The 106,717-nt window shown below is 39.5% G+C and overlaps 7 protein-coding genes across 8 annotated transcripts; 4 read left to right on the forward strand and 3 right to left on the reverse strand.

The window, feature by feature from the left end:
- Window positions 1-4,439: 4,439 nt before the first annotated feature.
- On the reverse strand, window positions 4,440-33,797 carry LOC135475615 (Y+L amino acid transporter 2-like; the record flags this gene model as incomplete). The annotated part of the gene is made up of 10 exons (XM_064755544.1): window positions 4,440-5,015; window positions 6,423-6,600; window positions 9,860-10,009; window positions 10,821-10,917; window positions 11,272-11,375; window positions 13,704-13,827; window positions 14,694-14,738; window positions 23,052-23,151; window positions 28,794-28,919; window positions 33,179-33,797. Coding segments are annotated over 10 exons (1,605 nt in total), but the record flags the coding sequence as incomplete, so codon positions are not given.
- A 7,086-nt stretch (window positions 33,798-40,883) lies between these two features.
- On the forward strand, window positions 40,884-49,657 carry LOC135475325 (uncharacterized). Of its 2 annotated transcripts, XM_064755175.1 has the most exons (5): window positions 40,884-41,064; window positions 44,082-44,293; window positions 44,794-44,969; window positions 46,165-46,300; window positions 48,801-49,657. In XM_064755175.1, the coding sequence occupies exons 2-5, from the start codon at window positions 44,175-44,177 to the stop codon at window positions 49,081-49,083; spliced, it is 714 nt and encodes a 237-aa protein (XP_064611245.1). In that variant the 5' UTR covers window positions 40,884-41,064; window positions 44,082-44,174; the 3' UTR covers window positions 49,084-49,657. The 2 variants fall into 2 exon arrangements, with proteins under 2 accessions (XP_064611245.1, XP_064611244.1); XM_064755174.1 differs by lacking the exon at window positions 40,884-41,064 and having other exon boundaries at window positions 43,946-44,293.
- Window positions 49,658-57,091: 7,434 nt separating this feature from the next.
- Window positions 57,092-63,686, forward strand: LOC135475616 (uncharacterized). Its single transcript, XM_064755545.1, has 5 exons — window positions 57,092-57,219; window positions 58,903-59,078; window positions 61,257-61,392; window positions 61,970-62,165; window positions 63,285-63,686. The coding sequence occupies exons 1-5, from the start codon at window positions 57,092-57,094 to the stop codon at window positions 63,684-63,686; spliced, it is 1,038 nt and encodes a 345-aa protein (XP_064611615.1).
- A 7,518-nt stretch (window positions 63,687-71,204) lies between these two features.
- Window positions 71,205-75,664, reverse strand: LOC135475567 (uncharacterized). Its single transcript, XM_064755491.1, has 5 exons — window positions 75,577-75,664; window positions 75,267-75,408; window positions 74,217-74,365; window positions 73,859-74,006; window positions 71,205-73,534 (listed from the first exon to the last, which is right to left on the reverse strand). Exons 1-5 carry the CDS (start codon window positions 75,626-75,628, stop codon window positions 73,396-73,398), a joined length of 630 nt encoding a protein of 209 aa, XP_064611561.1. The 5' UTR covers window positions 75,629-75,664; the 3' UTR covers window positions 71,205-73,395.
- Window positions 75,665-77,272: 1,608 nt separating this feature from the next.
- LOC135475934 (uncharacterized) lies at window positions 77,273-83,786 on the forward strand. The gene is made up of 5 exons (XM_064755899.1): window positions 77,273-77,347; window positions 78,486-78,618; window positions 81,370-81,518; window positions 82,510-82,645; window positions 82,955-83,786. Exons 1-5 carry the CDS (start codon window positions 77,296-77,298, stop codon window positions 83,091-83,093), a joined length of 609 nt encoding a protein of 202 aa, XP_064611969.1. The 5' UTR covers window positions 77,273-77,295; the 3' UTR covers window positions 83,094-83,786.
- A 3,666-nt stretch (window positions 83,787-87,452) lies between these two features.
- Window positions 87,453-90,328, reverse strand: LOC135475359 (toll-like receptor 4). The gene has a single exon (XM_064755219.1). The coding sequence runs from the start codon at window positions 90,222-90,224 to the stop codon at window positions 87,501-87,503; it is 2,724 nt and encodes a 907-aa protein (XP_064611289.1). The 5' UTR covers window positions 90,225-90,328; the 3' UTR covers window positions 87,453-87,500.
- Window positions 90,329-98,167: 7,839 nt separating this feature from the next.
- Window positions 98,168-103,292, forward strand: LOC135475886 (uncharacterized). Its single transcript, XM_064755834.1, has 5 exons — window positions 98,168-98,317; window positions 99,690-99,819; window positions 100,857-101,005; window positions 101,466-101,619; window positions 102,150-103,292. The coding sequence occupies exons 1-5, from the start codon at window positions 98,248-98,250 to the stop codon at window positions 102,265-102,267; spliced, it is 621 nt and encodes a 206-aa protein (XP_064611904.1). The 5' UTR covers window positions 98,168-98,247; the 3' UTR covers window positions 102,268-103,292.
- Window positions 103,293-106,717: the final 3,425 nt, after the last annotated feature.

The following is a 106,717-nucleotide window of genomic DNA, read 5'->3' on the forward strand; positions in this document are numbered from 1 at the left end:
CTGCAAAAGAACACAGCCAACATAAAAACATAGAGTATTGTATATCCCTGACTAGATTTCATTTCTAGTAGGCAGCTTAGTCTACACCTATGTCAAATCCCAATTAACCCTCTTGAAAACAAATTAAACGTAAATGCAAATAATTCATATACTGATAACCTTGACAAAACGAGCACGAATGCAAACATCAGAAATTCATACCTGTTCTGTGTTTTCTTGACTTCCAAAACACCACTTTGGATTACGGGGCAACAAGCAAGGTGGTGTGAAAATGCTGGTAGGTATGTGAAAATGCTGGTAGGTGTGTGAAAGTGGTGGTAAGTGTGTGAAAATGCTGGTAAGTGTGTGAAAATGATGGTAGGTGTTTGAAAATGCTGGTAGGTGTGTCAAAATGCTGGTAAGTGTGTGAAAATACTGGTAGATGTGTCAAAATGCAGGTAAGTTGTGTGAAAATGCAGGTAGGTGTGTGAAAATGCTGGTGTGTAAAAATGCTGGTTAGTGTGTGAAAATCCTGGTAAGTGTGTGAAAATGATGGTAGGTGTTTGAAAATGCTGGTAGGTGTATCAAAATGCTGGTAGGTGTGTCAAAATGCTATTTATGCGTTCAAATGCCGCTACATGGAAATGTAGTGTGCTAAAATGCTGTTACAGATGCAAATGCTTCATGATCATGGACATGTAGTTGGTTTGTTGACAAGGCTGCTACATGTCTTGTCATCTTCTTCAACAAAGGTATGCACTTTGATTTACCATAGTGCTAAGTAGATATATAAGAGCACCAACTTACATGCATTTTATACAGTGTAACAAAGAAATACTGTTAACTGTCTTGAGTAGACAACCAAAGTTAAGTAGTTTGGATAACAATGTTAAGTTCTGCAAAATGTAGAGTCTTGGTATGCAGTAAGTTGTATGAAAAAATAGGCAGTAATGAGAAGTTGTACAGATGGTGGAGGCATTGCAAGTTGTAAAGACCGTGAGTAAATGCAAGAAATGAGGAGTTCTAGGAAATGGAAAGAAATGCGAAGTTGTATGGATTGAGCAACAAAAATGAACAGTGGCTTTTTGAAGTTTGTCTGTTTGAGACATTCCCGAACTGCTATCATTTACAAGCACACCATGCGTAGAGGGTTTAAATACATGTACCACTACATCAAATAATAGCACCAAAACCAACAACTTTAGACAAAAAAATCTTCTCCATTAATTTACAAGTACTGAGATTTTCTTTTTCAAAAAATAGCTTTTCACAACAGCACAATGTGATTCTTTACGATAGCACTTCATGGGAACTGGAAAAAAGAAGCACTGTGAAAAGCAATGGGGACTCCACATATGTCCAGCAGTAGGACTTTTGATGCCATTTTATTGACATGAACTATTCCTTTCCCAGCCCATCATCATGATGTCATATCATAAACACAACTACATCACAACAGCAACCGATACCTGCCATCAATTTTTGACTAAACAATGGCTCAAGGTTCTGCTACATAACAAAAGTTTTCAGGCAAAATCTCAATGTTAAAGCCATCACATTTGCAAAGATATGAGCTAGGCATACAGGAGTACAGTGAGTATATTTGTACTTGCATGCTCTTAATGATACAAACCTTGTCGATTATTTACTGCTTGCCTGCATAAGTACTTAAAAACTACAATATTTGGTCAAGTTAGGAAGTATGGTTTTGCATTCAAAAATAAAGTACTTTAATACAATACAAATTTGGGACATAACATGGTGTCATATTTACAAAAATACATACATCAGTTACAGTGTAGAAGCCAAGCACACTGCTATTTCTTCATTAAATCAGACGTGCTGATCATCTCAGCACATGTATTAGCAACCCTCTCAGCACGTTTTTCCTGATCATCTCAGTACACATGTATTTACTGATCATCTCAGTACACATGTATTTACTGATCATCTCAGTACACATGTATTTACTGATCATCTCAGCATGTTTTTCCTGATCATCTCAGTACACATGTATTTACTGATCATCTCAGTACACATGTATTTACTGATCATCTCAGCACATGTATTTACTGATCATCTCAGCACATGTATAACACTGATCATCTCAGCACATGTTTTTCCTGATCATCTCAGTACACATGTATTTACTGACCATCTCAGCACATGTTTTTCCTGATCATCTAAGTACACATGTATTTACTGATCATCTCAGTACACATGTATTTACTGATCATCTCAGTACACATGTATTTACTGACCATCTCAGCACATGTATTTACTGACCATCTCAGTACACATGTATTTACTGACCATCTCAGCACATGTATTTACTGACCATCTCAGCACGTCTTTTTTTTACTGATCATCTCAGCACATGTTTTTCCTGATCATCTCAGTACACATGTATTTACTGACCATCTCAGCACATGTTTTTCCTGACCATCTCAGCACATGTATTTACTGACCATCTCAGCACATGTATTTACTGATCATCTCAGTACACATGTATTTACCGATCATCTCAGTACACGTTTTTACTGATCATCTCAGTACACATGTATTTACCGACCATCTCAGAACATGTATACTGATAATTTCTGCATATGTATTTATTGATGGTCTCAGCACGTTTTTTTCACGGATCATCTCGGTACATGTATTTATGGATCATCTCAGCGCACATATTTACTGCTGGCAATAACCTGCTGGTTTTCCATATGACATTATCCTTTAGTCAGAACAATGGTGTATCAGCAGTCTATGAGCATTATTATTATATTAAAATGAGTACTTTGTGCTCTTTTATGAGTAATATGTACTCTTGTGAGTAATCTGTACTCATCTGTGTAATCCATACTCTTGTGAGTAATATGTACTCATATGTGTAATCCATACTCTTCTGAGTGATACGTACTCATCTGGGTAATCCATACTCTTCTGAGTAATACATACTCATTTGGGTAACCGATACTCATTTGAGTACTCCATATTCACCCGTGACTATTCCATGCTCGTTTGTCAGCCCTGAGATTATTTAAAATATAACTGACTCAAACTGCTGAATAGGACAACTGTCATCGTAGGACAACTGTCATCATAAGCCAACTGTCATCGTATGACAACTGTCATCGTAAGACAACTGTCATCATAAGACAACTGTCATCATAGGACAACTGTCATCATAAGACAACAGTCATCATAGCACAACTGTCATCATAAGACAACTGTCATCATAGGACAACTGTCATCGTAGGACAACTGTCATCATAAGACCACTGTCATCATAGGACAACTGTCATCATAGGACAACTGTCATCATAGGACAACTGTCATCATGGGACAACTGTCATCATGGGACAACTGTCATAAGACAACTGTCATCATAAGACAACTGTCATCATAGGACAACTGTCATCATAAGACAACTGTCATCATAAGACAACTGTCATCATTGGACAACTGTCATCATTGGACAACTGTCATCATTGGACAACTGTCATTGTGGTCCAACATTACTGTTATTGTACATACATGTACATAAATACACACAGTTTTATCTATAAACAAAGACTGGAACTGTCAGCATTAACATGTTAACAATTAGCAGTGATATCTGTTAAAATGATTAAAAAAATAGAACATGAGCATTTATGATGTTGAGCTCTCAAACAGCTCAACAAATACACATCATACCATGCTTACAGAACAGAGTACAGCTGAAGCTGTAAAGCTTGACTCTCTTTAGGCACCATAATGATAATCAGCTCTCAAACAGCCCAACAGCTAAACATGCTTAGAGGACTGAGTACAGCTGTACCTGTAAAGCTTGACTGTCTTTAGGCACTACAATGATGATCAGCTCTCAAACAGCTCAACAGCTGTACATCATACCATGGATACATAACACATCAGACGGTCATGTGGCACTAAAATGATGTTCGATGAGCTCTCAAACAGGTATACATGCACTGGATATACAACACATTAGACTCTCATAAGGCACTATCATGATGTTCAACTCTCACACAACTCTACAGAGTTACACATCATGCCATGGATATATAACACATTTAGACTCTCATAAGGCACTATCGTGATGTTCAACTCTCACACAACTCTACAGAGTTACACACCATGCCATGGATATATAACACATTAGACTCTCATAAGGCACTATCATGATGTTCAACTCTCACACAACTCTACAGAGTTACACATCATGCCATGGACATATAACACATTAGACTCTCATAAGGCACTATCATGATGTTCAACTCTCACACAACTCCACAGAGTTACACATCATGCCATGGATATATAATACATTAGACTCTCATAAGGCACTACCATGATGTTCAACTCTCATAAGGCACTAGAATGATGTTCAACTCTCACACAACTCTACAGAGTTACACACCATGCCATGGATATATAACACATTTAGACTCTCTATAAGGCACTATCATGATGTTCAACTCTCACACAACTCTACAGAGTTACACACCATGCCATGGATATATAACACATTAGACTCTCATAAGGCACTATCATGATGTTCAACTCTCACACAACTCTACAGAGTTACACACCATGCCATGGATATATAACACATTAGATTCTCATAAGGCACTAGAATGATGTTCAACTCTCACACAACTCTACAGAGTTGCACATCATGCCATGGATATATAATACATTAGACGCTCACAAGGCACTAACATGATGTTCAACTCTCACACAACTCTACAGAGTTACAAATCATGCCATAGATATATAACACATTTGACTCTCATAAGGCACTAGCATGATGTTAAACTCTCACACAACTCTACAGAGTTACACATCATGCCATGGATATATAACACATTGGACTCTCATAAGACACTAGCATGATGTTTAACTCTCACACACCTCTACAGAGTTACACATCATGCCATGGACATACAACTCATTAGATTCTCATAAGGCACTTTAATCTTCATGGTCCTCCTGAACGCAGAGCAGAAGACGCTGAGTGGAAACGGTGAATTTACCTGCAAAAAACAAGTTAAACAGTTCTACTCAGATGTACAATCCCTACATGAAGACATCAATACGAAATTAAAAGAAAAGACAACACCAGACCGAATGCTAACTTACATCAATAAAGTATCCCACATGAAGTATAAACCACACCTTTTATTTTTGTTTTTGCGATGACAACTGAGATATCACACTTCAAAGTAAGCAAACTTATATGCCTATGAAGACCATTTACCAAAAGCTTCAATGGCATGGTATCAATTTCCACTAATCAGACATGAGCTATTTACACACATATAACCTGAGAAAACAGCTGTTTCTGCTGATGTCATAGGAACCCTCTTCTACCTTTTAGTATAACAAGTGTGTGAAGGTGAGGTACAAGAAATGTAACATTGTGTTTCATGTTTCTCAGCACAGCTCCATCAGAATACCAGATGGAAAATTCATTTCCAAGTTTATCAGACTGAAAGTTGATTTATAAAATCACCAAGCACATCAGATATCAAGGTATTCAGAGAACGCCAGAAGCTCGTCTGATTAACCAGTTCATAAAACTGCATAATGTTCCATTCACAGGATACATTCAAATACTAATCTCTACACCCGAATAAAGTAGAATGACTGACACTGTCATACACAGGGATTATTGTCTAATTAGACAGTGCTAAGATCTTGCCATTAAATCAACAAGAAAAGGCCAAAATTATTACACTGTCACAACTAAGAATGTTTATCGTATGTGTAAGGATTGCACGGCGGTGAATTTGTATATTATTGAGTTGTAAATCATTGTGGCGGTAAAAGACACTGTTGGAGATCGTGCACAAATTTACCACACAAGTCACTGACAGGCAAATTGCTAACTGAATTTGGCAATCCACGTAGTATGGGTGGTAACTGCAACCCTGTGAATGCTGAGCTATGAGGTAAAAATCTTTCTTGGTATTTGATACGCAAATCACTACCGACAACTGGCCATCTGTGTAATATGGGTGGCCACTGCAAATATGTGATTGCCTCAGTGATTCTCACAGGTCACTGCGGTTGTCATGTCTATACCCTGTCCTCAACCTTTCTGAATATGTAAGAGCATCTTTCACTGCCATTTATACACACTGGTTGGATTGGACAAATTTCACAAAACGTGTAATTTTATCAGTGTACACAGAATAATGCCTTCAGAATAAGCTTGAATAAACACCTTGCAAACATGCGAAAGGTTGAAGAATTACAGTAGTACCTAAAACATCACTGATTCTCCCCAGTCACACAGGCATGAACCTAAAACAGGTTGCAGCACAAGTTTAGACATCGATCATTTCAACAGCCATTACATTAACAGCCACATTATTTAAGTGTAAAAATTAACGATACAAACAATGAAGCCAAAGTAGATAAAATAAGACAGCACTTACATAGAAAATTGCGTATTCCTTGAGGTTTATTCTTCCACATGACACCAAGCACGTAGACGGGGATGCCAGTAAACACCATGATAATCGCAATTAGACATTCCTGAGGGCTTGCAGTGAGAGGCGTGATGATCAGGAAGATGCAAATTACCAGGAAGATGATTGGGAAGATGATATTTACCTGTAATGAGAAACATTAAAACTATGGAGAAATAACCATGTCAAAGGGAAGGTATGGACAAATGATATGCTCAAAGGGTAGTCAAATTTAGGGTAATTACGAAAAAATTAAAAAATAGTGGAGGGGTAGTCATGGGGAAATAACCAGGAGGAAGGGTAGTCATGGAGAAATAACCAGGAGGAGGGGTAGTCATGGGGAAATAACCAGGAGGAGGGGTAGACATGGGGAAATAACCAGGAGGAGGGATAGTCATGGAGAAATAACCAGGATGATGGGTAGTCATGGGGAAATAATCAGGTGGAGGGGTAGTCATGGGGAAATAATCAGGAGGAGGGGTAGTCATGGAGAAATAACCAGGGGGGAGGGGTAGTCATGAGGAAATAAGCAGATGGAGGGGTAGTCATGGGGAAATAACCAGGGGGGAGGGGTAGTCATGGGGAAATAACCAGGAAGAGGGGTAGTCATGGGGAAATAACCAGGTGGAGGGGTAGTCATGGGGAAATAACCAGGTGGACGGGTAGTCATGGGGAAATAACCAGGAGGAGGGGTAGTCATGGAGAAATAATCAGGAGGAGTGGTAATGTTGGGGAAATAACCAAGTGGATGGAAGTTGAGGACTACAGGGCCATTATGCCCAAAGTTATCTCCCTTCACCCAGCAACATACATGTATTTGTTAATCAGGTCAAGTGGGAATACTGCACGATGGCCCAAAAGTTCACATGATCGCCCTAAAACGGAGTGAGGATTGGTCAATGTCAGCATTTGTAGGTCACAAAATAGGTTCACTCATCTGTGCATTCCAAATTATAATATGAGCATAACCAGGGTTCGTACAGGTATTTGAAAATGAAATTCAAGCAGTTTTTTGTCATTTTCAAAGCTAGTTTAAACATACCATGGTGCAAATTATAGATTATATTTTAAGTCTGAATTATAGATGCTTTAATTTGCATGCATGAATATTGAATAGTACGCTTGCTTTTTCAAGAAATATCTGCCCTTCACCTATGTAATGCAACATATTCTTTGACCTGGCCCTGGCTCAGTCAAACAAATGAACGCCATATATCATTATTCAGGGCTTCCACTGGGTCAGTATTTTTACTATTTTTTCCAGCCAGTCACTTAAGCCACTCATCAGACTTTGTAGTAAATACTACTTTTCTTTAGCCACACTTCCTTAGCAGCCTTGACTCTTGTAGGTCTCCTTCTGTAATTCGTTATTATCTGCCATGGTGCAGCTGCTAGAATCAGTTTGGTCTCTTCCAGCTATATCTGGAGTTCATCAAACGTTACATTTAGAACAACTGAGCTCAAAATAATGGACCAGGGCTTGGCAGCATGTTTTTATTTTTGAAAAAAAAAATCAATCCTTTTTTCAACCTATCCGTAGGATCCTAGTAAAATGTAATTTCCTCTATCAGAAAATTTTGTTACGGAATTAATTTGTAAATTCAGTTTATTTAAATGCAACATTATGATCAGTACATAGGAGTAACACAGTCTGACAGGAGAAAAGCAGATGGCGTACACATATATCTAACAGCCTATATTCTGAAACATTTAATTTACTTCGGATCCAAAACAAAATTGTTTATTAAGTGGAAAGTTTAAATTTTTTATGGGAGGTAGCTTCATTTACAGGTATAACTCTACCCTGATTTATTTCCCTTGATAATTTTTTTTTCAATTGGTGATGAAAGGCATCCTCCAAAATGCCATGATTCTCCTTTGTTATTTAACAAAAATCATTTCACGTGTTATTTAATGTAAGTCAACTTGCCGAGATGAGGCCGTTTGAAATGAAAGTAAGTACATTATTTTCATAAGAAAAATTGTAAAAATCTCCTAAACACACCAGAAAACTCTCATGGTAGATTTTGTATAACATTTGTATTTTTTCTTAAGCAAATAAATTTGTCGCCAAAAACATTCGCATTTTTTCAAATTTTATCGCCATTCCAAAAAATTGTTCTCAATTTGCAACAATGGCGAGTGTGAGCGGAAGCCCTGATCATGGGAGAACTATGAGCGAGCTCCCGATATACAGACTAAACGGTGAGCAGACAACATTTAAGTTCATGACAAACTAAGGTTTTCAAGCAGTTTCCAGGGGTATTTGTCTTTTTTAAGGACTTTCAAATACTTGAAAATGAAATTCTATTTTTCAAGCACTTTCAAGGGGTTTCGAGGACTGTGCCACCCTGATAACACAGTACTTTTTGAGGCAATCGGTCATTGTATCAAGCCTTGTATATTACAGCAGGGTGGAAACTGGTGCCAAAATTATAGCAAGGAGACAAGACTAAGAAGAGACTATATCCTGTTTCCTTGAATGTTGCTTACTAAAGATTTCTGTCACTTTGACAGTGATGGTCAGTTATATGGCTGGAAGAGACCAGTGTGTTTGGTGTAGACCACCGACATTTGGTAAGTTACGAACAAACCCTTCCATGCATTTGTGATGCACACATATCCAGACCATATTGCTCAAAGACTTAACAGTTTCTGACGGGGCAATCAGCGATAACAGCATCCTCAATTGACTGTTCTAACCAAGGCAAAACAACAAGTGACAACGACGAATCTGCACATTCTCCATGCCTGAACCCACACCTTGTGCGTCCTTGAGATTGACAGGCATGCACTGAACCCACACCTTGTGTGTCCTTGAGATAGACAGGCAAGCATTGAACCCACACCTTGTGTGTCCTTGAGATTGACAGGCAAGCACTGAACTCACACCTTGTGTGTCCTTGAGATTGACAGGCATGCACTGAACCCACACCTTGTGTGTCCTTGAGATTGACAGGCAAGCATTGAACCCACACCTTGTGCGTCCTTGAGATTGACAGGCAAGCATTGAACCCACACCTTGTGTGTCCTTGAGGTTGACAGGCAAGCATTGAACCCACACCTTGTGTGTCCTTGAGATTGACAGGCAAGCACTGAACCCACACCTTGTGTGTCCTTGAGATTGACAGGCAAGCATTGAACCCACATCTTGTGTGTCCTTGAGATTGACAGGCAGGCCTCTCTAACCACTAGCACACAGCTCAATCCCGAGCAGTGTATATGGCTTACTGTCACAACAGGCGATTTAAATTGCCCGCTGCCCAACCAAACACACCTGCACATCAAAATTTACAAACACACCTGCACATCAAAATTTACTCAGAATTATACGACAGTTTATCAAGACAGGTGTATCCTTTGTTAACATCTCTAAATAATGCCATTAAGATGATTAACATTACCTTTATTGGCCTCTCCATATTTGGTCGGCTGTAGCGTAGATATAGCATACCACAGACAGAGAGCCCAATAAAAGAGGACTCCACAAAACTGGCGTAGGTTATCAGGGCGTAGACATCACTGGAGCACAGCATAACCAAGGACATGATACACTGAAACAGTGGAAAAATATACATGTATATAGCTACCTGTACACTGGAACAGCGGGAATATATGCATGTATATAGCTGTCTGTACACTGGAACAGTGAGAAAACATACGCGTATATAGCTGCCTGTACATTGGAACAGTGGGAAAATATGCTTGTATACAGCTGTCTGTACACTGGAACAGTGGGAAAATATACACGTATACAGCTGCCTGTACACTTGAACAGTGGGAAAATATATGTATACAGCTGCTTGTACACTGAAAAAGTGGGAATATATACACGTATATAGCTGCCTGAACAATGAATCAGTGGGAAAATATATACATATATAGCGGCCTTTACACTGGAACAGTGGGAACATATGCATGTATATAGCTGCTTGTACACTAACAGCGGGAAAATATACATGTATATATGTATATATATATGTATATATATATGTATATATATATATATATACATAAAGCTGTATGTACACTGAAACAGTGGGAAAATATACATGTGGATAGCTACCTGTACAATGGAAATGCAGGGAAATATACATGTACTGTAAATCTTCAACCTCTTCTGCCACTGAAGCACTTTTTTAAGTGAAATTTATGCAATTATTATGAAAATGACACTGGCAATGATTTGTTGGTGTCAATTAAGACACAAGCTTCAGAAAAACTTGGCAAATTATTTCTCAACACCCCATACAAGTAGTTCTGTCACAATGTTTCAGTTGAAAGGCTGGACTGTGTACTGGAACAGTGGGGCAATATACATGTACATACACCTAACAAAATGAACATGTTTTATACTAAACTTACCCCAAACAGAAGAGCAGGCATTGGAGTGAAATACTTCAAATTAATGGTGGCCAAAAAGTCCGGCAAATGACCTGCTCGAGCACCAACAAAGAAGAGTCTGCAAGAAGGAAATAACTGCTACACGTACGTAACACACTAACATTGGTTCTGATACATGCGAAACTGAATCTTAACTGTTAGCACTGAATACATTTCTTCATTTTTCAGCGGTGTTTTTGCAAAGCTGCAGATATATCAGCACTATAGGGAACATCAATGTAAAGTAAATTTTAGAAGTTTATTTCTCAGAAGACCAGGAAGCAATAACAAAGACCCATTCTTCATTTTTCAGCGGTGTTTTTGCAAAGCTGCAGATATATCAGCACTATAGGGAACATCAATGTAAAGTAAATTTTAGACGTTTATTTCTCAGAAGACCAGGAAGCAATAACAAAGACCCACAACCACCAACCTTGCTGAAGTGAAGATAGCACCATTCAGTCCACCGAATGTTGAACACGCCACAAACAATGGCATTATCCATGCCATTACGCCCAGTGTCCTGTTTGCAAATGTCTGTAAGAAACAATAGAACAATTGTAGTGGTACCCTGGTAAAAACTGGAAACCATTTGTAAACAGAAGACTCTGGCATTCAGTATAGGTCTGCCATTGAGTACACTAAATGTAAAGGCCAATTTTATACTGCACGAAATTTCCACGTCCGGCAGCAAATGCTGGACGTGTGTCGCAGCATGCAGTAGAAATTACACGTGCGTGACAATGCAGCAAGCTGCATGGATTTTGTGGTGCGGCTTGCAGAGGAAATTGTCCTTAAGACTATAATGCTCCAAACCACGAGCACACCATTACAATCAAACATATTCTGGGTAGAATCTGTGACTCACTGAAAACTGTCTACCTACACAAGCTTGACACATTCACAGGGACAGTGCAGTAAACACTAAAGCTGCCATGATACTAGCTTCCATGATCAACATCAGCTGTGATTACAGATGAAAGCTCTCCTCTCCCAGACACCACCTTCACAGGCCCTGAGTTCCATGCTCATCCCCTCTCCTAGGACACACTCACCTTCACAGACCCAGAGCCCCATGTTCACCCCCTCTCCTAAGACACACTCATCTTCACAGGCCCAGAGCCCCATGCTCACCCCCTCTCCTAACACACACTCATCACAGGCCCAGAGCCCCATGTTCATTTCCTCTCCCAAGACACTCTCACCTTTACAGGCCCTGAACCCCATGTTCATTTCCTCTCCCAAGACACACTCACCTTTACAGGCCCTGAACCCCATGTTCATTCCTTCTCCAAAACACACTCACCTTCACATGCCCTTCACAGCCCCGGAGACCCACGCTTAACCTCTTTCTTTAGACACACTCGCATGTCACATTTGAGATGGCTACACACCAGCGACAGACTACAGCAGGTGAATCATGATTACACACATGGCCACAGCGTCAAACCCCAGTGGGCAAGTCATGACCACACAAAAAACTTACCACTGCCACAGTGTCAGACTCCAGCAGATGAGTCACAACCACACACAAACCCCCACGGCCACAGCGTCTGAGTCCAGAAGATGAGTCATGATTTCACACCAAACTTATCACGGCCTCAGCATCAAACTCCAACAGGTGAGTCATGATTACACACAGACACCAAATGGCCACAGCACCAGACTCCAGCAGATGAGTCATGATTACACAAAAAACTTACCACTGCCACAGTGTCAGACTCCAGCAGATGAGTCACAACCACACACAAACCACCATGGCCACAGCGCCAGACTCCAGCAGATGAGTCATGATTACACAAAAAACTTACCACTGCCACAGTGTCAGACTCCAGCAGATGAGTCATGTCTACACAAAAAACTTACCACTGCCACAGTGTCAGACTCCAGCAGATGAGTCATGTCTACACAGAAAGTTACCATGGCCACAGCGTCAGACTCCAGCAGATGAGTCATGTCTACACAGAAAGTTACCATGGCCACAGCGTCAGACTCCAGCAGATGAGTCATGTCTACACAGAAAGTTACCACTGCCACAGTGTCAGACTCCAGCAGATGAGTCATGTCTACACAGAAAGTTACCATGGCCACAGCGCCAGACTCCAGCAGATGAGTCATGTCTACACAGAAAGTTACCATGGTCACAGCATCAAGCTCCAGCAGGCGAGTAATGCTGAATGTTAAATGTGATGACAACAGTATTTTGAGTAATTCCAGACAAGTGATGTCTAATAAACTGCAATTAACCTGATGGAATCTTTTTACGTGATTCTGCCATGGTGCTAGGAACAGTTAGAATAAAACCCTGACTGAGGTAAACTAACAGGAGGCCATATTTCATCACATACGTGTGACCATTTGCCAGCTATCCCACTCTCGTCACAGCCACAGCAACAAACTCCAGCAGTTCAGTCATGACTACACACAAACTCGTCACAACCACAGCAACAAACTCCAGCAGTTCAGTCATGACTACACACAAACTCGTCACAACCACAGCAACAAACTCCAGCAGTTCAGTCATGACTACACACAAACTTGTCACAGCCACAGCAACGAACTCCACGAGTTCAGCCATGACTACACACAAACTCGTCACAACCACAGCAACAAACTCCAGCAGTTCAGTCATGACTACACACAAACTCGTCACGTCACAGCAACAAACTCCAGCAGTTCAGTCATGACTACACACAAACTTGTCACAGCCACAGCAACAAACTCCAGCAGTTCAGTCATGACTACACACAAACTCGTCACAACCACAGCAACAAACTCCAGCAGTTCAGTCATGACTACACACAAACTTGTCACAACCACAGCAACAAACTCCAGCAGTTCAGTCATGACTACACACAAACTTACCACAGCCACAGCATCAGATTCTAACAGCTCTGCTGGAGAGAGGACGGAGAAATATGCGACGTTTGCCAGGACATAAATTATCGTCACTAGGGGAATGGAAATCCATATCGCTCGGGGAAGATTTCTAATCAACAAAAAAACAATCATCAGTCAAACAATACACAAGTCCCACTGTTGGATCAGTGTTTTACAGAAAGTCAATATTACAAAAAACACTGAAATGACAATAATCCTAGAAACTCTTGTTTTCCCTATTCCACCCAGCACCTACTCCTAAACTCTTCATTACCCTTATTATCCCTGTTTCACCTAGCAGACATTCATGAACTTTTTATCCTGGTTTACCCAATTTTGAACAGCAGGTACACACAAACTCTTGTTACCCTTGTTCCACCCAGCAGCTACTAACAAACTCTTGTTACCCTTGTCTCCCCTCTTTCCCTGTTACCCTTGTCTTATCTATTCCACCTAGCAGCTAGGCACAAACTCTTGTTTTCCCTGTTTTGCCTAGTAGCTAGACACAAACTTTTGTTACCCTTGTTTTCACTGTTTCTCTTAGCAGCTACTCACAAACTTTTGTTATCCTTGTTTTCCCTATTCCACCCAGCAACTACAGACAAAGTCTTGTTACCCTTGTTTTCCCTGTGCGTCACACTGCATATGAAAACTTACTGTTAACACGGACACAATAAACTTTGTTGAAACATTGTTTCCAAAGATGTTTCAAGTAACAGATTTGCAGGTACCCACCGACTGTTTGTCCTGCATCAATAGACTGTGTGTCAGAGACAAGTGAAAATTAGCACCAAAACTGTGCCTTGGAATGAGTTCAATCAGAAAATGTTTTGGAGAAATTGTGTGCACAGGTAATTAACACAGATGGACAGCTGCAAATCAAAATGATGGGGAAAAAAATGAAATTTGATAATTTCTTTATCAAAAAACAATTCATATCACAAGAATTTATTGACATCGCATTTAATTTCTTACTTGTAAGGATTCTTCAATTCTTCAGTGACAAAATTTAGGTAATTCCTGTAAAAAAAAAAAGCAACATTATAAACATTTTCAGAAGCAAAATAACTTTGGGCAATGCATACAGTAAGACATAGAAAACCAGACTTTGACAAATATATATATATATATATATATATATATACATATATATATATATATATATATATATATATATATATATATATAGATACACATATATACATGCATATTTATCCATAAAGAAACTATACATAATTATATGTCAAGGCTGAGAGCAACAGCAGTGTGACGTATTTCTTGTATCTGTAACTTCCCTTTATTGCACATAAGACATGAAAAAAAGGAGACGAAAAAGCAGACACCTAATGCACAAGCTGGATTCTAACTCTGACATGACTAAATGACGCGAGTAATGCAAGCCTTGTGCAATCTGACTTTCCACTTTCAAAAGCTAGAAGTCAAAAAAAAAGCCATACATAAGAACATTTTACTTAGATGCGCAGAAGGAACTCATGACCATATTATGTACTTGAAATTTTAGCAAAATTCAGCAGTCAAAGAAGTTGTCCAAAGTCAAATCAAAACAGCAAACTGAATACACTGTTACGCAATTATTTTGGGCTAATTACAAAAATGGAGACTTGGTTTATAGTAAAATCTGGTATTAAGTGTTAAAACAGTTTTGAACAACCAGAAGCAGTATACTGAATATATGAACTAAATCTGCTGCTATTCCATTTAGTCTCTTTACAACTGTATTGATTGCTGGGTTTTGTTTAAATCATATATATGTAATATGACTTATTACAATACATATACTGGTATTAGCTACAACACTCTGGAACATCCGGGCCCAGCATCATAAAGTTACATCAGAAACAATCAAACTTGACTCAGTTTCTAATACAGTTCCTGAGAAAATGGAATATAACTGAAAAATTAGTCAAATAAGCTATTTTAAAAGTGGCCACAGAAGAAGCGAGTGAGTGTTTACGGTTTAACATGGCACTTAACCATTTTTCAGTCATATGACGATGAAGGAGTCTTTCAGAGGCCACAAAAGGGTACTATGCACAAAAATTGAAATGAAAATAAACACAATTTCAGGAAAGGGTCTTGGAGAACAGTTCTGTGTACAGTAAGTATGAACTCCATACTATGCAGAACTTAGTTTTGTTATATCAACCCATTTGGAGAAGTTTTCTGACAAAATATATGTTTCTTGGTCACATGACCTATGACACACAGATATTTTTTTAGGAAGCATCAATTTGAATTGTGTACTCTAAAATGACAAATACATTTCATAAGCATGTCTATATTAGATTTGACCAGAGGACAGGTGCAAACCTTTGGCGACTTAATCTTCACAAAAATAATAGGGTTTCAACCCTGAATACAGTTACATGATAGTGTGGTAGCTGGCAAATGGCCTGAACTCCTAATTAAAGCTGTTACAAAACAAAATTTCCAGTGTTCAAGCTGTTACAATAATGTGATAGCTGGTTTCTTCCATTTGGCCTCCATGCACTGCTGTACTGAGATGATCACTTTTGCTGTTGATAAAACATTTTTAAAAATCCCATAACAAGAAAAAAAAAAGGCTACCAATATCAACGCTTCATCGCATCTGCAGTAGATCAATGGTACAATGAAGGACTGCTGGTACCTCACAATCTGAAAAAATGTGGATGCTATGTATTACTTTTGCTACACGCTGAACAGATGGATCTGGTACTGTGGTAATGTATGGGAATGGCACACACTCCACATAAGTGGGTTTCAACATTTATCCATCCATTCATTTTATTTATTTATTTGATTGGTGTTTTACGCCGTACTCAAGAATATTTCACTTATACGACGGCGGCCAGCATTATGGTGGGTGGAAACCGGGCAGAGCCCGGGGGAAACCCACGACCATCTGCAGGTTGCTGGCAGACCTTCCCACTTACGGCCGGAGAGGAAGCCAGCATGAGCTGGACTTGAACTCACAGCGACCGCATTGGTGAGAGGCTCCTGGGTCATTACGCTGCGCTAGTGCGCTAACCGACTGAGCCACAGAGGCCCCTCCCATCCATTCATGTTGGCAAGTAATGTCAATGGCTTCTCAAAATTCCAGGCAATGTATGCATCACACAAGTAACTTTAACAGTGAACAAGCATACAAGTCTCAGACTTGTTCTCTCCCACGCAGATATCGTTACGAAATCTCATTCAACTTGTTCTATCCAATATGGATATTATAATGAAGCCTTGTGTGACCTGTTCTATCCAGTCATAATGAAGCATCATGGGACTTATGCTAACCTATAGGGATATCGTAATGAAGCATCATGGAACTTATGCTAACCTATAGGGATATCGTAATGAAGCATCATGGGACTTATGTTATCCTATATGGATATAGTAATGAAGCATTATGGGACGTTCTACCCGACAAACACATTTTAATGAAGCATCATGGGACCTGCTCTATACCACAGGGGTAATATAATGAAGCATCATGGGGCTTGCTCTATACCACAGGGGTAGTGTAATGAAGCATCATGGGACTTGATCTATACCACAGGGGTAGTGTAATGAAGCATCATGGACTTGATCTATACCACACCAGTAGTGTAATGAAGTATCATGGGACTTGCTCTATACCACAGGAGCAGTGTAATGAAGCATCATGGGACTTCATCTATACCACAGGGGTAATGAAATGAAGCATCATGGGACTTGCTCTATACCACAGGGGTAGTGTAATGAAGCACCATGGGAATTGATCTATACCACAGGGGTAGTGTAATGAAGCACCATGGGATCTGATCTATACCACAGGGGTAGTGAAATGAAGCACCATGGAACCTTCTCTATACCACAGGAGTAGTGTAATGAAGCATCATGGGACTTGCTCTATACCACAAGGGTAGTGTAATGAAGCATCATGGCACTTGCTCTATACCACAGAGGTAGTGTAATGAAGCATCATGGGTTTTGCTCTATACCACAAGGGTAGTGTAATGAAGCATCATGGGGCTTGCTCTATACCACAAGGGTAGTGTAATGAAGCATCATGGGAATTGATCTATACCACAGGGGTAGTGTAATGAAGCATCATCGGACTTGATCTATACCACCAGGGTGGTGTAATGAAGCATCACGGGTGCATCTCGGGGCTTGCTCTATCCCACAGTGACAGAGTACTGAAGCATTATGTGACATTCTATCCAACAAGGACATTTTAATGAAGCATCATGGGACTTGCTCTATACCACAAGGGTAGTGTAATGAAGCATCATGGGGCTTGCTCTATACCACAAGGGTAGTGTAATGAAGCATCATGGGAATTGATCTATACCACAGGGGTAGTGTAATGAAGCATCATGGGACTTGATCTATACCACAGGGATAGTGAAATGAAGCATCATGGGACTTGATCTATACCACAGGGGTAGTGTAATGAAGCATCATGGGACTTCATCTATACCACAAGGGTAGTGTAATGAAGCATCATGGGACTTGCTCTATACCACAGAGGTAGTGTAAAAAAGCATCATGGGACTTGCTCTATACCACAGGGGTAGTGTAATGAAGCATCATGGGACTTGATCTATACCACAGGGGTAGTGTAATGAAGCATCATGGACTTGATCTATACCACACCAGTAGTGTAATGAAGTATCATGGGACTTGCTCTATACCACAGGAGCAGTGTAATGAAGCATCATGGGACTTCATCTATACCACAGGGGTAATGAAATGAAGCATCATGGGACTTGCTCTATACCACAGGGGTAGTGTAATGAAGCACCATGGGAACTGATCTACACCACAGGGGTAGTGTAATGAAGCATCATGGGATCTGATCTATACCACAGGGGTAGTGAAATGAAGCACCATGGAACCTTCTCTATACCACAGGAGTAGTGTAATGAAGCATCATGGCACTTGCTCTATACCACAGAGGTAGTGTAATGAAGCATCATGGGTTTTGCTCTATACCACAGAGGTAGTGTAATGAAGCATCATGGGTTTTGCTCTATACCACAAGGGTAGTGTAATGAAGCATCATGGGGCTTGCTCTATACCACAAGGGTAGTGTAATGAAGCATCATGGGACTTGATCTATACCACAGGGGTAGTGTAATGAAGCATCATCGGACTTGATCTATACCACCAGGGTGGTGTAATGAAGCATCACGGGTGCATCTCGGGGCTTGCTCTATCCCACAGTGACAGAGTACTGAAGCATTATGTGACATTCTATCCAACAAGGACATTTTAATGAAGCATCATGGGACTTGCTCTATACCACAAGGGTAGTGTAATGAAGCATCATGGGGCTTGCTCTATACCACAAGGGTAGTGTAATGAAGCATCATGGGAATTGATCTATACCACAGGGGTAGTGTAATGAAGCATCATGGGACTTGATCTATACCACAGGGATAGTGAAATGAAGCATCATGGGACTTGATCTATACCACAGGGGTAGTGTAATGAAGCATCATGGGACTTCATCTATACCACGAGGGTAGTGTAATGAAGCATCATGGGACTTGCTCTATACCACAGAGGTAGTGTAAAAAAGCATCATGGGACTTGCTCTATACCACAGGGTTAGTGTAATGAAGTATCATGGGACCTGCTCTATACCACCGGGGTGGTGTAATGAAGCATCATGGGTGCATCTCGGGGCTTGCTCTATCCCACAGGGGTAGTGTAATGAAGCATCATGGGACTTGATCTATACCACAGGGGTAGTGTAATGAAGCATCATGGGTGTATCACGGGGCTTGCTCTATCCCACAGTGACAGAGTACTGAAGCATCATGTGACATTATATCCAACAAGGACATTTTAATGAAGCATCATGGGACCTGCTCTATACCACAGGGGTAGTGTAATGAAGCACCATGGGAACTGATCTATACCACAGGGGTAGTGTAATGAAGCACCATGGGATCTGATCTATACCACAGGGGTAGTGAAATGAAGCACCATGGAACCTTCTCTATACCACAGGAGTAGTGTAATGAAGCATCATGGGACTTGCTCTATACCACAAGGGTAGTGTAATGAAGCATCATGGCACTTGCTCTATACCACAGAGGTAGTGTAATGAAGCATCACGGGTTTTGCTCTATACCACAAGGGTAGTGTAATGAAGCATCATGGGGCTTGCTCTATACCACAACGGTAGTGTAATGAAGCATCATGGGACTTGATCTATACCACAGGGGTAGTGTAATGAAGCATCATCGGACTTGATCTATACCACCAGGGTGGTGTAATGAAGCATCACGGGTGCATCTCGGGGCTTGCTCTATCCCACAGTGACAGAGTACTGAAGCATTATGTGACATTCTATCCAACAAGGACATTTTAATGAAGCATCATGGGACTTGCTCTATACCACAAGGGTAGTGTAATGAAGCATCATGGGGCTTGCTCTATACCACAAGGGTAGTGTAATGAAGCATCATGGGAATTGATCTATACCACAGGGGTAGTGTAATGAAGCATCATGGGACTTGATCTATACCACAGGGATAGTGAAATGAAGCATCATGGGACTTGATCTATACCACAGGGGTAGTGTAATGAAGCATCATGGGACTTCATCTATACCACAAGGGTAGTGTAATGAAGCATCATGGGACTTGCTCTATACCACAGAGGTAGTGTAAAAAAGCATCATGGGACTTGCTCTATACCACAGGGTTAGTGTAATGAAGTATCATGGGACCTGCTCTATACCACCGGGGTGGTGTAATGAAGCATCATGGGTGCATCTCGGGGCTTGCTCTATCCCACAGGGGTAGTGTAATGAAGCATCATGGGACTTGATCTATACCACAGGGGTAGTGTAATGAAGCATCATGGGTGTATCACGGGGCTTGCTCTATCCCACAGTGACAGAGTACTGAAGCATCATGTGACATTATATCCAACAAGGACATTTTAATGAAGCATCATGGGACCTGCTCTATACCATAGGGGTAGTGTAATGAAGCATCATGGGACTTGCTCTATACCACAGGGGTAGTGTAATGAAGCATCATAGGACTTGATCTATACCACAGGGGTAGTGTAATGAAGCATCATGAGACTTGCTCTATACCACAGAGGTAGTGCAATGAAGCATCATGGGACTTGCTCTATACCACAAGGGTAGTGTAATGAAGCATCATGGGACTTGCTCTATACCACAGGGGTATTGTAATGAAGCACCATGGGGCTTGCTCTATACCACAGGGTTAGTGTAATGAAGTATCATGGGACCTGCTCTATACCACAGGGGTAGTGTAATAAAGTATCATGGGACGTTCTATCCAACAAGGACATTTTAATAAAGCATCATGGGGCTTGTTCTATCCCACAGGGATGGTGTAATGAAGCCCCATGTGACTTGTTCAGCCGAACAGTCATAATTTTCAAGGCCAAGATGACAAAAAGCTAGTCTAATTTTGCAGAGAGGGCTTAAGTATTAGGGAACTCCAGCCATGCTCCACCAAACAAGTACAGTGTTCAAACACTCACTACCCTCAGGGGAAAATCTGTCATTGTCCTTATTTGAGTACAAGCATCCTTTCATACATCCATCTGTGTTTAGCAACTTTATCTTCACTCTAGTAGAAACAGGTCAATTTGACTGCAGATTTTAACCATGTGTTGACCTACTTAATCAGGGAACCACATGGTTCAGCCAGCATAAGCCCTAAGTGTGAGGTTAAAGTATTGTCAACTAAGTGACAGATTTTCCTCAAAATAAAATCTTGTTGTTTGCACATACAGTAGTACACATACACAGATTTTAACCATGTTTTGACCTACTTAATCAGGGAACCACATGGTTCAGCCAGCATAAGCACTAAGTGGGAGGTTAAAGTAGGTTAAAACACACAGTAGTACACATATACAGTAGTACACATACACAGTAGTACACATATACAGTAGTACACATACACAGTAAAGTGTACATGCATGGACTTTTAAAAACAGGCAGCTGTGTGAAATCGCTAAGTGTATCTATCCACAGCTGTAGCAAATGAATCTATCTTGCTGATGTCCCTTTTTGTACTATCGTTTACCATTAGTTCAGTCAACGACAGGTGTTTATCTCTGTTAGTCAAGGAACCCATGTGACAAATTTAAACAGATTCATTTAGATCTTTAAATGATCTAACAAGATCAACACGGAAGATTTTTTCTTATTTTAAAACCCAAAGCTAGCTGTCGGTTGTATTATGCAGAAATTCCACTTACACATGACGCATGAGAATACCCCAAGATTGTGAGCATCTGGTGGCATCTGACCACACAGCTGGACATTGAAATGTTTTGGAACTGAAGAAATGTACTGTGTGAGTGAGTGAGTGAGTGCTTAGGGTTTAATGTCGTACTTAACAATTTAACAGTCATGTGACAATGAAGAAGTTCTTACAGAGCTTGTAATGTGCCTCCCTGCTGGAGGGATTTCCATCGCTCTTTTATCTAGTTCTGCTACACTAAGAGGACTTACCAAAGGCAAGTAAGCCTCTCCACCCGAACCACTATACTGATACGGGTCAACCAGTCATTGCACTATCCCCTTAATGCTGAACGCCAAGCAAAGAAACTACACCTTCCTATTTAAAGGTTTTAGATGTGACCCCACCCAGGATTGACCCTGGAGCTACCACCCCTGAAGTGACCGCTCTACCAACTGAGCCATTGGGGCTGCTCAAGAAATGTACAGAACAAATGCCATGGTAGGCTGAGAGACAATATAGAGAGTATTCATGTAAGATCACTGAACTGTCACAGAAAATAGGAACTGCTTCGCTGCTTTAATGTTTAGAAAACTGACATATCTGTAGGGTCAGTTGCGTTTCCACAAAAGTGTTCGCATCACTAATATTTTGACTGAAGGACAAATCGGAGTTGTTAGAGGCAACACTCGTGGTTCATATAGCCTGTGGTGTGGACACTGCCAGTTTTAGTGAAAGCGTAATATAAGGACGAAACACTGTGCTGCCCAAGCTCAAGGGAAGACACATGCATTTTTTGAAAATCTGTGACTGGTTAAATATGCTTGTCTCATTTTCATTTTACACAAATGCATCATAGGAAACCTTGTCACAATCAAGGCATGTGTTGGTCTGGCCGTCGTTGCAACTATTTTTCAACGTCAAACTTTACTGTTGATTTCATAACATCTGTGTCCCATATGAGGTCAAGTTATTTCTATGTATGTAACACTGGGCACATTGTGTGCATCTAACATCTCTTCTTAAATGTCACCCCTGCATAGTAGGCCTACTTAGTACAGACAAGGTAAAAATGTGAAAGTCTTATTCACAGTTCAGCAGAACTCACCATCCTGCGTAAGAAAAAAGACCTGAATAAAAGGCTAAGGCAAACTTCCCTGGCTCCCGAGTAGATTCTTCAAACGGCTGCTGGAAACTTTCCGTGGAGCCTGAAACAGAAAAGACAGTTTGCATGAACTGAATGACAAGCTGATTCTAGAATGGTGCCAAAATCAGACTGATGTCCCTTTGTGCAGACTTATCTCCCTTTGTAGGAAGATCTTGCCTACGTACACATACATGTCTGGCATGGTAAACCACGTGTATAAACATGTCTCTTGCATTGAACGATGGATTAAGTACATGTAGATTGATAATGTTTTGTTATACTGAAACTGTACAACATTATAATCGTGATTTGTAAAATGTGCTTCTGGATAATTACCTTTCAGTAATGCAGCTTAAGTGCCCTATCTCACCCTGCAGGAACTATGGTTTGTGAAATGTGCCTCTAAAATACTGCTTAGTATTACAGCTAAGGTCCCCTACCTCATCTCACAGGAACTGTGATTTAAGAAATAGGCCTCTGAATAATTACAGGTTGCTGGCAGACCTTCCCACTTACAAAAGAAGAGGAAGTGAGCATGATCTGGACTAGAAGGTCCTGGATAATTACTAGGAGCACGTGAGCATGCCACAATGACCCAGAAGCCTCTCACCAATGCGGTCGCTGTGAGTCCAGTTTATCCTGATATGCTCTCCGGCCGTAACTGGGAAGGTCTACCAGCAACCTGCTGATGGTCGTGGCTTTCCCCGCCGTCTCTAACTGGTTCCCTCCAAATAATGCAGGCGGTCGATGTATAAGTGAAACATTTTTTAATACAACATAAAACACCAATCATGTCAACAAATTACTAGAAACTGTGCCTAGTAAATAAGCTGCTGGTCATTACTAGGAACTGTGCTTTGTGATATGGCCTTCTGGATAATCATCAAGAACTGTACTTTGTGGAATGGGCCCCTTGCTAATTACCAACAACTGTTTTTTGTGAAATGAGCCTTTAAATAATTACCAGGCACGGTACCTTGTGGAATGGGTTTTGGACAATTATCAAGAACTGTACTTTGTGGAGACAATTATCAAGAACTGTGCTTTGTGGAGACAATTACCAAGAAGTGTACTTTGTGGAATAGGCCCCTTGTTATTTACCACGAACTGTACTTTGTGGAGATAATTACCAAGAACTGTGCTTTGTGGAGATAATTATCCAGAACTGTGCTTTGTGGAGATAATTATCAAGAACTGTGCTATGTGAAATGAGCCCCTTTTCACAATACATTGTCACTGTATGGCAGCAACACTATAACTACATGTCCATGCAGGAAAATCCAAAAACAATTCATCACAGGTGTTTACATCATCTCCTTCATTCAAGACAATCAATAATCACAACATTTATCATTTCCCATCGAGTACATAATGTTTAGTGTATGCACTGATCTCTCAGAGGACACAGAGTTTTGTACATACATGTACCTTTTCAAAATTCTTCAAATTACGTACATTTAGTTTCTTTATTTTTTTTCGCATGGTTAGTCCATCTAATAAACAACATACCCTAATTCTTTAACCTTTTCAACTGCCTATATATTGCAACCAATAATTTGAAACATTCTAAGAGAACTATGGGTGTAGAGAAATAATTTTCACAGTCTTATGAAGCTTGCGTCTTTGATGACACAGGCAAGCATTTTTTGTGTTATTTTCATGATAACTGTATGCATAAATTTCAGTGAAAAAAGTGCCCTGGTGGTTGAAAAGTTTGAAGATTTACAGTATTCCTATCTTTACTTTTCCACAAAAACTGGAAGAGAAATAGTGATTTTTTGCTTTCAGGACTACTAATATCCATGGTATCTGTCCAGAAAATTAAAAGCCATGTCTGGTGCACAGCTTTGGACACATGTGTATACTACATGCCAGTGTGTACTACACTCTCATGTGTGTACAACATGCTCATGTGTGTACAGATATATAACATTTTTATAAACCATACACATACATGTATCTCGGTATCTTCATGGGGTCTTGGTGGCTAAAAACAGTGGACAGTGTTCTCCTGTGTGGTCTGACATGAAGTTCAACGCTAGCATTCCATAAATGGGACCTACATATACATGGGAAAGTTAGCCAGCATATTAACATAGTATACCTTATTCAAAGAGTCATAAGCCTGGTATTTATTATGTTACATGTAAAGTAGAGGAAGTCCAATTTCACTCATATTAGAATGAGACTGGTACATTCACCTGTGGATTTAAGCCTTGCTCCACTTAAAATAACAGCCCTAATGGTTTAATTCAGTTTCTTCCACAAAGAAAGGTGATGGCCATTGTACAGTATATGTAAACAATTTCCAAGTATATGTAAACAAGTTTCAAATATACGTAAACCATTTTCAAGTGTACTATAGCACTGAACGACCATCAAATATACAACAACCACACAAACAAATGAATACCCCAATAATATTTTCCTAATTCTACTGCAATCAGTCTTTAATACTGATGTGAGATGTAACATTCGCTATCTCTTTCTACCTCATACTCTAATATCAAACCTGTCCCTGTATGCATCTAACCTTGACATTACTGTTATCACATAACCTTTACATGTTTTATCAATGTTACATTAACGTTCTGTATTATAACAAATCTGACCCCATGACCCGTGATTGACCTGTGACCTTTAGCTAGGAGGTGATAATGGAGTGACATAGAGCAGAGTGTTGTGGACACTTAGCTAAGTCAGGTTTTCACAGGATAAATAGGCTGTAAACTCTGATCTGCCAATCCTTCCCTCATCTATTATGAGGGACACATTCAACCTGTGAACAGCTGTCAAAACAAGCTTCCATGTTGTGAACACAGCACCCTCAAATGTCAATTATAACACCCCTCTTATTACAGCTATCAACACTCATCAGGGTTCACCCTGCACAGCATACTAACAATTTAGGGCGGCTTACACAATGCACAAACAAACCCAGGAATTTTATCACAGAGGCCTTGTTATGAAAAATTATAACAGCTATATTCATATAACAAACAATAAATGAAAATATTCGTTTCTAAATAAACTGAAAATAATACTCTCTTGATACATTTTCAATTGAACACTGAAGGCATGATTTTGTAATTTAACAGCTACATACACTGATTACACATGTAGTTGTTCAAAATTTCATACTAGGTTATTTCCAATCACGAAAACTTCAGCAAATTTAAGAAGGTTGGAGTTTTACCTTTAGGCACTCTAGATGTAAAAGTGATGTAACCTTCTGAATTCAATTTTATGCTTAGCTCAGGACTTACTATATTAGTATGATCTGCATGTATGATGCCTAGATGTAAAAGAGGCTATATGATATTCTGGGTGTCCCTTAACATTCCTTCTGTGTACTGTGTGAACACACATGTCAGCCATATCGACAGGCAGGTCTCATTGCACAATGTATATATGGAGGTTTCAGCACCCTTAGAATTAATAACCGTCACAGGTGGCCTGCACATCACCTAAATTAAAAAGCATACACTCCTTCGGAGTTTTACACCTGGAAAGCCAAAATTTACTACTTTCCCCATCCTGAAGTGAGTAATTTTTTCTCTACAACACCCTCGACCCCCGCATTAAGAACACATATTGAACTCAATTTTATTTTAGCAACCCATGTTTAGCAGACATTCATATACATGAATTGTTTCTTCCAATGCTTCATTAATTCAGTTCCAATGTAAACATAACGTATTGAAACAATGAGATGTATTATCTGTGTTTCAAGGGATACATACTTTCTTCAGTCTATGTTTGCCAAAGTTGAATTTAAGGTATGATACATTTATTCAAGCATGACCAAGGCTGAAAGATTTAACCCAGGAAAGCCTATGTCTACTGTCAGACAATCAGCATCGATTCTGCATCCCTTTAGCAGCAATATGTACAGGTACATTATAACTGTGCAAGTGTCCACAGTAAATTTGCTTCAACAAACTTCAGCTTGTGCAATTCACCACATTAGTGTCATTTGCTTGTATGCTTGGGGTTTAACATTGAAAGTGTTGTCAACCGTATTTAGCCACCAAGTCCAACACAGAGAGTGGAATCTACAATTCTCTGTCCAAGAATCAGGTTTTTAACCTGCACTTTGTGTGTCCAACTGAAAGGCAAGCTCCTCTAACCACTATACCACAGCCCAGTCCCTTGAAAGAAAACCCTGCAACGAAGCTATAGGTACTTCAGTTTGCATACAAAAGCTCCTTCAATGTGAGCGATTTCCGCGTCTTGTGTGATCGCAGCTAACATGTAGCTCTGGGGTCGGTTTCGTGAAGCTTACTTAGTGTTAAGTTGCCCTTAGCTAAGTGCACTTTATATCCCTACAACATATGTTGCCAAGATAGTTAAGTGCTTACTTAGTTAAGTGAGCCTCATTAAACCCGCCGCTGCATATTTGTACCTTTGATTACACTTTGGTAGAGATATGCATCCTTATATTTACTTTTCTTTGAGTAGTGCCTGAATTCTGCAGCTTCACACCTCAGACATTTATCTTGTGTCTCCTACGGCAGTACAGAGCTGCACAAATATGCACGCTACAGTTTCAGCGGGCCTCACCTTTAATCCTTAGCAGCCTGCCTGTCTCAAAGTTCAATGCCCCCATGAGATGTGCAGAACCACTTGTAGCTAACATGTAAGTGTGCACATGCGAAAATGTGAGGCACTTGCCTTGTCCACAGAACAACATCAACATAAACCAGCTTATCTATTTCATTATTTATTTGATTGGTGTTTTATGCTTTTAGGAAACTGGGCAGATCCCAGAAAAAACCCAGGACCATCCACAGGTTGCTGTCAGACCTTCCACCTAAGAGACAGCCAGCATGAGCTAGACTTGAACTCACAGAGACTACACTGGTCAGAGGCTCCTGGGTTATTGTGTAGCTGTAGCAATGCTACATGCTGATCACTTAGCAACAGAGGCCTCACCAGCTTAAGCCTTACATGTATTAATGTTTATCATTACATCATCATTAACAGTAAGGTTTGGCATCAGAACCTTTAATGTTTTTCTAGATATGGCTGTGCAAGGTCTACGCTGCCACACCCAGTGCAGGCCGGTAACCAGTATTACAAGTGAGGTGGGGATGGGAGGCAGTCATACAATGGTAAACGAAACTATCCAACCCTCAATTTTTTTATACATGTAGGGGCCTAGGCGGCTCAAAGAAAGCTCTAAGATTCCAGGCAACCCCTGAGGGATGTGTTCTTAATGCTTTTTGGATCTTTAAAAATATATACAAACAGATGTGAACACGTGTCTAATACCTGCCCCTTTGCCCCACTGAGTTAAGGACCATGTCTTACCCAAAACCTGATGGATATGTTCCCAAAATATCGACAGTCATCAGTAAAAAGCTGTAAGGTTTTCGAGCTCACACACCATTTCCCACACCAATAAAATTCACTGCCATCTTATATAGTGTGAACTTCAACAAATAAATATGTTAAATAACCCGCAATTTCACCGATGACTGCACTGCACATTTTACTAGATTTTCAGAATGAAAGTTGATCTTTAAGACAATTAAGCTTGAGATTTGTTTGGAAGGTAGGATGACATCCTACTGAACAAATGCAAGTTTCAATATAAAAATCAATATTTTGTAACATTTATTTGCCCCTAAAAATGCATGTCTTTGGGTGAGATTTGAACTGATTTACGAACAGTAGACTTGCACAGGGTATCTGACTTGCCTTTGCCGATCTCCACGAAGCCAGTGATAATGATGATGATGAGAGCAAGTACCTTGGCCACGGTGAAAATGTCCTGTACACTGGCAGCTGCTTTCACGTTGTAACAGTTGATGAAAGTCAGCAATGCTGCAGATAAAAAAATATTTAATAGTACTTCATGTTGAGAACAGGCAAAACTTGTCCTGGCCAAGTATTTTTGGCCCCACTAATTAAAATCTTGACTACTTTATCAATGTTATCATAATGTACATAACAAATATACAGATCACACTTTCTATCTATATTTATACGTGATCTAAATATTCATGATATCCAATGGGGGTGGAAATGTCGATTGAGAGGTCCTAAGCTGGTCATGCATTTCCAAAAAGTTCATCCATCCAGCGTCTTTTCTGAAAATTTCCAACCATTGACAGAAAATAAGCATAAAACAGAGGGCTTATTAAGAGATAGATGTAGATATATGCCTCAAGAGGAACAACATTCTTCATTTCAATTAAAACCATAATTTTCGTTTTAGTTTCATTTTGCTGTATCCTTTCCGATCAAAAACATTGTGTACGTGAATCCGTCATGCAAAATTTTAGCCAATCAAAATCTGAGACAGTCCATTCAAATGATGGGTGGACAGGTGTCGGCTAGAAGTGTGTCAGCCCAACTACACTCACTAAACATGTCACCAGCATTTCCAACTTAGATTAACATTTTTTCTGGTTTAATTAAGAGAAACTTCAATACTCATGTCACATTGTATTCACATATCTACAGTGTACATGTATATCTATAGTGTCAATGGCATTTGAATTCTAAATATAAATTTGGTGCAATGTGCACAAAGGTTTCGATCAATTGGGAAACAATGTCAAAAATATCAATATAAATTGATGCACTTTAATTCTAAATATGAAAATTCCCCTGTTGTACATGTACCGTACTTCGGCAACCTTTTCGCAAGAAGCGGGCAGTAAACTTTCGAAGAAGTTGGGATTGAATCCATGGCATGCAAATGGGGAGATTGGGAGTTACAATCATGACAAAATACTAGTCACTCTGTATAATATTTATCAGAAATATTAAGTTTAAAACTATTACAGACCACAGGTGGTTGCTGTGTTCATTTCTCAACACGACAGTAATCTTAATCTTGTGAGAGCATCTGTGTACGGCTCTTGTGCGCAAAACATTTTTATGTTGATCCTTCCCAAAATCTGCACCAGTAATTGTATATATCTCAAGCTACATTTATTCCTTGTTTCATATATCATACTGTATTTAAAATTACCTGTGGCATATGGCTGAACTGCTACAAGCTGAGTAAATACAATGTGATTCATCTAATCAAAACTTTCAGTGACTCAGAAGTTGAGAGAAAGATTTACCTCGAAGCCCCTGAACATAAACATTCACGCGGGACCTCAGGCCGCCTTGTTCTAGAGTACAATCTGCCAGGGTTACAATGTACAGTACCACATTTAAAATAATGTGTTATTTACGTAGGTTTGTTTGCTTTTGGACACATAGTATATATGTATATAGCTACATGTCTGTAGGACATATGCTTACAATTATGCGGGGATTATAAAAATGATAAGAGTCTGAGCCTACTGCAGTGAAGTATGGGACTTTTATTTAATAATAAAAGCTAACCTGCTTTCAACGTGTAGATGTTGGTTTAATCATATGTGCAATATATAGATGTACTAAACCCCCTTATGTACACTCGCCAGAGATACAGGTATAGGCTGCCTTACATCATGTAAAATATACTCTTCTCTTTCCGTGCACACAGAAAAGGTTGAAGAAATAGGGTGCCTTGACGGAAATAGCAAAAAATACGTCTACATCTAACCTCTGTGTATCAGAGGATCCGAATACTTCATTCTCTTTTTGTGTTTTTTTTCACTCCATACTAAAGAAATTTCCACTTATTATTTAATATGCCATTAGCCTAAAATACTTGACAAAAAAACAGTGCACTGAGTCCTTTGTGAACTTCAGTGTATTTAATACACCGTTAGCCTGAAATACTTGACAAAGAAACAGTGCACTGAGTCCTCTGTGAACTTCAGTCTCAGCTCTAACTTCCTTGGCTGTTTCTATTTAGTCGTGACTACCAGATTAATATTTTTGGGACTTACAACAACATCACAAATCAATGTTGTGACAAAATAAGCGTTCCGCAAGGTCACTTGACTTTTCCTAACAAAATCTGATCAAATTGCTCTTGAACCTAAGCCTAATAAACATTAGATATTTTACTTTTAACACTGTATTTGACAGGTACATTCTCATTTCAACTGTCACATTAAAAAATACAAAAAACAGGTAAACTTGATGTTTAACAAGCCAGAAACCCCAGGCTGCTGGTGGATACTGTTGCAGGGTTTTCATTTAGAATTGGAGAAGGTCAGAGTTCAAATGTAGCGGCTGAATTGAAATTAATTATGTAACAATTACTATTGATTTAAAAAGTAAGAATATTCAAAATAGGCGGCTACGTTGGTGGTAGTAGACAGCTGTGTGCAGTCCGCTACTCGCTCTGTTTGAACACCCTGCTGTTGGGTATGAAAGCATCCAGGAATGTCGGTGAATCAGTGAGTGGACAACAGAATCTTTCTTCGAAAAATACTAGCTTGCAAAATGTGAAGTGGATATATTTAATAGTTTTAGACAATGGATATACCTGTTTTATGTACATGTATGTATCTACACGTACATTTACCTGAATTTTTACTAGCCACAAAGGAATGGTGGGTTTTTATAGGTTATTGAACAGGTCACAGGAATTTGAGGTATGTCCTACAGTGCTTTCCACAAACATATAAAGTGTAAGTACAACTTTAAAAACCAATAAAATAATTCAAATTTAATAAAATATAATATTTTATATAAAATATTCAAATTTCTTGTAAAACACATTTTTTATCTCACATGAGAGTATAGATAAAGCCAATCTGTTATATATCTGTTATTGTTATGCTACAAGGATAAGTATTCTGAATCACACAGAGTATAGATAAAGCCAATCTGTTTTAACTAATCTGTTATATATCTGTTATTGTTATGCTACTAGGATAAGTATTCTCAATCACACAGGCAATATGTCCTACACATTCTTTGTATACACAAAAAATAAAATTTAAAAGACAAAAAAAAGTGTTATACTGACAAGTTTTTGAACGGATTTCTTTATTTATTTATTTATTTGATCGGTGTATTACGCTGTACGCAAGAATATTTCACTCATACGACAGCTGCCAGCATTATGGTGGGAGGAAACCGGGCAGAGCCCCAGGGAAACCCACGACCATCCGCAGACTGCTGGCAGAGGAAGGACTTGAACTTATTGGGACTGCATGGGTGAGAGGCTCGTGGGTCATTACGCTGTGCTAGCGCACTTAGCAACTGAGCCACGGAGGCCCCCAGTTTTGGAATTGATCATTAATTGTTAATCGATAAACTTTTTACTTTTGGAACAAACTTTTACTTTTGGAAAAATGACCAAAGTAAGACTTACAGTATGAGGAAGCAGTGGAAATTCTTGCCTAAAGTTGTTCCCTGAGTGAACACCCAACTCCTCACCCCCACCCCCCTACACATTTTTTTTTTTGGGGGGGGGGGGGGGGGGGGGGTCCAATATGGGTCTGATTACATATGGGCTTTTCCTCCTTTGACAATGTCATATTTATTTCCAAACAAATTATGTGCTAAAAAATATAGCCAAGTGGATGGACATGGACGGAAACTTTTGATGATTATTTCTCTTGATGATGTCTTTAAACGAGATTAAAATTACTGTTTAGTGTTAACCCTTGCTGCTACCTATCTATCCATAAGTTGAATGTTAGGCCAAATGTACAAGAATCTGGAAGTTAAATATTAGGCCAAATGTACAGGTATCAGTTAGATTTTGGGCCAAATATACCTATGTCTGTAATTTAAATACTAGGCTAAATAGGGCAGTCGAGTCCTATTTCAGGTCTGAGCCTTCGTATCATTACTGGTGCGTTGACCAGCTGATGTGATATCTCATGAGCAGGGCAGATTCTGATGTGCAAGACAATAAATGAGGTCAAGACCAAAACTTCAACGGCAGAAAAGGGAGAATTTCAAAGAAAGTACATAACTGTGGGTTATGATGGTATCTACATTTAAAAATGGCACTGTTTATCAGCTTGAAACCTTTTTATTCCATTTTTTTTTTTCCTCATTCGTTTCCTTTCATTTTTTTTTTTTTTTTTTTTGCTAGGTCACATTCAAAAACTCCAAAAAAACCCTACCTAATCCTACCTCTCCTAACTCCCTCTCCCCCTGTTCCCATCAAAAAAAAAAAAGAAAAAAGTTCAGTGACAAATGTTTAGGGACTGATGGTATAACATACTTACTGATACACAGTGCTGCTAGGAGCTGGACAGCAATATCCGGTGCTCCACTACAGTCTGGGTAAACCGGTTGCAGTATGTAATTTGCAAACGTCAAGGCTGTGATGGCATTGCCAGTGGGAATGATGACGATGAGAGCTACCCACAGATACAAAAAGGCTGGCAAGGGCCCCAGAGATTCCGTTATGTAGGCATAGTCTGCACCTGATTTCAGAATACACGTGCCTAGTTCCGCATAACATATCGCTCCAATCAATGAAATAAAGCCACAGAGGCACCAGACTATGATAGAAAGTCCAACAGATCCTGCTTCTAACAGCACACCCTTTGGGGAGACGAATATTCCACTTCCCACGATCACCCCTACTATAATGGCCACACCATTGAGCAGTCCCAACTCTTTTTTCAGTTTTACAACCGAATCGTTCTTCTTGTCCTCTCCATTTCCACTCCAAATATTACACCTCAGAATATCATAAATCACGTTTACACAGAGTCGAGTCAGTGTTTGTTTGGCGGCTTTGTTTTGTTGTACAGTCGTGCTGATGCAATCCGCTACATCCCAGCTGCACGTTCCACGTGTGTCGTTGTTGTACTCATGCTCGTTAATCCACTTGACAATAACAGTAAGTCAGTAAAACCTGCGAACAAAAAAACATCAACAGCTGACAACTCGGTTAACACAGCAACAAACGATCACTTTTCTCACAGATCAATGCCTTCACCAGTTTAGCAAAGTTACCTAATAAACAATTCGGTCAGTATGTGTTTATCTTCGTACGCCGCATGACTGCAAACTACAAAAAATAGATGTAACCAACTCAGCCACACACAATCACTGAAATCGAACGCACGTGCTTACAACGTGGTGCTCTATATAATATTGTCGCTGACAACTGCTAGTTCCGTGTCACACACAGCCTAACCATTTCAAAAAAGTTGCCTCTGAAGTCTTTCATGTGCTATTAACGAATAAAGTAAAAATTCGGATTCCCGCCGATGTACCTACCTCTCCATCACAGTTCACAAGCTGCATTAAACTGCCGTATGTTGTGAGAACCAGATCGCGCGAACTCAGACACGTGGCTTGATGACGTGTTACGCGTCATATTTGAAATTCACGTGAGCTGGTAAAGCCTGACACATTTGTTTTGCACGAGAATACTTACTTTATTTCAGACAAACAACCATTTGTTGGAAAGCTCGAAAATCCAGTTTAAAGATAGAGGAAGTTTTTTTGTCATTTTTTCCCCAACACATCCATTACAGTAATTAACAACTTATATAATCACAATTGCATCTGTTAAATCCAGAGATCAAAATAAATATGTTCATGCTATGTTTTCTCTTTTATATTTTTTATATACTAATTATAGTTATGTATGTCGGTTCAATAAAGAATTGCAGTTATGATCAAGTATCTTTTCTTATACATAATGCGACTATATGAATAAGATCAAAATGAAATGAACATTACGCCTTTGCATCATATTATAGCCATGCACATAAAATATAATGAGCATGCGCACTGCTAAGTTACATGTTCATAGTTAGAACACAAACTGGAACCTCCAGTCATCATTAATGTTTACTTGGTTGGTTGCTTAATTGCATGGTGTTTTGGTTGTTTGGTTGGTTGGTTAATTGAATAGTTGCTCGGTTGGTTGTTTGGATAATCGCAAGGTTGTTTGGTTGGTTTGTTGACTGATTGCTATTTAACGATTTCGAAAATACTCAAGAATTTTCAATTCATCTGACGACTATCTATATGTATCTATATGTATACGAAAATTCGGCTAATATATCATCATGGTTACATTTAATCTATTAATGCTTTCTTGAGACTTTTCAAAATGGTACAGTTAATATATAGTCACAAAGATCATATGACTTTATTTGAGACTTTTCAAAGTGGTACAGTTGATAGTCACACCTTCATGGATATGGACACACATATAGTTTAGCAGCCCTCAGTTATTGACTGGTGAAACAGAAATCGAACAGGAAATTAGACTTGTATGCAACAGAGCCTAATTATGCATAACAAACAACATAGGAAAAAGTATAACTTCACAATCACGCTATATACACGTAAATCTGTTACATTATAGTGCTTGAATTTCCGATAAATCACAGTATACGTTTTGTATTATCCCCAGAAAATAATTCATAAAATAAAAGAATAATATAGAAATATATAATATTTAACAACAATATTTAGGGTACATGTCCAAATCTGTTTATATACTCGCTTTATAAAATGTCGTAAAGGGTCAATGTTGATTTGCTGCCTACAGATTCTGATAGCCCTGATGCGTACATCTCTGTATTGGAGTTACAAGAACAGTGGATATGTGAACTAAACAAGCGGTTTAAAGAACACAGGTCTATACCCAGTCCAAAGATATAAAGTCAGCAATGATCTCTGAATATGTGCTAGCTTATCCTATCACAAACTACACTGAGACATAGGGAAAGCCATAAAAAGTAACATAACCATCAACCCGACAATTATGAACTAATGGAAGTTATTAATACCCAGCAAATTGAATCCAAACCTGCACAGATCAACAGAAACTAAGGGTTTTTAATCCCCAAAGCTGACAACGATCTCAACCTTGATGCACCCCAGTAATCCATATATATATAGATCTACCCTGTAACAACATTTTGTGCACCATATAGTTTGAGACCATGTATATGATTGTTTGTTGGCATAACTGTGCAGTTATCATATCAACCGTGCAGTTATCATATCAACAGTGCAGTTATCATATCAACTATACACTTGTGGTTTTACAATATACATGTATATATGTGTTTTTTATGTCTTTAAAATGTTCTTTAAACTTCATGCCATCATGATTGGATGTTTAACCCTCCGTTGTTTTTTCTTTCTGTATTTACTATACACAGGTTTTATATAAAGTTAGGGCTTTTGGTGTACATGTACATCAAGTTATACAATTCAGCTAATTCAGCTCAGAAAACTGAGTCATATGACCAGATCAGCTGAGTCAAGAAACTCATCTGGTTATATTATGACTCGCTTGGTTAGCCGGAAAACTCACACGGATGGTTCATGACTCAACTGATCTGGTCATATGACTCAACTTCCGTAGTCGGCTTAGCACAACTGTATAGATTTTTGAGTCAGTTGGCCCAAACTGACCAAAAATTGATTACAACATTTTCATCGGTTATCTTATAATATTTTTGGTGAAAGGAATACCTCCATAGAGCTCCAACTAAATTTGGCCTTGGTAAATAGTTATTTCAGATTTTAAGCTTAAATCTTCCTCAAACGCAGACCGAAGTCTTTTTTTTTGTTATTTATTATTTATTTGAATGCTTTTCATGCAAGTTATAGTTGTTTGCATTGGCACAAGTGCCTTGTTCATTTCAATTTCTGCTGAAGTATATCTCCACATCATTATGTCTATAGGCCTATCATTGTTCCAATAAACTGCGTGTGCCACATGTACGATGTACTATAGCAACAGCCCGGATACTCACTCGACACCCACACATATATGTATCATGTGACAACGACGCCCATAATGTATACATATACATATACACAAAGATACTATTCCCTGGATTAAAAAAGCATTTGACACCGGTGTCGAATTACACAAAGGTCAAATGTCCAGATGTGTAAATGAGAAGAGATAATCATTTCCTGAGCTAGTTATCATGTTATAGGCGAGTGTCAATCACAGCGTGTTGTACAGTCTGAAAGGGGGTGGGGGGGGGGGGGGGGAGGAGAGAATTCTCTGAATGTGTGTGTATAGTTTTGTGTGGAGATATAAATGTGACCGTGAACTATTATCTATAGAATATCACATGTATACATATAAATATAGTTAACAGAAAAGCTCTGTTTTTTTTTTGGTTTGTTTGTTTTTTTTTTTTAATTTTTATTACATCTTTACACTGGAATAATTTTACCATTAACACCTATAGCTTAAATAAATATAGATCTCATGGATCTGGTTATTGTGCGGTGCAATTGCAGGGTTATAGGGTGTTAGCCACAAGAGCAGTTCTGAGACACACTGTATGACTAGTTGTGTTAAACGGTAGATCCAACGGATCTGGGACTATCGGCTGAAAAACAGGTTGGAAACGATGCCGTTGTTAAATTTTTAGAACCTATCTTCATGACGTCAAGGAGAATGTGGTGTGGATGCAATGAATTTTTTCCTGCCTCCGGTGAGAATAAACCTGTAATAATGAACCTAATTTCGGTAAATCGGAGCAGTGAAGAGGTTTGTGTCCGGCAATGTTTGTATCCTGATGAAAGAAATTCTCACATTTTTCACGAATAAAAAAATGAGTCGGGCCGATTTGATCGACTCGGCCACATGCGACCATTTTGTATCATGCAGCCAAGAGTATGCGAACAGACAACAACTGATATTGTATTATAAAAAAAATCATAATTTAAGCGGTATTTTATAAACTAAGTATTGTGCTTTACAATAATGATGCTCCTGGCGGATGCTTATACCCATGCAAATAGGTGAAAACCTTGCGGAGATGCTAAAACACAACATATGCTAAGTTATAAATCGAATGGAGAAGATTTAGGGGAAAGGTCTCATGCACTGCAAGGATTAATTTAATACATTAATGTAAATCCTTTACCCATGTTATGGACATTTGACTGCGTGCAGTTTTGATGTCTCACACCAGAGCGCATGCCAAACACACCAAGACACACCAAGACACACCAAGACATGCATAACCACGATGCCTAGCCTGCAACTATTATAAAGTATTGTCCATTTCTTTTAGAGATTCGCCTATTTTCAGCTTCCTGTAAAATCAGTAATACTCGCTACCATAATTGCTTTTAGCCAGTTATAAGTAACGACATAAGCTCTACACATTGATGTGTTTGAAGTTCACATTAATGCATGGAAAATGAAATTAGAACAATTTTTCTAATTCATACTGGTAAAGTCCAAAAGTCCCGATTCGACGACAAGAACCTATTGCCTCGAGTGACGCCGTAATTATTCCTTGATAAAAAAAAATGGCTATAGTACTGTCTGTGCACAAGTCCATAGGCCAGTGTAACTGAGTCGGTGACGAAAATCTGTCTTTCGTAAATGTGTTATAATATTCAGATTTGCACAAGCAAAACATAGTGCATTAACCAACCAATTTCAATGAATATCCCCATTTCTTCGATCTATTCTGTCGGGAGAGACATTGGGGACCATGTATAGGCAGAGGGTATGTTGAAAACATCCGTGTCCTCCTGATCAACAGGCGACTCAACCAACGCCTCGAGCCGACGTTCCATATACATGCACATGTATAACAAATGCAACACCGGATTTTCAGGAATGTTTCAAGGAAGCTTGGCGCCTCCGTGGCCTGGGTGGGGGTTAGCGCGCTGGCGCAGAGCAATGACACAGGAGCCTCTCATCAATGCGATCGCTCATGATAAATATGTTAAGTACATAAATAACATATGAAGATTTTTGGATGTACCATGCATGTATACTTTCATTTCTTTTTATCTTGTTACCTAATGATGAGCTTTGGGATGTACCATGTACATAATTTCAATTTTGTTAATTGTTATCTTATTACTCATGCTGGTTTCCTCTCCGGGCCGTACGTGGGAAGGTCTGTCAGCAACGTGCAAATGGCCGTGGGTTTTCCCCGGGCTCTGCCCGGTTTCCTCCCACCATAATGCCGGCCGCCGTCGTATAAGTGAAATATTCTTGAGTACGGCGTAAAACACCAATCAAATAAATAAATAAATGTTATCTTATGATGTTTTGGCTGTCCCACGTATATGATTTCAGTTTTGTTTATTGTCGCCTTTTGATGATGCTTTGGATATACTATGTACATAATTTCAGTTTCGTTGTATTTATTTATTTATTTATTTGATTGGTGTTGTACGCCGTACTCAAGAATATTTCACTTATACGACGGCGGCCAGCATTATGGTGGGTGGAAACCGGGCAGAGCCCGGGGGAAACCCACGACCATCCGCAGATTGCTGTCAGACCTTCCCACTTACGGCCGGAGAGGAAGCCAGCATGAGCTGGACTTGAACTCACAGCGACCGCATTGGTGAGAGGCTCCTGGGTCATTACGCTGCGCTAGCGCGCTAACCGACTGAGCCACGGAGGCCCCCCAGTTTCGTTGTATGCTGCTTACACACATATATTAAGATATATTAAGATATAACGTAGATCTGTCTTTGTTCCAGCTCTCGCCCGACGATAAAGTCATGCTCTTAACCAATGAGGTTGCCTGTTTAAATTCAATTCTCGCTATTCGAGTGTGGCTATAAGTCAGGCGGATTCACAGGTACCTGGCAATTGTCGGTGGTTTAGTCTCAACGCTCCGGTTTCCTCCAAAAATCTGATCGTCGTTATATTAACGGAAAATGATTGCTCACGTTAAATAATATCAGTCAAATAAACAAAGTTTGGAACACAATATTTATATATGATGCATAATTTATATGCATTATGATGACGTTTGACGTGGATGATGAATTAACAGGATTTTAACAGGTTTTTTTTAATGTTTGAACGAAAAATTAAACATAAACGCCCATGCGTTTCTCTCTTTTTTTCAGCACCACATTTAAGAGAAAACGGAATGGATAGGGATTTACTTCAACAACGTATTTGAGCTTATTCAGGACAAAATGAAAAGCTGAATAATAGAGCTTCACGATGATACCGTTGAACCTCAATTGGCCATCTCGATTTCACCAAATTGATTATGTAACTGACATACTAACATATATACATGCATAAATGTATATAACGGTTGCCGTGAGTTGAAGTCCAGCTCATGCTATCGGCATCCTCTCCGCTCGTACGTGGGGAAGTCTGTCATCCACATGTGGATGTTCGTAGGCTTCCCCCGTTCTCCCTTCGCTTACCTCCCGCCATAATGCTGGCCAGTATTGTACGAATGAAATATTTTTGAGTGCAGCGTTAAACACCAATGAGATAAATCGCTTTCAGTGACCCCAATTCGGTCTGTTGTGAGAGTCATCCCACTGGTACACCCACGGGAAATAAAAATAAACCAAAAATAAAGAAAATGACAAAATGAACAAAGCAAGAAACAGAAAAAGGATTAATTATTTATTGACTGGGGACGGGAAAATATATGAAATGTAGATACAATTTAAAATGGGCTTTATGACCTTGTTAGTTTAGATCTTAAATACTTCTTTTCATGTCGACTTGAAGAGATACAGCTGTTAAAATGTTGCCAAGCTAAACGACTACGCCCTACATTTACATGCATTACTATCCGTGCCGGCCTTTCACAAGTAAATGTACACATATGTCTGACGATCTCCTGTACGCTACAAGACAGCTACAATATTTCATTTTATGTTGATCGTGCATCTTGGTTTGTAAGATGTGCCTTATCCAAAAACCCATCAAGCTTCATAGAAATACATATAATCTGTTCAAGGAAGAGCCTTCTTTTAAAACAAAAAGGCTTGTGTTATGTCATGTATCATTACCACATGTGACCCATTTATAACCGCCGTGAGTGTGTTTACACAGGATTTAGTGACGAATAGACATGAATATTCAGAAGAAAATACGCCCTCTGGTGGTTGAAATGGGTAGGGGGCCCAACGTTTTGTCACTGTGGGCAGTGTGGCTTGCTGGCCTCCAGTCACGTGCCTGCAGTGTGACAGCCCGCTTTGACACATAGGGGACAGGTTCCGTAAGAACCTAGTTTCTGATCACATAAATGTTGTTTTTATTGCAGTTAACATTTCGAACCTTCAGACTGGGAAGCGAGGTGTACAAGTTGTAAAGTATCAGGAGAGAGCTGTCCAGTCGTACAGAGTCAACTGGTCCAATTGTTCAATTCATCTGGTTGTACAGAGTGAACTGTCTTTTCAGAATAACATGCACCTAGGCTAACGATTCACGAGTGCTTTTTTTTTATGATTCACTCAATTTTCTGTGCTTTTAGTCTTCTAACATTTACAAGATATATTTGTCTCTTACGATTTTGAACCAGTGCAACAACATCAACAAGACAACATCTGACAAGGTCGTATGAAAATCTTGACCTAGTGGTTGAACTTCTGTTTTCTGTTAATATCTGGAATACCAATTATGTCTTCACCTATCAATAAAGTTGAAGTTTGAAAATCTGCAAAACAGAATTTGTAACCAAAAAAACTATTTTTTATTTATTAATTTCTTTAGTATACCGATTGAACTGAAACAGGACAATAAAGCCAAGTTAGATATGGCTAGCTTTTGATATTTAGTGTACCATATATTTTTATGAGGAAATACTGACATGTAAGAATATTATTATGCTATATTATCAAAAGTATTACTAAAACTTATCTAGGGGCCTCCATGGCTCAGTTGGTTACTATGCTAGCACAGCGTAATGACCCAGGGGTCTCTCATCAATGCGGTCGCCGTGAGTTCAAGTCCAGCTCATGCTGGCTTCCCCTCCAGCTGTATGTGAGAAGGCCTCTCAGCAACCTGTGGATGGTCGTGGGTTTCCTGTGGGCTGTTTCCGGTTTCCTCCCACCATAATGCTGGCCGTTGTCGTATAAGTGAAGTATTCTTGAGTATGGCATAAAACACCAATCAAATAAATAAATATAAAACTTACTCTTCTATTGCATTTTCATACATCAAAGGCATTACCTCTGAGCTAATCCGGGTGCTCTCAAATAGAGGTGTGTTTGGGGTTGTAGCTCTAGTTCTCAACGGAAATGCTACTTTCTGGGAATTGGGGGAACTGAGCCCTCCTCACACCTCTATTCAATCACGCCATCCTCAACACATATCCAGTAGAAATCATTGAAACCTGTTGCTTCATTACTCACTCATGTCACTGTCAGGACAACAGCTGGCACACTCCTTTTAAATAAATCTCTGAGGATGTCTTCGTATTGAGTGAAAGATATGTGTATGTGTGCTCTCTTAACAGAAATTTTATATATAACTTTAATATTACATTCACAATAAAATTTGACAGTTGAGGAAGGAAAGCATTTATACAGAAAGTTTAAACAATCTTTTAAAAAGTCGATATATAAAATTGTAGTACAACTAGCAGACAGTTATTATGTGAAGGGACATTTTAGAATGTTGACACTCAGATTTTGCAGTACAAATACTACCTATGAATAGAGTAAATGTGTTATGCAGTATGACACATTTAATCATGGATTTTCTATTTTTTTTTTTGATTGTTATTTTATGAATTCAGTTTTGCAGATTTTTAAATTTCAGTTGATGTACTTTTATTGATATCTGAAAATTTGTATTCCAGATATTAACATTGAATGATAGCTGTACATTCAGGTCAGGATTTCATTTATTTATTTATTCTCTGGCCATACAAATGAAGGCCTGCGAACAACCTGCAGATGGTAATGGGTTTCCCTTGGGCTCTGCCTAGTTTCCTATCACCATAATGCTAGCTGCTGCCGTATAAGTTAAGTATTCTCGAGTACAGCGTAAAACATCAATCAAATAAATAAAACCACTGAAAATCATGTAATATATTGATATTCTATGTCCACCGATGCAGAATTAATGCCTTGATCAAGATTGAAGCATTATTGACTATTATATGTCACCTACCCCAGTTCACATATGTAATAATTCCATCGTATGATATGGTCTGCGCCTGTCTTCTGTATAAACAGTAAATCTTTGGTTCATTCAGAGTCATACATAATACTTTAACATTGGCACTACCTTGCTTGGCAGTCAGCCTGAGAGGAACAGGCCAAGTACTGGCCGGCCGAGTTATGGTGCCTTTGGCATGGTGTTCCATTGAGGCAGCACAATATAAATATGTTGACATTGGGTCTGGCCTTTTACAAGGACACTATATGTATGATCTGAAATTCTTCAATGAAACAAACGAATGGTCTGCAGGTAACAGTAAATTACCTTTTACATTTACCTGTAGGCCTACATGTAGTGTCACCTGGCTTGTAATACATCTGAATATGTTACTAACTGCAGTGCAGTATATATAGTTCACATTAAAACTTTTGAAATACTGTTTTTCTTGTGACCACTTGCCTGCCACAAATATGATGTTTGTGAGAAAGTTCAAGAATAACCAGGAGCCACTTTTGTTTGGAACTGTTGAGGAGCCTGTCAGGGCCAGAACAGTTGAGATCCTGTCAGGGTTGGAACAGCTGCGAGATCAGTCAGGGTCTGAACCATTGAAGGGTCAGTCAGGGTATGAACAGTTGATGGGTCAGTAAGGCTTTGAACAGTTGAGGGGCCCGTCCGGGTATGTCTGAACAGTTGAGGATCCAGTCAGGGTTGAAACAGCTGCGAGATCAGTCAGGGTCTGAACCATTGAAGGGTCAGTCAGGGTCTGAACAGTTGAGGGGTTAGTCAAGGGGCCAGTCAGGATTTGCACAGTTGAGGAAACAGTGAGGGTCCACTCAGGCTTTGAACAGCCTGTCAGGGTCTGGGCAGGTTAGGAGCAAGTCAGCGTCTGAACATTTGAGGGTCAGTCAGGGTCTGAACATTTGAGGGTCAGTCAGGGTCTGAAACAGTTGAGGGGTCAGTCAGGGTATTTCTGAACAGTTGATGTGAAAGTCAGGGCCAGAGCAGTTGAGGAGTCAGTTAGGACCAGAACAGTTGAGGAGTCAGTCAGGGCCAGAACAGTTGAGGATCCAGTCAGTACCAGAACAGTAGAGGGGTCAGTCAGTGCCAGAACATTTAAGAAGTCTTTCAGTGGCAGAACAGTTGGTAGCTTCGTGTATATGTATTGTATGATTTAACAAGAGGGAGATAGTGCAGAGATCAGGCTAAACCTATGGAATAGCTTTTAAAACCCTTCCAAATCAGTTACATGTATAGTTCTGTTTTCATTTCTTTTCTTTTTTCAGACTACCTGAGCATTGTTTTGATGTGGATGTACAAGAGAAAAACAAGAAAGTCCATGCCTTATGGTGTACTTATAAACTATCTTTTGAAACAGCATGGATCTTAGATTTTGTCAGAACAACACAATTGCCATTATTTCAATGAACAGAGGAGAGAATAAATTGAATGTGGAGTTTCTTAATCAGCTGAACAATGCTTTGGATCAAATTGAAAGGTGAGGTTTAGAAATGATATGAACTTTAACTTAATACAGCAGAACTCATGACTGCATATACATGTAAAAGTGATAAGATTTTTTTATTGTACATGTATGTTACATCCCTTATTTTATTTTTCCCCTCATTGTATTTTAACATCCCTGATTGTATTTTTACATCCCTGATTGTGTCTTCTTTCCCGAATTGTGTTTTCTTTTTCTGATTGTGTTTTTCTTTCCCTGATTGTATTTTACAGCCCTCATTGTATTTTCTTTCCCTCATATTTTACATCCCTCATATTTTAAACCTGTTTGTACTTTGCACTCCTGATTGTATTTTGCACCCATGATTGTATTGTGCACCGAAAATTGTATTTTACACTTCAAATTGTATTTTACACCCTGCTTCTATTTCACAAATGTAAAACATGATACCCAGACAAATATAAGCGTGTATATTTTCTTGACAGATGAGCCTGTGAAATTTTAAATATGAAATCTGTTTGTAATTGTTTCAGAAACCCTAGTATTCAAGTTGTAATCACGACAGGAAAGGGTCGATTCTACAGTAATGGAATAGATTTGAGTTTCTATGGCACAAACCCAGATAAATATCCGGAATTTGGCAAGATTCTGGTAGCTACATTAAAGCGCTTGCTGGTTTTTCCTATTCTCACCATTGCAGCAATTAATGGTAAGCCTGATAACTATTAATAATAGAAAAAAATTCTGAGAATTACAGAGATTTTGAGTATCAACACACAGCCAATATTTGGAGTTAACACACAGATTGATGCATGTACCAATACACAGATTGTGCGTATTTACACACTGATTTTGAGTACCATCACACAAATTTTTCTTACAAGCACACAGCACATTGGTTTTGAGTACCAACCTACAGATTTTGAAGATATAGGATACAGGCCCTTGACACATGACACCACATATAGAGTACTGGTCCTTGACCCATGACATCACACATACGATACATGCCCTTGATACATGACACCACATATACGACACCACATATATGACCCATATACGACCCATAACGCCATATATACGATACAGGCCCTTGACACACGACGCCAAATATACGATACTGGTCCTTGACCCATGACGTCACACATACGATACATGCCCTTGATACATGACACCACATATACGATACAGACCTTTGATACATGACACCACATATACAGTACAGACCCTTGACACATAACGCCACATATACAATACAGGCCCTTAACACATAACGCCACATATACAATACAGGCCCTTGACACATGATGCCACATATACAATACAGGCCCTTGATACATGACTTCACATATTCGATGCAGGCCCTTGACACATAACGCCACATATACGATACTGGCTCTTGACACATGACGTCACACATACTGTACTGGCCCTTGACCCATGACGTCACATATACGATACAGGCCCTTGACCCATGATGCCAAATATACAATACAGGCCCTTGACACATGACGCCACATATACAGTACAGGCCCTTGACCCATGACGCCACATATACGATACTGGCCTTAGACACATGACACCACGAATAAGACGCAGGCTAGAGGGTTGTGTCCAGACTGTGTTGGTGATTACATCAGGCAGTCCAATTTCCTCCACCCATAAGTCTCTCTGCTGTCAAGTTGAAAACTCTGGAGGAAAATGTTTAATATTAATCAAATAAATACTCTAGTAAATATATATGTTTTTTATTATTAGACCTATATGCTTCAAGTTAAACTCTACAGATTGACCCTGTTAGCAGGATGAAGGAGTACATCACTATGTTGTTATATCTTCTTGCAAATACCCTTGGGGAATTCTGTTAGATATGTGGAAATGATGTGCTTCACAAATGTTGACAGGTCATGCGTTTGCAGGAGGCATGTTGCTGGCCTTAGCTCATGACTTGCGAGTGATGAGGACAGGTCATGGATGGATGAGTTTTAACGAGATTTACCTGAAGATAAGATTTCCACCTGCAATGTTAGACTTGATTAAGTAAGTCAGGTGTTACCTGTAGGTATGTAGGTACTGAATATAACAACAGATGTCACAATATACCACTGTCAAAGTACTCGTCAGTTTTCATCAGGGGTTGATCTAGTTGAAAAGTTCAGCCATATTTTGGTAGTCTGTTTTATTATTTTGATACAGGTAAATATCACAAAAGTATCAAAATTTTATTATTTGGAATCTCAAACTCCTGACCCACAAATTCTTTGATGAGTTTAAAAATGCCCTGAATCAGGTACATACATGGCATGTATACATGTCGTGCACATGTCTGTAGTATAATCGATATTTAAATGTTTCACGGGACTTAATCTGTTACGTAAGCTTCCAAAGGGACACCATCTTCACGAGAATTATAGTGACATCACATATCTGTTTGGTTGACACTATGGTTATTGTGACACCATATCTGGTTCTTATTGTGACATTATATATGTGTCGTTGACACCTGAATTTACAGTGACACCATATCTGTTGGTTAACACTTGGGTTATTTTGACAGCATGTCTGTCTGGTTGACACTCTGGACGTTGTGACGCCAAATCTGTCTGGTTAACTGAATGTACACAGAGTAGCGTACTAAATCTGTGTAGCTGTGAGACTGATGCACACAGAGTAGTGTACCAAATCTGTGTAGCTGTGAGACTGATGCACACAGAGTAGTGTACCAAATCTGTGTAGCTGTGAGACTGATGCACACAGAGTAGTGTACCAAATCTGTGTAGCTGTCAGACTGATGCACACAGAGTAGTGTACTAAATCTGTGTAGCTGTGAGACTGATGCACACAGAGTAGTGTACTAAATCTGTGTAGCTGTCAGACTGATGCACACAGAGTAGTGTACTAAATCTGTGTAGCTGTCAGACTGATGCACACAGAGTAGTGTACCAAATCTGTGTAGCTGTGAGACTGATGCACACAGAGTAGTGTACCAAATCTGTGTAGCTGTGAGACTGATGCACACAGAGTAGTGTACTAAATCTGCGTGGCTGCGAGACTGATGCACACAGAGTAGTGTACTAAATCTGCGTAGCCATGAAACTGATGCACACAGAGTAGTGTACCAAATCTGTGTAGCTGTGAGACTGATGGACACAGAGTAGTGTACTAAATCTGTGTAGCTGTCAGACTGATGCACACAGAGTAGTGTACCAAATCTGTGTAGCCATGAAACTGATGCATACAGAGTAGTGTACTAAATCTGTGTAGCTGTCAGACTGATGCACACAGAGTAGTGTACTAAATCTGTGTAGCTGTCAGACTGATGCACACAGAGTAGTGTACTAAATCTGTGTAACTGTGAAACTGATGCATACAGAGTAGTGTACTAAATCTGTGTAGCTGTCAGACTGATGCACACAGAGTAGTGTACTAAATCTGCGTAGCCATGAAACTGATGCACACAGAGTAGTGTACCAAATCTGTGTAGCTGTCAGACTGATGGACACAGAGTAGTGTACTAAATCTGTGTAGCTGTGAGACTGATGCACACAGAGTAGTATACTAAATCTGTGTAACTGTGAGACTGATGCACACAGAGTAGTGTACTAAATCTGCGTAGCCATGAAACTGATGCACACAGAGTAGTGTACCAAATCTGTGTAGCTGTGAGACTGATGCACACAGAGTAGTGTACCAAATCTGTGTAGCTGTCAGACTGATGGACACAGAGTAGTGTACTAAATCTGTGTAGCTGTGAGACTGATGCACACAGAGTAGTGTACCAAATCTGTGTAGCTGTGAGACTGATGCACACAGAGTAGTGTACCAAATCTGTGTAGCTGTGAGACTGATGCACACAGAGTAGTGTACTAAATCTGTGTAGCTGTGAGACTGATGCACACAGAGTAGTGTACCAAATCTGTGTAGCTGTCAGACTGATGGACACAGAGTAGTGTACTAAATCTGTGTAGCTGTGAGACTGATGCACACAGAGTAGTGTACTAAATCTGCGTAGCCATGAAACTGATGCACACAGAGTAGTGTACTAAATCTGTGTAGCTGTGAGACTGATGCACACAGAGTAGTGTACCAAATCTGTGTAGCTGTGAGACTGATGCATACATAGTAGTGTACTAAATCTGTGTAGCTGTGAGACTGATGCACACAGAGTAGTGTACTAAATCTGCGTAGCCATGAAACTGATGCACACAGAGTAGTGTACTAAATCTGCGTAGCTGTGAGACTGATGCACACAGAGTAGTGTACCAAATCTGTGTAGCTGTGAGACTGATGCATACATAGTAGTGTACCAAATCTGTGTAGCCATGAGACTGATGCATACAGAGTAGTGCACCAAATCTGTGTAGCTGTGAGACTGATGCACACAGAATAGAGTACTGAATCTGCATGCACTTAGCTGTTAGACTTAGGGACAGACTTTTTAGAGCTCACAGAAACATATATATACTGTACATAAAGATGACCCGAATAGAAAATAATGGGAAGTAAGTGTAAGTCATGGTGTTTGTTCTCGAAATTACAGGTGCAAAATTCCCCCAGGTCCGACACGTCTTTCTGCAATCATGTTTGGAAAACGGTTCACAGCTGAGGAGGCATTGATCAGCAAGTTGGTGGACAGGTCTGCTAGTGCCGAGAATCTGCTGGCAGAAAGCATCAGGTTGGGTCAAGAAGTTTGCGGAACAGAGGTGTTTGATCGAGCAATGTTTCAGCATATGAAATCTGATCTTTACAAAAATACTGTTGATGCGCTTGACTTGATGTTAAAACAGCAAACGTCAGGTACATCCCTCAAATCACAACTTTAGTTAGCACAGGAAGATTATACTGTAGATGTGTTTTTAAGATGACTTAGGGATGTTTCAATTCTTCAAACTCTACACATGTTTGTAGTTATGATAGTATCCTATGATGCTGTGGGAAACATTGTTGAATTAATTTAATCTAACCGATGTAATATCTGCACTTGGACTTTCAGCCAGTTGATGATGTTTATCTCTAATATAACCTTATGATAATAAAATTTAAAGTAACCTCTTGATGTTGGACCAGATTCAAGAAGTTAGGCGTATTCAGGATTCAGAGAGAATTCAGACGATTGTGTGGTATAATTATATTTATAATTACTATACATTTATATTTTGTGTATATTTAATCATATTGAACCTCATGTTTGTCTTCCATGTCAAAATCAAAGCCTCTAGAGTAAATCAAAGGAAAAGAAAAAACAACAAAAATGGGGCCAGTATAAGTTTTGAAGTTTGTTGCATGCACTTTTTGTGTTTTTACCTAAGCTCTTTAAAAATGAATTATATGATTAAGGCGTATGTTAAGTATGAATAAATGTGCTAAAACTGACGTTATTTGTTGATAACCTTTGAATGGCATTTCTCGGTGTTGAACCTGTTCTGATAATTATGATTAATGCCTATTTTCTTATATCATCTGGTGACCTTTAACCTAAGAATAGAACAGTTCAGTGTTCTGAGTTTTACATTACATATTTCAGTGTTAATCTGTCATGAATTTGCAGACCAGTTCATGATTCAGGAAATATATTGCTCCAGAATTCTGTTCATTTTTGTAATTATCTTTAATGTTTGCAAATAACTAACATGATTGATGCATTTTACTCCAGTACTTGCATGTAAATTCCATAATGATGGCTGGATCTACAGCCTATCTTTGGGCATATATAAGTAGCTTAATAATGGAGCTACGTGTAACACACCTCTGGGTGTGTCCCAAGTGTCTCCTTTAGTTGTGTGGGGAGGTATAAGCGAAAAATGATGCTCTGTACTACTTTCTCTTCTTTCATGGAAGGATTTCACTACATGGGTCACACCAAGGTTCGAACTTGGGGTCTCAGCAGGAGAAGTCCACTGAGTGAGTGAGTGCTTGGGGTTTAACGTCGTACTGAACAATTTTTCAGTCATGTGACGACGAAGGAATCCTTGGTGTGTATGTAATGTGCCTCCTTGTTAGATGACGGATTTCCACCACCCTTTTATCTACACTGAGACGACTTACCGTAGGCAAGTACCCAAGCCATTATACTGATGCGGGTCAACCAGTCGTTACATTATACCCTTCATGCTTAACGCCAAGTGAGGAAGTTACAACTTCCTGTTTTAAAGTCTTGGGATTAGTCTTGGATCTACCGCTCGCGGCAAGTACGCTATGTAACTATGTAACAAGTACGGATGTAATTATGTGTATGCTACAAGATGCTACAAGATGTCATTACTTGTACAAGTATGCTACAGGATGTAGTTACAGATTTTATTATATTTATCCCTGTGTTGTGGTACATGTTCAATATTTTTTTAAAATTATTATAGATGGACTGACCCTCTGGGCGATACCCTCTTAAAATGGCCAGGGTTATTATTAAGCCATAATTCTGTGCGCCGGCCACAGAGAAAATCGCCAGACCATATCAGCTGAATATTACATGGTATTTTTCATATGTGTGTCGTATGACTTGGTGTCCACATTGGATTTTTATGAAAACCCGTCAAGAATCTTCTCAAGAACTACATAATCTCAGGATTATTTTTTTTAAAGAATCATTCCAGTTAAAGTTGTGCGACCATTTGCGCATTCTAACTTTTGTTGAAGATCTCGTCTTCTATTGGTGTGTTGTTCAGATCTGTGCGTCAAATGTGGAAAAGCTCATCAATAACTAGCCAAAAAGGTTTACGACGGCACTCAAGTTTCCTCCACACATAACTAACCGCTTCGGTGGCCTAGTGGTTAGAGCATCTGTCTCGAAGTTGGGAGGCTCGGGTCATACCAAAGACTTCGAAAATGGTACTTGTTGCCTCGCTTGGCGTTCAGCACTGAGAGGTTAGAGCAAGGAAACATGACTGGTCGGCTTGGTGTCAGTATAATGTGACTGGATGGTGTGTCCTGTCTGGTGTCTTTGGCATGATACTTCAGTGGCTGCACGGACTCGCCCTGCCACAAAAAGACACAATATATGTACACACACCTAATGACTCCTCGTCGTCATATGACTGAAAAATGGCTAAGTTTGACGTTAAACCCCGAGCATTCATTTATTCATTCCACACGTAACACTGGCATGACTTCCAGATTTATTTGTTTAAATAAAGAACTGGACATGATATGTGCTGAGCAACATCAATCAAATAAATAGGATGTAATTTATAATATGTACATGTATGGTTCTGCTACGTGTACATGATGTACATGGAGCAAGGATGCCTTCATGTTCTCCATGGAACCCACTGCCCGCCGTGTTAATTCTCTTCACCTGCTCTCCTAAATGTAAATTCTTCTCACAGATTACCTTCACATTCTCCATGAAACCTGCTCTCCTGAGTGTTAATTCTTCCCATAGATTGCCTTCACGTTCTCCATGAAGCCTGCTGTCCTAAGTGTTAATTCTTCCTAAAGACATTGCCTTCACATTCTCCATGAAACCTGCTCTCCTGAGTGTTAATTCTTCCCACAGTTTGCCTTCACGTTCTCCATGAAGCCTGCTGTCCTAAGTGTTAATTCTTCCTAAAGACATTGCCTTCACATTCTCCATAAAACCTGCTCTCCTGAGTGTTAATTCTTCCCACAGATTGCCTTCACGTTCTCCATGAAGCCTGCTCTCCTAAGTATTAATTCTTCCTAAAGACATTGCCTTCACATTCTCCATGAAACCTGATCTCCTGAGTGTTAATTCTTCCCACATATTACCTTCACGTTCTCCATGAAACCTGCTCTCCTGAGTGTTAATTCTTCCTAAAGACCTTGCCTTCACATTCTCCATGAAACCTGATCTCCTGAGTATTAATTCTTCCCACATATTACCTTCACGTTCTCCATGAAACCTGCTCTCCTAAGTGTTAATTCTTCCTAAAGACCTTGCCTTCACATTCTCCATGAAACCTGATCTCCTGAGTGTTGATTCTTCCCACATATTACCTTCATGTTCTCCACGAAGCCTGCTCTCCTAAGTGTTAATTCTTCCTAAAGACCTTGCCTTCACATTCTCCATGAAACCTGATCTCCTGAGTGTTAATTCTTCCCACATATTACCTTCACGTTCTCCATGAAACCTGATCTCCTGAGTGTTAATTCAGGGGCCTTCACATTCTATATGAAACATGCTCGATCTCCTCTGTTAATTCTTCCCACAGATTGCCCTCAAGTTATTCATACAAACAACTGCCCTCAGCCTTAATTATTCCCACCTGCCTTCTCCTAAGTGTTAATTCTTCCCATAGACTGCCTTCACATTCTATATGAAACATGCTAGATCTCCTCTTAATTCTTCCCACAGATTGCCCTCACGTTATTCATACAAACAACTGCCCTCGGTGTTGATTCTTCCCACAGTCTACCTTAACATTCTCCATGGAGCCCACTGTCCTCATTGTTAATTGTTCCCTCCTATTAATCCCACTTCCCACTGACAGACTTCACATTCTCCATTAAACCCGCTCTCCTCAGTGTGCATTATTTCCACGGACATGACAGACTGCCTTCACCTTTGGCATGAGGCCCGCTGCTCTCAGTGTTAATTTTCCCCACAGACTTCATAATCTCCATTAAACCCGCTGCCCTCAGTCTTATGTCTTTCCACAGAGTGCCTTCACATTCTCCATTGCAACAATTGTCCACGGTGGTAATTCTTCCCACAGGCTGCCTTCACGTTTTCCACGAACCCCCCTGTCTACAGTGTTAATTCTTCCCACAGACTGTCTATTTACGTTCTCTATGCAAACAACTATCCTCAGCGTTAATTCTTCCGATGGGCTGTCTTCACGTTCTCTGTGCAAACAACTATCCTTAGTGTTATTTCTTCCCACACACTGTCTTCACGTTCTCCATGTAAACAATTACTGTTCTCAGTGTTAATTCTCCCCACAGACTGTCTTCACGTCCTGTGTGCAAACAACTGTCTTCGGTGTTAATTATCCCCGCAGACTGTCTTCACATTCTCTATGCAAACAGGTATCCTCAGTGTTAATTCTTCCCACAGATTGTCTTCACGTCCTCTGTGCAGACAACTGCCCTCGGTGTTAATTCTGCCCACAGACTGTCTTCACGTCCTGTGTGCAAACAACTGTCTTTGGTGTTAATTATCCCCGCAGACTGTCTTCACATTCTCTATGCAAACAGGTATCCTCAGTGTTAATTCTTCCCACAGATTGTCTTCACGTACTCTGTGCAGACAACTGTCCTCGGTGTTAATTCTTCCCACACACTGTCTTCACGTCCTCTGTGCAAACAACTCTCCTCGGTGTTAATTCTTCCCACAGACTCTCTTCACGTTCTCTGTGTCTTTATGTGGAATTTGTTTCGGCTGCTCCAAGTTCTCCTTCTATTAAAACTTTATGCGTTGTGATTATATAAGATCCGGACATAAGTCCAAGTACATCAATCAGACTGACGCTATACACTGTTACTTACTGTGCACCAATCAAAGTTTCGACATCATGTGAATCGATCAATCAGAACATGTGATTGGTGAAAACCTGCAGTGATCAGTTCTTCTCAGCATGTTGTCAAATGTTAAATATACCGGTATTCACTTGCCAAGATTCTAAATACTTAATAAAAACAAAACGATGCAATGTTAGTTTGAGATAGCTTTATATTTACAGAGGCTATGTTAAGTATGTTAAGTATCGGTACTTAAAACGAAGATCTTTCAGATGGTGTAGTGGCTGGTCTGGCTTCATGCCGTCTTTGCATTCGGGTCACTTGTAATATAGCTCGACTGTCATTGCCTTCTCTCTCGGCCATCAACCGCTTCGATATGGCCTTAACATTCTCCCCCACATTCTCCTGAATGTTCCATGTTTGTTTGGCCGTTAATTCGTTTTTTCTCCTGAATGTTCCATGTTTGTTTGGCCTTTAATTCGTTTTTTCTTTATGAGACCTGCAATGTGTTGACAGGACAGTGTTCACTGATTTGATTTTATAACTCTCTTGTTTTAATATAAGGTTGTACATTTATGAGTAAAATACCTGGAATAAATTAAAAAGATTTTTTTAGATAAAGTGTGTGTAAATACAGGTACAGTCAAATAAATAGATATAGCTATTAATCAGTTCTGTGTATTTGCTCGTAATATGTTCTATGCAGCCCATGTCATACAACTCACACACCGGTCTTTGTACGCGCAATTATTATCTAAGCGGGCGATGGGCAAGACATGATTCCATGCCCAGCAGTCAACGTCTAAAGGCGTTGGATACTCTAAAGCAAACATTGTCTGCAGGAGTTCGTAACGGCTGCTGTCACAGAGGGTGATGAACAATGTTTGAATAACGAACGCAGTTGTTCAAAATAATCATAATTAGTTGGTTACAGAGGTGTACATGAGACAGATTGGCGTGCTATATTTCCGATTTTTTTCTTATCAGATATGCATATGTGATTTATACAAATGCCATCAAATAGTTATTTTCACATCTGCTTTGTTACAAGTCTTTGGTCTGCTTCGGCGTGTTTCGGCCTGTCTCGTCGAGCTTTATGGCCCTCGGCTTCGCCTTGGGCTATTACGACCAGCGTTATGCCTGTGCGACAGACCTAGGGCCTATAGCAAAGCCGATATTAAAACAACCATTTAATAGCGTATTCAAAACAGGTCGCTTGTGTTAGGGAAAGTGTGATGGTTGTCGTGGTTTATAATGAAGCAATATGTTATTTTAGCAGAAGTATTCTGCATCATGTAGGTCTTTTAAGAGCAATGCAAATAGCACATAAGGCGTGGAATTATATGCAATATATGTGCACTTTGAAATGTGAGTGAGGCTTTCATACCACGCTGATGATTAACAGCACCAACTTTCATGGTGGTCCCAAATCACTACCCGTTACATCCACGGATGACCCGACTCAAGACCCGCCTTACAATCTCTAGCATTCGTCCCTGAAGATCATCAAGTGCACATATAACTTCATGGGCAAACTAGCTTTAATCAATAATAAGACAATAAGATCCAGCAAACAATTTTATGTTCTCAAGAATAAATTGGCTCACAGGTTTTCTAGTTTAAACTGCACGCGCGAAAATGAAAATATAGTGAACGTTTTAGCTAGTATTTTATGAAAGCACTTCACATTTCAAGATTAGTATTGTCTGGTCGAAACAAATATAAGTGTGTATTGAATCAGAGCCATTCAGACTCCTTCATTTCAGTCTAACTTAAATGCATTTGCCTCAATACAGTCTAACTGACAGATAAATGATACAGATTTGAATGAAATACCCTAAAATATAATAGGATGCTAATTCTTCGGTTTGACTTATCCTTAACAGGAGCCCAGCAATACTCCACACGGGGCTGGGACAGTGTGTCTATGTTAACATCAGACGAAATCAGTTTCATAGGTAAATCAATGTACAACTGCTTGCATGATGCTAACTAATTATTTATACATTATCAGCACTTATTTAATCCCTTCAAGTTGTCTATAGCATTTCATTTGCTACCGACAAAAACATTTTACACCAGTAACATCTGGTATATTCGAACCAGAGGAAAGTATATTTTGCTGTTAGTAATCAAAATAGAACGTTTCTTAGCCTATTTTGACGGCTTGGTCATAGCTAAGAATTAAAATCCAGATCATAGTGTGTATGCTGCAAAATTCACTTGGACAGGAAAGATTCCTTACTTTTTTTTCTTTCGCAGAATGACCCAAAATAGGCTAGAGGGTAGCTTTATCCATTAGTTGAGTGAGTGAATGAGTCCTTGAGGTTTAACGTCGTACCTCACACTTTTTCATTCATATGACTACGAAGGAAATCATTAGAGTGCAAGTAATGTGCCTCCTTATTGCAGGACGGATTTCCACCGCCCTGTTATCTTGTGCTGCTTCACTGAGGCGCCTTACCGAATTACACTGATAACCAGTCGTTCCACTATCCTCTTCATGTTGAACGCCAAGTGAGGAAGTTACAACTTTCTCTTTTAAGGTCTTAGGTGTGACTCGATCCAGGATTGACCCTGGATCTACCGCTCCATAACCGGATGCTCTACCAAATGCGCTATGGGGGCCGGTCCGTTACGTGAAGAATATTACATATAGGCTAAGCCTATATAGTACAGCACCATATCACTTTTTGTTGATATGCTGATTGACGGTGACATAAATTGTAAACATTGTGCGGATCCAGTCTAATCCAAAACAAGGCTATATAGCAGTATGGCGTGTTACAGATCGGGAGCGCCGTGTAGCACGCCCAGAACTACTAGCAGTATACAGGAATCTGCGGTGAATAACTATACCTTGAAGGCATAGCTTTGTATAAAACAGGCGTTTATTCATCGGTAGGCCCTTATTTTTTTATAATGCTGTCTCCTTTTGTAATGCTGATTTAAGCAAGAAGCCGTATTTATATATTTACGCTGGCACGCTAACCACCTCGACCGTGAAGACTCCGATCCCTGTCTTAACAATTAAGTTACCCGCCCATTCTCGTTAGCTCTCCATCCATCATCATATACAAAAAAGCCTACTGCACATTGTAGTCCTAGGCCTTTAAACAGCCTTGAGATGGTGGTTGTGATGGTATATTCTTAGGCACCATAGTCCTAACAGAACTTCGCCACGATAGGGCTGGAAAATTGCCAATGTGGCGTTAAGCCATAATCATTCATTCCTAACGACACTAAGCGGCACTCAAATAATAAATGGTAGAAATACATGTATGTAAACCCGCACTCAAGGGGAGATAATCTCCTTGCAACAAATGTATTAGTGTATAAGTTACGCCCCCCTAAACTGTGCTCTATATTTGAAGGTACGTCTTATACACAAAAAGTTGTGCTGTACACACAATGGCAACTATTCAAACGGAATTTCTTGTGAATGAGACAGTTGCACTCTTGCGCATGACAGCCGGAGATAACAGATTTAACCACAGTTTTCTAAAAGAGTACAACAAAGCCCTTGACAACATCGAAAGGTAGGTAGCCTACCCGCCGTGTTCATTTTCCCCACATGACTGGTTGACATGCTGTACCATTGACCCATATCCTGACACTGCTGCGTGCACATGCGCAGGGCGGGATATTTGAACTTTAACGAGGGGAAAACTTCCATCCCGTTGCGTATAATGGATGAATGATAGCTTGAGGCAGGTCGGAGATAACATTCCGCTAAGAGTGCTGCCGCCTCTAAATATCATGATGAAGACATCAGGCATGACACCCCACCCAGCCACATTGAACTGACACCAGGCCAATGACAACCGGGCTCTGATTTCCTTGCTATAACCTCTTCCTGCTGAGCCCCAAGTGAGGCAACAACATGTAGTATTTAGTGTCTTCAATTTTTTGGGTACTAGTGATCCGTCCCTGGTTTGATCCCAGGCCAAACCTCATAGAGGTTCTACAACAGGAACACAGAAAAGATGCTTTTCACTTCTGTATACATACAAGTATACTTACCGACTAGAATCGCCTCGGGATTACATGAACTAGATCTATTTCTGTAGAAACAACCAAAACCGTTATAAATTAGAACTCCATAATTAAGGCAAAAAAAACAACAACAAAAAAAAACAAACAAAAAAACAAACAAAACAAAAAAAAAAAACAAAAACAATAAAATGAAGAACGTAGGTCTATCAGATGAAAGACTATTCAAACCTGTCCATGAAAATAATTGACTTTTTTTGTTACAAGTTGTTTTACCTAGTAAAATGCACTCGAATGTTTTATTCTATGGTGGGTTTTTCTGACCACAATGCTACCAATGACGTCACAGAATTACATAAAGTAGATCTATTTCTGTAGAAAGGTTTTTGTTACTTAACATATATTGGGCTGCTACATTGCATCATTCAGAATGCACATACATATAGATCTATGAATATATTCGCTGACTGGACCTTGAAACAAATTATTCCAGGTAAAAAATATAGATTTGACGTAATCGATACCTTCTGGGTCACAACAGACCACCGTGTAATCTGGTCTTTCAACACAATTTTACTCGGTTAGAAAAATTCTAAAAATATAAATCCAACTATTTTCCCGGACAGTTTTTAATGATCTTTCGTCTGATACAGACTTCATTTTAGAGTGGTCTTTGCCTTTGAATGAGTACACAGACATATAGAGATCTTGAAATTTTAGCCTCAGCTGGTAATTAGGCACGCCTCAAATGAATAGCGGTCGCTGTGAGTTCAAGTCCAGCTTATGCTGGCTTCCTCTCCGGCCGTAAGTGGGAAGGTCTGTCAGCAACCTGCGGATGGTCGTGGGTTTCCCCCGGGCTGTGCCCGGTTTCCGCCCACCATAATGCTGGCCGCCGTCGTATAAGTGAAATATTCTTGAGTACGGCGTAAAACACCAGTCAAATAAATAAATAAATAAATAAATAAATCAAATGAATAGAGTTGTCACAGTGTGTTTTCTTGACCTATTTTGCCTACAATTACCACAACGTGTTGTGTTGACCTATTTTGCTTATAGTTACCACAGCGTGTTTTGGTGACCTATTTTGTTTCAATTTCTACATCGCGTTCGTTGAACTAATTACACAGGCTACAGCGTGTTTTGTTGACCTATTTTGCTTACAATTACCACAACGTGTGTGTTGATCTATTTGGCCTACAGTTAGCTCAGGGCGTTTCATTTATTTGCAGGAATCCATCGGTCCAGATCTTGATAACGACAGGTACTGACAAATTTTACAGTAACGGACTCGATCTGCAGTGGATTTCAGAATGGCCAGAAAAGTACTCGAGTTTTCGGCAGCTATTGAAGCAGACTTTTAAGCGGCTTTTAACATTTCCGATGGTTACCGTCGCCGCGATTAATGGTAAGTTATAGGCCTAGTATGGAATTAAGGATGAGAGGGGAGGCGGGTGGGATAGGTGTTGTTGCATGGGACAGGGAAAGTATCGGAAACAGGCTGACGTTTTAAATTGTGTCTTGAATCTTAATTGAAGTCAACAAACCGACAGCACTGAGCCCGTGTTGAGGAACTTAATCTTTTAATCCAAGGAAAATGATTAACTGATTCTATAAATTGTAAGAAATGTAATGTTACCAGTGCGTTTGATCCTCTAAATTGTAAGATGCAATATCGCCAATGCTTTTGATCCTCTAACTTGTATGATGTAATGTCACCAGTGTGTATGATCCCATAGCTACCTGGTAGGTTTATCTAAAACAGCTAATGACATGCACGCATAGTATTACATGCACTTCCTCTTAAAGTATTGAGTGAAGCGGTTACACAAGTAATGTCCACCTCTACAGTTCTCTGTGCTAAACTGTGCGATCCGTACATGTGACGAGTCACATCAATACTAATGCTTCTGAGACAGCCAAACAATTTTTGAACTTGATGACCTTCATAGAAAATACGTCATTGCTCCTGTGAACAAATCTCCTGATAATTATATTTCTCTCCTAGAATTAGTACTACTAGAATTACCATAGCATCAACGTATTTTATAGCGACATATAATCTGAAGGAACTACATGTAATTAAAAAACAGCATTGCTTTCCAAACAAAGGAGTATATTCGTACCATACTGCCACGCTTGTATACCACAACTTTACCGTATTCCAAAAATGCATAAATTCCTGTAGAATGCAACCCTCTTAACGAAAGCACCACAGGATGTGTAGTCAGTGTGGAAAAAGTACTGTTGTGCAACTGTAAAAAACAATCAGGCGTCAGCTGTATGTGGATTCTTAAGAACCCCAATGTCTTCTTGAAGAACAAGACGCTCAAATACGCCTACCATGTAAGGACACCTCTACCAGGAATTTCTCCACTTTGCTGCACTTTGGCTGACCTATTCCTGTTCTCGTATAAATACGCCTACCATGTAAGGGCACCAGGAATTTCTCCACTTTGCTGCACTTTGGCTGACCTATTCCTGTTCTAGTATAAATACGACTATTACCTGTTAAGGAATAATGTTCACCAGACCCGATCTTTCTCATTCACTAAACGGTATGTTGATGATCTGCTAGCTTTACGCAATCCATTTATAGCAAAGGCTGTGAAAGATATGTATCCACCTTCGCTGGATGTAAATTACAACACAGACACACTAGATGGCATATCTTATCTGGTCCTAAATTTATACAAAAATCAAATTTCCTTTCTCGCCGACTGTACTACAAGAAGGATAGTTCAACTTTGACTTTGGTTTATTTATCCGTTTATTTGATGGGTGTTTTAAGTCGTACTCAAGAAATTCCACTTGTGCGACGGCGACCAGAATTATAGTGAGAGGAAACCGGGCAGAGCCCGGAGGAAACCCACGACCATCCGTGGGCGGCTGATAGACCTTCCCGCGTACGGCCGGAGAGAAAGCCAGCATGAGCTGGACTTGAACTCACAGCGACCGTATTGATGGGTGGCTGGCGTGCTTACCCCCTCGGTCACGGATGCCCTCAAGTTCGACTTTTTTCTTACTTCGACAGCAATATACCGAGTCCTGTATATAGCATGTACATATATCGTCTGGTAGCATTTTTGTAGATCATTTGTGCATTGTGATTATGTCAATCGTCACAAGTTATTACTGCAAAAACAAGTGTGTCAAGGTTATTCCATGAAACGCTTTCACTGTAAGTTCCTTATGTTTTACAATGAGCATAATTCTGTTGTATAGAAAATATAGACAGACCGTCTCTGGCGCTTTGCTTCAACTGCGATATATGTTTTATTATCGATAACTTATATACATGGTACACGATTTGAATACTGATTTCACGCATTCGTTTAGAACATACCCGCGTTTTCCAAAATTTATGATTCCGTCCTACAGTGTTAAGAAAATATTTACCGGCTTCCAAAAAGCGTAGAAATATAGAAATGCAGAAATCAACGTTAAAAGTTACGATTTTTGAGACTCAACATTGTTCGATTTTTTTCACCTCTGACATCTGTAGTGTCAAAGGCTCCTGCTTACCTCTCTTACGGCTTGAAATATAAAAAAAACTATTTAACTTCCAATCATGTCTTGTTAACAGGCCACGCTTTCGCTGGAGGCGCGATGATGGCAATGGCGCATGATGTCCGGGTGATGAAGTCAGAACGAGGCTGGATCAGTTTAAATGAGATTCACTTGAAGATGCCTCTTCCTGATTGGATGATAGAACTTGTCAGGTAATTACCAGTTGTATGCATCTTTTTACACCGTGTGTTAATCTCCGGTTAGTCCTTGAGTGCTTTCAGTTCTTTGTTCCAATGTGTTTTTCATAAAACTGTAGCAATGAGACTAGATTAAACACGAAGCTGTTGATAAAACTTTTGGATTGGGATTTAGGGGTTTGCACCAACATGTTGATTGATTCAGGCATTTTAAGGGACATTTGTATACAGGCGTTAACCATGAAGGACATTTCCAGGTCACAGGACCAGTTTCTAAAATCTTATTCAACACAGGCGACCAAAGAGCCAGGAAAGTTTGTGAAAGACCCAAGAAAAGTCTTAGTCATGAAAATTTATAAACAAAGATAAATAATAAAACTGATCCTCTCATCTGAAATATAACCAGTTCTCTCGTGTACACGTTGGGAAAATTGTTGTAATTTTCGTTTTGTGGAATGTCTTACGTTTGTCTGTTGTAACGTCGTTGTCATGATTACCTACGTTTAGACTAATCAGCTGGAAGAAAACCTTCACTAACAGCTAAATCTGTCACAATCAACTCTATTCTTTACCATTGTGATTGTTTTTGCAGGTGCAAAATCCCGTCTGGTCCCGTAGAGCAGTTTCTTTTTGTCTTTGGTAAACGTTTCACCGCTGATGAGGCCGTTAAGGAACGTTTAGTAAACAGGGTTTGTCCAGGGAAGAACCTCATCAAAGAAGCTATGCAACTTGGCTCAGATATCCTCGGGAAACAGACGTTTGACCGGATGTGCCTACAACAGATGAAAGTGAACGTATACCGGAAGGCCGTAGATATGTTAGACCAACCTGTGAATGAGAAGGCCCGCTTGTAGCAGCTTTAACAATATCATGTCTGCAGTGGGTCTTGGGTGTTTTCTGTAAGCTGGTAAACAGCGGCCTGTGTAGATTTACTAACCTAGACGAGTCATGATTTTAAACTTGAAATGATTGCGTATGGTGGACGGGCAGTTGACCTGTAAATAGTCGATCTCATACAACCACGATTATAATGCATTCTTTGATCAATCCTTACATTCTACCTAATTATCTTATTTCCTAATAAGACAGCCCAATGAAGTGGCGCGTATTTTTTTTCTGTATTTTCACATTTTGATATCACCATTTTGAATTTGTCTGGCTCGGACATACACATTAGCTATCCTTTGGTCTTTCTGGAAAAATGTAAAATATTCCACAAGTACAGGTTTGAGAAGATTTAAGAGCTGGAAAGTTCTTATCACCAATAAGCCTATGGAAAATCAGATTAAAACAGTACAAACCTGCTGATATCTCAAGCACTGCTAGCTGGGCAGTGGAAAAAAAGATAATTCACATAAACTATGTAGATGTTCTGTCGAAGCACCGAAACAGGACAATTTGACATGTTCATTTTTACGTCTGTTTACATATATACAGTGCAAGAAAAGCAAGTTCCCCCGAAGACGTTGTTTGATATCTCCCGTGGTATGTACCAGATCGCAGTGAAATTCTGCACACACTATCCCAGTAATCCGATGAACGTGGTATATCAAGGATTAACGTGCAGGTGCAGTTGTGCGCTAATGGGCATGCAAGAACTGAAAGTCGGTCGATTTTGAATATTTCATATAAGGAGTCAACCTGATTTTTCAACCCCGATTCTTTATTTTATCACAGAATTCGATCATTTTTACAGTAATTATTAATATTGTGTGTAGCCACCACGAGATTGTATCACATTTGGACAACGCGCTCGCATTGTGTTGATGAGGCGTGCGATCTGACGTTGGTATGGCTAACCACTCTTCGTGAAGGTGGCGTCTCAAATCGTCAAGAGTGGACTCCATCCCAACTCGACGATAGACTGATTGTATCAACTGATCCCAAAGATGTTCGATGGGGTTTAGATCCGGAAATCACGCGGGCCACTGGATCCGGTCAATGCCTTCAGTTTGGAAGAAGTGATTCACAATCCTTGCACAGTGTGGACGCGTATAGTCGTCCATGAAGACAAATCCATCTCCAACGGTGGCTGCGTAGGGCAAAACATGCTGTCTGAGGACTTGAGCAACGTAGCCAGCAGCGTTCAAGTCTCCCTCAATAGGAACCAGATCGGTCTTGCTTGTCAGACTGATGCCTGCCCAGACCATTACGCTGCCACCACCAAAGGCCGTTACTGGCTGAACGCAGCACTCTGCGTGCTGTTCACCCTTCCGAAGCCACACACATCTCCTAGAGTCAACGTGACGGAGACACACACGCGTTTCGTTGGTGAAAAGAACTTTGCCCCATTGCCGTCTAGTCCATAGAACGTGATTTGTCGCCCACCGCAGACGCGGTATCTTATGACGGCGGAGCAACAAGGCTTTCTTTACCAGCCACCTGGGACGTACTCTGACGGCTTTTAGACGTCTCCTGATTGTTTGGCCACTCAACCGTCTCGCCTCGACACTAGCATGATCTCGAACCTCTGGTGCTGAAATTCAAAATGGATGTTAAGTCACATGACGAGCAAGTTGAATCCGAGTCGAAAATGGCATTGTTTTTTGTCTGTGTGGCACACACACAAACCCTTACACCTGATGTCGTTCTGTTCCTTGGTGCGACGTTTACGATTCGCCGATCTTGTCTTTATGTGGTTGCCCTGGGCCTTCCACTTCTTGGGAGGTCCTTGACATCTGATGCGTGAAACTTCGCTCGCATTTTCCGAATGGCGTTTGGTGTCACCCCCGTTCGACGTGCAACCTGTTTTACAGGGGTGTTAGCCTCCAAAATGCCAATTGCAATTGCACTGTCCCTATTGCATAATCGAGCCATTGTTATACCACAGTCACAAAACGTGTAACATTGATTGTCCAAGACTTGTGGACAGTAATGTGGGCGATTCTGGTCCGAGAGCCTTTTATTTACCATCTCAGACCTAATGCAGGTCATGTTAACCGCTTGAATTTCTTGTGGTGTGTGTCATGTCCTTAATGCCCACCCGCACGAATATTTCAGAACTGGTAACACGAATTTGGCGATGAAAAATCTGGTTGATTCATTTATGAAACGAATCTATAAACTGGAATGAGTGTGTGTAATTAAATGAATCTATGAACTGGGATGAATGTGCCTATTTGAATGAATCTATGAACTGGAATGAGTGTGTGTAATTGATTGAACCTATGAACTGGGATGAATGTGCCTATTTGAATGAATCTATGAACTGGAATGAGTGTGTGAAATTGAATGAATCTATGAACTGGGATGAGTGTGCCTATTTGAATGAATCTATGAACTGGAATGAGTGTGTGTAATTGATTGAACCTATGAACTGGAATGAGTGTGTGAAATTGAATGAATCTATGAACTGGAATAAATGGTGGCCATGATGACACACCATTTCTACAATTAAAGTAGCCAATGGCATTAAAGTGGCCTACTATCAAAATAACTTAGTGATTACTGACTTCGCGTTTTTTTAACAGATTGACAGATGTTACTGAGCCATTGGATGCCTTTCAAAAAATCCGACATGCAACCTCCTTTTCTATGAATCCGTTCAATTTCCCATTCAAACTTATTGACCAAAATTCAGTGACAATTCACACATGGGTTCACGTTTGGGTTCCTTATTACATATTTAGGTCATTATTACATATTTAAGTCATTATTACATATTTTGCTCTTTGGTTCCTGTAAACAATTTGTCCAAAACTTCCCACAGGGCAATAATGTATCCAATGTTTGTGTTTAAAGTACCCAATCGAACGATCGACAGCTGGCAGTTAACGAATCCACGCCGACGTTAGTCACCTCAACAGATAGGAATATTCCAGTTTTCACCACGATCTTAAGCACAGAGCACAGAGCACAACGGCATGATTGACTCAGCGGAGTAAAGCACTGGGACTTTTGGAATTGAATGAGTGATATCCCAACGACTAAACGTTCAAAAACCATCGGCAATAACGGTGTCACAGGCTGCCAAGCAGCGACTTTTTACTATGTAAATTTTCACTTTTGAGATTAGTGTTTATACTGGATGTATAAAAGGTACATTGTAAAAGGGCGGATCAGTCTGAGCCCTTGTTATGCATCATGGTATACAGAACCCGGTTATTCAAAACTGTATGAAGAGTTAATACCAGATTTGACTTCAAGCCAAGCCTTTAGTTTTGTACCTGGCCCACAAATTATTATGTATATCAGTATACTAAATATGAACAAAATTTGCTGCTACTCCATTTGGTCTCTGTACAACTGTATTGGTTGCGGGGTTTTGTCAAAATCATAAATATATAATATGACATAATACCCGTATTAGCTAATACATTTTTGAGCAACCGGCCCCTTGCGCGGCCTTACTCTCGATCGACCAAATCCAGACCAGCTGCAGACCCGTGGGTGTCTAATAATCACACATTCTTGTTTTCCCCTCACCAGTTTTGGTGGATAATCTGATTGGTTTTGGGTACATAAGTATTAGATAACTCGTGAGATAATGATGATTATCTGAAATAACCACTTACACAATAAGCCATTGCGAGTAGCGAATGTTGTGGATAATTTTATCGATGATTGTGTCTATATTCAGGTAATGATGTGTAATTTTAAAAAATAAATCAATGAATGCAATCCTGATGCAGAGACACGTGTGAAATTGATTTCATTTCTAAATTACCAAACTGATTGGGCTGAAATATTATTATGGATATACTAAAATGTTTGCTTTGGTGACATGTCAATAACAATTGTCTTGATACTCACTGCCGCCAGCCAGATATCATGCACGTGACATAATATTTTATCGGATTTGGTTGTCTCGGTAGCCGTTGAAAGCCACATAAAGCTCGTTTTGCCCACTTAGCTGCAATGAATTTAGGCCGAATGATATCTTGTTGTAAATGTAAGTTGTAACTATTGCTACTGGATACCCGAGGCTGATAGGGAGTCTTCTGTCAGATATCTAGACTGGCCTGGTTTCTGATGATTTATTTATTTGATTGGTGTTTTACGCCGTACCCAAGAATATTTGAGTTAAACGACGGCATTATGGTGGGAGGAAACCGGACAGAGCCCGGGGGAAACCTACGACCATCCGCAGGTTGCTGACAGACCTTCCCACGTACGGCCAGAGAGGAAGCCAGCATGAGCTGAACTTGAACTCACAGCGACCGCATTGGTGAGAGACTCCGGGGTCATTACTCTGCGCTAGCGCGCTAACCAACTGAGCCAAGTTGGCCCCCTGGGTCCTGATGAGGACGAGACAGGTAAGTCTCATCACTGATGTTACTGCATGGACACAAATAAAACAGTAATCTGTGCGGATGTAGGCCGAGGTACCAACCGGCAAATTTATTCAAAAATGCCTCGTTTAGCTCAAGGGAAAAATACCGCCACTTTTTCTTCTTGTAATAAATTGTAAGTGTTCTACAAAATAGTGGCTTATTTTGCTTGCCTTTGATCATATTTTCAACTTGCGAACACTTTATTTTCGTCTAGATGTTGAAATTATTGTGACATGAACAGTATGGACATTTATGAACATTGCAGTGTGGTGGGGACATTTATGAACATTGTAGTGTGGTGTGAACATTTATAAATATTACAGTGTGGTGTGAACATTGTAGTGTAGTATGAACTTTTATGAACATTGTAGTGTTGTATGAATATTTATGAACATTGCAGTGTGGTGTGATTGTTATTTATTTATTTGATTGGTGTTTTTACGACGTACTCAAGAATATTTCACTTATACGACAATGAACAATGCAGTGTGATATGAACATTTATGAACATTGTAGTGTAGTATGAACATTTATGACCATTGCAGTGTAATATGAACAATGCAGTGTGGTGTGAACATTTCTGAACATTGTAGTGCAGTATGAACATTTATGAACATTGCAGTGTGGCATGAACATTTATGAACATTGCAGTGTGGTGTGAGCACTTATGAACATTGTAGTGTAGTACGATCATTTTTGAACATTGCAGTGCGGTATGAATATTTATGAACATTGCAGTATTGTATGAACAATGCAGTGTGATATGAACATTTATGAACATTGTAGTGTAGTATGAACATTTATGAACATTGCAGTGTCATATGAACATTTGTGACCATTGTGACCATTCACGCTGTACTCTAGAATAATTCACCTATGCGAGGACAACAGGCATTATTTGGGGACCAAACGACTTTCCCAAGTACGAACCTAGAGGAAGCCAGCGTAAGCTGAACTTATGGGAGGCACCTCGAGTCATTGTGCTGTGCTAGCAGCTATCCATTGCTGCACCATTACTTGTCGACCCAAAAAACATAACACACGTGGCGTGAATCACTTGTGTATTATGTAACTGTTACAACTCGACATAGATCACACACTCCGGAGGCTACGACGTGAAACAGAATCACCCTAGCCTTGCATCTGCAGCTAGGCTATGTAAACAGGGTCGCTGGAATTCCTTGTAAATGGTGTAATTGGCCTACTGTATCAACGGTTCAAGCAGTGGAAGAAATATTCTTCCAGTATATTCAGTTTCCGAGAAAACTATATTTATCACTTCATCGCCGAAGTCCACAACTTTTGTCTGCCAAAGTCTACTGCCTAGACGTTAGACGTCACCTTGCTCTCAATATTGAGACGTGCTGGAATTGCTTCAAGACGAAGTTTCACTAAATCTTTATCGGGTTGAAAAAAAAATCTAAAAAAATATTTAATGCCGCCCATGATACTTTGAATGGTAGTCTTTTAGTGAACATAAACATGAGTCAGGTTCTGTCTTTCACTTTAAGTAACACAATGTTGGACGCGTCCATCACTTACCAAATACCAACGTGGGTAGAAAAGCCAGCAAAAGAATAAGTAATAATTATATGTCGGACGCGTGCATTACTACTGAAAGTACGAGATAAACTGGGGGTCCACCGTAGGGACAGCAGGTTCTGTCCCCGTCTAAGCCAAATATAGATTTACGTCCAAATTCTCAACTTATGCTGATCGCGATCAATCTTCCTTTATACGAGAACATTTTCACGTGGGGCATCGGGTATTTAAACGTTGAAAAAGTGGTTAAAATGAAGAAGTGAACGAAAAAAAAAGACAGTGGGTTAGAAATGGGGTTGCCGTAAGTACCAAATGGACACCGGTTTGGACTAGTGTTTTATTATTATTATTTATTTGATTGGGTTTTACGCCGCACTCAAGAATATTGGACTTATACGACGACGGCCACATTGTGGTGGGGAGGAACCCCGGCAGAGACTGGTGGAAACAAACGACCATCAACAGATTTCTAACAGACCTGCCCACATACGGAGTGGAATTCAACATTTGGATTATGTGTCCAAATCGTAGCAAAATTTTGGCCAACCCTTATGAAGATGAAATGAACAATGTATTACATACGGGATCATATCAGTACACTATTAGTGTTTAAATAATCACACAACAGACAACGGGACTCAGCATTTAAGCCCTGCATGCCAATGCTGAAGAATAAAATTCCACATTCGGATAAGCTCAACACTTTAACAGATATGCAAGGACAATCACTGGAAAAATTTGGAAGAATGTGGGACCAGTTCTCCTCCGCCAACAAAGTTGTGTTGATAGCTATCACCGTTGACGTCGCCACGATAGGTTACTGAATTTCCGGACTGACCGCTGTTTTTAGTTTAAAGCCGTTTTTACACCCCCAAGAAGAAAGATGCTTTTTTGTAAGTTTATATGTTAGGCCAGATCCTGAACTCCATATGAAAAATAAAAACCAAGCGTTCCGTGTATCTTTAAGCATGGTCAGTGATATCACTGATGGCCCTAAGTGAATAAATGTAGAATTGTTTCTGTGGATTTACTTTTTCTCAGGATACTATTAGGCAAACGTGTGCATTTTGTTCACAATGGACCTGGGCAATAGCTGAAATTATAGAGTGTACTTTAGGATCCATATCGATAAATAATGAATGCCAGTGATGTGACTATATAACGAGTATTTGACGGCATTTAGTTTAATAAAACAATCTAATAAAGTGAGTAAAGATGGTCTCAGATATGATTTTCATGATTTTCAGGCTGATGCTTAATTAAAATTTGACTCGCGACACAAATTTAGAAATTTGACAATTTACGTTTAACACTTATCATGGGATATTATTAAAATTTATCTAAAACAAAATGTCCACGAATATCAAACATTATCAAACTTCATATCCACCAAAATATAAGTTTATATTTGTATTATCTGTAAGTGTACAAAACTACCCTAAGAGAGTTTATGTTATTCGTCATAGCAACCTACACACTGATTATCTCTTTTCGAAAGCAGCCATGCGTTGTCAAGGTCCGGTGGCAGCTCATAGGGTGTCTGGCAGGCTATTAAAGCCCAAGTTTTTTAATGCGACCGTCATAAAGGAGGGAAACATTTAATAAAAAAACGCTTTTCGATGGCATCTAGGACTACTGCATTGAACTGATGCATTCTGCACATCTCTAAATCACCATAACGGTCACATCTACCAACGGTAGCAACGGTTTGTCCTACGCGTTTGGCCTGCACATGGTCGGCGCGTTTAAAGTTCACCGCTATTACTATATCGTTGTAAATACACGGCACAGTTATATCCGTAATGTGTTGTGCTGAAAATGCTAGTACGTTGGGTCCGCACATTATAGGTGTATATTAAAACCAATGATGATTAAACCTATGTATTTGTCACCACTTACATCAAATTAACACAAGCCATGAGGCACAGTCAACTTCGCTGTAATGGCACACTTTTTCTCTCGTAACTTTATCTATACACTTTAAAACCCAAACGATTTATATATCGCAATATCGCCCTACACAGGAATTTTCTCTTAAATGACGGTGGGCAGATTTATGGGTGGGGAAACCGGAGTGCCCCGTGTAAAAAGCTGTAACCTTGCCACATTCCTGACAAAACTCTGGAGTTAAGACAAACGGAAGTGGAATCAGCGAATGTGATGACCTTTGGAGGAACTTATATGTTCTTTATGAATCAAAACGAGAAATCGGCTGCGCATATCTGGATTTTCCAACCTATCGCTCTAGAGCCCATTTCCATTTTTCCCAGAGTCTTGCGTGTAGCGTGGAATAAACGCAATATATTGTCAGGGGGTTGCACTGCAGCTCTGCAAGATTACAGGACATCATTTCTGTAACTGTCTGTGCCCATTTTCAGGTTGTCATCAGTGAACATGAAGAGTGAATGAAAGAGTGAATGAGGATTCAGCCAAATCGTGGCGAGAACAAGTTAAAATACTGGGGCAAGTTGTTCAGAAGTGTATTAAAAGTTAAGTCGACTTAACTCTTAATACCAGTCTAATACAAAACTAATTCCACTTTAGTCTAGATTAAAGTTAATACCGGGCTAAGCTTCTAATCCACTTTTAAACAACTGGACCCAGAAAAGCAAGCCGTTAAGGTTCTTACAGTCTGAATACTGTAGCATGTCTATACATAATAATTCTGTTATTCTTTCTTAAAAGACAAGACCAATGAATTTCTACTGGGTTTCAGTTGTTTCTAAATGCTTTTTCATGAACATAACACCAGCGCCCACTTAAACCAGTTATAATATAGGTGATTAAGTAATTAATCCTAAAACGGAAGTGACGCATGTGGTGCATTTAGGCAGCGCAACAACAACATAATACTATACTGTCAGCAAGCATACACTTTCTGGTGATATAACGTCATTCGTAGGCTGTATTCTGGATGCGGGTAGTCTTGTTTACATATAAACCTGCATAAATCGATCCACATCTTGCCCAGGATGGACCGCGCGGCATTTAGGCCTGTAACCTGCTGGGTAGTGTTTGTAGTGTTTTGAATGTTTATTTGCAAACGGCTGGACACAGGCCTATATCGCAGCCCGACAAATCGTTTTTTATTAGACAAATATGTACATAGGTTTGAAACACAGAGTCAGACAGCATTTGACTTGCTAACTTTACATCCATACTATAAATCTGTTGGTGTATGACACGGCATTTATGCTAGGCTGTATTTCATTAGTGCATGAAACCTAGCCTGAGTTGTAGGCTTCGGTTCCAAGTCTGTCCGCTCACAGTGCACTCGTTGGTCATCTTATAAACTGAATTAACAAACTCATTCCAAGAATGGTAGGAAGTGTTATACGATATTTACAACTTTATGAATGCCTGTATGTGAACTGTAAAGGTTTTTATATATAATATCACTCACATTTTTGAACTCTCGCTTCCACTGCGCCCCGTCATTTTATATTTGTTCATCTGATCATAAGTTTACAAGAACTCTATATCCGTAAAGCAAATTTAACTATAAAAGATCGCAGTAAAGTGACTAACCCTGTCTCACAGTCATTGAGAAATAAAAAAAAAGAATAATACAAAATCAATAAAATACCACTGTTTTATGGAGATAATCCGAAAAAAGGCCTCGTGCTTGCTCAGTTATTCATCTCCATGCCAAGTATAATAAAAATAATATATAGACAAGAGCCGGAAAGGTTTATCCATTATTAATAAACATTTGCTATACACCAGACAAAAATCGTGTGTACGTGAAGTCAGGCTACCTGATCCCGTTTTCATTACTTAAACAAATGCGTAGTGATAGTAAACCCTATACAACATAAGTAAAATGTTTTGGAGTAGGATGTAATCTATAGATTAAAGTAAGTTTATCAGGTATGACTATGTAGTACCGTACTGAAGTTGGAAAATTCCTTTACGATTGTCAGATAACATGCAATGTTGTTTGTATATTTGTTTGACAATATTTCGCTGAAATAACGTTTGCTAAAATTACATATACTAAGTGCCTACATGTGCCTTTCAAATGACATAAAAAAAACAGCGGTGCGTCTAGTATATATTGAGCAACGTAAACCGTATAGGGTTTTGGCCAGCAAAATAATCAGGTATCATAAAACATTACAATGTACAGGTTTACAAGTGTATAAAAATCGATTAAAAGTTATGTGCAAGATGCGAATTTATGCTGGTGTATATAAACAACAATTAATCAACTGTATACGGTATACACCCCATGTTCGGCGGACTTTTAAGAACAAGAAAATGTTCGATATGAGGGACGCATATGTATAAATAGCTACAACACAGCTCTGCTTTATCATACTCGTGGATCCTGGATATCCTGATCCAGCTACCTTACCACGAACTACAGTTTGTTATAGAAACATATTATCGGGTTCAGAGACATCGAGGACAACAACAGTGAAGAGCATATTTTTGGCAGAGCGTTGATAAGTATAACAGGGAAGTGCTTTAATTGTTTGTGAAAATCCCTAAATTCGATACGCCAAAAATATTCCCACACTGAGATCGTTTGGTTGAATGATTGAACATGCTATGTGTGTTATACGTTATTTGGTCAGCCACTTACATTCTACATGCAGGGCGCTGCTCATGAAATCGAGTCTTCTAACAGGAGATTTTACCTCAACATTGGCACAATTGGACCCTCAGCGAAGGCAAGATAAGGGAAATGTGCGAATACCAGTCTCTGGTTAAACGAGCCTAGAAAGATGCTACCTGACGTTTACACCACAGTCGTTGTCAACTATGGACAAGGCATGGTTGGAGTTTCACCCCACTAAAAGAATGTTCTGTGCCGAAACACATCGTTCTCATACAGAAACACCAAAGCATCAGTCAGCGATTCTTGAAATGATTGTTTGACTGGCTGCTGGGGCCTCTGGCATATCTGGAACCCTTTTCCTGGGAATCGGGAGATTTACAATTAAGCAAGTCTATGTTACTTATCTGTGACGTTGGCCTACGACGAAATTACCACTAATATCATACAAACATGACAACTTCACACATGCATGTAACTTCCTTAGACAATAGCATAAATAAAACGTTACAGACAAAACACGTACGCATAGTTAGTGTATTATTTCATTCAGAACTAATCAATCATGTTTTAATTTTACCCGATGTTGTCAAATGCTCCCAGCACCGATGGGAAGATGCGGATCGGGCATAACAGAGGATTTCAGCGCCCATTTTGGTTTTCCTCATCGAACGGGTAAACTGCTGAACCATAAAGAAAGTTCCCAAAGACATCGGCCAGTTCAGAATTACATCGCTCTTTGATCACTTTAGCTATACACTGCTCCCCATCCCGTCCCAGCCTACAAATAAACACACGGAGTGGGATTCCTTATTATATAGGTAGTCCAGAGCCAGGCTGAACCAGGGGCAATTCTAATTCACCATGAGTTTAGCTGGCAGACATTAAGTTAACCTTACAAATTACATACACGACTGACATATACAGGCAAGTAATCAGTTGTATACAAACATCATTCTGGCATATTATCGTATTAGGCTTCAAGAAAAATTCCACGGTTAACTTAAAACAACCTTAAAACGCTTTCCTAATTCAGTGTGATGCATTCCTTATATCGGGGTTGATGATATTCCACTTACGTGACTTGATTTACTTGAAAACTTACTTTTCCATCAGCTGTTTCATAGCCGTGATCACGGGCGAGGATGAATCCAGTTTTCTCAATTCTTCTACAAACGATCCCCAAGCCACTTGAGCGCAGCGAATAGTTAGACTTGATATTCTGTCCAGGCAAGACACATCTCTTTCTAGCACTGCAAAACAAATGGTGAATAACAAATTTACTTTGTTAAATTTGTGAAAATAAGTCAACTCGCAATAGGTCAGATTAAGCTGAACGGTAGCTCAGGAAGAAAAGGTTGTAAGAATAGGGGGGTATATCCAACAGAAACTGACGAAACCTTGCTTATACTCCTAAAAGGCATTCCTAATTGACAGTTACCTTAATGTTCTTATAAACTTACCACTTTGTTGGCTACAGAGGTAATTTACACCGTCGCCCAGTAGGTGGGTCATTTTATCCCATATCACCGCCCCTTGTGCACCAAAGCCGGGATCACAGCCAACCACAGCTTCCCGCTGGCACTCTCCGATATCAGCTCGATGAGAGGTGCTACGTCAATCAAAATGAAAAGATGTATATAATTTCTGGTTATGATCACAACAGGAAAGCGCCCAGGTGATTGCTGAAATGTATTGCGTTCTTCTTTCGATCTAGATTTACAAGAAATAAAGCTTGTACGTATGTTTTTACAATGTCTCTAGTTTTCTTCGTAAAAGGTAGATTCGGGATTCAATCCTAAATCGAGTCCTACCCATCTGTAATCTTGGTAACACCTCGCTGGACAGTCGACACAGTGTCAATATAATTTGACTCGGTGGGGCTGGGTATTTGGCATCCAGCATTATGGTGGGAGGAAACTGGACGGGACCGGGGTCATCCTTAGGTTGCACGATCATGTGTATAGCACAACTAAAGATCAAGTCAAGTGATGTACATCACATCATGAGCAGGATAGGTCATGTCATATGTGGCTCATATTAATACTCTATTTCTGGACATGGATACCAATTCCCTCTGTCCACACCCTTCATCTTCGCCGTCATAAATTTCGGCAGTAGACATATCACTCTCGCCATGAAGAACGTCCAAATGAGCATGTAGCTATCTATTTAATAAATACCAACTTCAACGTGATACTGTTTCGTAAATTTCGTTTTGATGAAATCGAAAAATAGCTCAAATATTTATTTTCACACATTAACTGTTGTTTTCAATGGCTTTGAATTGAAACAGAGGGCCAGTGGGGTTGATTTGAAATCAATGCGTCTAAGTAGACATTTGCATACAGGCCGGTAACCAAAAGGGATGTTCCGGTGAATAATCATCAGGCCAGTTCCCGCACGAGGTTTAACACCGGTAAACCACCAAAGAACTAAGAAAGTGAAGTACGAAATTAGGACGGAAGCATGCAAAGAGAAGGCTAGAGAAAACAACAACAAGTCATACTGACCGACAGAATGTGAGAAGCTGTGAAATATTAAACAATGTTCGTTCATAGACACGTTGTTCACGATAGATGACGTCTTCATTGTAACCCCAGAGCTGGTTACAGCCAGCTATTCGAGTTGTTACACCTGGGGGACATTCCTCATCTAAAACATAAAAAATAAAGGGAAATATTACTATGTATTCCCAATACCCAACTGTCCATCAATACATGCACAAGTGGCAGAAGATTTATCACGGAATGAGAAAAGTTGTTGAAAATATTTTCGTTTCTGTTTAGAACGTAATAGGGGTAAAAGTTAAACATGCCTTACCCAAGGAAGAAATGAATTGCACCAAACAGAGGAACATCACGATAAAAAACATGACGACGGCGTGGTGTATTCTGAGGCATTTGGTGAGTTACAGATTGACAGATCAGGTCCAGCGTTAATAAAAGCATGTATTTTTAAAGTATGCTATATGAAGAATAATTACGAAGAGCAGAAATGGAGCAAGCTATAGGTCATTCCAATTTTTCAAAATGTCACTCGTCTGTTACACTTAGTTTTATTTGCTGTATTAATATAGGCTTAACCGTTCCATCACAAAACACCAGCGGGCACCATCATGTACACCGACAAGAAGGAGTCCTGCAGGCGATATAAAGTTATGGCTCATACTATTCTATTAATTTAAAAGGTCATCCAGTTCATATACTACGTTGTCACAACACAGCATGCCATATACTCTTTACCGGGATATGATTATGGTAGCTGTATCCCAAAGGTTTATCAATGACTGGTTACTGGTTTCGCTATTCCACATGTGCAATATGGCTTACAGCATATAGAGAGTAAAACCAAAGCAGCGACGACAGTGTTATAGTTGTAGTAGCATTGTCGATCGCCACAAGCACTCAGGCATATGCAAGAATTAGGTAACAAAAATTCAGAGATTTTATATACATGTAATAACAAATAAGACAGTTAAACACGTCCACAAGGTAAATTATGTTTGTCGTGTCTGCGGACTACTATTTCGGCTCTAATTCACGAGCACAGGTACAATGGCACAGGTGTATAGTTTTTGTCTCTTATTTTAACTTGGATTCAACATAAGGTTTATTCTTATACCGGTAATTTATTGTCCGCTGTTTTGTACTAGCATGTAGCAGTGCTGTATCCGACAAATCCAACAGTAATTGTGAGGCATGTCCATCGTTGGATAAATTATCTCCAATTTTGGAATGCCATGTTTGTATGTCGTGCGCTTGGTTGTTGGTTTAGCACAAAATATTATCGTTGTTTTTAAATGCATTTCTTCTCCTACCGATTTTTTTCCTATTTCTAACTATCCTAACAGCAAATGAATGTACTAAATGTGATGCTGTGATTACCACTGTCCATCATCTCAAATTGAATGTACTAAACGTGATGCTGTGATTACCACTGTCCACCATCTCAGATTAAATGTACTAAATGTGACGCTGTGATTACGACTGTTCACCATCTCAAAATGAATGTACTAAATGTGACGCTGAGATTACCACTGTCCACCATCTCAAATTGAATGTACTAAACGTGATGCTGTGATTACCACTGTTCACCATCTCAAATTGAATGTAATAAACGTGATGCTGTGATTACCACTGTCCACCATCTCAAATTGAATGTGCTAAATGTGATGCTGTGATTACCACTGTCCATCATCTCAAATTGAATGTACTAAACGTGATGCTGTGATTACCACTGTCCACCATCTCAAATTAAAACCACTGAGACGACCAACATAACTGATAGTAGATAATTTTACGAAACAAAGCGAAATGCCGTCGTGAACGTGTTATTTTGAGAATGACACTTAAATGTCTATCTATGAGATGTATATATATATATGTGTGTGTATTAAGAGCTGTGCGGCATTTTGCAATTTGCAATGACATTTATCCCTTGCATAAAAGGTCGCTGTAATAATGGTTGTATAAAACATACATGTCCTTGAACTAACACACACTGGCATTGTCACCACGACATCGGACACACGCCGTCGCCATGTTGCTCCTATTGGTTTGCCTGAGTTTTGTGGGTGTGAGTTTCTCCTATGGTAAGAAAAGTTTTTTTTTCATCACATGCAGCTCCGACACCCAGAGATTTGCATGATAGAGTTAAGCAGCCTCTGACCAATGCTACCGCCGCAGGTTCAAGTCTAGCTCATGCTGATTTCTGCTAGATCGTACGTGGGAATGTCTTTCATCAACCTGCTGATGATCACGGATTTTCCCGGGTTCTACCCGTTTTTCTCCCTCCGTGACGCTGGCCACCGTGCTATAAGTGAAATATTCTCGAGTAGGTCGTAAAAGACCCATCAAATAAATAAATAAATTAAATAATTGATTAATATTTTAGTGTTCATTTTCCATTGCATGACAAAACTTCTAGTTAATTAATGAGGAGGTCAGCATGACAAAAATAGAACGAGTCCACATCAGCTCGAATGCTTTCAACTATCTGCTTAATATTATACAACTATAGATCAAAATTTAGATGACAAAAATTTCAATTTGACCCAAAAATTTAAGATAGTATATATTTTATGAATAGCAAACAATATGTACAGAGAGAACGGTAAGGTCACGATGCTAATTCCAACCTCCACGATATTAAAAGATAGGCAAAATAGGAAGGTGTATAATGATCTTAAAGGCGGCGTAAAAACAACAATTAAATATACTAACATTAGATTATATAATGAAATGATGAATGGTACTGTTCATTACAATAACATGCATCATAAAATTAAACCTTATAGGCCAAGTTGTTATATTTTTGCTTTTGCTTTGTGGACATTACGTGGTCAATGACGCTCGTGTGGGAGTTTGCGCAGTCTAACGTTCGCTGAAAAGACCACTTGTCTTCCACCATTATAGTGTGTACATATACGCACGTCTCATCCATACGTCTCATCCAAACGTCTCACTTTACTACATTTATGTTTTATCCCCGGGGCACTCCGGTTTTCGCCATCCACAAAACTGACACACCATTGGATAAGCGAAACAATATTTGAACATGGCGACAATTAAATAAAAAGGTAAATATTGTTGCTTCTTGTGGATCTAATGGTTGCTCTGAAAACTGTCCACTTCCTGAAGTTATGCTTTTACTTACAATGGTGAACATCCCCCAGTTATCACGCACGAATACTCTCGGTGCAGTCTTAGTGGGTTTTATTTTCCTTTAAGGTGAGCCCTGTACACATGCAGTTATTACTCGCTGTAGCCAGATGTGGGGGCTTGACGAGGATGTCATCACTCGCCGACAACTCATATATGGACGTCCTATGCTCAACATTTCACAACTGCTCACATTCTGCAGGTCAGTGTCAAAATAAATCTGAAAATAAATAACAACAAATAACATAACCTCAGTATGGAAGCCGGATAAGGCTATCATCGTACCATCGTTCAATCGCTCGACGATGGCACGAAGCCATGGAATGATAATGAGAAGTGATGGCACGAGGGCACGAAGCGAGGGCGCGATGGAACGAAGCGATGCCACGATGGCACGATGGCACGAAAAGATGACACGATGGCGTGAGGCGATGACACGATGGCACGAAGCCAGGGAACGATGGCACGAAGCGATGACTCGATGGCGCGAAGCAAAGTTACCGGACACCAGTTACCAAAACTACTATGTACTTCAATCTAAAACCTGTTTTTGACACTGTCATATTTGACTTACATCGCGCGATATAATCTTTTATAAATGAACTTTATTTTATCTCTTGTATTATATAATTTCACTGCGGTATGGTTTTAGAGCTGGATGTTAGGAACTTTTGTTATGAAAGTCAATATGACCTAGTCTGTTAGCTAAGACAGTAGTGCAGACTGTGTTTTACTGCGTGGAGTTTGTTCTAACCACATGTTGTTGAAGCTATTGTAAAGCAAATTACTCTCCACGTCCATTGCCCAGCATGCGGTTTTCTTGTTGAATAATTATGACGTCATCCAACACAATGAGGTCTTGGTTTTGAAACCAGGCTTATGGAGATTAGCATTATGAATGAGAAAAATTATTCTAACTGCATTTTCCTTGTAGTAATATAGACGTACAACATATCAATGTATAGAGCTTGGGCTGTTGTGTGTCACTAATGAAAGGTAATTTTGGTAGCGAGAATGGCTGACTTTACGGGTAGCTGTCTACAGGCGAATGGATAAAATAATAGACTATAGTAATATAATGTATCTACCATAACTTCACGTCACTTGTCTTGAGGCCCATGACACGATAATGCGAAGCAATGGTACGATGGCACGAAACAATGACACGATGGCACGAAGCAGTCATACCATCGCTTCGTGGCATCGTATCATCGCTTTGTACCCCTGTACCATCGCTTCGTGCCATCGCCGGGCGATGGAACGATGGTACGATGATGGCCTTATCCGGCTTCTTTACCTTTGTCATTTCGGATAAATGATTAAGAGACCGTAGCCATTGTTCTAAATCATTGATAACTCTAGAAATCAGCTTTTTTTATATTTTCACGAGGCCATCAAAGACACCACGTTGGTTAACACATAAAACAAGGTCTGCATGACGCAAACTGGATGAGGCATGTACTCGGATTATAGAAATAGCTCGCGCCTAATTGGTTAAAATTGATACAACATTGCTGAGCTTTTTTTTGTCAATGCTTAGCTTACTTTGAATTGTGATATGTCGGTTATGCAACTTGATAAAAATAAAGGCGTGTGTGACACTTACTGAGACGCAAAAGGGACATGGCAGTTTTATTTTTTGACTGTGCTTTTTTAAATGTTTTCCACTTTCACAGTCGGACTTCTTTCTTTTTTTATGCAGGGGTCCGACTTAGCTATCTCGAGCCCCGAGACAACCAGCCAATCATGATCTTGTTGTGAATGTTTCTCTTTTTTTGTCGTCTACTCAAAAACAAAAAGAAAAACTCCAACCCGATCTCTTTTTCTAGAAGTTTTCTTTCTTGGGTGTATAGAGCTGCTTAAAAAAAGTAAAACTCGGACTGCAAAAGTGGGAACAATAAAAACGCACACTTAAAAAAGGAAGTCTGCTATATCCGTAGGTACTTCATTGAGACAAATACAAATTTGGTCCAGTGTTGTTTGTCCTTTTAAGTATGCCTACTACCTATGTTCACGAACTGCGAAAGCTTGCAGTGATGCTACCACCAATTGTACTGGTGCCAACAACCAAAATACGTATGGCTGGTGCTGTGATTTCGGTGAGATCAACATGCCATCCACCATACAATCGTTCCATTTTGAACCAAGAATCGATAACCGTTTAATTTGACAGTCACAGCTCGGAACATTCCGACCTGGTCACATGGGGGAAAAGTGGATTGCTTCCTTTTCCTTGTTCATTCTTGTCGAAATATCAAATAACGTGCAACGAAATTTGACGAAGCTGACGCCCGAAATCATCCCGCTCTTGAAAAACTACAGCCGGCACAAACCAACTCTGAACGTAGGGAAATATCTATGAATAAATGCCTTGTTTGCTTGAACTAAGAAAATCTCAGCGAAAAGCAAAATGGCACCGAATGATCAGTTAAATACGCTCGGGGTCGTCACCATAGCGACCGCGGTTCACCGGGCTCGGGACACTTTGATGGTGCTCGCCGCACTCTGAACAAGATCGAATTCGTACTTCCTAAATAAATTCGACCTTTGATGGACAATATGCATAAGATAAAGGTGTAATATACAGGTGTAAATAAAACGTACATACAAAATGATAATTTTAAAAATGACTTAGAAACATGATCTTTGTTTTAGAGATCCTTTTCATGTATCCTTTTAAGCAAGGGTAGGTTCCAAAATGAAGATATTTCGTGGCATAAATAAGTGCTTCTCGGACTGAAACGAGTGAAATTATTGGAAAATCCCTTTCAAATCCGAATCGGTTTACTTTTGAGGATGCAGAGAAAATTGTCCGTAGGTCGCTCCGGATGATCTGTGACACCATCGCATTAGGAAGGTAGTTTAAAATATGTTAAATGTTCTTCCTCTATAATCGGATGAGCACGAATACTACGTACGTTGTATTTTCATTTCTCTATATTCACCCATGTAGCAACCCTGACCGAGCTGATATCTCAGAATGCCAGCGGGATGCCATAGAAGGTTGTGATTTGGGGCTAAGTGACGAAGGAAATGATCTCTGGAACGAAATGAATGACTTGTTGGGTTTAGCAGTCAATTTTCTATGCAGCAAATCAAGCGGTAAGTTCCTGAAATAGCTCATGCCACGATTCCCAGCGTCTGTCGAGATATGTTATACTGGTATATTTTGTGGTATTCTTGAAATTGTATCGTTGCCTTTAACCGAGTGCTCTTTAAATAAGAACAAGCGTAAGAAACTAAGAATATAAGAACAACTATTTGGGTTACACAGTAAATATAAGTGTCATGTAAGACATTCATAATCCATTCGTAGTCCGTAAAGGGCGTTCCAAGTCGATAATCACAAGATCCATTTCCAAAACAACGTTTAACACTAGCTCACAAAGATAAAACGTATTTAAGAAATTATGCAAATAGGAAATAAAGCCGGTAACACTGAAGAGAGAAGCGGTTGCACATGCTGGTCTGTAACACTCGACAACCAGCGCCATCTGCGTTGTTAAATACCATGTACGCGATAGATATGTACATTAGGATAACAGCGCCGTCTATGTGGTTGATCACAATGCAGATCGCCAGAGATTCTGAACGCTCTGTCTATACCTGGCCAACGAGAGTGTTATACTCATTGTAAAATTTGAGAAACTTAGAATGAAGGCGTTTGATGGAGTATCCTTGACTAATTAGTTTTTGAACTAACGACTTGTGACCCAGATTAAAGTCATCACAATTTACGCAAGATCTGACAAATGCTACAAGGCGAGATATGTATACGCCATATGCAGGACCCTTTGGTATATTGCTATCCAAATAGGGATAATTTACAATATCAAATTGAAATTATCCCTTTTGTCGTAAAGGCGGCGTGAAAGGAGACCTTGTTCGTCTTTGTACAGATATAGATCCAAATAAGATGTACCATCAGGACTATCTTTAAATCCAACGAAGGCGGATAGACTTCGCCGTTTCAGCAATATGGGGGTTATTTAACGTGAGTAAATCATCAGTATACAGCTTGGTAAATGAAAAGGATCGAACTTTAAAGATATTACTTTTAAGTAAGATCACCTGCCATATTTCTCTTCTGCAGTGCTGGAAAGGGATCAGGCGTGCTTGGATGGGATATCAAACCGTATTGTTCGCTGTGCACAAGGGGCATGGGTGCGGTTTACCCAAAGCGTGGGTGAATCAACCACCTGGGGCGACCGAAAAAAATTCATGGAAAGGTAAGCTCCTGAATACAGGTTTAGTTCTTACTTATGGAAAAAAGTTACGAGCATCTGCATGGATGTCTAAAGCATTTGGCCTTTGGATAACAGAAAATAACCATTCTTTTCAAAAGCACCATACCAGGGGAGCAGGTCGTGGCCGAGTGGTTAAAGTGCATGGCTTTAAGTGTTTAACACATGTAGGCCTACGCTAATGGCAGTTTGTTTAACACACCTAGTCCTGATAGTGTATGTATATGTAGTCTATATTGATCAGTTTGCGTCATGTCCTTACATGTGACTTAGCACATTTTTGTTTATTTGTAGAGCGGGACGAGACAGGGAAAGATGCATATTTAAGGTGATAAAAAAGAGATGTAATTCTGAAGTGGCTAATGTCTATGGAAACTTCCTTTATGGGGCAACCGTTTATCCGTACGACGAACAAAATCAGAACGGGAGCTGAAATCCTCCACTACACCGAGTCCAAATCTTCAAGCCTTTGTTGTTGTTATTGCATGTTTTCGTTGGAAAAACAACACGTAGAAATTAAGCACCATGCCAAGATTCTTCTACTAACTGTGTTTGCCTTTTGGACCATAGGTCAATGTTGTTAGATGAATAAATGTTTTGAACGAGCTGTTTGCTGACTGTAAGTTTTTTGTTGTTGAGTGAAACTAACGGTTGCTCCCACAATATATCTACTCTATAGGGTGTTAAGGAGCACTAAACGCAACCGTTTAATACACTCATTTGGTGCATCAGAATGTCGTTACGAGACTGGTGTGGACAGAAGAAAGAGTGATGTTATTATGCATATATAGTGATTGTTAAAAAAAATCGTCAAGTAAACAGGTCGTGTCTGTGCACAGCAGAAATTACTCTGGGCACTCATCCCTCATAAAATCTAGCGCCGTCATAAAAGTGAAATAATTCTGATCACGTGGTTAACCCTTTCAGAAGCCGTAAAAGTGACATGGTGCAAAAAAAAATTTGCAAGAGAAACAAAAATTACATTGTGAAAAAGAAATTTTTTGGAAGAGAAAATTTGTTTTTTAACCCCGGACTTTTGAAGTTTAAAACTTTCAAGTTTAAAAGTCCCGACACAACTCACCAATCATAATGGTTACCCCATAACCTCCTCTCTATGTATGGGGCTACTGCCTGATTGTCAGAACAATTATGCTTTCGCAAGTATTGTCTCTTGCAAATTCTACTTTCTCAGTCCCAAAATGTTCTTTTAGACGACGAGGAACGCCAACACGATTTATAGTATAATCTCTAACAATCTGGGATTATTATTAATAAGGTAAACATTCAATGAAATAAAACAATAAGATTAAAACTTATCACAGCCGTCCTCAAACATGTATGTGACATAAATGGTAAGACCCTCGTAAAAATATGTAGTTACCAGAGAGAAATGCTCGTTTGTGTAATGGCTGTTTAATGACAAACGACCTGTGATTGGTCAATTAAGTCAAGGCCCCGATTCTTAAACTCGAGGGCGGGGGGAGGGGTTAACTAAAATATTATCTCTTCCCACAAATTTGTTTTCCATGTGATTTTTTTTTTATCTTCTAATTTTTTTTTCACCATATCAACAAAAACTGAATAGATAAATATAACGGAGTATAACAGTATACTGTTATATAACAGTATCAATTCACAAAGGAGGTGGCGATACAGATGCCAACAGTATGGAGAGTAAAACTAGAGCGGCGACGACAGTGTGTTGCTTGACAAACATTCAAAACACATAAATCAGGTCTTTTGTCAGTTTATCACAGTTACAGTTTTATTGTAACCGCCCATGTAACAACTTATACGCCCCTTGACATCATTGCTTAAGTAGGGTTAAGTATGCAGTGATATTAATTGAAATTTATTTGATGCCAAGAAGTCTAGTAGGTCTTAAGTTTTGTTATCGGCGGAGATGGTCGTCCGTGGACCACTAATGCCTCTCGCTTCGAATCCAGGTTTCCCTGGTTAGGCCATGTCTTTATTCCGAACTAGGGGTGGAGGAGGTGGGGAGGGGAGTGGGAATGTTGATGCTTCTCAAACATTTCTAGACATGAGTCGATAACTCATTCAGATGAAATATATTTTGTGACAGACCTTCACCGAGTTATACACTCAAGAGATTTGCGCAGACACTCATGCCTCAGTCTAAATCCCAAGGAAAATACCGGTTTTGAACCTCTCCTTTCCGTGTGTACTAGCGATTGAAAAACAACTACCTTTAACCACTAGGCAATGACTCGCTACCTATATTACATTTATAGTGTAAATTTCTATAATATATGGAAACGCATCAGTAATGCATTGTGCGTGCATGTCTTTGTGTGGTATTATTTGCTGTTTTGTAATCGATTCAGTAATCCAACGATAATGTCTTTCTATCTTTGTGTCAATGTACATACATCAAGTTAACTCTAGTAGCATACATATATTCTACCCACTGTTTGGTGACCTCATTTCAGGGACCTTTGTTGACTACTAGCTGCTACTTAAAAGTTCCCGGAAACAGTCGCCGGTTACTAGGCTTCCTGTTTGCATGCACCTCTCAGTGGCTAAGAGCAGCGTCTGTTACGTTTTAGGCAACTTGTGGAGGCTGGATAAGAATCGCGCGCAAACAGCACCGTCCTCGTCCCCTCGTGTCGCGCCCCGCAGATCACAAGCCGCGGCACGAGAATGGTACAATTTGCAAGCGATTTGCACCGTCCTCGTGCCGCGAGCCGCACCAAGCGGGGTGAGATGTCCTCACTCGGCTTCCACAGCAAGGTGCAGGGTACATGAAGTTTTCTTCATGCTCTACCCGCTTTTTCTACCAGCTGTCATATGCACATATACGCGGAACAGACCGCTTCGGTGGCCTTATCATTGAGAGGGTAAAGCAAGGACGCAGTACAGGTGCATCAAGGTCTACTGTCTTCGGCATGACTTCAGTGGCGGCAGCACTTTGGCAGCATGACCTCGCCCTGCCACAAGAACACACGGCACAGCAAAGAGAGTAAAACCAGAGCAGGAAAACAATGTTCTAGCTGGCAAATGGTGCTCACCAAAACCACTCCTCGACGTCATTTGACTGACAACTTTTTGAGTGCAACATTCAGTGCAGCCTAAGCGTACATACATATATATGTGAAATACATTTATTAAATAATATAATTATTTGATAACGCCATAGAACAAAGATTATTATATCTCAAAGGGTAATTTTTGGTTTTCATTTGTCGAGAGACGGTCATATGATATTCTGTAAAACATGATGTACAACGATCACCCACGCCAAGGAATACATCGTCACGCTCACAAAGTATTTCCCCACGTTCACAAGGAAATATCCAAACTATTGAAAACTATTGACTTTATCTCTTTGCATGTCGTCCTAATTTCACTAAAGATTTTGCACATCTTCAGTGGTGTGCTAAACTTCGTTTTGGACATTGGTCCTGCGGTTTTTGACTCGGAACGTCTATTTTGGTCGACGGCTGCTATATGAATGTTTGTTTCGGTGTATGGTTTGAAAATGTTCTATTGTATGTCTGGAAGTCAAAGTATCCAATTGTTTCCAGATCCGTCCATCTACACGTACTTGTGCCCAGTAAGTAAGAGATGCTCACCATGGCAACGTTTTGTCAAACGTTTCGACATAAGAGTTACGCAGGCAAGATTAAAAATCCTAATTGAAGTAGGTTTTTAATTTTTTGAGTTAATTAAAATTACTGGAATACCCTGACGCTATGACGTCATGCTGTTTTAAAGGATAGCCAGAGGAGCTGGACAAAGTGACTGAATGCTAAGTGTAAGACTCAAGGTGTATGTTAACAGTTTTTCAGTATTCAGAACCCAATTTGCTTTTCAGAAATTTTTTTTTTGTCAACAGTGGCTACACAACACTCTGAAGTTTTGGTGCGATTTATGTGTCTATACTGGCGATCTGTGGACTTGAATGTTATTGTATAGTAAATGTGATGACAACACAGCATGTTGAGGAATTATAAACAGGTGACGTCTAATAAATTGTAATTAACATGACAGCATTTTTTCTTATCGAATTCTGCTTAAGCCATGGTGCTAGGGGGCATGTGTTTTGTTATTATTTATACATTTACATGAACAGTTATACAATATCGATTAGCGCAAATCTATTATTTCAGTATAGCCCAAATAATCAACTTTCCCAAAATATCAACCTCATGTGCGCATGTGTTACCGTTTAAAATCGGTAATAAAGTTACTAATACTTATAAACGGGTTGCATTTTAACCTTTTCAAACTTTAAAATATTTTTAACACCATAAATATTACAAATACGAGTCTGATATTTACTAAAATTACAGATTAGAGCCATTTTGGTAAATACACAAAATTTTATTTGATTGGCGGAAAAGATTTTTGCTAAAACCGCCGGGATAGACTCTTTAACTGACTCCATAAACATGTTTTAACTGACTCCATAAACATGTTTTAACTGACTCCATAAACAAGTTTTAAAAAAATATGCATATTGTATACATGATAACAGAACATCATCATCAATCTTGGCAGTGCACTCTTGGCAGTCCTACACGTAACTTGTAAGGAGTAAGGAAAAATGTCTGCCCAGCAAGTATGTCCGTGGCGTACATGTATACCGTATAAACAAAGATTGTCACCGTATTTACTAAAATAGAAGAACGTTGATTTTAAGCAAAGGTGGCAAATGCGAGTCAGAACTAGACTTTCTCTGATTCCTGTTCGATAAAAATAATGAGCTGTAGAACTAGTCATTATCCCATTTCTGTCCGTTTATCCGTAGACGCGTGATACTGAATCCTCAACACATCCCTCCTTTTCACATGTGAAATATGACGGGACACCATGTGGTTTAGGTAGATTTTACAGCAGACACTAGTCTCCGCCAAAAGAGTGCCTCGCCATGCCTGTTGCTGGTCCTCTCAATGTATGTCTGGTTGTGGATGACATCTATCATTTCAGCAGATAGTTCGCCGGTTGGTATTTCCTCGGTGAGAACCATTACCAGGACATCTCTGCCGCTGTGGATTCCTTCCATTCGGGCCATATTCATTTCGTATATGCACCACTTACTTTTCAGGAACTTCCGAGAGAGGAAAACAACCGTTTTCTTACTGTTCTGGATGGCATGAAGAATGTTGTCAGTGACATAAAGTCCGGGGATAAAATCTCGTTTGTCTATGCAGAGTTTTAAGCCAGCTTCTATTTCAAGGCGGGGTATAACTTGCTCTCGTATGAACGTACGATCGGAGTCCTCGTAAGACAGGAAGGCGTCGAATCCATAGGGAGTTATCTCAGCGTCATGGAGAGACTGATACCCTGTCCTCTTGCGCCAGTTGGAGGCCATATACAACAAGTACTTGAGCTTCCATTGGTGACGATGTAAAACCCCAGCCAATAAGATTATTGAAAACAAAGCTAGGCATGCGCATGTCCCACCTATCAGACCAGTGTAAGAACGACATTGCAGTTTCAGATGTTCTAAAACAAACCTGCTCTTTGATAAAGACACAGATGTACCATTCTCGAGCGAGCAAAATGTGAGGTTCAGGTTAACTATACTGACGTGCGTTGTTGTTACCCATTCAATAAAATACTGTGTATTACAATCACATTTTAGAGGATTTCCAAAGATATCGATGTGAACAGTACCAAAGCTCTGAATAACATCAAGGTCTCGACAGAGAGCCATAGGCAGCGAATGGAAAATGTTGTTAGAAATATTGAAGCTCTTCAGATTGACTAGTTCAGAGATGCTTGCATTCCAGCTGGACAGGTAGTTGTTCGATAATTTCAGATTTGTTAGATTGGTAAGTCCTGAGAATAGATTAAGACTTACAGCTTTCAGCTGATTATCATGCATGTGAAGAGTGTTTAAAGCTGTAAGGTTACGGAAGGTTTCGTCCCCCAAGCCGTTTCCCAGACGATTTTGCGCAATGAGCAATGTCTCTAAGCTTGACATGTGGGCGAAAAAAGTCTCAGAGACGTAATCACAGTTATTTCCTGTTAAGTCGAGGTACAGCAGGCTTTCCACCCCTTTTACAGGTCCTTCCCATCTATTCAATTCATTCTGAGCTAAGTACGCATATCTAATAGAGGAGTCGACCAACTGTACGGCAGGAATCGTAAACTGTAACTTGTAGGTTCGAGCGAAGTTCACCATCCATAGCTTAGGCGGTAATGACAGTTTGTAAAACACTGCTCCATTCTCACTGTTTTGTACGGAGATGTAATCATAAATTTTGCTATCTCTGTCTAAAATGTTCTTTCGCATAGTTTCCTTAGACTGAGGACTACGCTGTACTCCATTGTCTTCTTGATCGTTTGCGTAGAATTCTTCAACTTTTCTCATCCGGAGCAGATTGTGGAGTTGTCTGTTGTACGTGTGTATGTTGTTGTGTGAAACACGAATAACCCTGAGTGACAACGGTAACGCCGTAAGAACACCTTCTCCAAGCTGACCAATCGAATTGTTATTAAGGTCTAATTCTTCAAGTTCGGTATTAGCGATGTATTTAAGGTCGTCTGCAGATATTGCAGTCAGCGACGGTTTGGCGTGGACGCGTTGCATAATCAGCCGCCGAACATTGGAATGCTGCAAGCCATACATGCTCATCCCTACGCCTTTAATTTCCAGATACTCGTTAAAGCTGAAGTCAATGGTGTCTAAATTCCGAAGATTGCTGAGGGCTTCTTTGTCAATCCAACTAAGATTGCAATGGCTCAGTATTAAATTTTTTACTGAAATGTTCTGGAAATAGTGGAAAGTGTATGCAGATACTGACGTAAATAGCGGAGAATTCGACAGGTCCAGCGTTTGTATTGACGTCAACCGACGAAAACCTTCCCCAAATATTCTGTTGTTTATTCCGTTAATAAGAAGAGTTTCCAAAGATTTCAAAGTGCTTAACGCTGTATCCGGATACATGAATGATTGGTCATTTGAGTAAGACGGCGATTTCAAGTTCATATACGTCAGATTTGACAAAGGTACAAAGACGTCACTGTCAAACGTAGATGTCGACATGTTCAAGGAATTTCCGTTTAGATGAAGATGTTTTAGCCGGGTTAACCCCAAGAATGTTCCCGACACTAATCGCGAAAGGCGATTCTCGGAAAGATCTAATATTTCCAAAAGGACCAGAGTTTCGAAAGATCCAGGCGAAATGTCTTTTATCCAGTTTTCACTTAAATTGACTTCCGTTGCTTCTTTCGGGATGTTGCTTGGAACAGATGTAAGATTTTTGTGCGAACAGTCCACAAGGAAACTTTCTCTCATTTGGTGACAAAGGCAGTGTAGAGAAAGACTGGTGTTACATATATCCTCGGTTGCAGGTCGTATTGTTGCCATGGCGTTGTCAAGCGCTCCGTGTTTATGAGTGTCATCATACTGGTGTCGAACGTTGTTCCGTACGGCCGTTGTAGACTTAGTCACGTAAGTTTCTTGTAACCTTGTTGAAAGAGAATTTTTGACCCGACCCATGCCAGCTTGACGGCCTGCTGTTTTGTCTACGACAATGGCAGCAGTTAAAACCACAATATGCAGAAAACTCTGTATTATGTTTGAAGCCCACATCGTCGTCTCTGTCTCAGCTTGCAATTGAACCTCAAATCAAACATCTGTAAACATAAAGTTGAACATAAGATTATTTCCTTCATTTGATTGTTACTTTTAGCTGGGTTTATGTCCTTTTGAAATGCATGATGCTGATTGGCTTTGTAGGAGGAAAATGCTAAACCTCGCCAAGTACTTAACAATCGTCCCAACATCATTCTAGCAATAACCCTGGGAATACTAGTAGTCAATAACCTCAAGGCTAATTCCCAAAACGAAGTTAACACAAAGAACTAGTAAAGTATATAAAGGATAAGAGGCATACTGTATTGTCTTATTTCTGAAGGACGTAAGTAGGGTGTACATTTCATGAGTTTTTAAAAGTAATTCTAGACCAGTAATGCCTAATGTTTTGCAATTAACATCAATGCATATCTTCCCCTCAACCATGTTGCTATAGGGGCGTGTAATTTGCTGGTATTTAAGCATTAACATGACCAGTTACACTAAACCTCTGAGGTAAACTGACATCACGTCGTATTTTATCGGTTACGTGTGACCATTTGTCGGCCATTACTCGCTATATGCTGTTTTTTTTTTGGTTTGTTTTTTTTTTTTGTTTTGTTTTGTTTTGTTTTTTTTTTTTTTGTTTTTTTTTTGTTTTTTTGCATCCAGGGAGTTTTATCGAGTGTATAATACGGAGATTTATCTATATACAGACGAAATATTAAATTTCCTTCAACTAATAAAAGTAATATTACACTGGCTCGAATTAGATATCACTTTTGGTATTACACACCTCGACGCCATGACGTCACAAAGACACATTTTGTTATATGACTTTCCAATCAGAAGCAGAAAGACGTCATAATACAAATTCAGTCAACTTTACAAGACGTCATGCGCGACGTCACGCTATACACAAGCCTGTGAAGGTCTACAGCCAAAAACATTGCTGAAACCTGTTCACATACACACAATCAATATATTGTCAAAATATAAATAATAAATAGAATATTGCACACTGGAGGTTGAATATCATAAATACTTTTCTCATAAAAGATGGACATGATAACCCACGAGACGCGAAGCCTCCCACTTGACAAATAATTATGACATTCAACCTTCACACTTGCAATATCCTCTATGTATTCTTTTTACGTTCAGAAATACAAGATAAAAATAAAAATAGTTGCGAGGGGCGTAAATTTAGACAAATGTGCACGGTCATATATTTATTTATTTATTTGGCTGTTGTTTAATAATTTTTCAGAACTGTTCACTTATACGATAGCTCCTAGAGCCTTTCCTCAATGTGGTCGCTGTGAGTTCAAGTCCAGCTCATGCTGGCTTCCTTTCAGGTCGTACATGAGAACGTGTGGCAGCAACCTGCGGATAGTCGTGGGTATCCCGTGACCGGTTGCCTCCCATCATATTAGAAGTATAAGTGAAATATTCTTGAGTACGGTGTAAAAACATCAATCAAATAAATAAACAAATAAATAATTCACTTCACAAATGGAGAAAACATGCGTAAACCACTACACCTTCGACATGCTGCTTACAAACTTTCCAGAGGTGCACGCCGTATACTGATAGAACACAAGTGGTCGACAACGGACGCAAACAGCCTTATAAGTGACGTCACCAAAGTCCCGCAGGGACAGAAGATCTACACGTTGCATGTCCAACGCCGAAACTGAAAGCGCTCCTAATGTGTCTTAGGGATGACAAAGACACTCATCTTAACCAATCGACTACCAACCACAAATGTAAATACCATCGACATTGTGATAGCTGGGTTCAGGTGAAATGCGGTCGGTACTTTGTATTTATGAAAGTATTAAGACAACATCTTATAAATTTTAAAACATCACAGGGGCAGACACCTACACGACGCATATACTTCCATGAAAAGTTCTTTACAGGATTGTCAGAAATGTTTTAAAAAATCTTGTTAAATGACTGCAATGTTCAAAATTTAGTACACATCAGTTCGTTTGAGAAAGAATTATACCTACCCAGCAAATGCCCGCATCTGAAGAAGTATTCGCTAATTTGCATGTAGTAGGAAGACCTATAACATTAAAACCCCGTCATTAATACGCTATCCAAGCTTCAATGCAGAGCTAGGCACATTTTATACGTGTGTCCCCAACTGACGAACAGCTAACTGGAGGATTGGAATAAATATGTTGTCATATGATATGTTAAATTTGTATAAGCATTTGTATAAGCATTTGTATAAGCATTTGTTTTAAGCATTGTTATACCACATTGTCAGGAGGAAGTAGAGATGTCAGCCTGCCATGCTGCTATACACTAGTGTAATCACTTCCTCTTATGCGTGAAAATCCTATTCGTGGACTTGCCCTAAACACAACGCAGGCGTATACCTCTCGCCCACATAAACATAAAAATGGTCCCACATATTTAATATGTTTATATGTTTCCGAGGAATAATTTCAACTTTCAAACTTCAGTAAAATGTTGAGTTTTTGCGGGCTGTCCAACAAGGTCAAACTGTGATAGCTAGTTTGAACATGGCCATTATTATGCGATGAAAATTTGTGTAAAATCATGCTGTTAATTCTCATGACAAAACCAGTGAATTTTGTCGCGCCTACTGGAAATTGTACCACATTTACAAATGAGGTAATGTTCCAATCAGTTGAGAATATAATTATGGCAGCCATATGTAGTAGAAATTGTATCATATTTGCATGTAAAATTAATGTCCCCATCAAATGACGTTATAGTAGTTGTCGCGTCCAGTGCAAATTGCAACATTGTTACCATGTCTCTATAACGCAATATCTCTATATCTATATCTCTGTCCCTTGCAGCGGTAGTAATTGTAGTAGTCGGTTCAAGTGGAAACTGAGCTAGGCCTATACACACAGAGCGCCGTGAAGTAGACACTCAGTTCGCACGAGATAATCAATATCAGCATCTTAGATGTTGATACATCTTGACGATTTTGTGTACACGAGAGTAGCGCGAGGATACCATTACTCGGACTCAATCGCCGAGTAAAGAAATTCAGAAAAATACATGAGAAAGAGTGAGATTTGTATGAAGACTTCGACGTGAATAACAGGTTTAGAAAGGACTTCTTGAAAAATGTTTATTTTGGCAGTGGTGGAAGAGAAGCTTCCATTACGTTAGATTAGCACTCTCCAAGGTAATACTTTCCAACATGTTTAAAAAATGCAAAAACTAAAAAATAACCTAACACCGACTTAAAGTTTAACCAAGAAAATGGATTGCTTAATGTTCCAGACAAAACACCATTTTGTGTAATTCTAGAAAAGTGACGTCTAATAAATTGCAATCACTGCATTGTTTTTGTTTTCTTTTTTTATATCTAATTCTGCCCCTAGCCATGGTGCTAGGGGGCGCGTGATTTGCAACTATCTTAATCTTAATTATATTCTATTGTTTGGAGTCATTGGAATTAGTTAGATTACATTAAGTAGATACCATTAGTTTCCAATCGTGCCTTTTCGACATGTCGCCCATTAACAGGATTCACCTGCATGTGAACATAGGTAACAGATACATAATTTTCACATAAAGAACGATTCCGTATATTACCATAAATACATAGATAATTGTGACTGATCGCAATTCCTAACAGTGATTGTATAATTATAGTAGCTATGGACACAGAAGCGTCATTTATACCGCTTATCTTATTCCCGCTAAAAAAAATTCTGATTTGCAGAATTTACAACGTTCACATTGATAACACGTTTAACACTCTTCCGCATGGGTGCGTAGTCGGTTGTACAAAAGCTAACATCGACGTAATTCTTAATACCAACCTTTTTTTTCATATACAAATCTATTCGGGTGTTATAGTCTCCACTAAAGTTAATAGGCCGTTTCATTGCTAAAATATACGTTTGAACAAATGTGCCTTGAACTGAGAAACATCAGTCCCTGTTTCTTTTTTGCTGCTTTCTTCTTTCTCTGGCATTGCTTTAATGATGCATGAATTGGACTAATACAAAATAAGCACAACGTTTGCTGTACTACACGTGTTACGGGAATACTGAACAGTAGCCACAAACGGAAATCCAATGTTCACGTACTGCACTACACGTGTTAAGGGGATACTCAACAGTAGCCACTAACGGAAATCCAATGTTCACGTACAGCACTACACGTGTTAAGGGGATACTCAACAGTAGCCACAAACGGAAATCCAATGTTCACGTACTGCACTACACGTGTTAAGGGGATAGTCAACAGTAGTCAAAAACGGAAATCCAATGTTCACGTACTGCACTACACGTGTTAAGGGGATACTCAACAGTAGCCACTAACGGAAATCGAATGTTCACGTAATGTACTACACGTGTTACTGGCATACTGAACAATAGCCACTAACAGAAATCGAATGTTCACGTAATGTACTACACGTGTTACTGGCATACTGAACAATAGCCACTAACAGAAATCGAATGTTCACGTAATGTACTACACGTGTTACTGGCATACTGAACAATAGCCACTAACAGAAATTGAATGTTCGCGTAAAGTACTATATTTACATGTATTAGATTTATTTACTTATTTACTTGATTGTCGCTTAATGCTATACTTAAGAATTTTCACTTATATAAGACGGCAATCAGCTTTGTGGATGAAGAAGACGGGAGTGCCCGGCGTAAACCAATGTCCTTTGGCGAGTTACTGACGGGTTTTCCCCACATGTGGTAGAAAGGTGGTCTTATTAGACTACACAAATGTTAGACTATACAAATGACCAATGCCCTAGTAACAGTGATATGGGAAGGAAATTTACAAATTCCTTGTACATGACCGGGCAAGAACTCGCATCCCCTGTTTCTTAGCGATTAAAAGGTGACCGCCTCTAACCACTGGGTACAGAGAAGTACTGCGTACCCCCCATCCCCCCCCCACCCACCCCAAAAAAGCGAACGTAAGGTACATATATTTCTTGTAAATATAACATAGCGAAATATGTAGTACAGATGTAATCCAGCGCTTTATTAACTGAGCGGACGGAAACTTCCCGCTATCTCCTGTTAGTATAAGCAGTTACACCCTGGCCACTTAAATCATTCCCCTCTCCATGCTTCCCAGGTTTTCTGGTCCCAGAAACATAACCGTCGTGATATATATGGCCTATGATTAATTCTTGAGCGCGGAGCTACACACGAACAATTTCATATATAAAGTTCTTGTCTCTTTCATAATTTCTTTGATTTCTTTACTTATCACTACAAGGCATAATAATATAACATAAAAGACTAAATCAACCGTGGAGATTAAAACCAGAGCAGCGATGGATAGTGCGATATAGTTGGCAATGGTCACGCGTAAGAAATGGTGAAATCGAGCCTCTTGTCACTTAACCTCAGGGCTTTATTCCAGCTGTTCATGCGCAAATGTTCAACAACCTATACACCTGCTAGCATCATACCTTAAGCACATTTATGTTCCAACAGTGCAGTTGCACAGTGTTAATGTATAACCCATCAGCTGCCTGGCACTGAAAACATGCTCACTGAAAGGAAAGCTTCCGAGAGCTTTATGTGACTTACACATATACGGATCATACTGATGGAGGACGAATGGTGTTCAGCGAAAGTTAGTCTGTGCCTTTTGGCCCAGCAAGCAGCGAGAAAGGGGAAATTCACATGAACATCCGCGTACGAGAACATATAACAAGGACAACATAAAGTTTAACTTACCGAAAAGTCACCACCCTTGCCAGCTGTATACAGGATTTGATCTAATTTGTTGTTTTGCAGGCTGTCGTGCAAGAAAACATAAATGTGACAGGTGTCGTGTTTCGCTGTTCACGCCTCAGTCTGTAACGTCATTCGCTGCTTTATTTGCGGAACTCTGGATTTCGTAAATATGAAAATGAAAATGAAAGTAGTGCAAACATCTTCATGCATAGAGAGACAGTTTCCTGTACATTTTGCTGACACAGATATGACTTTTTCATTAAACCATTGGACTTTGTCGTTACAAGAGGGGTTATGTGGTTTTTTTGGGGGGGGTCTATGTTCGAAGGAAGATTGCAACATACAGTGCACGCTAGGGTTAGTTCGTCTTACGTTTATTTATTCACTCATTTATTTGTTTTCTTGATTTCTTGTTTAACGCTATACACATACGTTAATATACGTTTATATATTAAGTCGAATGCATGTTAACATTGTGGAGATTTTTTTGTTGTTGCACAAGCAAACTTGAAAGACATTTCATTTCGACTCCCAGATTGCGCAATACGCTAAACTGCGAAGTTTACCGAAAAATAACATGTAAAATGAACATAATTGTTTTATAAATATAACAAACTGTTGTTAGGATACAACGGAGTATAACTTCAGTTTTTAGAGCCATCAAAGGATTAAACCGGGACGTATTAAATCGATTCTTTTATCCCCTTTTCCCACGTGTATATCCCACCAAAGCAGTAAAGCGGGCAGCATTTAAGTGAATACAGTTTGTAAAATGTTTGAGAGAAAGAAACTCGTCTTTGGTTTTCCTGTAAAGATCACCTACCTTTTCAGCAATATAAGTACAAAATCATGAATTCCAAATATTTTAATTATGAATATCCACAACCAACAAGTGATTCATGGCAGCGCACTAACTCGAAACTATACCCCTTTGTGATGGGTGTGACCAATACTGTTGCCCACTGAGGAATTCAGAAATACACACACACACACACACATATACATATATATATATATATATATATATATATATATATATATATATATATATATATATATATATATATATATATATATATATATATATTTCGCTATGTTATGGGTATATATATATACATATAAATATATATATATATATATATATATATATATATATATATATATATATATATATATATATATATATATATATATCAGTTATGTTGAACCCAACTATATAAAAAGCACGCCAGATAAAATACAAACTGAGAAACTCGTGTATACAAGCTGGAATTTACTGACCTTAAACTTGTACACTATACAAACCCCAATATGACATGAATGCTTGTGCAGACGATGGAGATGATATTCTGTGCAACTACGATGAACCTTTAAGGTATTTGTACAGTTTGGGTATTTGGTATTTGATGACTCCAGTTACTTTATCTGGAAAATGTTCACCAAATATGGATACAGCCATGTAGATGTGTAGTTGGAAGTGCGCCTGCTTGTTGAACAGGTTTCAAGGAAATAGTACTCGGATATGCGAATGAAATTTGCTTTTGCATCGAAAATAACGATTCAACGAAATGTACGAATACCTCTGCATGTTGTCAGACTCAAATATATATCAAATAAGAAACAAAGGCTATTTCAATGCTGGATGACCACATCGGTGTGTAATAATGTAAGGTCTATCAATTTTGTTACTGTCGAATGAAGCTGCAGGTGAATTTGACAAGTAGATGAGCGATCAGGGGCCCGTTTTATGAAGCAGTCGCAACATGCGCCTGACATAAGGCCCATGACAACCTTGGCAAGTGCGCTTGGTGTTCAAGAAAGTGAGAAGATGTTTAAGCCTTCTGTGCTTGCTGTACAAATCAGGCATCTTTAGGATAACTTAGCCCCCATCTTGGATTCTCACAAACGTACATGTACTATGAATCCATTCATTCACGCAAGAGCGCCGGCTTTCGCGCTTGCGCTCTGTGTGGTTAATGACTTGAGCCGCGTTTGTATGCAATCATCTCCATGTGCTCTAATTGGATATTATTATCCACCTTGTTAAGCTATTACACGTAATAACTAGAGGTAATGGCGTTTGAGAAAGGAAATCTGCCAGCTATATGAACTGTGTGTACTAATCGCCAAAAGCTGACCACTCTTAACAGCTGATTGCTGTGTCAAAGGTCGAGTATATTACCCTTTCAGTATAAAAACTTGATTGCCTTGTATACCAATTGTAACGATCAAATTACATAGGTTTGATCGGACTGTCAGGGGATATTTGACTCAGTAAGTGCTAGATTGACCCGTTTCTGCATACACGACAGGCAAACATGTTTTACGTATACTCCAGCCTCCTTATAGCCTGTTTCTGCTGCACTGTTCCCGCTTCGGCCAACACGGGTAAGTGCACTTTCTTCTTTCTTCTTAAATGCAAACATTGCTTAGACTATATATTGACCATTTTTGTCCTTCTTTGGGTGTAGAGGGTAATTATGGAAAGTGCAGAGGTTGTTTCTGGCATCATCGCATGTGTCTTCCAGTAAAGGCTCGTACTATTGTCTATTTCATTTATGCATGTCACTGTTTTTTAAATAATCAGATAGTAATCAGTTCTTGCCGTCGAAACCGAGCTTACGCAGTTTAAAATTATGAACTAGAAAAAGCGTTCTTACGTCATTTTTGTGCAAAAATATAGGTTTCCAACATATTCATGTGTAGAGCTCATGTTGTTACATTTCATTGACTAACCGAGTAAACTAGGATTTTACAGATATACAGACGACTGGCTAAAAGAAAAAAAAACTGTAGTAGAGGGTGATGTTACGGAATTGTCATTTTTGAGGTAGGCCAGGCTCCTTCCCAATACAGCGAATACAGAAACATCACAAACTTGTGTCAAAATTTGAGTTTAGTGGCTATATGCAGTTAATCTGTAATAAGTACCATAATACATCAAAGGTAAGCAGCTCTAATACGAGATCTGGGGTTAATGTAACTTTTCTTCATTACACTAATCAGTTAAGTGCATTTTTAACAACTGGTCAAACAGAATTATCACAGCCTCTTGGCCGCCTTGTTCGCCCAATGTTTGAAATATAGCAAATATTTCTGAAAATTGGCACAATTAACGCGTCAGTAAAGTTCTACAGCTCACTAAAGCATTCACTGGTATGATTAAATTTAATAAACATTATTGTATTGAAACATCGTAACATAAAAGGGAATAATAACGCAAACATGTCTTAACAAATAACATCATAAAAGTCTTGCTGGCTGAGTTTTCTAATGGATTCCCTCCGGATTTTGGCCGCTGATAGCTAGTGTTAAAATCTATACCCAAGTGATTAATCTGTGATATTATTATGTATCAGATTGTAATTTCCTCGCCCTAAGCGGTTTCCTCCAGCTTTAACTCGGACAGCCATCAAGTGAAATAATTTTATAAGCAAATATATGGACCATGACAGAAAGAGGAACTAGAGCATGAAGAACGTTATAGCATTGAACTGTGATTGTAAAACCACACTTTGTATTTTGTGAATGCGTTAAAAGCCTTAAGTCTCTTGAGAGACGGCACTCTAGCCGAGACACAAACTTTTGCTGATTGATAAACGGAGGAAGATAATTCTGGCGCCATATTTCCTGCTGCTTGCATAAATCAGTCATACTTCAAATTTTAGAGTACGACGTTAAACCCAAAGCACTCACTCACTCAATCACTCAAATTTTAGACTCTAGGTAGGAATGACTACTACCAGCGCATTGTTTTCAGAAAGGCTGTGTGATTATGACGATTACCTTCGGGTGGCGGAGTGTTATAGTGACTGGGGGTACGACTTCACTGTGGTACCTCACCCTGGCGCCGTGATCTGGAACATGACCACCCTAGTGGAGTTTTGTAGGTAAGACACTCAGTCCACTGTTATTACTTGTCTTTTTTCTATCCTGCGTGTTTTGTTGAAGAAGTGACATAAAATGTTTAGATTCGCAACTGGTATGCCCCGATACAGAACTGGAAAACTTTTGGCACAATATTGTGACTATAAGAATACCTTAAACCCCTGTAAATTCAGAGAGACACATCCTTCCCTGGAGTCGACAAGAATACACACGCTGCTCTTCCATACTGACTACTTTAGACTGGCGGACTGTGTTTAAATGAAATATAAAGAGAAATTTAGATAATAAGCTGGTCTCGAAAACCCCTTGACATATTTTCAAACACAGAGAGAACTATCGGTGGAGGGGATAAATAAAACCAGCAAACAGTACTACACACATACAGTGTGAAAGGAAGTGAAATAAACCTATAGATATACCCAACCTAGCAACTTCAAAACCTGTACAGTCAACCAAACCGTATACCAAATACTAGTATTCAGATTTCTTCCAAAATCCATAGGTGCTCTAACATTTGTTTGTCTGCCATTCGGCTTTAGAGTACATGTGTGCTCATTTTACTTGTTTCACAATGATAAAACTGGAAATTTTCGATAAGTTGTTGTTAGGTACCGTGCTGTATCACTGTAATGTAGAACTCTTCTAAATCAAAAGATAAATGCTGGCCACCGTCGTATGAGTGAAATATTCTTGATTACGGCGTAAAACACCAATCAAATAAATAAATAAATATGTGTATAAATACATGTGCCCTAACTTACGATGGCGAATCTAACTCAGTAAATCCACCAAAGCCTTATAATTACTTTGGACAAATTTAAATCCGAGTCTAACCTCCCTTCACTTGATGTGTTTGCAGTCGTTTTGTAACTACGATATCTTCGTCATGCAAGCGGATCCAAGCACTATTTTTGTCCATGCTTTGTCCAGTTCCCGCCAGTTGTAAACCCGGCTAAAGTCGCAGGACGGGACTATTTTAAGACCGTAAACAACAAAGAAAACCCAGTAGACCTAAATCAAAACGTGTGATTTCCTGTAGGACCCCGAGCAGACGACAAGTGTCAGGTTGCTTGAAGGACGCCTTTTCCCGCTGTCAGTTCTCGGAGTGGGAAGAAGAGAACGAGGCCCTCCTCCGTCTCAGTGACATGTCAGACGTCGCTCTTAAGTTCATATGCTCAAAAGCAGACGGTAAGTGTGTGTGGATCTCACCTGATTGTTTTGTAAGGAAAAAAAGTCCCAAATCTAAGTGCTGCTGGATTAAGAATCAAAATAATTATAAGATATCCTCATTTAGATAAAAACAGATAAATGGTAATGTGATTTGGAATTTGCCACGCGAACCACACAGACCATCATTGTACAGTCGCCAGGTCCTTTTCTATATTCAGGCACGATAAATGCATTTTCCTATGAGTCATTGTGCGGTTGACGAATAGCACAGACACTGAAATTTTTGTCAGAAATATATGTTACTTCCTCCCATTTTCTCTTGGGAAAGCAAAACCACATACTCTCATATGACATTATTACTATTTTAATACTTCAATCAATGTTGAAATTATGGCAAAGGCAATTAATTTCATCTGAATTTGATCGATTCGCTGATAGATAGATTAATTGATGAACAAACCTGCTTTATGTGTTTCAGTGATAGAGGAGAACAAAGCCTGTATAGAATCCGATGACTACAGCGTAAACAAATGTATTCTAGACGCTAGCAATGAAGCCGAAGGAAGGTTTATGGAATTGGCATTGAGTGGGGAACAAATGGCCTGGGCTGAAGTCAAGTCAATCAAACAGAGGTACATTATATACTTGTGTATGCCCACAGCTTTCCCCTGAGCATGTCAGTAGTCCTCTTCGTTATCCGTCTCCTCGAACCCTTTGGTCTTATCAGTGAAGGTAGAGCCTGAATGTTTGAAACCGTTGAGTATCTGTTCGTATCTGTGGTGAGTCGTATTTTGAAACACGTGCAAATCATATGTACTTGAGGAAGAACTTTTTAATTTCATAAAATCTCATAAAAGGATGAGAAATGTGGAGAGTGTCAAACGTCAATTTGTGTTTATTATCATGCAGTATACCAACACAGCTATCTATAATTTAGTTTAAAACGTGCACCCTGGATAATGGTGCACCCTGGATAAGTTTGTGTAGTGATCATGCTTCTCTTCCAGATACCTCACCATCATCGTATATGTGAAACTTTCGTGATTAATCCTTAAAAACCCATTCAAAATAAATAGATTTATCGTGATTAAAAACAATTGTTTTCTTTTCTCGATATTTCGTAAGTTACGTGAACACATTCTTGTTTTGTTTGCATTTTCAGGCAAGCCATAACGCTCACAAAATGTGTAAGGAATGTACTGAAGAACTGTGATCAAGAGGTAGCAATGGTGTTTTCCAACTTTTTCTACGCCGGGTACACGGTCTATGGCGACGATTGAGCAAGATGCTCTTGAGATCAGTGTCTGATGTTCCAAATTCTGAAGCGTGATCGTCAAAACTGTATGGTTTAGAAATGATGATTTTGTGACGGGACTAGGAAAGGATATGATGTATGTCCATTCGTTCTTGAGATTGTAATTCGTGCGGTTAAGTCTTGGATGAGAAAGGTTTAAAAGCATTACTCTGAATTTTACAAAGGATCAATCAAATTTAATCCTGATCGATTTATAGTTAAAAGTCATCGATTATCTAGATTATAAATAGTAAAAATCTATGAAGTATATTTACAAGTAGATGTTCAGATGTTATTCATGTAGTCTTGCCTTGAATGTACGTGAATTAAACGATAAAGGCATGTTCCAGGCGAATAAATATATTTACTTTTTTATTCGATTGGCTTTTTACGCCATACTCAAGAATATTATACTTATACGACAGTGGTCAGCATTATGGTGGGGTGAAACCAGGTAGAGCCTGGGGAAACCCAATTTTAAAAATAGATATCCAAAAACAACAACGGAATTCTGACGGAACACTAACTTGATAAACTCCAAAGTATACACTTTCACTGTTGTTCATTAAGGAATCCATCTGCATACATGTTTACACTTGCTTACTGCAGGCATATTGAACGTCACATGAAAACTAGACAGGCCAACACATTTTGAGGGACTCATAAAAACGAGATATTAAAAAGTCACCTTCGTCCGTTTGACGCGCACTCTGCACAGGCCCAAGTACGTCATGCCTTGTTTTCATGTAACTGTTTATTAGATGTTATGACAACACTGCACTCTGCGTGATTCTACACCAGTGACGTCTAATGAATTTCATTTAATATTTAGTGCATTTTAACCTAAATCTGCTTATTCCGTGTATATGTGTTTGTCTTTTAACCAAGACTTGTGCACCCAGATAACAAAAACGTCCCATCGCTTCATTGCCCACTTTCCCCATCGCTCCGTAACCAGAGAAAACAGCGATGGTCCATCTGCGCCATCACACTAATTTCCTCAGAATGAAATGCATTATGACGATGTGAGATTCAAATAATAAACAAAAGTTATTTCAGTAATCGACGATTACGGCTATCAAGCTACAAGCAACATTTCATATCGCATTTATATGCAGTCACATACATGCGCTTGGCGTAACTTCCGTGGTAACGTATATAGTGAAGAGATACGTCACCAAAGTAGTTGCGTTGCGACTGCTGGGTAATATGGGTCCCAGAATGTAAGAAGACCTGGAGCTTATGGAAGCCGTGGTGGGTAACTACATATTGAAGGGAAAGTAGCGAAACATTATTATTTCGCTCATATCTTCAACGTGTGTTCGTGTAGTCTCAATGTCGGTGTATTTATTGCGGTGCTCCATTGCAATGTGACCCCAAAGGCACCAGGCACAATATATTGATATTTATTTACTTATTTGATGGGTGTTTTACGCCGTGCTCAAGTATATTTCACTTATATGACATGAGCATCATTTGTAGTTTGTTGGCTACGTACGATCGCAGCGGAAGGGACATGAGATGTACTTGAACTCACAACAACCGCACTGGCGAGAGGCTTCAGAGGTTCACAATCAAGACATTGCTTCTTAAAAAAAAGACTTTGTTATTGAATGATAATCCTCTTTTCTGCAATCGTCACATAAGGATTCGCGCAATATTAGCTTGCACTCTATTACTCTCCTACATATCAGCATACATATATTATCAGGAGGACTACAGAACTGTATCTACTTCTCCCGCGTTCCCACGATTCCCGCGCTAAACGCCCACCCACCACACAGTTGGCTTTCACGCGTGCGTTATGTGTCGGTAATGACGACTTATCGAGGGTAGTTTTGTATGCAATCATCTCCATGTGCTCCAACTGAATAGCATCGCCCACCTTGTTAGGTAGATAGCTAACGGTTCAGCCGTTCCCAATGATACAACTTTTCTGCATAGCTATGACCTCTATGTTTGCTGTGTCAAAGGTTGAGTATGTTCACCTTTCAGTATAAACATTCGGATGGCTTGTACACCAATTGTGCGATCAGCTTGCAACGCTTTGATCGGACTGTCTAAAACAGTTGTGACATAGCAAGTGCTAGAATGACCTGTTCTGCACATACCACAGGCAAAACGTATATACCAGCCTCCATGCAACTTCAGCATGGATACTAAAACCAGACCAAAAACGAGAATGTGATAACTGGCAAATATCAGCACGTCAGAAGTGGAATTCCGCCTATTATCAGTTTACCTCAGTCTATGTTTTATTCTAACGGTTCGTTTAAATACTTGAACAGTGGCAACTCACACGCAACTCACACACCCCATGTCATGGTGACTGGAACTTATTAGACGCCAGTGATCCAAGATTATTGAAAATACTGTCTTGTCATCGCTTTCCTTACTAACAAATCACATGAAAACACGCGGGGACTAAGACGTTCTCGTCCCCCTTGTGTCACGACCAACAGATCGAGACCCGCGACACGAGGACGGCTCACCCCTGCTTCCGTAAGAAAGGGATCTAAAACTAACAGAAAGTACGGTAACTTCACTGGCACAGGGTAGCATGTAAACTCCAAAAACTCCAAAAACTAGGAAAGTCCTTGACTGATAACGCGACTAAGAAAACCTGTTCACGCACATAAATTATGGACCATATATAGTGTTACATCAAAAAGTCCCTGGAATGAAATGTAGTATTTAAACTTTAGGATAGATGTTGCAGCCATCATGAAAATGAGCTGCCGACTCTTCTGAAAATAGACGAAATTAACGTGTCGAACAGCCTTGTGCTACAGCCTCAAAGAGCACTTCATAACTTGAGAAAATAACCTGTCGTGATTGTCAGGCCATCTGAATAATGACTGTAGCTGCACACTTTGTGTTTCGTCATGATTTCAAAAGTACTGTCGAAACATGTGCCCCACGACATACTTCCTGTATGCATTACATCTGTGGAGAAACATAAAATAATGCGAGGGGATTTGGCGATTGATCACTAACGGGAGAAAACTCCGATACTATATTTCCTGCTGTTCACACTGTTGCAACTGTTATTGAAATAAATCACCCCTACTGAAATAATTGTTTCAATAAGCGTTGCGTTGTAACTCAAAATGTAATAATTATATTAATAAAAGTTGCAATGGGAAACCTTACTGAAATATTAAGAATTCGTATAAGACACAGAGTTTATGGATTGGCCGTATTGAAATAAATATTTCAGTAAGCGTTGCAAATGTAACCCGTGTTGAAGTATTATTTCAGTAAAGGTTGTAATATAATCAGTGAGTGAGTGAGTGCTTGGGGTTTAACGTCGTACTCAACAATTTTTCAGTCATATGACGACGAAGGAATCCTTAAGGTGCATGCACGTGTAATGTGCCTCCTTGTTGCAGGACGGATTTCCACCGCTCTTTTATTTAGTGCTGCTTCACTGAGACGACTTACCGAAGGCAAGTAAGCCGCCCCGCCCGAGCCATTATACTGATCAACCAGTCGTTGCACTATCCCTTTCATGCTGAACGCCAAACGAGGAAGTTACAACTTCCTCTTTTAAAGTCTTAGGTGTGACTCGATCAAGGATTGATCCTGGGTCTACCGGTCCCAAAGCGGGCGCTCTACCAACTGTGCTATCCGGACCGGTAATATAATCAGATTGTACCAATAAAACTTGGTATATGTGAAGTATTCTTGAGTATTGGGTGTACATAAAACGAAAAAAATCAATAAACATTTCTTCATTAATTTGTACGTCTTCCTTGACAAGCACTGGTAGACGAAATCTCCGGTCAGTCACTTGTGATTGGACACATTGCTTATCTTATCTATCTCAGCTTGAGGAAAACATTTGTTTGAATTATGCACTGATCTTGAAAATAACAAGGAAATATCTGAAAATGAATTGTTTTTCTGTATATTGTGTTGCAAGATTGACTTAATAAATTACACACGCTTCCGTTTCTCGATATTTCAGTTTCGAATGTTGCGTAATCAGAATCGTATTGTTTTTGCAATTTTAGCCAAGCCGCAATGGTGACACAATGCGCATGAGATGTACTGGAGAGCTATAATCGGGAGGTGGCCTTGGCGTTCTACAACGTGGTTAAGAAATAATCATTTTATGACTGGATTCGAAAAGGAAAGGCTTCGAAGTATGTTCACACGTTCGTTATTCAGACGCATTTCATGAAGATGGGAGATTTACAAGCAATATTTTGACCGATGTATAATTGTAAAATCATCCATTATCCAGGTTTAGGAAAATGAAAAGCTAAATATAGAAAAAGTGAAATATATTTACGTGTTGTTCAGATGGTATTCATGTTTCCGTGCCATGAGAGAAATGGATGAAGATCCGATCGCAAGATTTTTAAATTATGGATCATCGATTATCCAGGTTTCACACATTATCGCAAACCTCGACGCCGACTGCGCTAAAA

The sequence above is a fragment of the Liolophura sinensis genome, chromosome 9 (assembly GCF_032854445.1).
Source record: "Liolophura sinensis isolate JHLJ2023 chromosome 9, CUHK_Ljap_v2, whole genome shotgun sequence".
In the NCBI taxonomy this organism is placed as follows: Eukaryota; Metazoa; Mollusca; class Polyplacophora; order Chitonida; family Chitonidae; genus Liolophura; species Liolophura sinensis.

Excerpts from the sequence above, each read along its gene's own strand:
- LOC135475325 (XM_064755175.1), top strand. The coding sequence starts at position 44,175 with ATGGATCTTAGATTTTGTCAGAACAACACAATTGCCATTATTTCAATG. Across the intron at positions 44,970-46,164 it reads CACCATTGCAGCAATTAATG|GTCATGCGTTTGCAGGAGGC; the intron begins GTAAGCCTGATA and ends AAATGTTGACAG. Across the intron at positions 46,301-48,800 it reads GCAATGTTAGACTTGATTAA|GTGCAAAATTCCCCCAGGTC; the intron begins GTAAGTCAGGTG and ends TCGAAATTACAG.
- LOC135475616 (XM_064755545.1), top strand. The coding sequence starts at position 57,092 with ATGGCAACTATTCAAACGGAATTTCTTGTGAATGAGACAGTTGCACTC. Across the intron at positions 57,220-58,902 it reads GCCCTTGACAACATCGAAAG|GAATCCATCGGTCCAGATCT; the intron begins GTAGGTAGCCTA and ends ATTTATTTGCAG. Across the intron at positions 61,393-61,969 it reads TGGATGATAGAACTTGTCAG|GTGCAAAATCCCGTCTGGTC; the intron begins GTAATTACCAGT and ends TTGTTTTTGCAG.
- LOC135475567 (XM_064755491.1), bottom strand. The coding sequence starts at position 75,628 with ATGTTTTTTATCGTGATGTTCCTCTGTTTGGTGCAATTCATTTCTTCC. Across the intron at positions 75,409-75,576 it reads GCAATTCATTTCTTCCTTGG|ATGAGGAATGTCCCCCAGGT; the intron begins GTAAGGCATGTT and ends TTTATGTTTTAG. Across the intron at positions 74,366-75,266 it reads CAGCTTCTCACATTCTGTCG|CACCTCTCATCGAGCTGATA; the intron begins GTCAGTATGACT and ends TGATTGACGTAG.
- LOC135475934 (XM_064755899.1), top strand. The coding sequence starts at position 77,296 with ATGTTGCTCCTATTGGTTTGCCTGAGTTTTGTGGGTGTGAGTTTCTCC. Across the intron at positions 78,619-81,369 it reads CAACTGCTCACATTCTGCAG|CAACCCTGACCGAGCTGATA; the intron begins GTCAGTGTCAAA and ends TCACCCATGTAG. Across the intron at positions 81,519-82,509 it reads TCTATGCAGCAAATCAAGCG|TGCTGGAAAGGGATCAGGCG; the intron begins GTAAGTTCCTGA and ends TCTCTTCTGCAG.
- LOC135475359 (XM_064755219.1), bottom strand. The coding sequence starts at position 90,224 with ATGTGGGCTTCAAACATAATACAGAGTTTTCTGCATATTGTGGTTTTA.
- LOC135475886 (XM_064755834.1), top strand. The coding sequence starts at position 98,248 with ATGTTTTACGTATACTCCAGCCTCCTTATAGCCTGTTTCTGCTGCACT. Across the intron at positions 99,820-100,856 it reads ACCCTAGTGGAGTTTTGTAG|GACCCCGAGCAGACGACAAG; the intron begins GTAAGACACTCA and ends GATTTCCTGTAG. Across the intron at positions 101,006-101,465 it reads CATATGCTCAAAAGCAGACG|TGATAGAGGAGAACAAAGCC; the intron begins GTAAGTGTGTGT and ends TATGTGTTTCAG.